Consider the following 137,956-nt stretch of genomic DNA (forward strand, 5'->3'; position numbering starts at 1 on the left):
TGTCTGCTCAAGCTCCTTCTCTTCTTTATTGTGAAAAAGTCATAACATACAATCTACCTCTTAACAAATTTTTGACTGTATGGGACAGTATTGTTGGCTGTAGGTACTTTGTTGTCTAGCAGATATCTGGAACTTTTTCATCTTGTGTAACTGAAACTCTGTACCCATTGAACAGCAACTCCCCTTTCTCCCTCCCCAGCCCCTGGCAACCACTAGTCTGCTTTCTGCTTGTATGAGCTTGACTACTGTAAGTACCTCCTATATATGGAATCATGCAGTATTTGTCCTGTGACTGGCTTATTTCCTTAGCACAATATCCTCAAGGCTCATCCACGTTGTCGCCCACGACTGGATTTCTTTCTTTTTTAAGGCCGAATAATCTGCACTCCCGTGTCATTATTCACAATAGCCAAGAGGTGGAAACAACCTAAATGTCCACTGATGGATGAATAAAGAAAGCATGGTATACACATTCAGTGGGATATTATTAAGCCCTTTCCTTTGTAATAGGTTATCTTATTTAATCTATGAAGATCTTATTATTCCCATTTACAGATAAGGAGACAAAAGCATGGTTAAATTATGTGATTTCTCCAAAGAACAAATAGCTAGTAAATGGGGAATGCTTGCAAATCCCTGCTTGGCTTAAATAAGGCCTCCCTAACCCCCGCACGCCCCACCGTTACTTCTGCAAACCCATTTTCCCTGTGCACACAGTAAGGTCAGGATCATCCCCTGCTTTTTTGGCTCATATGCTAACCAGTACCATTGCATCCACACCAGCGAACTAAATGGGACAGATGACCCATCTCTCTTGCTTTGGAGGACAGACACTAGGTACTTGTCCACCCTGGAGTGCCAGTTCAGAGCTGTGTCTCGCACCTGGTAGGTGGGCAATAAGGAGTTTTTAATGAACGCTGGAAGCAAACAGTGAACAGACAGAAGTTGACTCTGATCTGAACCTCTCCAACTCCCGGAGGGAATGCTTCACCTGGTAACACACTCTTGCCCACGCCTTTGGGTTAACATTTGCCATAACTCTTGATTTTATATTTTATGGGCTTCCCAGGACTTCCCTCTCAATAATCAGAGAAAACTCAGCCTGCCCCCATCACTTGCCCGTTAGACACTGGGCAAAGAGCCTATCTCCCTTGCCCAGGCTTGGTTTCATTCATATTTGCAGATAAAGGATGGACAACCAATAGCAAGTAAAAGCCTAAAGATGATTCATCTCAACCAAAGAGATGGTACCAAGAAGATGCGTCCTTTGCGTTGACACATCTGGAACCATAATCTGCTGAGACTATCCTCAGAGTTCTTCCTACTCTGAGGGGGACTCTCCCATTTCAGACCTCCATTCATCACCATCCTGGTTTTGGCCCAACTAAGATGAACCACAGTTACTTTTGTTTATTTAGTATACTATTTTAATTCCATTTCTTTTTTCAACTTCAATAAAATCTTTTCCTCTTTCTGAGCAATAAGACACATGAAATCATAGATTAGATGAGCTTATTGTATTTTTCTAACACATAGCAATGTGTGTGTGTGTTTGTGTGTGTTACGCAAACTTACATTTGTAAAACATCTATATTCATCTGTGTTCTAACTCATATCACTTTGTGTGCCATACCTGGTGGAACTGTACTCAGGAACAAGCTGCCATTATTTGTTGACCTGGATTTGGCCATGTTGAATGCACAAGTCAGGAAATAAACTGGTGTGCAGGCCTCGGTGAGAAAACCAAACCAAAGAGGAGAAATCATCCCTTTTCTGGATATCAGGGTTACAGACCTGGTCCAGCCCAGCCTTGACCGAGTATTCCTGGATACTTGAGTTCTCTAGGAGAGGAGTTTTTGCTCAAAAGCTCTAGCCCCAAGCTTAACTTCTTTATCTGCAAACTGGAGTCAATAATTCCTAGAGATCAGACCAGGTCCTTAGTTACAAACAGCAGAAACGGACTCTCCCCTAAACAACAAATGGGGCCTAGCACAGTGGCTCATGCCTGTAAACCCAGCACTTTGGGAGGCCGAGGCGAGTGAATCACTTGAGACCAGGAGTTCAAGGCCAGCCTGGCCAACATGGCGAAACTGCATCTCTACTAAAAATAAAATAATAATAATAATAAAAAGCCAGAAGTGGCAGTGTGTGCCTGTAATCCCAGCTACTTGCGAGACAGAGGCAGGAGAATTGCTTGAACCCGGGAGGTGGAGGTTGCAGTGAGCTGAGATGGCACCACTGCACTCCAGGCTGGGTGACAGAGTGAGACTCCTCTGTCTCAAAAAAAAAAAAAAAAAAAATGGAATGTACTGAACACCTTTGAAGGCCAGGGCCTCACAGAATTGCTGGGAATGTGAACAGTCTTGGAAAGCGGAAAATGGTCAGCAGCCATGGGATCTCAGAGGGCCAGGCTGCAGAAATCACACCGCAGGTTCTCACTGCAGGAGCCAGGTGATACACAGACAGGTGCTGGCTGCCAAGCCCCCAGCGGAGCCCACACCTTCACATGCGCAAGGCTCAGTGTCCTGGGACAAAGTGTCTGACAGACCAGATTAACAGAGGAATGGCTGGCTCTAAGGAAATGAACTCCTTTGGGGTCCACAGGTAATGCTCACTTGCCACTGTCATAAAGTACTAAGAGGAAGGAGGGGGTGATGCTTGATCACCAAAAGTAGCAGCTGACCCCTAGACTGGCCTTTCCAAGTTGCCTGAAGAATGAGAAATAATTTATACGAAGTGTCTGATAAAGTGCCTTTGTACAATTATTGTACCCAAATAATTAATTTCATGAACTGGGAAGATATACAGAAACCTTGAAGGAGAGGGAAAAATAGGTGCTCTAACTTAAGCATACAATGCAATAGCAGTTATCTTCCTGGGAAGACTCCAAGGAGTCAGCATAGAACTGCATTTTAAAAGCTCCCTCTTCCAGACCAAGCTGCCAGTCATGAACACGTGGCGTCTGCCAACAAAGCCAGCCCTGTGGTCTGCTGTTGGAGCCAGCTCTTTTATTGCCAAAGGACATTTAAATGGAAAACAGCACATCTACCAGAATAAATGTGTCCTCAGGAAAGGAAGTGGAATTCTGGGCTATGCTGCCCCAACAACACCATGAACCAAAAATCTGACTTCATGGCCCCCTTAGGGGCTGGTCTAGGGTGGAAAGAGAAATATAACGTCACAGCAGAAGGTTTGCAACTGAAAGCTCATCTTATTAAAAGACCTAAGACCATGTTCTCTTCTGGATATATAGTAGAAATGATGCTTTGGTTAATATTTTTAATATTAATGGAATGAAATGAAATGGAATGGAATGAAACAAAATGTCATTCTTCTTCCTAGAGATCTTCAAATATCCCATTTATGGTTACCTTCTGGCATGCCCAATACCAGTTTGCAGTTTTAGGCCTAGCCAGCTTAAGAATTACCTGAGGAGTTTGCTAATGGTGCAGACACCTGGGATCCCCAGGGTGGCCTGGAGATCTGGGCCAGGGGGACTCAGTGAAGCCCCAGGATTTGTGTTTTCCCTAAGCTCACCAGCCAGGGAACTTCTGCCCTGGTGACTAAGCCTGGGTTTGCCTTTCCCTTGCCATGGAGAAGGCTTGGTAGGACAAGCTTTGTGAAAATAGGCCCTGTTACACCAAATAAAATTTCACAGGGAATGTTAAGAAACACTGAATTATGAAACATAGAATATAGTAAACATTTAAGGAAATTAACTCATGGGAATCTCTTCCCCTGGGCACAATTGTTACACTGGCTAGAAATCATTCTTAGTAGTTTAACAGGTCTCTTAAGGACCCCAACTAAACAAAAGGTTGTTATATTGGCTCAAATTATTGTGCCTGTTTAGTAATAATTCTGGCTAATGTGTTCCGAGGGCCCACTGGGTACCTGCTCTATGCTATAAGTTTTTGACACCCGATTCAATTTAAACCTCATCAGGATGGGACAGTATGATTCCATTTCACAGCTGAGAAAACTGAGGTTCAGCAAGATCTTGCCCAAGTCAAGGTCAGTATTCAAACCAAGGTCTGCGTGATCCCAGAGTCTATTAATCTCTGTGCTGTGTATAATAGGGTCAGCAAGGGATTTCTTCATTTATTGTTCTGTCCTACTGATATTCACACTGGCCTCCCCTGGTATGAGCCAGATTTATTGAGGTTTCTCTGGGGCTTCTCTCAGGTGGGTAATGGAACCAATCGCACGGCCTGCCATCCATCATTTCATGGAAAACAGGTTAAGAGGACACTAAGGCAGCTGTGACACGAGGAAATGTCACAAAATGACAACACATATCCTCATGGCCAACTGGCAGGAGCCAAAATGAAAACTGTATGGAGAACGGTGGAGTGAGATGTAGCAAAATTATAGAAGTTCATATCCGTGAGCTAGCAAACTGACATCTGGCGATTTATCCTAAAGAAGTAATCATGGCTGTGTGCAGTGGGTCAGCTAAAAGAATGCTCATTTCTGGGTTATAATAATGAAATTTGGAACCAATCTAAACCATAGGGAATTACTGAAATAAATTCTAGTACCTGCATACAATAGAGCACTCTGCAGCCGTTTCAAAGCTGCTTTGAGATGACATTCAGCCACATGGAAAGCTGTTCATAATATGTTGCATATATGAAAACGAATTTAAAAAACCACAAAGAGGTATTAAATTAAACAAGCAGGAAGCCTCCGCACTTTGAGTTCCTCCATAACAAACTACACCCTAACTCAGTACATAAACAAACTGAAACTTAGGAGAATACTTTTTGTAACAAATAGCTGGTTTCAGCCAATCACAAACAGCTGAGCTTCAGCCAATCACGGACAACCAATTCATCGCACCAGGCCCAAATGAGGCAGATGTCTAGCTGTAGCCAATCAGGTGATTTATCTGCTTTGTTTCCATGTTCAGCCTATAAAAGCTCAGTGCTCATGCTCCTGGTCTCCCGGAACCTCTTCTGGTTCTGAGTGCTGTGGATTCGTGAATCATTCTTTGCTCAAATAAACTCTGTTAAATTTAATTTGGAAATTTAAAGTTTTCCTCTAACAGAGGTTATAAATAATTCTATGAAGATGGTACTCTCATTTTGACAGTGAGAAAGACTTTTTTGCTTGAAGGAAGGGAATACCAACATTTTAAGTGTCTAATTTTCATTATTCTTTTTCTTGCCTGTATTTTACTTATGTTTTCATGACTCTGTTTTACTTTTACAGGTAGGAAAAAATCCATAACTTTGTTCAAAGTAAGAAATGATGGTCACAGACAACTTGAAGGGATTTGGATGGTGCATCTATATGAAACCATCTTCCTCCCACCCACCTCTTCTGGCTGTCTCACAGACCTCAGCCTTCTGCTGCAGTTCAGAGCTCCAGACAGTGCCAGTGATTCACTACATCCTAAACAGGACTGTCTTAGAGTCTTCCTGGAAATGCAGAAATCCCCAGGCCATGCATGCCCCAAAGTGATGATGTCACAGGGAGTCTGGTTTCCCTGCTTGTCACTGAGCAATCGTAGGGTGCTCTCAACACATGTGCTTCTGATTCTCCAACCCTTGCTGCACCTACAGATCCCCAAGAGGAAGTTGAAGAGTCACCCAATCTGGAAGGATTCTCACACATTAGAGAGTCAGAAAAGGAAATGAACATGTGTTCTGCTTTCCCAGGGTCCGTGGCAGGAGGGCTGCAGTGGCCTCATTTATTCATTTGTGCCAGGCACCTTGTTAATTATGGAGATACCATGTTGACCTGCCTTCAAGGAGACCATATTCTAGTGGGAGAGCTGAGCAGCGAGATGGCCACGTGTAGATGGTGCTATATGAAAGGTAAGTGCAGCACAACCTGGATGCACTTAGGAGGGACACTTCACCCATATTTGGAGGTTCTGAGAAGTTTTCCAAAGGACATAATGCTCAGAATTGATAGAAAAGAGAATTAGGGAGGGGTCGTTTGCACAATCTCATAGAAGGAACAGGATAATGCTGGAAGATGCCTTTTCACAATCTACCATTCGTGGCTCACGAATAAGGGTGATTCTGCGGTCACTTACCAGATCAATAGGGTCTGAGTGCCCTGAGTCTGATTGTGGGGCCCCAGAATCCTGGTCAGGTGACCAGATAGAATCTGAGAAGAGCCAGGAAGAATCCAGGAGCCCAGGAGAGGGAGGGTAAGCAAACTCAAAGCCAGGCATCAGGTCTGACCAAGCCTCCAATCTGAAGGTGGCTGGGCAGAGAGGGAGAGTCTGGGTGTGAGACTGTGGGTAGGGGTGGAGAGGGTGTAGCGGGAGGAAGAACCAGCTGCAGAGGGACAGCGGAAGGCGCGACAGAGGTGTGGCTTGGCAAAGTCCCCAGGAGAAGCCAGAGGTAGTTGCTGCTACTGCTGTCTCTCTCTGCTGCAATTGTTCTTTCATCCTCCTCAGTCTTTGGTGTCAGCAGGAGTAAACCACAAGCAGGCATAGAGGGAAAGAAGGGACAAGGATTGAAGAGTGGCTTGACATTAAGCATGAGAGGAGATGGTATACATGACTTAATAAAGGAGGGCTGGAGATGAATGAAGATGCCCCTAAGTGGCATGGGGATTTCTGCATTTCCAGGAAGCCTCTGAGCCACGCAGAGATTCAAGAGATCTGCACCACTCAGGGATATTCTCCAAGGTCAGCCGCATACCTCCCCACCTCCTGACACTCTGCCTCAATCCAAGGCTCTTTCCTAACCTGGATTCCGCCTCCCTCCCAGGGGAGTGTTTCCTTAGGGCCGTATTTGGCACCCATCAGCATGCAGCAACCGATTGTCACTCAATTCCCAACCAGTCAATGGAGAAGCCCCTACACTGGGCTCACTCTGGGCTTGTTTCAATGGGACCACAGCAGTTGTCCCATCCAACATTACTTGATTTGTGCATTTATTTCCCATTCATTGCTTTTTCTCCCCCTGCTTGAACAGAGTTAGTTATTTGTGGGAAGGACCCTGTCTGCCTCATTCATCACTATAATCCAATGCTTAGAACAGTTGCTGGTACATAGTATGTCTCAATTTAAAAATTACTGAATGAATGAATGAATGATTGTGTATGGGGGGAAAACAAAACAAGCTTCAGAATCAGATGCAGACAATCCTAGGATTGAGCTCAGCTCCACTCTTGGGGTAACCTGTAAGCCCAGCATCCCGATTTGTCAAATGGAATATGCAGGACTGTGGGTTTGCAAAGTGTCTCATATCGAATAAGTATTCTAAAAGGTAGTTATTTTATTTTATAATGATTCTAAAGAATGAGGGGAATTGTGCTGTCATACCAGAGGCAGGATGGAGTGAGAACCCACCCTGCTGACTGGGCAGCAGGAGGCTGGGGAAGCACACCGTCTTTATTGGTCAGGAAGGGGAGGAGAAAAGGAGCAGGATGAAATGGCTGGCTCTAAGGACTGCCAACCCATCACACAGAGGAAAGGGAAGCCTGAGCTCCCAGGTTGCTCTACTCTAGAGGGCAGATTTAGTGAGGTTTCTCAGAGCATTCCCTAGGCAAGTACCAGAGCAGACAGCATGTCCCCTATCATTGCTCAGTAGCACCTATGTTTGGTGGGGAGGAGGCTTATCTTGGCTTAGCTCCCTCCCCTCCTACTGCCCTCATTACCCCCAGGCATATGTCGGTGTCCTTGCATCTTACTATGCAGACCACCCTGATGTAGAAGCCAGGTGGGGCATCTTGGCTTCCTGCTCCTTTTCTTTCATATGACATGGAAAATTCTCCAGATATTGCGGTTGGGCCAGGCCTGCAGAAAAAGAGAACATTCAGTTGAACAGAAGAACATATTTTGGAGAAAATGGGGAAGAGAGTGAAGACACAGCTGGTTCAAGGGAAAAATGCCAACTGAGCACAGAGAGAAAAATGCTTGCTGAGAGCTCCACAAATAAAGAAAAAACTTACATAAAGTGGTGAGAAGCACAGGAGAGGACGGGGCCGGGTTCCAGGACCGGTTCTGCATTTGCTGCTGTGTGACATTGGGCCAGTGACTTCCCATCTCTGGGCTTCAGTTTTCTCAATTATCATCTGTTCTCCTGCTTTCTCTATAACATTCATTTATTGATTCGTTGATTCACGAATATTTCTTAAGCACCCAGTTTGTGCCAGGTACAGCTGTCAGTGCTGGTGATTCAGTCATGAACAAAGTGGGCAAAAAGCACATCCTTATGTGAGCCCTCATGCACGCAGCAAACACAATCAGTGAAATATGGTGCAGATTCATTTGCGATAAGGAGAAAACAGAAAGCACAGGAGGGGTTGGGCAGCCTAATCTGAAAGGGTGACCTCTGAGTCAAGACACAAGGAGGTGAGGGAGTGAGCCAGGAGGACATCTAGGCAAAGCCTGCTCCAGGCAGAGGGGACAGCCAATGTGAGAGCTGCCCTGAATGCAAAGCCTGCCCACTGCCCCTTCTTTTGGTGTCTCCATTGGCCTGCTGGCTGCAGCTGCCTTCTATCAGACCTCCCAGCCTCCATCTCCTCCCCTGGGGTCTTCTAGCCCCACATGGCCAGCCAGGGTGACTCTAAAATATAAGTCAGACCCCATCACGTCCCCGCTTAAAACCCACCAGGTGCTCCCACCACATTCAATGCAGTGCAAGTCCTCACCGTGGTCCTCTAGCATCTCTCCAAGCCCATCTTCCTCCTCTCTCCCTCACTTGCTCCTTTCCCACTACACTGGCCTCTGCTGTACCTGGGACGTGCCAAGCAAGCCCCAGCCTTGGGGTCTTTGCTCACGGCCTCTGCCTGGATGTTCTTCCCCCAGTTATCCACAGGTCTGGCTTCCTGACTTCATTCAGAGGCCACCCTCTCAAGAGGACACCCTTGACTGTCTTGTCTAAGCAAGACCCTGTCACAACCAACCACTCACCTCGCTTTATTTTTCCTTACAGCATTTATCACGACCTCCCATCATTTTATATATTTATAATAGTAGATATAATCAATGGATCAGATGTTTATTATGTGATGGACACTGTTCTAAACATCCTAGAATTAATTCATCTTCTTCCAAACTCCTTGAGAATGGTATTGTTATTGACCACATTTTATAGACTAATAACCCAAGATAGAGAGAGGTTAAGAAATTTGCTCAAGGTCTCCCATCTGGTGAGTGTCAGATCAGGATTCAAACCCTGGAGTTTCCATTATGAGCCACAACACTCTAGACCAGGGCTGCCCAGTAGAACTTTGCAATGATGAAAATGTTCTGTGTCTGCACTGCCCGAAGTGACTGCCACTGGATACATGTAACTGTTGAGCACTTGAAATGTGTGTGACCAAGGAACTGAATTTTGATTTTTATTGCATTTCCATGACTTTAGATTTAAATAGCCAGGCTAGTGGCTACCAAATTGTACATAGAGCCCTAGCACCTCTTATTTGCTCCTGTGTTAATTTCTGTCTGCCACGTAAGGATGAAACTGGCCTGTGCATTAGTTTCCTCATTTGACAGTAAGGGAAACACCCCTGGCACAAAGTAAATACTCAATGCTCATTAATCATCATCATCATCACCATTATTATAACATTATCATTATCAGTCTCCATGAGACCGACAACTTTATGTTTGTTCACTCCTGAATCCCGTTACATTCTTTAGCACATAGTAAGTGTTCAGTAAATATATTATGAATGAATGAATAAGTGAATTGAGTTAAATATGGCACTTGGATAAGGATAAACTCTCACAAACTCAAACTCTCTCTCAAGGGCTAGGCGGGAACTGTAGCTGAGTGAAGTGGAGTGATACAAGATCATGGGAAGGATTGAGGATATGGTGAACAGAAGAGAAGATGTCCCAGCTAAATGCTTTCAAAGTGATTTTTGGAGAGTGGGAACAGCAAAGAGCACTGTGGTCCAAACGGAATGCCCCTAGCTAGAAGACACCCAGGGGCTGCCACTTTGGAGCTAAGTCCCTTTAAAGGCCTTTGTCCCTCCACAATGACAAGTATCTGTTTCCATTCCCCAGAGATTCAACTCTAGACATGTCACAGTCTTGATAAGCATCCTGTGTGTATAAAGCAATCCAGGCACCAAGGCCCAGAACACCGTTGACATAGGTAGTGCTCAATGAAGGCGTACTTGTTCCTGTCCTCACTCTGTGCAGAGCTTCCTGGGGAAACTGAGCAATGCTTCCGAAATTACACGTGCCAAAAACAAAAATAATAATAATAAAGAAAAAGGAAGAGAAAAGAAAAAGAAACGCAGCTGGCTTGTGAAACAGGAGCATCCGTCTGAGAAGCAGGCCATGGAGCTGACAGCAATGGCAGATCAAGGGCCCGGCAGCATGCACGCCCATGTCTGGAAGGGAGTTATGCTTGGACAGGGCTTAGCTTAACAGGCAGCACCTACAGCTGGCCTTCTTGAGCTTACCCTGGGACATTCCTTTGTTTCTTGAATAGAACAGCAGTTAAAACAGCCCACACTACTTAAGCTCCTATTTCGTTCTCCCTCCAGCCACGTGCAGTTGTGTTTATGTTTCACGTGCTTATGACGTGAACTCCACGTTGGCAGGAACTTACCAATATTACTTCACCTCCATTTGGTTCCTTCGATGGCTGGAGAGCCGTGTGAGAGCTGTTCGAGGACTCAGCCTGTCCAGTATGAGTCACAGCTGTGTGATCTTGGCTCTCCCTGCCACTGACTAGGTCATAGAGTCTGGGGTGCTGATTTTCAAGTCCTTCCACCTTAAAATTAGTATCTGTCATTCAGCGATTCTCAGTCCTAAGAGGCTCTCAGCGGCTCTACAGCCAACAGATGTGGTTGGTTTGTCCTTTTTTTTTTTTTTTAAGTTAGGTGATGTATTCATTTTCTATTGTTGCTGTAACAAATTACCACACAATTGGTGACTTTAAAACAACACTAATTTATTACCTTATAGTTCCAGAGGTCGAAAACCTGCAACAGTTCTCACTGGGCTAAAATCAAAAGCCATGTTGCTTTCTGAAGTTTCCCGGAAAGAATCCCCTTTCCTCGCTTTCCCTGGTTCTAGAGGCCGCTCAGGTACCTTGGCTTGTGGCTCCATGCCTTCATCTTCAGCATCAGCAGTGTTGCATCTCTGTGCCTGGCTTCCATAGTCACATCTCCTTCTGATGCTTCCTTCTCCCACCTCCCCTCTTCCACTTTTAAGGGCCCTTGAGATTACACTGCACCCACCCAGATATTCTAGGCTTGTCTCCCTATTTTAAGGCCAGCAGATTAGCAACCTCAAATCCATCCACAACCTTAATTCCCCTTTTCCATGTAACTTAACATATTCAGATTCCAAAATGAAGACGTGGACATCTTTGGGGGATCATTATTCTGCCTACCGCAGTTGCCACATTTTCCTTTTTGATTTTTTTTAAACATAATATCTAGCTTTCTACCTTTTCTTAAACAAAGATCTGGCAACACAGGACCCAAATTCTTGCCTAATGTGCCCCATTACAGTATGACAGCAATGCGCCTGGATTGAGCTGCTCCCTGTTTGCCCCAGGCCCCACCCTGCCTTACTGCACCCTCACACAATGCCCAGGTTAGGTTGCATTAGGCGGTCAGTTATCCCATCAGACGTGCTTCATTCATTTGTATTTGCCCTTGGCCTTATCAGCCTTTGAGCCTGCAGCACCTCCTTGTAATTATTAGGAAAACCCAACTCTACACTTTTGCTATCTGTTTACATCAGAAATATTACACAGTACTGCATGCCACTGGTGCATACCCACATGTGATACAGGAGAGGGGAGCTCAGGGTTGTCTCCAACCCGGGGATGCACAGCAGTGGAGAACCAACTGTCACTCAGGGCTGGTCCTTGGGGAGGGATGAATGAGTCAGTTGTGTTCATAGTAGTGAGAACTGCCAGCAAGGACACCATCTACAGTGTGCCAGGGGCTGTGATCCATGCTTCTAATTCTATTTCACTGAATCCTCACAACCACTCAATGAGATCCATGCTATTGTTTAGCTTTTCCCATACCCCCATAGCAACTGTGGCACAGAGAAGTTAAGTAAGTTGCACAAGGTCACACAGCTGGAGTGTAACAGAGTTGGGATTCAAACATGTTATTCTGACTCCAGAGTCTGTGTCTTGACTCCTGTAGATTCTGTCTCTAGAAAGAAAAAATATCTGCGGTTTGAAACTTTTGAGGGGTTGGACTTGGGAAGAAAAGCTAGACCAGGGAGGATCGTTCTGCCAAATCTCCAGAATGGACTTGAGGCCCTCTGAGAATCCAGGTTCACACAGGAAGCCCCCAGAACAGAAACAAAGGCCCTCCATAAGGGGACACTGCAGTTTTGTGAAATTCTGGCCTTGAGTTGTTTAGGACAGTCTTCCTAAATCACAAGCCTGGCCGTCAGGGAGCACAAGACCCTGGTGAGATGGCTTGAAACTCTACAGTAGATAGCAAAGAACAATGGCAGGGCTGAGGGGGATGAAACAGGGCAAGTCTGTTTGTAAGAATCTGGCACTTCTGTTGGCTAGTCACACATTAAATTTAGAGCTATGAGCCTATGCAGTCTCCTTGGTTTAAAGATAAAGTGGACCCTCCAGTTCCAGTAAGGGCAGGATAAGGCAATGCTCTGAAGAGGCCTCATGAAACAGCTGGGAATGAAAAGCCGCTGGGCTCAGGGAACATAAGCTATTGGCGTGTGCTCAAACTATCCCCACCTGAGTTACATTTGGAGTTTCTGCCTGTGGCAAAAAGTATTCCAACTTTTTGCTAAATGCAAATAGAGTCACCATTTGTCACAAGCAAGGAGTAGGAAATTTGGCTTTGGTGGAGCAGATGAAACTCTGCAGGAGGAAAACAGACCAAGGCATCAGTATAACGGGTGAGAACTCTGTGACTAGGGATCCCATATGTTTCCATTGCCAGGGGCAACCCCAAAGTCTGCCGGCCATCCCAACATATCACAAGCAGCATCCCTTCCACTTCCAAAAACATCCTAGTTTGGCAGATCACATGTACCGTCACCCTCTGATGATATTCCATGAAAGCTTTTCAGAATAAATTCTTGATATCAGATTATTTTTATTTTTTTATTTTATTTTTTTGAGACAGAGTCTTGCTCTGTAGCCCAGTCTGGAGTGCAGTGACGCAATCCCAGCTCACCACAACCTCTGCCTCCCAGGTTCAAGCGATTCTCCTGCCTCAGCCTCCCGAGTAGCTGGGACTATAGGCACACGCCACCACACCTGGCTAATTTTTGTATGCCCCGTCTCTACTAAAAATACAAAAAAAGATTATTTGTTTCTTTTGCTTGAGTCTTCAAAGAGAGGTGAACTGAAAATTAATCCGCCACTGAGAGGAGCATAGACTAAAAGGAAGCTCTAGAAATTGTCTGGGGGATGGAAATGAACTTGTAGCATCTCCATGTCAGATATGTCAGACACAGGGCAGATGTGTAACACAAGCAACTTTGTGTGTCAGCAAAAGCACATGAAGTGGGATGTTAAGTTTTATCAGTCCCTTTAAAGGTGAGGAAACTTTAAAAGGGGCTCAAGGTCAGACACCCAGCTGATGGCATTGCTTGAGTAGAATCCAAGCCTGGGTCCTCCCCATCTCCCAGTCCATGTCTCTTCCTTACTCCAGCCTACCTCCTTTTTTGAGACGGAGTCTCGCTTTGTCACCCAGGCCTGAGTGCAGTGGCGTGATCTCACCTCACTGCAAGCTCCGCCTCCCGGGGTCATGCCATTCTCCTGCCTCAACCTCCCAAAGGACAGTTTTAAGAGCAGGCTTGGAACATGCAGGAGCCAGGCAACTCCAGGGTGTCCATAGCAGGAGCAATTCAGACTTCCTTGAGGCCTCAGGCTGGAATAAATGAAAGCTTGTGGTCATTTTCCTCCCTTATTTTACTCTTTTCCTCCACCACCCCCACCTCCCATCTGCAACTCAGCCTGACCCAGCCAACCTCTGCAGCCCTCAGCAGGTGTCTTTCCACTTGCAGGGTACAATTGAGGGACTCAGTGAGCCTGCAAAACTCATATAGCACTAGATTGCTAGGCTTAACAATTTTTAATTAGAGAAAAATGTATGCAAACCAAGGATCATCATTTTAGAAGAACTCAAAAACAAAATATCCTGTCTTTCCTAATAAATATGGTGGAAAAGACCTGCTCTAGGTAAGTATTGATAATTCATTTCATAACATTTCTATTCTTGGAAAGTGCCATCTTTTGGTGGAAAGTCTTAGTGTCAGACAGATCTGGTTTCAAATCCCACATGTTACCTCCGATGAACTGTGAGGCCTTGGAAAAGCATTTGGTCTCCCCAAGCCTTTGTTTTCAATCTATAAAGTGAGTGTGTATGACTCTATCCCCCTTTCACAAAGAGCAGTTAAGAGGGCTACGTGATGTCATACACACAAGGAGCTAGCCTTTCTTTTCGCCAAGCCCTTGAAGCCTCGTGGAAGGGTTGGTAGACAAATTACATGCAATCAGGATGCTCCCACTTCTCAAATGTACTCCGAAACTCTCATCTATGCTGTTCTCGTTTACTGCAAGCCACTTCATCTTAGGGACGTGCTTGCACTTTCTGGGTCCACAGCTCTTCCTTGTGGAGAAGCAGCTGAAGTTGGTCGCAGGTGCCTATGCTGACTGGGGATAAATTTCATTTGCTTTATTTTCTGGCACCCCTTCCCACCCCCCAGAAACCTTGCCTTCTCCAGCTTGCCAAGGAAGAAGACAAGGATTTTTCTATTAAGTTGAGAAGCCTGTTACCCCCTCTCCGGCCCCCAGCCCCCACTCCACCCCCCTTGCTGGCATTTGGGGAGTTTCCCTTCACAGCAGAGCTATCTGGGTTCAGGCTGCCAAAGTCAAAAATAGGGCAGCCAGGGAGGGGAGGTTTGACAGGAAGTCCAAATAAGTACTTCCTCCTACCCACCTTTGAACTTCTGAGGCAACTTAGCTAAAACAGCAGAGCCAGGGACACAGAGAAAGGGGATGAAAGAGTTTTTTAAAAAGAATGAAATTGGCAACTGGGAGGAAGTGGAAAATATTGCTTCTCGTTGCCTTGCTCAGGCTGGCCGGCTCATGTTTTCCCCATGCCGTCTCCCAGGACGGGGGAGGTCAGTGCTGTGTCCAGGCTTGGGGGCAGGGAGTTCAGTGACTGTTGAGGTACAGTGGAGTGTGGCCTGCAGGAGAGCTCCTATGGGGTTGCTGCGCGGGCCCCCTCCCCACCGCCTCCCACCCACGGTCTGCAGGAGTGCTGTGAGCACTGGCGCTCTGCATGGAGGATGCGGTGCACGGGAGGCAGGTCTCCCCCTGCCTGCACACTCTTTCTGAGGCCGGCTCGCCGAGTTCTGTGCCTTGTGTGGCTGCTGGAGTGTGTGGGCCCCTCTGTCCAGCAGAGCAGTCAGCACCCCTTCCTGGTTCTGCTCGCTCCGCCGGACTCTCCCATGTGGTGGAGCCCTTTGCCATCCACAAGGATCCCAGGCATGGAGGGTGCTCCCACTGCCCGCCTTAAGAATGGAGGGGAAAATTGCCCCCTCTCTCTGCGAGGATGACAGCTGCAGCCTTTGCTCCCATGCAGGTCCTCTAGAAAGTTCCAACAGCAAGGCACTTCAGCCTCTGCTGATAAATCTGAGACATTAAAAAGTTGGTGGGAGTGAGGCTGGGTGGACACGGGCAAGGTCATCCTCCGATTGCCTGTGGTGTCTGTCCCACGTCAGCATCCTCTCTGAGCCACGTGCCACCACCTTATTCTCTCTCCCATGGTCAGGACCCTCTGTCCAAGTCAAATTCAAATAAGCACTTCCTCCCACCCACCTTCTAACTTCTTGTGTTCCTCTCCTAAGAAGGTCAACACATTCTTGTCTGTAAAGTCCCTGCTTTCCATTCTCCCCGTCCCTAAGCATCAACTCCCCAGACGCTTTCCCCAACCCCACACACAGAAGTTGCAACTCCCAAGTCTCTTCTAAGGAATTGTGCACTTCTCTCGCCTCTAGAATTAGCTGTGAAGGAAGGCAGTTACCTGCCCACCTGATTCTGCTGTGGGTCAGATGGAAAGGGAGGGAGCTGGGAGTCTGGACGTGATGGGTGGGGTGGGGAGGAGATTCGGGCGATGCCCTGGGCTTCAGTTTGCTGCTACCACATCCACTCTCACAATCTGACACAGCCTCTCTGCAGGTACTGCTTTCTTGTCCACAGCCTCCACTGGTTGTGCAGTAAAGGTTCCTATCCCTTGGCCGGATGCGGTGGCTCACACCTGTAATTCTAGCACTTTGGGAGGTCGAGGCGGGAGCAGATTGCCTGAGCTCAGGAGTTCGAGACCAGCCTGGGCAACAAGGTGAAACTCCGTCTCTACTAAAAATATGAAAAATTAGCTGGGCATGGTGGCATGTGCCTGTAGTGCCAGCTACTCTGGAGGCTGAGGCAGGAGAATTGCTTGGACCCAGGAGGGGGAGGTTGCAGTGAGCAGAGAGGGCACCACTGCACTCCAACCTGGGTGACAGAGTGAGACTCCATCTCCAAAAACAAAAACAAAGAAAAATCATTCCTATTCCATAAGCCCTGTTTCTGTGTAGGAGCAGAATGTTGTCTTTTTTTTTTTTTTCTTTTCTTTTTTTTTTTTTTTGAGAGGGAGTCTTGCTGTGTCACCCAGGCTGGAGTGCAGTGGCACCATCTCAGCTCGCTGCAACCTCCACCTCCCGGGTTCAAGCAATTCTGTCTCAGCCTTCCCAGTAACTGGGACTATAGGCGCTCATGCCACCATGCCTGGCTAATTTTTGTATTTCTAGTAGAGACAGGGTTTCACCATATTGGTCAGGCCAGTCTCGAACTCCTGACCTCAGATTATCCACTCACGTTGGCCTCCCAAAGTGTTGGGATTGACCCACCACATGACTCACAGGCATGACCCACTGTGGCCAGCCCCCAGAATGTTGCTTTTATTCTGCTCAGAGATTGTTTACCTTTTCCCAAATCTTCAGCTATGCATTGCAAAGCCTAAGAAGGCCTCTGTAACCTCGTTCCTTCTTAAGTGCCGAGTTCTCCACCTGGTTGGGGGAGGGAGAGAGACATGGGCGAGGGTATCCCCACCACTGCTTCAAATCACTATGCCCTACTGGATCCCCACCCTCTGCTCTGCTTCATGCTTGAAGCCAACAGACAGATGCTGTGCACCCAACTGCTGCCCCTGGCCTCCATGGTCATGGCAGCCCCGCTGTCGGGGGCTGTACCCAGAGGCGCTGTCATGGCCGCCCCATTTTGGAGGTGAGGGGCCTGCGGCTGAGCCTGCACAGGGTCACACTGGTCCTTCTGGTCTCCTGAGTCTCTCTTGGGGGCTAACTAGCCCAGTCTCCAGAGCTTCAGGAACCCTCCAGCCAGAGACAGGAGATGTGAAACTCGTGAGTGTTGGGAAATCGATGAGGTCTGGGGAAGAGGAAAGGCTCCAGGCCTGAGGCAACACGCTTCCCCTTGCACCAGCTGCCCTTTCTGAGGAATGGGCCTGTGGTTCTGCGGGGAGGGGCCACCAAGTGCCCGCCTCGTGCAGAGTGCTGCATCCTTTACTGAGCTTGTTTAGATTGACAACCTCTCTTCCTCCTCACCAGAGGCCACAGAGAAGAAACTGCGCAGGCTCTGGAGACAGACTGGGTTTGAGTCCCAAGTCTACCTTAGGCAGTTTCTGTAACATCTCAGAGCCTCAAGGTGGCAAATGGCCAAGGACAGGGGCTCTGGACTCAGATCAACTTTGGAAGAGTCCTGGATGCACTCCCAACTTGCTGGGTTCAGGGGGCAAGTAGTTCACCTCTCGGAGCCTCAATTTTCTCTTCTGTAGGGTAGGAGCAATAATAGTGCCAACAATTAAGACAGTAAGTAAGAAGTTCTCAGCTTGTGCTCTCTGGCGCATAGGAAGAGCTCAAGGCATCGTGTCTCTTATGTTTCTCAAAGTCACCATTATTGTCATCCAGGTTTCTTAGCTGCTTTGTCTTCTAAATGAGCTCCACGGATCCTCCATCTTGGCCACATTAATTGGATAATTCTTTCTAAAGGAGCCTAATATTTAGCGATACCTTCATTACAACTGCTTTTCTGTAGATTTTTCTTATCCTGAGTGAGGTGAACATCATTAAAAAAATTAGGCCAGTCTTGGTGGCTTATACCTATAATCCCAGCGCTTTGTAATGCCAAAATGGGAGGGTCGCTTGTGACCAAGAGTTCAAGACCAGCGTGGAAAACAAAGCAAGACTCCATCTCCACAAAAGAGTAAACATAAAAAAATTAGCCGAGCATGGTGGTGCATGCCTGTACTCCCAGCTACTTGGGAGGCTGAGGTGAGAGGATCACTTGATCCCAGGAGTTCGAGCCTACAGTAAGCTATAACTGCGCCACTGCATTCCAGGCTGGGCAATAGAGGGAGATCCCATCTCTAAACAAAAAACAAAAGCAAATAAAAAGAAGAAATTAAAATAAAATAAAGTAAAATTGCTTCTACTTTTAAGGATGATCTGGAATGTTCCTTTTCATAGGTGGCATGTGTTTTGAGAGATAGAGAGAGAGACACAGATTGATCCAGGTCAGGAATGCCCTCCCTTTTACTCCATCCTCCGCGGCGCTGCTTAAATCCCAGTTAATTCCATAACATCTTCTGTGCTTACTCTACTTCAGAGTGATTTCTCTCTCTCTTTCTCTTCAAATGGCTTTTTATTGTTCACTGCTATGCTAGTGATTTGAAAGACCAGGTGACCTCTCACCCGTGATGGAGCTTTTGTACAGCAGGGCTGTGCTTTATACAGGATGATCAGCTACCAAGAGCTCTTAGGTGTGGCCCAGGAGCAATGGCTCATGCCTGTAATCCCAGCACTTTGGAAGGCCGAGGCGGGCGGGTCACCTGAGGTTGGGAGTTCGAGGCCAGCCTGACCAACAAGGATAAACCCCGTCTTTACTAAAAATACAAAATTAGCTGGGCGTGGTGGTGCATGCCTGTAATCCCAGCTACTCAGGAGGCTGAGGAAAGAGAATCGCTTGAACCTGGGAGGCGGAGGTTGCAGTGAGCTGAGATGGCACCATTGCACTCCAGCCTGGGCAACAAGAGCGAAACTCCATCTCAATTAAAAAGAAAAAGAAAGAAAGAAAAAGAAAGAAAGAAAGAAAGAAAGAAATAAAGAAAGAAAGAAAGAGAGAAAAGAAAAGAGTTCTTAGGCGTGAGGCCCTGCAAGGAGCAAATGGCCTGGGCTACCTTCACTGATGCCCTCAGCACCTTCTAAGGTGAGGCTAACACCAGCTCACATTGATGAGCTGGTGCTGGGCCTGGAGCAAAATGTGTATTTCATTTAAGCTGCCTACCAGCTTGTGAGGCAGGTGCCTTACAGTGACAGTGGGGCTCCTCAGAGTGTGTATAAGAAGAAAACTGTGCATGGCCAAAGCTATGCTTGAAAACCCTCAGGAAGGCACCACCTCAAGGACCAACATAGCATCACTTAGTAATGGCAACAGCCTTAGAACAGATGACTCTGTCTCTGTGTGTGTGTGTGTGTGTGTGTGTAGCATTAGATGAAGTAGTAACTTGTGTTTAGAGGTTGTCTTATTGCATAAATATAGTTGCTTTTATACACTGGACTCACCCTCTGCCAATAAGTTGTTCAGTTATGAGAAATGAACAATGTCTGAAACTAAGAAAACAGCAGATTCTCACCTCCTATCTCCAGGGAATGTGCTCTTTGGCTAGACTATATGGCAGAATCAATAGTGAATAAAATATATTGTGGAAACAATAGTGAATGGAATATATGACACTATCAATAGCAATTGTTAAGTTTTTTTTCTTTTAAATTTTTCTTTTTAGGTTTGTCTAGTTAAATGCATCTAAGTTTTATGTGTATATGGGAATCACTGTTTTCCTATTATACAGATTTGGAAACTGAGATTCCCAGCTTTTAAGTCCTTGCCTAAGGTTGCATAGCACAGAAATAGTCACATCAGAAACTGAGCCCTGTCTGCACAATGTAGCACCTTGTTCAGCCCTGGGTGCCTGACTCACTGACTCCTTGAGGATCCTCTCATGACAACTGTAAATAGGCAGCTGAAAGAATCCCAGTCTTTGATGGTGGGAGGGGAAAGTGGTTGGAAAGCATTAAAAAACCATGCTCCAGCAGTTCACTGATGTGAGAAATTGTCTGCATTTCAGGTCAACCATCACGATAGATTTTGGTCTGCAAAGCCCCAGCTGAGCAAGAATGCAGTGTAGACATATGAGTGCCCAGAGTTTAAAGGAAAAATACTCGGACTCACATTGGAGTTTAAGACCCCTTCATTGCCTCTCCTGCTGGGTTGGGGTGACTGGAGACAGTGGGGAATTACCAACCCTGTGGCTATCTCTGCATCTCAAGCCCCCAGAGCTGGGCTTCCTTGTTTACTTATTTAGAGCCCAACAGAGGAAGTGGTAAAGGAAACTAGCTGAGTCGTTTTCTGAGAAGAGACCATATTTGTTCGCAGAGGAAGCCGTTGCTTTCTGGGATCTGGCTACGGCAGAAAAGACTTCAGCTCCAACAAGGGTGTTCCACAGGGTAGCTGGGAGTTGGAAGAGCCAAGAACGCCTCCTAACTCTGGATTTGAGCTTCTCTGCCCATGGGTGCAGCACCCATGCTCAGCTTGTGAGCTTCTTCCCGGGAGAGCAGCCATGGCACTGAGGAATGTGCCCTTTCGCTCAGAGGTCCTGGGCTGGGACCCCGACAGCCTTGCTGACTATTTCAAGAAGGTGAGCCTTGCTCTTGTGTGAGTGGTCATGATGATAGTGCCCTTGGTGGGCTGAACTGAGGCTTGAAGATGGAATTGCGGCAGAATGTGGGAGGTGTATAAGATAGCAATGGAACCCTATGGCAACTTTACTGGTTGAGTGAGCGCCGTATAGACTGCTGAGTTTTCCTGGCAATGAGTTCTAGAGAGAAGGATGGGAGCAGGAGACCTCAAATGAGTATGTGCCTATTATGTGCTAGGGTTTGAATTCGGTGTTTCACAGGCACTGTCCCATTTAACGCTCCCTACTATGTTGTGAGGTCAGCATTGTTATCCCCTTGACTCAGCTGCAAAATCAGCTCAGGGAAGTGAAATGGTCCAAAGCCCTAGGGACTACATGCGATAGAGGCAAGACTCAAGCCACACCTATCTGGTTTTAAAGTCCATGCTCTGAGATGCAGAGAACTGTTGTAACTGCTAATGAGATCAACGCTACTTACTAGAAAGGGGAGACGTGGTGTCCTGGAGGCAGGAGAAAGCATAGGCAGGGTGGGAGGGCTGGATAGAGGACTATGATGAGCAATGCCAGACACAGCATTTGGGCTTTCACTGCTCACGACCCTGAGGGGGGTCCTCAAGCTCCCGCCTGGGGTGGTCTCCTTGGAGCTTTATGAGAGTCTTGTGAAGCAGGACAGAAAAATGATGTGAGCCCCAATTTATAGCTACGAAAACTGAGGCCTCTAGAGGGGAAGAGTCTTGTGGCAGTGCTGGGACCAGAGTGTTGCTGTCTTATCTTCTGGACTTAGAGGAAAGGTTGAAGGATCTCTGTGCTTGGTCATTGGCAGAAGGGGACAATGCATCTGCTTGGGCAGATCTCAAGCCGCATGACTTAGTTGTAGTCCCTCTACCCTGACCATGTGGTAAGATGACTTGTGAGAGACAGTTAAGCTTCTAACACCCTCATCCCTGCGGGCTGGCATCAGATTCTGTTGATATTCCAGACTGTCATAAAGATGAGATTGTAAAGCTAAGATAGTAGAAGTCATCTAATTCAGCTTCCTGTTTTTCCTGGGGAAATTGAGATTCAAGAGGGTAGACAAGGTTCCCTAGGACGTATAGCCAAACCTGCGGTCTACGCATTTCCAAGGCATTTATAGTCACAACTGTTCTCCCCCAACCTGAAGAAGAAAATGAGAACATGTTGAACTAGGTGTGGTATGGTAGGGGTACAGCTCACAGATCCTGTTTTTTGCCATATTTTGTGCTTTCATTTCTGTCATTTTCCTTCTGCAAGGTCGTAATAAACTTAGACTTCAGCAAATATTGTTGCACAACTGGTTTTTTGAAGGATGTTTCTAAATATCTTGCTCAAATATAGACCAAATAAGGTAGGGCAACAAGGTAAAATTTGCCAAGAGGAAACAAAGTGGCATGTTACCTCGATAAAGGAAAAAGAAAGGAATTGAGAATTATGAAGAGAAAGACTTGGGATGGGCTGAGAGGCACAGATAGGCCTAACCTTCAGGTGTGACCAGGAGAATTATACAATCCAATTGAACAACAGAGAATTGATCCCTAAAACTCCTGTCAGTACAGGGAGATGGACCATGGGTGAGGGATGGTACAGGAAGACCTCACTGCCTGAGCTGGGGGAAGGGAAAGTTTTCTTCCTGGAGATCTCAGACTCCAGCACAAATCTACAGCACCCAGGCAGATTCCTTCTTCTGGCATAAATGGACTGAGAGAAGAAACTAGGAGACTGAGGCGAATCAGTTATCCTGGAAGTTCTAGTCCCTCCACAGACTTGGATAGAAACCCTTCAGATTCTGAGTACCTCAGCCCCCTGAAAGAAACTATGAAATGAACGGACCGCAGAGTCATTTGGGAATGGATCTTAGCAGTCAAACATGACATGTAAAGAATTGATCTGCAGATGCAAACTCTACCCAAGTAGTGGGGTTAGGCCTCCCTTGGAGACACCTCCCGACTCAGCTGTGGAGTCAGACACACCTTGCCCTGGCTCTTCCACCTGCTAGCTTGGTGACTTTCCCATAGTTGCTTTGCCTCTCTGTGCCTTAACTTCCTCATCAGTGAAATAGAGATATGAACAGTAACTAACCCAATGGGTTCATTGTGAGGATTAAAGCAAATGATGTGTGCAAGGCACTCAGCAGACAGATGGGTCATAATGCATGTTCCATCTGCCCTTTTTCCTTCTCTATTAACTGGCTTCCAGCTGGGGACACCCATGCAGACTGGTGGGACTTTGTGTCTTCTTGTCTCTGACATGTGTACCTCGTCCTGTGTCTGGAATATAAGCTCCTGAGGACTGAGACCATGTTACATATTTGTTCAATGTCTCCAGTTCCTTTTGACTTGCAGGAGAACATCCTTGGGTCGTGCAGTGGGGAGGCACTGGCTCAGAGCTGTGTGTCCTAATCCCAGGTGGGGTCCCAGCTGGTATCCCAGCTCACTGTGTGACCTTAGACCAGCCTCTTTCCTTCTAGAGGCCTCAGTCTTCCTTACTACAAATCCAGGTAACTTTTCTGGACCAGTGCCTACCAAAGCTGGATGCCATAGGAATCATCTAGGATGCTCCTTGAAAATACAGATTTGAGGTCCACAAGCCCAGATCTTGCTGGAGCAGAATCAAATGCCTGGGTCCCAGTCTGCAGGACTCTCTGCTGATCTAGACGCAAAGTTAGCACTCTTCAAAATCATCTGATTTATCTCATAATGATAACAGTGAGAATGATGAATTAAAGGCAGTTGACTCTTCCAAGAACCACTTACCCTCCACTGCCTATAGATAAAGGGGATACCAGGGCTCCATAGATGGGACGTGCTTTCAATATCAACTTCTAAGTCAGCTTTCTGAGTGTGATAATTATCCCGCCCTTCCAAGCTAAGATGTCACAACAATTGTATTTATTCTTTGGATTTGCTGGCTATAAGATAAAAATATGGTTTAAAATGTGCTCCAAAAGAAGGCTGCCACAAACCATGAGGCCCACCCTTGTGAGGAGAACCTAGGATCCTCAAGGAGAAACATTTAACCTTAAATGCTCCATCCCAAAGCAGCAGGCTGAGAGATACTTCAAATGTGAACATTTATGCTGTTGAGGACAAGTTGAAACCAGCACTTCATATGATTGCTGATTGGTCTAGGAAAATAACCAAGATCTTAAAAATGCTCGTTCCTATGGATCCTATATAACTCGGTTCTGAGATTCTGACTTAAACAATTTATCTCAAAGAGGGAGAAAAAAGTTTGCAACATAGTGTCCATGATGGTCTGTATTTTGATTGGGATGATGTACTGCAAACAAATGAAGCTGCATTTTCATTTGCTCATTTTACTTACTGTATATAAGTTATACTGTTATTAAAAGGGGAATATTTCTGAAAGAGACATTAAAGCCTGTTCTGAAACCTGTCACCTAAAACCCATGGAACCTCATGCAAGTTACTTGCTGTCTGTGCCTCTCATTCCGCATCTGCAAAATGTGAGGGTTAAATGATTGAAGACTAGTTTAACTACTTGGAACACTGCCTGCCATACAGAAAGCTTTCAATAATTGTTCACCGTTTTTATTATCATTATTGAAACAGCAACTTGGTAAATAATCTAAATGTTCAGCAATAAGGGAATGATTACATGATGTTGTGGTCATTAAAATAATGTTTAAATTGAGTTTGCATAACACTAGGCAGTGTTTATATTATCCCTTTAGGTAATTTAAGAGAAAAAAGTCAGGATAATGAGATTGAATATAAATCATAACCTCAATTATGTTTAGAAACATGCTAGGAAGAAAGCATTGAAAGAAACACCGAGGTTGTCTCTGGGCATCAAAACAATGGATGGTATTTCTTTTCTTCTTTTAGCTCCTCCTTCCTGAGGGGCATAGGGCAGAGCTCTGCATGCCTTGGAGGCAGTCTTTCTGTAAGGGTTGGCCCCGAAGCCTTAGAGCAAGGCAATTTCTCCATTTCAGGCAGTCCCAAGGGGGTAGTGAAAGCGAGGCTGAGGTGGGGACTGGGCCCTCTGTTAGCCAAGGGAGGGCAGTGGGGAGCCTGGCTAGCCACAAGTACCGCAAAGTGCTAAGTTTCTGGGGCAGACAAGGGAGAGGAACCAATAGTAAGAGACTGCCCGTCACTGACAACACCTTCCCCTTCTCTTTGCAGCTCAACTATAAGGACTGTGAGAAGGCAGTGAAGAAGTACCACATCGATGGGGCTCGCTTCTTGGTAAGCTCTGGCTAGTCCAACACACTGAAACCAAGACTGTTTGGCATTTTTCCCCATGGCTGCAGGGCCAACGGGCCTACCCTTTCCCCGGGGACACCCGAGGATCCCTTTGCTTTTTCCAGAAATTTGGTAGGGCCCCCTCTCTCACCACCTTTCAGGATCCTACCATCCAGAACCCCTCTCTGATCTTCCACTTACACCTTAAGGAGGAATCCAAGCATGGTAAAAAAAAAAATCTGGAAAATCTATGTAAATGCCATTCATCCTTTGAGAAGCCCAAGGGGAAGAAGGACCATATGGGTGAACAGAAGCTTCTCACCTCCGATTTCTCACTCTGGAGCACATACTCATGAATGGAATAAAGGATGGCATCACCCTCATTGTTTCAATTACTTCCTTCTTTCTCACTACCAAATTCATAAAGCTGATTTTGTATCAAACACACATGTGATATGGCTGTCTCCACTGTATTATACTTCAAAAAGCTTGAAGTCTAAGACCAAGGTGCAGGTGTGTATTAAAGACTAAGCCATTAAAGGGAAAAAGATGCAGCTCTAATGGTGGAGACAGAAGTGCTAGGTTGTGGTCGGGGAGGTGGTTTGAGCATTTTCCCTGAAATGACACCTTTGCCCATGGGTTAAGAAAGACCCTGACTGCACCAATCCATCCTTTCTGGGAACTTTGCTTTACTCTTTGAAAATAAGACTTCAAGGGTCTCAGAGTGAAGACAGTAAGCTAAGTTGTGTCTCCCTGTAAGACATTGTCAGTAAGGGAACTTGACCTTGAGACTTCAGGCCAGTTGAATGAGACCAGAGAGCTCACAAGCTCCAGCTTGCCCCCAGAGAACACCAATCCATTTCTTATATTACATCTCTGCTACCAACATCTTCTTGAATTCCTTCAGTTATGGTGAGCTCACCACCACCCACAGTCATCTGCCCCTTTCTAGGCAGCTCTCAAGTCTTATGCTGAAACTAACCTGTGCTCGTATTGTTCTGAGTTTTGCTTCCAGGTGCCATGTAAGACATGTTTATTCACTGTCTGCCTAAATCATTCATTCATTCACCTATTCGTTCACTTGACAAGCAGTTTCCCGAGCTGCTTTTACATACTGGAGAGCATTACAGGTGGTGGGGATAAAGAAATGGTTAAGATGTGATTTCTGCCTTCTAGAAACTTGTTTTATAGCAGAAAGTTATGTTCAGAAAGGCTTCCAACTACCTCATTTGCAGATGAGGAAACACATGCAGAGCTGTGATGTGATTTGTTCTATGTCACATACCTACTGATTGAACTAAGGCATACACTTAATTTAGTCTAATACCATTTGAGTTTTTAACAATATTATTTATTCGTATTGAGATTTGAGTCAGTAGAATTCCTGCAGTTCTAGTGCCATTCTTGCAAATTACTGCTAAACCCAAATATTTCATTCTGGTGCTATTAGCACTGAGAACAGAGACTTATCACAGTTGAATGGAAAGGGAGGAAGACATCTTTGAGGATGGTGCCTGTGAGGCCCTGTTGCCTCGGTCACCCTGAGCAAGCACTTGCCCACTCTGAACCTGCCTTGCTTCCTACCCTGTTGACTGAGCACATTGGACTGGGTCATAGTGGGTGATGGCCCCTCCCGGCTCTGTGATTCCCCACAACAGTCCCGGTGCGAGTGTCAGGCCTGGTAGAGCAGGGTTGTTTGAGAGATGGTATCTAGGCAACTGTGTTTCCTCTGCTCCAATCAGTCCTCTATCAGTTCTTCAGACAACGTGGCACATTCTGTTCATTATATGAAGAGGAGGAAGTGGAAAGTAGGGTGATAGGAACCAGAAGAAAGGAAGCAGAATCCAGTGCCTGTCCCAGCAACTGGGGGATGTAAAGGCAGCTTCTGCTGAAACCCACCCTCCAGCCCCGGTGTACTGGGTACAATTTGGGACGCTTGATCTAAGCTCTAATTACTCATCTATCACCCTTTCCAGCTCTGTAATATCCAGGGCCACTTTGCTATTGAAGGCAAAATGGAAAGGCCCTAGTTATTTTTCTTTCCTTCCTTCCTTCCTTCCTTCTTTCCTTCCTTCCTTCCCTCTTCCCTTGTCCTCCCCCCTCCCCTTCCCTCTTTTCCTTTCCCTTTCCTTCCTTGTCTTCTTTCTTCTCCCTCTCTCTTTCTTTTCTTCCTTCCTTCCCTCTCTCCAGCTCTCTGTCTCTCTATCTCTCTTTCTCTTTCTTTCTTTCTTTCTTTCTTTCTTCTTTCTTTCTTTCTTTCTTTCTTTCTTTCTTTCTTTCTTTCCTCTCTCTCTCTTCTGTCTTTCTTTCTTTGCCATTTTTGTTTTCCACTAAAAAGGATAGATCCTTATCTGGTAGAAGCTATCTTTCTAGAAGGTATGAAAAGAAGAGAAAAGGAGCTTGAGACTTGTGTCAGTTGGGAAGGCATGTGACCCCATGTTGCAGAAACCTGACCACAGTGGCCTAACCAAACAAGGGTCGGTCTGTTTCAAGTAATAAGAAATGTGTAGGCGGGTGCTTGGGGATGGTGAAGGAAGACATCAAGAACCCAGGCTTCATCTAACCTATGGAAAAAGCCTGTGGCTTCTGTCCTAACGGTTGTGAGTTGGCTACTTCACCTTTAGGCATCATATCTCCATGGCAGGCAGGGAGAAGGGGAGAAAGGCAAAGAGGAGAAGGTGTGTGGTGAATGGTAAATGCATGCTCCCTTTTTTCAAGGAAAGTAGTAACTTTTCCAGAAGCTCCATCCAGCAGACTTTGGTTATATCTTACTGTCCACAGCAGAGTCATGTGACCTCCACCATCTGCAAGGGAGTCTGGGGAGTTAAATATTTTGAACAAGCACAATTACCGCCTTGAATGAAATCCAGGACCCGTCAGTAGGAAAACAAAGGGAGAGTGGGTACTGGGTAGGCAAGCAGCCGTGTCTGCCATATTGCCTCTCCTGCCGGGGCCCAGTTTGTGGCTTTCCTCTTTCTGTACCCCTCTTCTCAACACCCACAGCATACTCCCACATAGCCACAAATCTTAACTCCAAAATCATCATGCAAATAACCCAGAGTTTGCTGGAGGCTTTTGGAAGAGGTGGAGGAGGGGGTTACATCACATAGCAAAACTCTCCAAAAATTCTGTTTCAACATCTCTCATCTTTCCTCACAGTTCTTGTCCCTGTTCTGAATGTCTTCCTCTTTCCTAACACCCTGCTCCTCTGTCTCCAGCCAGGCTCACGTCCACCTCCTCCTCCACCATCTTCCTGAAATTCCCTCAGCTTGTGCCCTACTCTCAGCAAAGCAGAAGCTGGTGGCCAGCTGCTGAGTGCTCAGCTGCCGCCCCTCTGGAAGCCCTTAGAAAGGCTTCAACTCCTCATACCACACTCAAAACATAAGTCTTGGTACCTTCCTGAGTGGGGGTAGTTCAGAAGCAGGGAGATGCTGCTGCTCAGTGATGAAAAAAAAAAAGAAAAGAAAAGAAAGAAAGAGAGAAAGACAGACAAGAAACGAAGAAAGAAAGAAAGAAAGAAAGGAAAAAAGAAGAAGAAAGAAAGAAAGAAAGAAAGAAAGAAAGAAAGAAAGAAAGAAAGAAAGAAAGAAAGAAAAAACGGAGGAGTTAAGAAGCTTAACCAAAAGCCTGATGCCCTCAGGACTTCTGGCTGACTCCCTTCACCAGCCCCAACCCTGCCTCAGGTGGTCTGATCGGCGTCCAGATCAGAAACCATGCCTATGAGCTGGACAAGATGGATCCAGTGAACACGTTGCTAAGATGCCCTAGCCCCAGCCTCTGTGCCAGCTGATCTCAAAGAAGAGTGCCCAGATCTTTCTGGTGGTCAGAAAACTTGACAGGCAGCTCCCAGGACAGACAAGGAAAAGAAGCAAAAACATTAAACTCTTAAGACTCACCTAGACCCCTGCTGCTTCCCCACCAGGGGTAGTAATTCCTCATCTTACTCGTCCATTTCTCAATCACACACTGTGCCAGGCACTGTGCCAAAACACATTACATACATCATCCCACTCAGTCCTCACAACCCTGATAGGTGCATATCATTATTATTATTATGGTCCCCATTTTACAGATAAGGAAACTGAGGCTCAGAGAGGCAAAGTGCATGCCCTAAATGAGACAGCTGCTAAGTGAATGAACCAAAATCCAAACCCAGCCCGTTTGATTCCAGAGCTCCCACCCTAACTACCCAGCCCTCTGGCCTTAATTAGAATGGTGGTGGAGCCCTTTGTTGGCCCATCATCGGTTCTGTGGAAAGCATGCCCAGTCTCTTTTCTGTTCCCAATTCTGACATGCTCTCCTATCCTCCTCCCTTCCAGATGCCTCCTTTCACCTTTCCCCTCATAATCCCCTCCAACATAGGCCACAGGGACCCTCAAAAGGATCAGACGTGGTAGGATGGAGGTTTGCAGGAAGAAAATAGATTGTGGATGTCACAGAGTGGAATTCCAACCCCAGCTCATCCCCCACAAGTGGGAATCCCCTTGATATCCCTGAGCCTGGGCTTTCTCACTGGCAAAATGGGAATGCTGATAACTCCTGCATCACAGAGTTGACGTGAGGATTCACTAAGGTGTTAAGAGGTGGAGGCCCAGAGTTAGTTCTTGACAAATATGAGTTTCTTTCTCCCCTCCCTTCTCAGTTCCCTCAGGAAAGCCTTTTCATGGCATTCCCATATCTTGAGAATTCTACCAATAACCCGGTTCTCTGGGGTGTGATGTTGGTAAAAGAGGCACAGACTTCTCCAGGCTGGCTTCTCTGTAGCTGACCTTGTGGAGACTGAGAGGGCCTGAGGTCTGGGGTGTAGGGAAGAGGTCACAACATGGCCAAATGCAGCCCACACAACGAGTCGTTTGGTTTCACAGATTTAGCTCTCATAGTGTTTAAGTCAAAATTATTTGCCAACATTTAGAACTCAGAGCATTTCACATAAAACCTAGACTTAAGGATTCCCTTTGTAAAAGCAGATCCAGCAACACCAGGCCCACAGGCTTTTAGGCAAAACATCTAGAGACTGCCTACCTTGGGAGGGTGGGCGGGCAGGGCGGTTTCTCCTCCGTTTGCCACAGTCCCCACCACTCCCTCTATTGTTTCACATATCACTCTTCCCCTCCTGCTCAAAGCCCTTTCTGTTGGTTGTAACCTGCCTGCCATATGTGTCTTCATTTCAGAACCTGACAGAAAATGACATCCAGAAGTTCCCCAAGCTCCGGGTGCCGTAAGTACTCCTCCAACTCTATGGGTGATCTGGGAGCAGAGGTTGGAATGGGGAGTAGTGTGAGTGGGGGCTGGGTCAGTTCTATGTCATTGTTGGCTTGAAATAAGAAAGCAAGTAGGAAGGATGGGGGCAAGGACAGGATGTGGGGAACAGAAGTTACATGAAGAGCTGGAAAACAGAAGTCACGGATCCAGCCCAGCTGGCGACCTGGATGCTCTTGCCAAAAACAAGCCCAACTCTGGCCCATTTTTCATTTCCTCTCTTCTCATGGTGTGCTTGGGCCTGTGAAAATAGCATCAGTGTCAAGGTTTCATCATGGCATCACCATTGACTCAGTGATGGCTTAAGTTTTCTTGACCTCCATTTCTCACACAGTAAAATGAGAGCTGAATCAGATGACGTCAATGGACATGATTATGTGTCGATACTGAGTGCTTGGAAATGTCTGCCAGGGGTGTTATGTTGAGAAGAATCCCAAGGAAAGGGAGCTGTGATTGATTATTCATGTCTGCCATAGGTGCTGAAATGGGAAGTTGCAGTATGCATGTCATGCCATGTATTTTTCATCCCTCTAGTAAAGGTCTCACACACTCAAATACCTACAGGAGCCAGGCAGGTGCTATAAATGTGTAAAATTGGCCAAGTTGAAAACAAAAAGCCCTGTTGTTTTATTTTGTTTTATCATCATTGGACAAAACAGTGGTAAATATTCTGTATGAAGAAATAGTTCTCCATTATAAGAAAAATAATAGCACGGTTATCATATGATGAAAAAAGTAACCATCGCAAAGCCTCATTGTTGGTGAAACAATAGAGAATGGTGGGGATTATGGCAAATCACATATCATATGTTCCATTCAAAGAGTGCAGCAGCTCCTCAGTTACAGCCAATGTGGACCCAACAGTGTCCAATCTTCAAATTTATCAAGAATAACTAGAAATATGGGTTTCATGTGATATATCTCCATTTTTAAACATTGGCTCAAATGTTTTAAATATTGTGGATGCCACAGTAAACACACCTAAGGGCTACATATAATCTGTGTGTTACCAGTTTGAGTTCTCTTCTCTGGACATTCTATAAGAACCCTTCTCTTACTCTAAGGGTCTGAGAGCTCATCATAATAGAAGGGAGGCAGGCCAAAGGAGTAGGAGGTGGGGAGATCTCATGAATAGGTAGGAATCCTGGCAGCTCAATTAAGGAGAATATTTTTAGCATGACTTATAGTCCCACTGTTGGGTCCACATTGGCTGTAACTGAGGAGCTGCTGCACTCTTTGAATGGAACATATGATATCTGATTTGCCATAATCCCCACCATTCTCTATGGTTTCCCTTGTCCGGAAAGGGGAAGGAAAAGAGAGGAATAAGGATTTGCCTTTGGTGCTGTCTATCTCCAGGGACACGTGTTGTTGAAGATGGCTTGATCTTTCTAAGGATATCCTCTAACCACATGTGGCTACTTCAATTTGAATTAAATTTAAAATTGATTCCCCTGAGGCACTAGCCACATTTTAACAGCTACGTATAGCTGGTGACTACTATGCTGGAGAGTGCAGATATAGAACATTTCTATGATTGCAGAAATGTGATGTTGTAGAGATAAACCATAGTTCTTTGCGAAAGAGGGAATTTTACACACAGGTGTCAGAATTGGTGGCTGGTGGGCCAGTCCCAGGCTGCAGGTGTGTTAAGTTTGGTGACCACTGTGCTTTGAAATCAGGAAAACTTTCACAAAATCCAGCCTCTTTAGAAACAAGTGAAAGATGTGGCAATTGAGGGCTTATATTCTACTGTGGCAATAGTCAGCCGGATCTGATGTCTGCTGCCCTGTTTAGCTGGGACTTGTGCTCCCCAGTTCACCAGGGTCCCACCATTCCCTGAGGGATCATCCTAAGGTACGTCAACCATTTATATCATATCATGGGAACTTTGGCTTTCGAACAAGATGAAGTAATAGGGATCAGATTTACTTTCCCACCTGAAATAACCAAGTAACCAGGCAAAATATATGAAAGAGCAATTTTCAAGACATTGGGCATCAGACACCGAGGGATGGAAAACAAAGGTGGTGAAGCCTATGGTTGCTTGCTGCTTTGAGAATCTCCAGGCTTGGCACAGGGAGCAGGGAACACAGTGCTGGGTCTGGTGGACGACTTGAGTTGAGGAGGCAGCAGAGAGTCCAGAAGCCTAGAGTTCATTCAACAGGTGTCAGAGAGGAGAGAGCTGCATAGAGACAGCATTCTGGAGAGCTTCAGAGGGGCCCCTCTTTAGCAGAGCACAGATCAGTCCATGCATGAAAGGAGAGACTACCTGGAGGTGGCAAAAGAACTACCCAACAGTATTGGAGGAAAGAGTAGCCACTCACAGGGCTGGAAATGGTGCCTGTTTCTACCAGCCTGGCTGGAAAACATAGTCATTGGGTAGAGTGCCTAGAAGGATATTGCCTTAGTGGTGGGGAATAATTAGCCCTAATCTAAAAATTGTTCAGGTCCTGGCTAGAAAACCTTAAAAGCAAGACCCAAAAGAAACAAACCGCTTCTAAGTAACTTAACTGCATCTCAGAACAAAACTGAAAACTATTTATAGTAATGCAAGAATATTCACTACCCAACAAAATAAAATTTATGATATTAGGCATCTAATCAGAGACTAACAGGCATGCAAGTGATCAGGAAAATATAACCCACAAGGAGGAGAAAAACTAAAACATCAAAACTGACCCATAACTGACACAGAGATTAGAAATAGCAGACAAGGAGAATGTTGAGTGTATTTCATGTGTTCTAAAAGTTAAATTTGGGCATAGGAAATTCAAAAAAAGACCCAAACAGAACTTCTAGAAATGTAAACTATAAAATCTGAGATTAGAAATACACTGCTTGGTATTAACATCAGATTAGATATTGCAAAAGAAAACAGTAGTAAACATGAAGATACAGTAATAGAAATTGTCCAAATTGAAACACACAGAGAAAAAAAAACTAAAACAAAACACTGAAAAGAGCATCAAGGGGCCGGGCGCAGTGGCTCACGCCTGTAATCTCAGCACTTTGGGAGGCTGAGGTGGGCAGATCACCTGAGGTCAGGATTTTGAGACCAGCCTGGCCAATAAGGCAAAACCCCATCGCTACTAAAAATATAAAAATTTGCCAGGCTTGGTGGCGGGTGACTGTAGTTCCAGCTACTGAAGAGGCTGAGGCAGGAGAATCACTTGAACCCAGGAGGTGGAGGCTGCAGTGAGCTGAAATGGCACCACTGTACTCCAGCCTGGGTGACAGAGCAAGACCCCATCTCAAAACAAAAAAAAAAAGCATCCAGGAACTTTGGGACAATTTCAAAGAGCCAAATGTATGTCTAAAGTCCCCAAAGGAGAGGAAAGAATGCGTATGTGAGCGGGGAAGGAGAGACAGAAATAAAACACTTGAAGACATAATGGCTAAAAATTTTTCAAACTGGATGAAAATTATAAACCCACAGATCCAAGAGGCTCAACAAACCCCAAATCGAAGAAACAGGAAGAAAACTAGCTCTGAGGTATATCATAATCAAATTGCTCAAAACCAATGATAAAAAGAAAATCTTAAGAGCAGTCAGAAAAAAAAAGACATATTACGTACGGAGGAACAAATGCAAGGATCACAGCAGCTTTCTCGAAAGTAAAATAGCAAAAGAAAAATATTGTCAACCTAGAGTTCAATACTAGGCAAAAAATATCTTTCAAAAATGAAGACAAAATAAAGACTTTTTCAGACACACAAAATCTGAACTGTACTGCCACAGGTGCTTTTTAAAAGTCCTTCAAGCGGAAAGGGATACGTACACAGGGATGAAGAGGGCCAGAAATGGTAACTATGTAGGTCTATGTATGTACGTGGCCCTTGAGGGCATTTGAGTTTGCATCTTGTGGTCCCTATACAAGATTAATAGTTCAATAATACTTTATTCATTTAATGAACTGCTGTTAGATAACTACAATGTGTCAGGCCTTTGTTAAAATTATTCAGGCTACAAAGACATGGGACAGAATCCTCATCCTCAGGACACTCACATTCTAAAGGGAGGTCAGATAGACAAGCAAAGCAATTATACTACGATTACAACAGTGCAATGGTACATGCATGCACAAGTACAAGCGCTGGTAGGAAGGCAGGAGTAATTTTCCCCACAGTATTCAGGGCAGACAAGGGAGGAAGGGACCCTAAGTTAAATCTTGAAATAGGAAGGATGGATTGTAGGACATTCTAGAAATGGAAACATATTACAGAGGCACCACCCAGTGTGCCTGGTGGAACAGCCAGTGGGGCAGAGGAGCTGGGGCGTATACCTGGGGGAGTGGAAAGCAAAGGGGCTGAAGTGACTGGTTGGGGGGTGTGTGTCATAATTTATAAAGGTCCCGTGAGCCATTCTCAGGAGCCAGAGAGTGTTAGTGAAGTGAGCATCAGGGTAAATTTGTGTCTTATCTCTGTCCAGGGCATGTAAGTGATGATTTGGAGGACAGCCCAGCTGGGGACATGGGACCGAGTTAGTTGGTGGTGACCAAGATCCTGCCAGTGAGCTAGGAGCCTCCCCTAGGGCTGTAGCTATGAAGATGGGGGGATGGAAGAGATTTAATCAGAACAGTGGAAGGACAGAGATAGAGAAGGCCCTTTCAACTTGGAAGATCCTTTTTCATCTTAAGGCTAAGCTCAACTGATGTCTTCTGGCTTTTTTGAGAGCCTGGAGAAAGTGGTAGGGGTGGGAAACGGTTTCTGGTTAGTGTGAATGGGAGAATTATAAACACATTGTGAATGAGCTGGGGTGGGATCTTTCTTTAGCTCTCTGGAAACTAAAACAAAAACTTGGCCTGTGATGTAATCCCCTCCTCCAATGTGTTTGAATGTGCACCCTAGAAAGACTGTGAAGCCTGCCCATAGAACATGAAGGGTTAATATGGAGAATGATGGAGAAGAAATCAAGGGAAGATCCAGGCTGCCCTGATGAGGTGACTTAGAGACTCACTGTCCCTCTTGGCAGAAATGTGTAACAAGGACAAATTCCAGCTCTACTTCCAATGAGTTGTGTGACCTGGGACACATCCCTAGACCACCCTCAGCTTCCTAAACTATAAAAGGAAGGAATGGGTTACAGAGACTATATGAGCTCACCAATTTTAAGTGCTATTATTTGGGGTATAAATAGGCAGATAGGAGAGCTTAGTGAGAAAAAGTGCAGGCTCTGAGGTCAGATGCTTGAGACCCAATCCTTCCATTCACAGGCCTCACAGGCCATGAGACTTGAGGGCAAGCTAGCTCAGCTCTCCGAGCCTCAGCTTCCTTATCTGTATAATGCTAATAATGATAGAACCTAGCTCAGAGGGTTAATGGGAAAATTAGGGGAAATAATGGGAAAATAACAATATGCACTGAATAAGTGTTGGCTATTCTTGCTTTATGTAAAATCCCAATTAGAACAATTTTAGCTTTTTAACTATTCTGTCTTTCTGGAGAGGAGGGATTAAGAATAGAGAGGATGTAGGGTTTTGGAGTGAGGGAGATCTAGGCTCTAAAGCTGACTTTGCCTCCCACCAGCTGTGGGACCTTGGGGAAGCCATTTAGGCAATCAGAGCCTCAGCTTCCTTGTCTGTAGAAGGGAAAAGAGCTAACTTTTAAGGAGTGGAGAACATTAAAGGAGGCAGCACACATAAATTGCCTGGTGTTGTCCTTGATACTTACAGGTGTTCTATACTTTATTCATTTCATCCCTTGTACATAGGTTTGTCTTGATCATTACCACAAAGGCCTTTGGAAAAGAAATTGTGTTCATGTACAGAAAACCAAAAAAAAATTACACTCTTCTGAATGTCTCTATTTCCTTCCCTGATGTATACAATATAAGTATTAAATAGATTTTTAAGAAGGTAAGTTGTGGTAAGGAAGGCTCTCTCAGCCTGAAAATACAGTCACTCTCTCAGGACATGGTTGATCCCAAGACACCTGCAACACTGTAAAGGTGGAGGATTTTTAAAGAAAAAAAATGAAGGCTTCCTTTGTAGGGCCTAGGTTGGCCCTCATGGTACAGCTGACAACGGTCTGGTTAAATCGATAGAATACACGAATACACGTTCAAATCTGCTGGTGCCTATTTGGAGTTCATTAATGGATGGGATGTTATAAGTTTTATATTTAAATCCACAGTGTAACTTTGTGGAGAAAAGAGTGACGGGGTGGGCGGTGTAGGCAGCAGATAGGTATTGGATGATGCTCTTTCTGCCGCTTCTCCCTGTAGCCATTACCGATGATGCAATTAGGCTGGGAAAACCTAAGATTCAAGCTGAGAAGTAATGCAGAAATATTTGTCTGTCTTCCTGTAAGGCTGTGAGTCTAATGGCAGCAATAACCTACTGAGGCATCTCCTTTGTACCTATTTCCTACCTGAGACAGAGAAGACAGGAAAGGTGTGGAGGAAGGGACACAGAGGCGAAATGAACATTCTCATGCCTGTTAAAGAACGTGGCCACTCAAACGCCTGTAATCCCAGCACTTTGGGAGGCCGAGGCGGGTGGATCACGAGGTCAGGAGATTGAGACCATCCTGGCTAACACAGTGAAACCCTGTTTCTACTAAAAATACAAAAAAATTAGCCAAGCGTGGTGGTGGGCGCCTGTAGTCCCAGCTACTCGGGAGGCTGAGGCAGGAGAATGGCGTGAACCCAGGAGGCGGAGCTTGCAGTGAGCCGAGATTGCGCCACTGCCCCCCAGCCTGACTCTGTCTCAAAAAAAAAAAAAAAATTATGGCCAGACCTCAACAAAACCAAAACAATGATAGGGCCTCTCTCCAACATGGTCCTCCCCTGTCCCATTCAGTGGCTAATTGCTGTCCAGGGACCCAGCTCTCATCAGTCCTCAGTCCTCAAGGGTCCTGCCACAGGAAAGATGCCTCCCTCGGCTGTTGCTTCTTCTCTTCCAGTGCAAGCCCACAGCACTAGACGTGAAGCCTCCTCTCTCCATAAATGCTGGTCACATGCCTTTTGACAGATGCCTCCTTCAGAGCCTTGCCTTTTTCTGTTTTCTTTTTTTCTTTTTGAGATGGAGTTTCACTCTTGTTGCCCAGACTGGAGTGTAGTGGTGCAATCTTGGCTCACTGCAACCTCCTCTGCCTCCTGGGTTCAAGCGATTCTCCTGCCTCAGCCTCCCGAGTGGCTGGGATTACAGGCATCACCATGCCCAGCTAATTTTTGTATCATTAGTAGAGGTGGGGTTTTGCCATGTTGGCCAGGCTGGTCTCGAACTCCTGACCTCAAGTGATCCACCCACCTCGGCCTCCCAAAGTGCTGGGATCACAGGCATGAGCCACTGCACCTAGCCAGCCCTGCCTTTTTTATTTGTAAAAATGAGAATAATTATACTTATCTACCAGGAAAATGATCGTGAGGCACCAGGAAAACACTCCATGTAAAACTGCAGGGGTAGGGGACATGGGTGACAAGTAGGGAGAACACTCTGTGTCCTCAAATTATTATGTCTTACTCTTACACGCTCGACAGAGGCCTCAGGTAATGGTGAAAGTCTCCTTCCTGAGTCTTAAAACATCTGGCTGCCCCCAGCTTCTCAGGTGACAAGGACAGAATTTAGAAGGTTTGGCTCTTGGTTCAAGGGGGCTGGTCTTTAAAGACGGAAAGAACACTTTGTTCCTTGGAAGAAGGATTGAAATGCAGAGTGAGAGCAGGGCTGAGAGTGGGAATGTGTGCAGGGAGGAGGGGTGGGGAGGAGAAGGAGAGTTCCAGGGTCCCATTGTGAGAATAGCGCAGGGGGAGAGGCAGCTGCCCTATCCAGGGCCTGGGAGCCTTGTCCTGGGAGGGACCAGCAGGCAGTCTGAAATCTGAGCCCAGGGAACGAGGCTCCCACCGTGGGAGGGCTTTGGTCAGAAGTTGGCCAAAGCTCTTACTATGTGAGCTGTGGCAAGAATGCACTCTACATCATAAGCCAGCACACAGCTACACGTGCCACAGTAGAGGAAACAAAGATGGAATTTTCACAGAACAATGCCTATTCTTACTGCATGCTTTGTGCACTGATATCTTCTATTCTGTATCCCTTCCCTTCCCTTCCCTTCTCTTCCCCTCCCTTCCCTGCCCTGCCCTTCCCCACTCCCTCTCTCCCTCCTTTTCCGCCTGCCTGCCAGCCTTCTTTTCTTGTATAGTTTCTTTCTTCTTGTGTCACCAGCAAAGTTGATTTCTAGACCCACTAGTAGGGCTTCCTTCACAGTTGTTCAAGTGCTGGGAGAATTAAAGGGCTACATCAAAGGCCAGCTAAGGCCCCACGTACCCCCACTCTCCTATTTCACTCCCTTCATAATTACAAAGTTCCTTCTCCTGCCTTTCCTTCGCCTCCTCTTTAAAACAAGCAAACAAACAAACAATTTCATCAGTGTCAAGAATAACAGAATTTATTTCACAAGCTTTTTGGATCATAATAAAAATCACCTGCGGGCCGGTTGATGTCACTGAGCCTCAGGCTTCTCCTCGGAGAGTCTGTTCAGGTAGGTCTAGGCTGGGCCTGGTGATCAGTGATTGTAACAGGTACAGCTAAGTAATCATGATGATCAGGCCCATCAGGGATTCCCTAATCAGGTTTAACCCCTGTACTGTGCTGATAAGGAATTTGGGGCCAGGTGAGGGCAGCTGCCTTGTCTGAGATCACACAGTGGGCACCACCCTTGGGGCCAGACATTGTAGTTAGACTGTCTGTGCCTGCAGGACCTGTACCTTGTACATTACCAGGAGAGACCTTAGACTGAGAAGATGAAGACTGGCCCCCACCATGCTGTAAGTTAGGGATGCAGCTGGGCTGGAACCCAGGTCATTGTAGAATGCAGCCTTCCTACAATGGGCTGGCTTCCTGGGGGGAGGTTCAGCCCATTTCCAGGGCCAGCTAGTTCCTTAAACAAAGGCAAGCAGAGAGGACTACTGTCTATGGCTGCCCAGCCCCCATCACTTCTTGCCCTGGTCCTGAGCGAGGCCTGGGGTTTATAGGGTGAAGGGAGAATGAGTCACCACCCTCCACTCACTGTCACTTGGTCCTCTGGGGGTAGGGTGTAATTTGAACGTTTGCACCTAGCGATAGCCATAGCAACCACCTCCCTGCTGTGCCCACCATCACTGTTGCCACGTCCACCAGCCCCTGGCAGTGGTCCCACAGGCTTGGAAGGTGCTTTCTGTAGCCCATTAAAGCAGGAGGACCCTGGGAGCCCACACTTTGCTGCAAGCCAACTGCCAGGACCTATTCTGCCCCCACCGAGCTCTTTGCTGCTCCTCTGCTGAGGCCTGCGGTTTGGCATTTCCTTCCTCACCCAATTCGAGCCCCAGCAGCCTCCAGCCTGGCTGTTAGAGATACTGGTGAGAGGCAACACCGCAGAGAGCAGGAGGTTCTTTCAAGATCCAAAGCAGCCTTGTGAGCTGGTCAGAGCCCTGTCAAGCTCTGTAGGAGGAGGGCGTTGAGGTGAGCCTCAGTGCCACCTCGCTCAAGTCATTACTGAAATGTCACCTCTTCGGTGAGGCCAGATCATTTTAAATGGCAACCACACCCCACCCCTGCACTCCCATCCCCCTGCCCAGCCCCCCACTCTGCATGCACGTGGTGCATATGGATCACATTTCACCTCCTGAAAGTTTCCTCTCCACTAGCAGGGATCTTTGTCTCTTTTGTTCATTGATGCACCTTGAGCACTTCTAAGTTCCCAGCACTTATTAGGCCCTCAGTGCACATTGTTGAATAAACAGGTGACAGAATGGGAGTGGCTGATGCAGCCAGCACCACCTGACACAGCCAGGACACAGGACACTAATGGGGCTCCCTTGCCCGTTGTGTAGGAGTCCTTTTATCCCACATGCCCATCGTCTTCTTGAAACAACCACTTAAGGGAACCAAAAAGAACCATGTCACAAGCATTCTGACGGCATGTTCAGGAGGCAACTAGGAAGCCCCGCTGCTGCCCTTAAAGCCTCTCTCTCTCTCTGCGCAGTCACAAAAGCCTGGAGTTGTCAACCATATTATTACAGAGAGTAAACCTTTCCCTTCCCTTTCTCCTTCTCTTTCCTCTTAAGTACCAGTGTGTTTATCAAAATTTGTTTATCCTATTGCTCTAATGAGGTAGGAAGTTGGGATCCCATTTCTTTTTTTTTTTTTTTTTTTTGAGATGAAGTTTTCTCCTGTCCCCAGGCTGGAGTGCAGTGGCGTGATCTCACCTCACTGCAATCTCTGGCTCCCAGGTTCAAGCAGTTCTCCTGCCTCAGCCTCCTGAGTAGCTGGGATTACAGGCATGCAACATGCCTGACTAATTTTTGTATTTTTAGTAGAGGCGGGGTTTCACCATGTTGGCCAGGCTGGTCTCGAACTCCTGACCTCTGATCCACTCACCTCAGCCTCCCAAAGTGCTAGGATTATAGGCGTGAGCCACCGCGCCCAACCTGGAGCCCATATCTTGGGAGAAATGGGGGAGTTGAGGGGCAGGGGAGGTGATGGAGGAATCGAGAAATGGTGGGTGCTAAGGACTTCCTTTGCTAACTTAGCAAGTTTATTTTAGGCTAAACTTGTTGCTTTGAGGTGGTCATTAAGCAGAAGAAATACAGATCATGAGCCGTTCTCATAGGCAGGCCAGGGACTCAACAGTGTCTGCCTCCAGAGAGCTGCAGCAGAAAGGGAACTGACACAGGGGTGTGTGCGTTGAAAGGGCACTGGCTTGGAAATTGGAACAGCTAGCTTGTGGTGCTGGTGTGAGTTGTGGGAAGAGGGGTGGCCTTTACCACTAACTACTATGTGGCTTCAAGCTACTCCCTTTTTTTTTTTTTGTAAGATGGAGTCTTGCTCTGTCTCCAGGCTGGAGTGCAGTGATGTGATCTCGGCTCACTGAAACCTCCACCTCCCGGGTTCAAGTGATTCTCCTGCCTCAGTCTCCCAAGTAGCTGGTACCACAGGCAAGCGCCACCATGCCCAGCTTTTTTATGTATTTTTAGTAGAGACGGGGTTTCACCATGTTGGCCAGGATGATCTCGATCTCTTGACTTCAAGATCCGCTAGTCCCTCTTTGTCTGGGCCTCTGCCATCTCCTCTGTAAAATGAAATTGGACTGATAATCTGAGATTCCTTCCAGTTGCCCCAAATCTCGAGGAAACACTAAGACTGTTGACTACAAAGGGTCTCGTTGGTCTCATCAGTGGGTACTAAGTGGGGCTGGAGTCTCAAGTTCTGGATGTTGGAGAGACTGGAATGGATGCTTGTTGCTAAGCCATGCTGGAGATACGGTTCTGTCGGCAAAGCCCTCCTGCCCCAGCTCCCCCAGCTCCATCCTGCGATTTGGGGATTTGCTAGTTCTGACGTGAAGGAACCCAGGGACTAAGAGTATCTTCAAGTGTCTTGGTCAAAGCTGGCCTCGAGGGCATGAGTGATTCAGGGAGTCTCTCTTTTATAAGGCTCCGCATCACCGAGTGGGAGTCCGGGAGGGGAAGATGGAAGCAGAAGGCAGGCCACAGAACAGCCCACTAGAGGTTGTGATAAGGAATCTCCAAGGAGCAGCTGATTCCTGTGGGTCTCGATGATGGTCTGAAGATTCTTAGGAACAAGACAGCACTGTCAGGTCATGCAAAAGCCAGGGGACCTCAGCCCCACGAATAGTAAGACAAGAAAATACACAGCTATCGTATCCAGATCCTAAGGCTCCTGATTTTTGGAGAGAAAGCCAGGTGTGAGCTGACAAGTCTTTAAGGCGGAGCTCTGAGCTGGACTTGGAAGGCTCGGCCAGACACAGATCAGCAAGGAGGAGAGAGGGCTTCCTGGGCAGGAGGAAGGTCTGGCCCGGGGAGTAAGATGGCAAATTCTGGGAGGAAGTGAAGAGCAGAGGGTCCCTGCAGAGGTGACAAAGAGGAGGCCGGCCAAAGTTGGCCCTGGTGCCCCAAGTTTCTATAGAGCAGGGGACATCAAGGGTCGGGGGAAGGTTGAGACTGAGAGATGGTTTTGTCTCTTCATCTGTCTCTTTATCTTGCAGGATTCTCAGTAAGTTAAGTCAAGAAATCAACAAGAACGAGGAGAGGAGGAGCATCTTCACACGCAAGTGAGTGGGGCTGGTGTAAGGACACGCAAGATTTTTCAGTCCCAAGTGGAACCTTAAAAGCGAGGCACAGAACTGGTTTTGCCCTACTTTTTGACGTGCATTGGTCCCCTGAATCCCAGGGGTCTGGAAGATGGTGTCCAAGGAGGGGAAGGGGTTCCCTCCCCTGCCCTGCGTCCTGTCCCTGGGTCTGGGACATCAGGGGAACTTCCTCTACAGCATCAGACAGTCATGAGCTTCCAGTCATGCCACTGTTGTGGCTTGGTGATTTCCAGAATTTTCAGGGTATCCTAGCCCCAGTTGCTGAGCAGCAAGGACACAAACCTCTCTTGAGCAGTGAGACATGCCCTCCACTGGGGGCTCCCTCTCGCTGGACCAGGTTGAGGAAAGAGGGAGATCCCTTTAAATCAATAAGACCATTAATGCAGTGCTATTTGCCTTTGCAGACCCCAAGTCCCACGGTTTCCTGAAGAGACAGGTAAAGCTCTCAGGGCTCAGAGGTGATTGCTTTAGGGGGTGATAGGTATTTCAGTTTTCTGGCCTTTCTGGTTCCCAGGGGTCCTTGAGTTCATTCAGGTGACCTTACTGACTTGTCTGTCAGCCAGTTCTTACCCAGAAAAGGGTTTGGGTCTAGACGGAGGGGAGGAGATGTTGCTCTGCAGGCCACCTGGCTTATGGCCCCTGTTCTGCTGGGACCATCTTCAGAGACACACTGAGGAGCTCTGGGAGCTCTGTAGAGGAGAACACAGGGACCCCGCCTCTGAATGAGCACCTGAGCTCAGCCAGTCCCCCTGCATCTGAGTCTTTAAAGCAGCTTTTCTTTTTTCTTTTCTTTTTTTTTTTTTGAGACAGAGTCTCGCTCTGTCACCCAGGCTGGAATGCAGTGGCACGATCTCGGCTCACTGCAAGCTCTGCCTCCCGGGTTCACGCCATTCTCCTGCCTCAGCCTCCTGAGTAGCTGGGACTATAGGTGCCCGCCACCATGCCCGGCTAATTTTTTGTATTTTTAGTAGAGCCGGAGTTTCACCCTGTTAGCCAGGATGGTCTCGATCTCCTGACCTCGTGATCCGCCTGCCTTGGCCTCCCACAGTGTTGGGATTACAGTAAAGCAGCTTTTCAACTGTTCAATTGCACATAGTGTTGCAATGCAGATTTCTGGGGCCCGGCCTGTCCTGCTGAGTGAGAAGCTGTAGGCGTAGGCCCCCAGGTATCTACAGGTCTTAAAGCACTTCCTAAGTCACTATTACACACGAGAAAGGTTGAGAACCATCGCCACCACCTGGTTCTCTGGTAGAATGAGCACCTTGGGCAGGGTCGCTGGAGCTGACAGTAAGTGGCTAAACCCGCAGGAGTGTGGGAGGTAGGTGGAGGCCGGGGAAGGGGCATTGGTGAGGGAAGGCATCAGATGGGGAAGCTGCTTTGACCTTCCTTCAAGTGGTGGCTTTCTTCAGTGCTGATGGTGGTGTCATCTCCTTCCACAGAAAGCCACGAAGAGGACAATGGGGGCTGGTCGTCCTTTGTGAGTATGGTGTGGGCTGTTCTTGCACCTTTACAGCAGTGTCCAGGGCAGCTTTGTGATAAGGAGCCAGGATGGAGCCAAGTGGAGCGGGGCTCTAACATGATGCCAGCACACCCACCCAGGGCCCAGAAAAGGTGCTCTGCATAGGGCCAGACAGGAAATAGTTTTGGCTTTGGGGGGTATGCAGTCTCTGTCTCAGCTACTCAACTCTGCTACTGGAGCACAAAAGCAGCCACAGACAATGAACAAACAAATAGGCTTGGCTTTGCTCCCATAAACCTTCATTTACAAACACAGAGGGTGGGCTGCACGTGGCCCTAGGCTGTACTTTGCTGACTGCACTTCACCCACTGTTACCACCCCCCACCCACCACCCCCATCTCCAAAAATGGACACTCCTAGAAATCTACTCTCAAGTAGCTTTTCTCATGGACTTAAGCCCCCATCGGTGGCACGGAGGAAAAAGAACTTCAGAACTGACTGTTAGCCCTGAAAAAACCTCAAAGACGGTGCGATCCAGTTGGTTTTTACATTGAAAGGTCACAGTTCCCCCTCTGAGAATCTGATGGATTGTACAACCCCTCCGCAGGAACCTGTACACACAGTCACCACCCATGAAGCAGCCTCAGGCTAAGAACTCTATTATGGACGGTAGCCCAATCTGTTCATTGTACAGATGAGGCAACTGAGTCCACAGGAGAGCAGAATGTGACGTGTGTAGAACACAAAGCTAGTTAGAGGCAGACCTAGGACCCAGGTAACCAGACCCTCAGTCACGTGGTCCTTCTGGTAAGAGGCCGCCTCTAGTGCCTTTAGAAGAGGCAGAAACAAAATGTCCCTTGTCCTATTGGGATTCTGGTAAAAGACAGCATTTAATTTGGAAAAAAAAAAAGTTTTAGCTAAGTTTATGCTTTCTACCTGAAAATGAAGGAATTTGACAGATTTCTTTGGTACAAAGGGAAAATAGCCCAGAGTTTCCCTGAAATGTTTCTGTTTACTCACAGAGGCAGAATCCTTGCCATGCAAACTCTCTTGTGCTGTGCCTGAGGCTAGTCTTCCATCCTCTCTGTAAACTGAGGGCTTCCATTCACTAGTGGCTATAGAGCTAGGCAGCTCCATTATGTGCCCAGCTCTTTGCAAGGGCATACAGGGAAATGAGTGGAGATAAAGGACCCAGTCATAAGCATTTCACAGTATGGATACCCCATTTTAAAAAGGTAAACTGAGGCACAATGCAATTTTTTTTTTTTTTTTTTTTTTTTTTTTTTTTTTTTAAGGAGTTTATTTGAGCAGTGATTCATGAATCAGGCAGCACCAAATCAGAAGGAGGCTTTGCTGAAGAAGGATAAGGGATAAGCATTTATAAAGTGAATGTAAATGTAATACAAAGAAAATATTTGAGCTGGGTGTGGTGGCTTACACTTGTAATTCCAACACTTTGGGAGGCCGAGGTGGGCAGATCACAAGGTCAAGAGCTCGAGACCATCCTGGCCAACATGGTGAAACCCCGTCTCTACTAAAAAATACAAAAATCAGCTGGGCGTGGTGGTGCATGCTTGTAATCCCAGCTACTTGGGAGGCTGAAGCAGGAGAATCGCTTGAACCCGGGAGGCGGAGGTTGCAGTGAGCCGAGATTGCACCACTGCACTACTCCAGCCTGGCGACAGAGCGAGACTCCATCTCAAAAAAAAAAAAAAAAAAAAAGAAAGAAAAAGAAAATATTTGATAGGTTACAGTTATAACCGATCTCATTTAGTCTATCTTGCTGGAAAGCTCGTAGTTATATAATTCTAAGTTTGCTGGCTACTTCTGATTGGTTGAGCTTAAGTTCTGTTTTTCTTTAATACAGGCATTTACAAGAAATAGCCCAAGTTAACTTTTGCTTATGCTGCAAATCAAGTAAGGTTTAGGTCACTGATGAGACCCAACTGGTTTTGTCTGCTCAGGGATTCTGCAGGCCTGGTCTCCATTTTAATTTACTTTAACACACATATGGCAGAATATAATTAGCAACAACACCATGCATACAAATTTAGGAGCCAAATGATTGGGAGAAAATAATTGTTCCAGAAGCAGAGAGGAAAATTCTGTCGTTTGAGAAAGGTTGATGGCATAAAGAGCTGGTGTAAAGTCAGGAACGCCGAGGCTAGGGCAGGCAGGGTGAGGGAGGGGTCAGCAGTGGCTGGAGGGAGGCCACGTGCCTGCGGACCTCCATGCTGAGGCTCCTGATCTGAAGCAGCATTCCTCTGGGGTTCTGCCCACCTGCTCCTAAGTTATAAGAACACTGACAGGGCAGGACAAAGTCTTTTTTTGGGGTTGGGAAGGCGCCCAGTGCTCACTTTGCCCCTTATTGTTGATGTTTTGAATATTCCTCAAGTCAAAAACAAACACAGGAATCTTTCAACAGAACAACGTGAAGACAGTCTGCCAGAGGCCACCCAAAGCTGTCAGGATTTCTAGGACATTGGAACATTTCTTTCCTCAAAAAGTGGCCACTTGCCATTGCTTTTTCCCACACTGCCCTTGAGTGTTGAGGTCTGGGCTCATCGACTCACCCCTGGACTTTGGCGTGATGGTGATGAGCGCTCATCACTGCTGCTGATGGTGCCGCCTTTGCTTGGGAAGTCATTCCGATGCTCGTTCACCTTCATGGACTGCTTCAAAGGCAAGCACCCAGCACCTCAGGCTTACTTTCTCTGAGACTCAGGAAGAAGCAAAAATAAAATACAATAAAAAATCTAAAATTTAGAGATTCTTTCCAAGACAGCAGCTTCAAACTCAGTGTCAGATTTCATGAATAATGGATGTGTTGATACACTCAACTCTCAGCAAAAAGAATAGCACAGCCTCTGACCGTCCCCTCCTAGACACAACCTAATCTGCCTTCCACTTAACAGGCTTTGTTTATCTGTTTTTCCTATTAGCTGGGCCTTCAATGCTGCACTAGGTTATAATGAGAGGACATTTTTTGAGCACAGGCACACTTGAACAGAAATGGCAATTAACTAGTATCATCACAAATGCTCTGGGCCTTTAGTCTTTCTCTTGGTGATGCCTGGAGCAAAAATTGTGTTTACTCAAGACAGAGCCTATTCCGGTACCCTTCCAGCATCCTTCTCCTTTCTTCTCTCTCTGTTGTGCAAAAAGGTGTTGTGTAAAAAGGTGGTCCGAAGACCTTCACCAAGGTCTCAAGTCCATGACTTGCTGCCCCTGTGATACGGTGCTCCCTGACCTCAGATTCTTCATTGGTAAAATGGGAGAAACCATCTTCAGGCTGCCTGGCCCCGGGTTATACTGTTGTGAGGCTTGGCAGGGAGAGAGTAGGCACAGGCACATCGAGGGCCACAGAGCCTCTACAAACTGCACTGTCCCTATCACTGTGTGGGCAGGAAGAAGATGACTATGAAAGTCCCAATGATGACCAGGATGGGGAGGACGATGGAGACTATGAGTCCCCCAATGAGGAGGAAGAGGCACCCGTGGAAGATGATGCGGATTATGAGCCGCCACCCTCCAATGACGAGGAAGCTCTGCAGAACTCCATCCTGCCTGCCAAGCCTTTCCCCAGCTCCAACTCCATGTACATCGGTAAGGGCCCATTTCCGGATTTTCTGGCCCCAGCAGCCCAAAGCCAAGCTCCCCACTGCTGCATGGAAGGCCGATGTCCCAGCTTGCCCATGTAGCAGAAAGCTCTGGGTCTCGATACCTGCTCGGCTTCTTAACAGCTCTGTGGCTTTGTACAAGTAACTCTACCTCTCTGGGCGTCAATTTCCTCATCTATGAAATAGGATAATAAATGTATGGACCACATAGGTTTGCTGTGAGGACTACTAAGACTGCAACCAATTCTTGCCTATGGTGGCTGATATCAGCATTGAACTACCACCTAAGGCTATTTGGCAGTTTCAACTCATTCTGCAGTTTACTCAGGTATTCCAAGAGTACTTTCCTGTTCCTCCCCATCTTTTGACCAAATTATAGTTACATGGCATTATTATGCTAGAATAAACATGAAGATATTGAGTAGGGTTTGACTATAACTTTAAAAAATATTAGACAGTGTTTACGATTTTTATTGTCTATCTGTCCTTTTAGCCCACTTCTCTCTCCATTCATTCAACAAACATTGTTGATCTGCTGGGAGCCCAGGCCCCATTCTCAGTGCTTAGAAATGATCAGGAAAGGAGACACAGCCCCTGCCTCCTGGGGCTTACATTCTAGTAGTGGTGTTGACAGAAAAAAAACAAATATATTCTTGCATAATATACTTTCAGGGAGAAAGCTGAAAATTGAAGGTCAGTACCACAAAAAACGAATTCCATTTAATCCTTTATGCGGTATAACCCATTTCCATTCTAAAGCCCTTTCACAAAATGTTGTCTCAATGTCTCATGGTGGTTTTTAAACATCTGTGTAATAAGGACAACCATGATCAAGTCTGTTTCATATACAGGGAAGTGGAGGTCTGGGTAAGCAATGGGTAAGTCAGTTGTTGAGTGCCTTGTGTGTGCCAGTCATTGAGATACAGAGTGAATAAGAGCCCTCGCCAAGGGACTGACAGTCCAGCGCGTGACACAACCTCCAACAAATGAGCCATGAGGTTATTTAGTGAAACCGTGATACAGAGGCAGGAAGACAAGCACAGATGAGGCTGGAGCGTTTGCCTGAGGGTGTATCTTTAAGCTGTGATATTAAACCAAGATTAAAGAATAAATACCAGTTGGTCAAGTGGAAATAGATGTGGTAAGGGAAGAACATTTGAAGCAGTAGAAACGGCTGTGCAAAGGCCCTGAGGCTCAAAGGAGCATGGCCTATAAGAGAAGCTGAGGGATGGCCGGTGCGGGTGGAGTAGGGTGGAATTAGATCAGGCTGGGCCTTGCTCCTACCCTCTTCCCTGTGGAAGAGCCGCACCTCCCCAAGGCTGGGACTAGAGTCAGGCAAGAGAGGCACCCAGGGTACAAAGTGTAAGGAGGCCCTACCCACTCACCCCTCTTGCTTGATGGTCTTGTCCTGGCCTTTCCCTGTCAAAGGGGTAGGAAATTGCCAGCCTGTCAACCTGGCCTAGGGACACTTCCCTGGAGATCTGGATAATGTGAGTTTCTGCCCAGATAATGTGAGTTTCTGTTCAAGGCAAATCTAGCTTCCACTTAAGAGTCTGTGGTCTGGTAACAGAAGTTGGTGACCAGTTCCTCCCTTTATGGGAAAAGATGAGCAAAAGGAGGAAGTGTCAGGGAGGAGACAGCCCAGGACATTGGAGAGGGGAAGGAAGGGCAGACAGAACAGGATCCCTATGGCAGTGAGAGCTAACTTCACCCTGCACAGGCAGCTGGGTGTGCCTGTGAGATTTTTGGCATGTGTGTGTGTCTGTGTGCACTCATGTCTCTGTGTATGCAGGTGTGTGCATATATATGCACGTGTGTGCATGCATGTGTGCACATGTGTATATTTGTGTGTCTGCATACAGAGGTATGCATATATTTACTTCTTACAAAATTGTCTGAAAATCCTCCCTTCCGGTTCTAGCTGAGCTAATTACAAAGTGGCCTTTCTTGATTGGCAAAATCTCTGATAAATACCTATTCCAGTGAAATGCAAAGAAAGCTGAGCCTCTGTATAAGGAGAGTGACACAAACTAGGACAGAAAAAATGGGCAGGGAGGGGTGGGTGAGATCCAGGCTGGGTCTACCTGTGACTGGGGCTCCTGCGGGCACTGGCGTGGGCCTGGGGGTCAAGGATCATGCACCCCCGGGGCCCCGAGCTGCATATCTGTTCCTGGAGACCCCTGAGCTTGGCCGACACTCCGCTTTCACCTTAATAACCTTGTGTTTCCACAGACCGGCCCCCCTCTGGGAAAACCCCCCAGCAGCCTCCTGTGCCCCCCCAGAGACCGATGGCCGCCCTCCCGCCCCCGCCAGCCGGCCGGAATCACTCGGTAGGCCTCCTCCCGTTCTTTTACAGTACTTGGTGTCCACTGCAGTTATTTCCTGCGCCAGAGAGAAAAATAAAACTATAAACATCTATCTCATTCTAATTTTGTAAGAAAAGATTATAATCTTTTCCCTCGGCTGGGGAAATGCATACCCAAGCATTCACACGTGCTTCTTTTTTGGGTTAAAATACTGGTGGTTTTTATTTACTTCCCACTATTTGAGAGAAGTGAAAACTTCCAGAGAAAAACCCAAAGAGAACCGAATTAAGTCCGTGGCACCTATTGGTGTTGCCTGGGTACCGAGCCTTCCTCTCTCCTGCAAAAAGACTTGCGCCACCTTCTGGCCAACACCTGAAATTCCAAGGACAGGTGCCTTCAGACCGGAGGAGACAGAGGTAGCAAACCCCGTTTTCTCCTTCTTCAAGCATACAGCCGGGCTCTTGTGAATCTGATAAGTTCCCAGAGTGACCCTGAGAAGCTCAGACTAAGGAATTGATAGTTATGAATGTGTTCTCTTCACAAGTTTATCTACAGATGTATATTGCTTTTGAGATTTGAAGACCATCTTTTGAGATGCAGGATTCACTTATTTAATCAGCAAATATTGACTGAGCAGCTACTATGTGCCAAGCAGTGTTCTAGGCGTTGGGGATAAAGTGTGAACGAGATAAATAAGGTCCCTGCTTTCATAAAACTCAACTAGGGCTAGGGGGAGACAGGTCATCAGACGGTAGACAGATGTCTGAAAGAGATCATTTGAGTAGTTATGTGTGGTTCGGGGGACAGAAGACCAGGTAACATGACGGTATGGGGGGGAAGTGACAAGGACCTGGGACAGAATGAGCCAGTTGTGAAAAGAGCCAGGAGAAGAACGCTCTAGGGAGGGGGAAACAAGTGTAGGGATGCCAAAGAGGGCATGACCTTGAGATTTTCCAAGAACTGCAAGAAGATTCTATGGTGGGGACCCCATGAGTACTGAGAAGGGATCACAGCAAAGAGTTGAGAGGGCAGACATGGGCCAGCTCAGGCAGGGTCTTGCAGGACATTAACGAGTTTTAATTTTGTTTCTAATGTGATAGGAGCCACTGGAAGTCTTAGCAGGAAAGTGACATGCTCACTCTGCTGCCTGCAGAAAAGAGCTTGCGTGGCAGAGTCTAGAACAGGGAGCTCAGATAGGAGGCTACTGCAGTAGTTCAGGGAAGAAATGGACATGGATGTTTGTAGGCAGAACACGAAGATGAGGAAAAGCGAGCAGATCCAGACAGGTTTTGTGAGTGCCGGCTCTTGCTGATGTATTGGAAGTGCTTCCTAACGTTTGGATCTTTATGCAGCCACTGCCCCCACCCCAGACCAACCACGAAGAACCCAGCAGAAGCAGAAACCAGAAAACGGCAAAGCGTGAGTACAAGGGATGCTCTCTCTTGCCCTGTTCTCACCAGGCACTCCCCTAGCCCCACCCAACTCCCAGCCGACTACTTTCTTCTTTTAATTGATGTCAGCCTTTTCCCCTTCCAGTCCCTGCTCCTTCAATAGACAGAAGCACGAAACCTCCCCTAGATCGTTCATTAGCTCCATTTGATAGAGAACCCTTCACACTAGGTGGGTATGATTCACATTTAATACATAGTAATAATGATAAGCTGTTATAAAGTGCTTCCTGCATGCGTTTCACATGTACCATCTCATTTAACTATGGCCACAATACTAGGAAGTGGAGACTAGTAGAATCATCCCCATTTTACAGATAAGGAAACTGAGATACAAAGAGGTACCTTCCCAAGATCACACAGCTACCAAGTGATGGGAGTAGAGACCTAAACCCAGATCAGCCTCATTAGAAAGCTCCTTCTTGCAGCTTCTGGGGACTGTGCTGCTTCTCTATGTGATGTGGATGATCTGTGTACACAAATCCCATTGGCCTTCAGCTAAGAGGCTTTCGGGTACAGAGAGAGGAACTGAACTGAGACAAGAGGGTTGGAGGAGCTGGTGTCTGCTGCCTTGCCTGCTGCTTAATAGCTCACGGACCACAGGGATGTTAGTTTTTCAGAGCTCAATCTCCTAATCTGTAAGGTGGATGTTCTGTACATAGAAAATGCTTTATAAACCCCTAAGGTGCTATTCAAATGTCAGGGATGTTTTTGTTTTAGGTATGCAATTGACCAAACATTGGGTATACCACAGTGCTTTTTCTTCACAATTTACACAGAATATTCTTGGATTGCAGTTACCTTCACGTGAAGCTATTTTGAATTCAATTCTTAGCTACCATTTATTGAGCAACTACTATGGGGCAAGTGCTCTACCTACCACAAATACACCTACAGTATCTCTAATCTTCATACCAACTCAGCAAAGGAGGTGTATTTTTGACCTCACTTCTCAGATGATAAAATTAAGGGTCAAAGAAGTTGAATAATTTGCCTAAATTCGAACACTCGTCTTTCTGACTTCTAAGTGGGGGCTGTTTTCCACCATATCATGCTGCAATTGGGGACCCTGGGTTTTAACTTGATGTGAACTACATGAGTCTGAGGAAGGAACTCTGCAACTGAACGGATAAGGAGCCCAGAATCCCAGCTGCCCCCACCCCTTTCTTGGCTATGCTCTGAGCAAGGCATTTAGCTTTCTGTGGCCTCAATCCCTTTTTGTCTGTCCGCAAAATGACTTTCAGTTCTTGGATTTGAGGCTGCTGCTCGCTGCTCTTTCCCCGAACTACATCACAGCTCTGCTGAGTCATGCAAAGCTGTGCTAGCTGTTTTGGCTTGGAATTGTCTGCTGTAGAGAGCTGTATAATTACATGGAAATGAAGATAGATTTGACTTCAGATTCCAACCCTGCTCACTACCATGAGCCAAGACATGAGAAAAGTGGAACACTGACATCAAATCCTTCGCAATCACCTCCTGACACAAAAGTTATTCTTTTAAAATATTCTTTTTTTCTATATTTAAAAGCATTTTTAAAAGACACACTTTTCTGACAATTTCTGTTTTACCCTTGAATTAGTCCCTTTTCTGTGATGTTTTGGAAGGATTACTGTCTTCTTAAAATGTTTACACTCCACATGAGACTTTTAACATGCTCAGAGAATATGCAAAAATTGGCAAATTTTGCCTGGCGCGGTGGCTCATGCCTGTAATCCCAGCACTTTGGGAGGCTGAGGTGGGCGGATCACAGTGTAGGAGATGGAGACCATCCTGGCTAACACGGTGAAACCCCGTCTCTACTAAAAATACAAAAAATTAACCAGGCGTGGTGGCGGGCACCTGTAGTCCCAGCTACTAGGGAGGCTGAGGCAGGAGAATGGCGTGAACCTGGGAGGCAGAGCTTGCAGTGAGCCGAGATCATGCCACTGCACTCCAGACTCTGTCTCAAAAAAAAAAAAAAAAAAATTGGCAAATTTTAAAATACTTATTCAGGCCAAAGAATATAAATCTAAGTTTCCTGGCTGCCCCTCTAAAGTAGAGGATCCACTCCAAACAAAGTTTTACAAACATCTTTTATACCATCAAAACTCTCCCCATTACCAGCAAGCTCCTTTTTTTTAAATTTATCTTTTATTTTTATTTTTTGAGTCAGGGTCTCACTCTGTCGCCTAGGCTGGAGTGCAGTGACACTATCATAGCTCATTACAGCCTCAGACTCCTGGGGTCAAGCAATCCTTCTTCTCCAGTCTCCCAAGGGGCTGAGGTTACAGGTGCATGCCCCCATGCCTGGCTAATTTTTAAATATTCTGTAGAGACTGGGGTTTCCCTGTGTTCACCAGGCTGATCTTGAACTCCTGGCCTCAAGTGATTCTCCCGTCTTGGCCTCCCAACAGGCATGAGCCACCGCACTCAGTTCTAGTAAGCTCTTCACAGGGAGGCAATATTCTTATCATGGGCCTGGCATGTACTTGGTCCTTAAAGAATAAATCATGTTGTGAAAATACAACTCCAGGCAGATAATATCACCATTCGTCATAGGGCGTTAACTGTGCCTGGGTATGGAAGGAAGGGAAAGAAAGGCGAGTTAATTAACAATTGTCAGCCCACGTGGACCATATAAAAGTCAAAATAAAAACGTAGAGGCAGATCTCTAAATTTGTTTTATTTAGGAAGACAATTGCAATTTGGGGCAGTTGGTCTTCAGGGTCTTCAGTATGTCTGAAGAACAAAAAGACGATTGGAGGTTTTATAAAAAAGAGAAGTGTTGGCTGGGCGCGGTGGCTCACGCTTGTAATCCCAGCACTTTGGGAGGCCGAGGCGGGCGGATCACGAGGTCAGGAGATCGAGACCACGGTGAAACCCCGTCTCTACTAAAAATACAAAAAAATTAGCCGGGCGTGGTGGCGGGCTCCTGTAGTCCCAGCTACTCGGAGAGGCTGAGGCAGGAGAATGGCGTGAACCCGGAAGGCGGAGCTTGCAGTGAGCCGAGATTGCGCCACTGCACTCCAGCCTGGGCGACAGAGCGAGACTCCATCTCAAAAAAAAAAAAAAAAGAGAAGTGTTACATGTTGCTCATTGAGAAAGTTCATCGGTTCTGTGGGGCTGGCAAGTTTTGATTGGTAAGCAACGGCAGAGGGCAAAATTAATCTTCGAGTTGCAGCAGATTATTTCAGCAACTACTAGATGAAACTGGTTTCAGGTTACAGCAGGCAGTTTCCGCAGCCAACCTCACATAGAATCACATTTCTGGAGCAATGTTATGTGTCTTGAGTGCTTTTCCCTCTGGCTTCTGGACTCTGTTTTCCTTGGAGGTGATAAAATTCCCGATTTGTATGATCAACTTTCACAATCAACTGCCTGATCCTGCATACAAATTGTCACCCGATTCTTATGACAAACTTACAGAGTTTTAATCTATAATCTTCATTTTAGAGATGATAACATTGGAACTCAAAAACCTTAAATAACTTGTTCATGATCATACAGGATTTGTGTCTAGACCTGGTTGAATTTTGTTAGTAATACTTTCATCACATTGAAGACAAAGGGCGTATTTATTCTGGGGGACTTTAGATAGAATACAAATTAAATTACTTTGAATAACTTTGTGATGCACAATTATCAAGTACACCTGGCATTTCTTCAGGGCACCTGAATATCATCCGTTCTAGAAGAAAAGCAAAACAAACAAACAAATACTAACAAAAAACAAGCAGACAAAAAAGATTTGCAGCATACCGGGAGAATCTCCTGAAATGCTCTCCCCAGGTGAAAGGTTTTTTCAGAAACTAAGTGGAGTGCTTCATTTAATATCAAGTGTTTCACAGAATTGGATAAAAATTACCCTCTCCGTGGCAAGTGAATTTATTTCAGATATAAAAATAAAACTTAGGCTACAGAAGAAATACTTTGGCCAATTAAAGAGGCATAAAATCGCAAGAAAACATTAATCCTTTTGATCATCAGTTATATAAAAGAAAATGTTGATTTTTTTTAAAAAAAGCACAGAATCCACAATACTACTTGTATGTACACGAAGCTGTGTGACCTTAAAATTAAATGGTCAAGCCATTTAGTTTCTCTGATCTTATAAAATTTGGTGGTCTCTAACGGACCCTTCCTAGTCTGAAGTTTCTGATTCTTTAATGCTTAAACCCCATCAACCCCCAAAAGGGTTCAGACTCATAGTTTCGTCAAACTGTGTTTTTAAACCTCATGCTTATGAAGTTCTGAACTCATGGCCCCTCTGCTCTCTGTCGTTTACAGGAAAGAAACCACCATTTTCTGACAAGGTAAGCTGCGAACTTGTTTTTTGGTTTTGTTTGTTTGTTTTGCATCTTGTCCTCATTCTTTGAAAAGTGCTTGGACACTCATACATTTTTCCTCCTGTCTTGCAGCCCTCGATTCCAGCGGGAAGGTAAGACTGTCGCATCTACATGAGGGTACATGGGACAGTCAGTAGAACTCTGCCTCAGCAAAGTTTGTTTCTCACTCATCCTTTTCCTGAACTCCACAGGCCTCTCGGGGAGCATTTACCCAAGATTCAAAAGCCTCCTTTACCACCGACCACGGAAAGACATGAAAGGAGCAGCCCCCTGCCAGGGAAGAAGCCACCTGTGCCAAAGTAACTGTCTGGTGTTGCTTGAGCTTGTCACTCAGAGTGGCCGGCAGACAGGCTGTCGTGTGCTGACTCTGCAGTGGGAACTGAGGCTCCTCGGTGCTCCCAGGCAGGGTGGGCCTGTTTTTTGCTGTGGCTTGAGGGATGTTCAGGCTTCACAGGTTGGCTATGAAGGATCAGGGTCTGTTAGAAAGAAATGGACTCTACTGAGAAATGAGTAGAGCGACATCTAATCAAGGGTATGGGGTGACTGCTGTTTTTAGAGATTCCAGTCAAATATTTCATTGAGTTTTCCAACCTCGTTATAGCAAAGGCTTCACAGTGCACAGGAACTGTACTCACCATTTTATTTTTCAGTACAGTAGCAGAGAGGAAATGGTTGGGGGAGGTTTTCAGGTCACCGCAAGCGTCTTCCTTACTGCTCAACCACATTTGATAATTGCAGAATACTGAGCTCTGCCTTAGTATTTTTAACTCTGCTATGAAGTAGTTTTCAGCCTATTTACCAAATGGCACACACGTACCTGGGGTTAAGGCCAACCTTGCTACTTGCAAGGAATACATCCAAGGCTTCCATCTCATTTGTGAATCAGAGGTCATAACTATCGCCCTTGCTTGGCTGTTGTGAGGATTAAATTAGGACCAGGGCTAAAGTGTGTCAAAAAACCTCCTCAGTAATGGAGTTTGATAACACTTTAGTGTAATATTTTTAAAAAATCAAAATAAATGCAACAAACTCACAAGGAACAAAATTCCAAAATTTTAAATAAACACAGAATGAGATGATGATGTGTGAAGCATCTGACACACAGGAGGTGTTCAACAAATTGTCCCGCTCTTCCCCTTTTCCCCAGAGAGGACATTATACAGCCTAGGCAGTGCAGATGCCTGTTGCAGTCCTAAGGCAGCTGTCCCCAAATCTGTTTGACTAGCTCATTCATCTGGGCAAAGTGTACCAAGCCCCCTTTGGAATAGTCCCAAAGCAGCAAGATTTTCTAATTGTCTTTTCTTTACACCAAGGTGGGCCCTGAGAGGGCTGTTCTAAAACGAGAGCAAGGGAGAATATTACCTAAAATGTTTTCATTTCTTGGGAAAAACAACAGCTCAGTAAAATTTAATAGCTACTAAAGAGTTAATTTGCTGACTAAACCATATATATATATATGTGTGTGTGTGTATATATATATATATATAGAGTGTGTGTATATATAGTGTGTGTGTATATATATATATATATATATATATATATACACATAATTATTTGCTGCATTAGTTACGCAGAACAAAGGTTTGCCTAGCTCAGCTTGCATTGATGACAGAACCACCCCTCTCCCCTGCTCCGTGGGGGTCTGTCACTTCCCATCTTCCCTGGGCTCAATGGGTTCGAGTTCTTATTATTCAATGAAGCAAAACTGTATTCTAAGGCTGGCTCTTTGAAACTCTTCATACTCAGTTCTTTTTCTTTGCCCTAATTCATTCCAGGCATGGATGGGGACCAGAGAGAAGAGAGAATGTAAGTACAAAATGTCAGTTTGTAAGTGCTTGATACAGGGAAAAGCAGCGTAGGCTCTGAGGAGGTTGGGACTCCATCCACCTAGGCCTTGGCCCAGCTCCTGGAGCAGGTCCTGCACCCAGGGGTCTCTTGAGGGCTGGTGCCTCTGTCTTTGGGCCTTGGTCATTGTCTGGAGCCCATCATGCTGTGTTGTTCAGCTCATGTCCCTCTAAGAGCTCCCAGAGTGGCTGGGTTAATTGCAGCCCCATTACCAGGGGCTGGTAATTACAGGGCACAAGGAGAAGAAGAGGATAAAGTAAGGGATGCCCAGAAGTTTGGGCCACGCCTAAATTTCCGAGGCTACTGTTTTCCTTTTCAATACTTCCACAACCTGAAAAAGAAGGGAAATAACATTTCTTGAATGCTTACCATATGCACATTGCCATGCTACTTGAATATGACCAGTTGTCCCTGTTTGAGCGGGATGCTGTCAGTTTTAGCACTGAAAAGTCCCGTGTCCCAAGAACTCTCTCCATCCCAGGAAAACCAGGATAGTTGGATATTACTTGCTTTACATATGAGTATAATGAACCTATAAGGAAACATCTTTTCTCTTTTACGGAGAGGAAAATGAGGCTCAGAAGGAATAAGATACTCTTTGCAAATTGCATGCTTATAAAGAGCCGGGATCTGAACTCAGATCTGCTGAGTTTCTCTATACCATAAGCCTTCTGAAGGCCATCAGACCCCTGCTCTCATTCAAGGGCTCAGCCCAAAAGCGCCTGCTATTTTTGCAGCTCTGTGCTAGATGCTGTTCTTGTTCCAATGAAGTGCTGAGATCTTATGGAGGCAGGCACACTCCCAACCCCACGTGCCAGACAGCATGCGATCATGGGATGCTCTGTGGGGCTGAGGGAAGAAAGTGTGCCATGTGGCTCAAGGAGCCAGCAGTGACTTCCTAGAGGAGGTGAGATTTATGCTGGTCATTGAATGATAGGGAGGACACAGAATACAGTCATTCTTCAAGAAAGCCCATGGGGATTCCCCTCAGGAGTGTCCTGAGCAGGTGGATACCAGTGCCCACGGAGGCTGTAGGGACAGTGAGAACAGTGGCTTGGCTGCAGAGATAGGGATAAGGCAGAGGTAAGGCTGGACAGTGAGGATAACATCACATTCCCGGTTCCCGGTCTCCGGAAGGATTGACACTTGCGCTCATGAGAATCTGGGAGTTGTATTTTCTGGAACCAGAGGGAATATACTTGCAAAAGTATTGAAGAGTGATTTTGTCGTGTGGGGTTTGTGAGCCCATGTGTGTTTATTTATGCAGCTCTTTGCTGGGACTCCCAGTTGGCCAGTTGGGATGAATAATTTTGACTGTGGCTTTTTTTGCCTTCTCTCAGTGTGTGGTAGGATTGATGATGGCAAACTTTTATTAAAGAGCACTTAACATAAGCCAGGCACAAGTAGTAGCTAATTTAATCCTTCTAACAACACTTTGAGAAAGATGCTATTTCATCATTACAGATCTGGCCTAACTAAACAAGTTCAAGCTGGCCCGTTTGGTCTACTAGTTGGTGGCAACATCATTTTTTTCTCTTTGAACCCCGTTTCTTATCTGAGTAGAAGAGAAAATAGCCCCTCCCTTGTCTAATTTCCCAAGGTTGCTCTGAAGATAAAAATGGTGAGGGTTGTAGATGAACCCTGTAAGCCACCGTATAGATATGCTCTTATTGCTCTTAAGAAGAGTGGCCATTGCAAAAGAGAGCCAAAAAGAAGACTGAGCTTTGGCCAGACATATTTGGGGTTGAATCCATCTCTGCAACTCCTGGCAAGCTAAGAATTCTTCCTCTGCATCATGCTTTTGTAAGATGAGGATGTTAAATTTTCGGAGGGTCACTAGGGGAACTGAATGAAATCTTGTGTATGAATCTTTTGGACACATTGTAGATACTGTCAATATTATTATATCTTTGGGCCCTTTTAGGCACCTCAGAATCTATTTCATGCTGAGTATATGAGGAGAGTCTCATACTGGAATGCCCTTAGATGATTGTTTGCATTAAGAAATCGTAAACCACTTAGCAAGTTCTATTATTCTCCACAGTATATTTATTATGAGGATGTATAACTGCCAGAGAAAGAAACAGATACTTATTTGATTTATTTGATTGAGAAATGCAGTTTTTATTTGAAGAATTGTATTTCGATGATAGCTTAGTATCTTTTTTTTCTTCCCCTTCCCAGGATGAAGATGATGGTATGTTCGGAAACACATTCTTACAGCTTATAACTCATTCTTTCATTTTCCTGCTCAGGCATTCAAGTGGAATTGTTTAGTACAGGAACCCCATAGAATCAATTATAAGTCTTAAATTAGTATTAAGTAGACTTATGTCAATTGGCATACCGCATAACTATAGTAAAATGGAATTACTTGGTTGGATTACCAAAGAAGACTAAATTCATGTGTAACAGTGCAGCTTACTTAATTGTATCATAAAACGTAAAATTGCATGCATGGTTTGATGGAAACATTTCTCACATTTATGTCTTCTAACACACGTGGGTAAAGAATCAGTAACTGCCAATGAATGAGATAGCATAAAATTTTGACTTTCATAAAACAAAACTTGTAAATCATTTCTGAAATTTATAAGGTTTCCAGCTGACAATTTTCTGCCAAGTTAACATTTCAAAAATGAATAACAAAATCAATGTGTATTTTAGAGTATTATCTAGATCTGCGCCCCTTTGTAAATGGATTCTATGGTGGTTAAGTCATCTAGAAACACCTTGAGAACAAGGTTCCATCCTGCTACTTCCTAGTTACATCTGATCTGCTGGATTTTTGTGTCCTCTTTATGCTAGCTGTTTCTAACTGGGGGGCGGTTATGGAATGTTTCTTAGTGACAGCTGGGGCCTGCCAATCTCATTCATTGTTTTCTATTTCTGCACAGTGCATCAAAGGCCTTTGCCCCAGCCAGCACTACTTCCTATGAGCTCCAACACTTTCCCTTCGAGATCTACTAAGCCAAGCCCCATGAACGCTCTCCCGTCCTCTCACATGCCTGGAGCATTCTCAGAAAGGTTTGTGGCTCTGTCATGAAATTCTAGCTTAATATAATGTTTAGGTCCATCCAGTACTGAAGTAATGCCAGGTGGATTGAGAAAGAAGGAAATGATCAGGTTAATAGTAGGGTCTGAACATTTTGGGTCTTAAGACATAAAACCAAGCTGAGCATTTAAAACGATATGTTAATCCACCAGTGTCCTCTGAGTCTCTGCTTGAGGTGAGAGGGGTGAGGAATTGACTTCCTCCTTGATCCCTTCAGATAGAATGGGCCTTTTGGTAGAAAACAAAGCATATTCTCACTTTATGAGTTCAAACAAACAACAATAATTAAGAAACCCAGTTAGTCTAAGTACTTGAAGTTCATCTGCATCTTGGTTGGGGAGACAGAAAATGCGCCTTGTGCTTGGCTGATGCTAAGAATTCATTGCAGTCTCTGTCCCCCTGTTTTCTCAGTAGCAGCTGTGTTTCTCAGGGCTGGTATGAGGCTGCCCAGGGGCAGAGGCATGAGCAGGAGAAAGGCCCAGTCATTATCCCCCAACAAGCCCACAGGCAGCCTGTGGTGTCCCCCAAGTCCTCCAGCCCTGTAGGCTCACCTTCTCCCTTAATATTCAAGGAGAGAAGCCAAGATCCTTCCCTAATATTGTAGAAAACTCAACCACCCACAAGGCTCATCCACCACCGCCAACTCCTAGCAGGATTCTCACAACGTTTCCTCTGCCCTGGGACCCTCTGGCCCTGAGTTTCTGCTGCTCTTCTCCCTCTTCCCGCTGGTGTCTGCTGCCCTGTACGCTGACTCTCTTGCCACTTTCCTCCACACTAGCCCCAACCCCATCCTTCTTTCGCATAAAATCCCACTCGCACAAGGTTGCTGTGCAGAGCAGACTTTCCCCAAAGGTTTGGACTGATGGGTGCAGGAGTTACTGCTCAGTGTGGAGGGAACAGACAGCATTTCAGGGCCCCTGGGCCCGCTTCCCCACCCCAGCCCTGCAAATGCTATCACCCTCTGCTGCAGAGCCCACCTAGCAAGCACTTCCCTTCTCACCTGGCTTACCCTCTCCTTGTAGACCCTAAGCCCTGGGGATTCACTGCTCACCAAAGACAAACCCGTTAATATAATTTCCTAGCAAAAGGGAAGTCCTCTGAGAAGAGGACTTCTGTATTTTCCCAACTCAAAGAGCTCAAGTTGCAGCCAATTTTTAAAGTAACTTTTAAGTGCCCTTTACACAGTTGAATGTTGTTGCTGTTTCGCTTTATAAAGCTTGTTAGACTTTGGCATGGTCCACAGTGGAATGTAGTTCCATTCCCTGTGTTCTGTGTTCTGTCCCTGTGCCAAGTCCCCATGGTTTTGGGGGCAGCAGGGGAAGTGTTACCAAATCAAGAAGCATTTGCAGCCTGGCTTCCCTAACCCAGCTCCCCTGTCTGGCCCCATCACCCCAATCCAAATAAATTTTGTTCTTTTTCTGTCTCCTCAGTAACAGCAGTTTTCCACAGAGTGCCTCCCTGCCGCCATACTTCTCTCAAGGTTTGTACTCTGGGCTTTTGTGACGTGCTTCAGCCATCATGCCTTTATGACTGGATCCCTAACCTGTCCCAAAAGCTTTTGACAAGGGTTTTACTGTTTCCTAAAAGCATCTGATTTCCTCATTCAACATTTAATTCAGTGTCTGCAGTGTGCCAAGGGCTGTCAGAATGATAGGATAGTACCTAAAACACAACACACACACACACATACATATACATGCCCATACACACGTGCACATATACATGCACACACACATGCATACACATGTACACATATATACACGTGCACACAGGTATACACATACATACACATATACACACGTACACAATACATGCACACACATGCACATGCATGCACACATACACACATGGACACACCTACACACACTTCACCAGGAAGCCAGCCCTCATCCCCAGTCTTCCCGTGCAGATCTATTCCTCCGGCTGCAGTTTCCCTACAGAATCCTCAGAAGCCTGTTCGGCTTTCTCTGCAGTTTTAGATTTCCATGATCAATCTGTCCATGGTTGTGAGTTGGGGAGCATGTTCAAAATACAGACTAAGAGAACTTAACCTCACAGATTCTGATTCAGTAAGTCTGGAGTGAAGTCAGGGACCTGTGTTTTTAATAATACCACCTCTGGATGTCCATGATAAGTATTCGCTTAGAGTGTTCTGCAACTTGAACGTGCATACAGATCACCTGGGAATTGTGTTAACATGCAGATTCTAATTCAGGAGGTCTGGGGTGAGGCCTGAGTTTCTGAATTTCTAACCTATTCCATGCGATGCTGTGACTGCTGGTTCACGAACCACTTTGAAAGGCGCCGGGGCAGGACTAATTTGTGTTTTTTATCCTTAAAGACTTGCAAGTGACAGGTACTTGGTAGGCACTTTAAAAATGCTTGTTGAATGAGCATCACATGACTGGGGAAGTTACCCAACTCTAGTAAGTAGATCTTTTTTTTTTTTTTTTGGGGTGGGGGGGGACGGAGTCTCGCTCTGTCACCCAGGCTGGAGTGCAGTGGCGCAAGCTCGGCTCACTGCAAGCTCCACCTCCCGGGTTCACACCATTCTCCTGCCTCAGTCTCCGAGTAGCTGGGACTACAGGCGCCCGCCACCAGGCCCAGCGAATTTTTTGTATTTTTAGTAGAGACGGGGTTTCACTGTGGTCTCGATCTCCTGACCTTGTGATCCGCCCGCCTCGGCCTCCCAAAGTGCTGGGATTACAAGCGTGAGCCACCGTGCCCAGCCGTAAGTAGATCTTTACCATTCCAGGAAACTGGCTTAGCATTGCCAGATTTTCCAATTTTTTCTCAAGAAAAGTGAAATTATTTAATTTTTAAATGTTGACTTAAATTTTAAAAAAAATGCTGTGAAGAACAACAACAAAAAAGCCATTTTTTTGCACTCATGTTCCACGTGCAGTGTGTGCACGGGCCAGTGTGTGTTCAGTAGAAAACTGTATTAGTAAATTTGAATTGATAGCCTCAGAATAAACATTTTTTCCAAGAGCACATCTAAGGTATTCAGTTGGGTGCATCATTCCATAGAGGGGCGAGATCCCACTGCTGACACCAGTGGCACCCACTGAGTTTTCAATGTTTTCTAAGCATTTGAGGTTATGGTGTCCACGTTCACCACGTGGTTTTCACAGTTTCTCACCCAACCCCGAATTTTCCACAATCCCCAAAACTCACTGTGTTTTGCAAACACACATTTGTGTTACCTCCTTGCCTCTGTAGCCATCTGAGTTCCAGACACATCACAGCAATATTTTCCAAAGCAAGTTCCACAGATCTCCAGTTTTATGAGTCTGTGATGGGGCTCATTAATGCAAATAGTTAATTATTTTTGGAATGTTAGCTTCATCCAAATTGATCTCTTTTTCCCCTAAGACTGCCAGGACACCTGGTCCTCGGTCTTCTCCACCGGTTGCTCCAACATCACAAGGGTAAAGATTGTGTTGTGCATTGTCCAAAAATCTGTCACAACTCCCTTGAGAGTCTAGATATTAAGGGTGGTAGGTGACTGCAATAAAAATGTGTATGTGCTTCTCTGTTGTGACTTAGAACTCTATGATGCTGGCCTGCAGGTGCAGAGGCAGAAAGAGAATCATTTCTTAACTGTAGAATGGCCATGCAATGTTGGCCTTGGTTCTGTTACTCTCCTGTATTGTTAGGTTTCATCCATTCAACAAGCATTATAAAAGTGCCAAGTGTTGGACTGCAAAAAAATGGGGATGGGGTAGGTCTGTCTAGGCACTGAGAACTTGGAGAAGGAAGGCACTGGCAGCTCAGGGCCAGTTTGTTTAGAAACAGGGAAGGAGCATCTTAAACAATCCTGGTGATGTAGCTCAGGAGACTTGTTTAAAAACAGGGAAGGACCATCACAAATAATCTTGATGATGTGGCTCAGGAGGCTTTAGCCCTTCCAGGTGACTCTCCTCTCCTCAGTGGTGTAACAAGGTAGACATAGTGACAATCCGTGGTGTAGAACCACCGGAAGTACTTGCTAACATGCAGATTTCTGAGCCCCAGGTGCTCGCAAGTCGCCCAGCGATTCTGACTCATGTACAGTAGCATTTGGTAACCACAGGTTTAAGTTTTGGCTTTGCCACTGATAGCACGATTTGCTTAGCCTCTGAGCCTGTATTTCCCCATATGCAAAATGAAGACAATACCTACCTTGTAATGTTGCTGAGAGGATTAAAAAAAATGTACACACAATACCTCACTCAAGATCTGGACAGAGTTGTGCTGAATAAATATTTGTTGAAGGTATGAATGAATGACGGATGAATAATTAAGAGAACATTTGACTCACAGAATTTTTCTGTTTTTAACCACAGCCTGGTGCATAGAAAATACCCTGGGCAACTGCAATAAACACAACTAAACCTTTCCTGAGATTAGGAAACATTCTCCTAAAGTTTCAAGGAACTGTAAATGAGAAAAAAGAGTTTTAGAGAAGATGAGGCACAAGCGCTGGGTAATTAATAGGTGCCCAGTAAAAACTTCCTGATCTGTAGTGCCTTCTATGTGAGTTGAACACTCTACCTGTTTAGTTAGAACAGCAGGTGGCAAACTTTGATTCTAAAAGCTAGCAATATTCTCAAGGTAATTTCATCTTCTCTTGGGTCACTTACATTTCTTTTTGTGGAAACATTAAGAACATAATTATCTTCATTATTGCATTGTCCCTACATCAGCTGTTGGGAATCCGTTCTGCCTATGCTGATATGATAAGAATCTATGAAAAATTTGTCTCTTGAGCATTCATTTTGACGTTCACATTCATTAAAACAAGTGCAAATTTTTTTATAAAGGGATCTAGTCACTTTATATTATGTAACATGCACATTTAGAAAAATCACTCAAAGTTGAGGTTCTCTTCTCAAAGTTTTACTGGCATGATGACAGAATAACGCCTGAGCAGCCCCCATGGTTTCAAACAGATGGAAATTGTTTTGAAGCCCTGGTTTCTTAAAATGCTAACTATAGGACCAATCGCAAGGGTATTTTTTTTTTGGCAGGAGGGGGGAATGTGTTTTGTGTCTCGGTAGCAGCAAACAATAGCTTACAGTAAATTAACTTTCAGAATTCTATACTTTTGAAGGCCCTAGCAACAGACCACCTATCAGAGCCGAAGGCAGAAACTTCCCCTTGCCACTTCCAAACAAACCTCGGCCCCCATCCCCCGCGGAGGAAGAGGTAAGAGAGCATATGTTTTTATTTTTGTTTGTTTGCCTTTTCCCTGGTAAAAGAATCACCAGAAACTCCCATTGAATGTTCCTCTGTACTTTTATCTTCCATTTGTTTTATTTTATTTATTTGAAAAAAAAGTTAAAGGAGAAGATCCAGATGAACAATATGTTCTTTTTCCTTGGCGTTCTTTCAGACTCTTTCAATGGCAAACAGTGTTTTGTATTAAACACCAAGAAAAATAATCCTGCTTTTTTATGTTTATGACCTTGATTCGTCACTTAACTGCTCGATAACCCATTTTTTTAATCAAGCAGGTCATTATGCTAAACTGAAGAAATTACTGTATCTGTATCTTTCCTGAAGAGGTTCCGTACTGTAAGGAACACTTACTCACAGGCATTTTTGCTTTTTTGCAACCAGTGTCATGATAAAAAGCAGTTCACACAAAATATCTTCTATTTAGCCCCAGCTAAATGACTCTGAATGCAAATTAAGAAAACAAATGTTTTCAGACCTCCTGGAATTGAGGTGGGGATTTATGGAAATGATTATCCAGAGGCTTTTCTTTTCACTTACATCTGTAACTGTAAAATTTATTCAGTTTCTAAAAATTTACATTTTCAGAATTCATTAAATGAAGAGTGGTACGTTTCTTATATTACCCGACCAGAGGCAGAAGCTGCTCTTAGAAAGATAAACCAGGTATTGTGCTATAGTTTATTTTAACATAGTTATAAACATTAATGGCGGAGAAGGGAACTGACTTGTCCTGAGTACCAATTACAGGCTAGGAATTCTGCTAGGTGCTGTTGCTTACTGTAATACCTAGGAGACCCATTAGTGCCAGCTTCACAACTACCAGCACCCATAGTAGGGATTCCTAGGCTCGGGAATCATTAGGCTGGTAGAAGAATCTCAAGGCAGTCATTTGGTTGGCAGAATCTTAGGAGATTTTATTAATGAAAGAGCCTGTCTTGTCACAGGAATCACATGGTGTCAGAAGGAGAACCTCTTTCCCCCGAAGTTCCAACATCGTACCAGTTCTATCTTCCTCTTAACACAGACGTGCCATCCATGTTGATGTGAAACGACCAATATTAAAGAGACGGCAGCAACTTTTTGCTTTTTGTCCTAGACGTTTCTAGCTAGTCCTTTGATATCATATTTCCCGTATCATAATATATTATCATAAAATATCATAAAACATATTTCCCGTAGCCAGTGCCGAAACTTTACCTTAAATTTATTTATCAGAAATGGGAAAGCAAAAATCTTTCATCTTTCACATTTAAACTCCACACCAGTAGTTCTCAGTAGTAGTTGCACATTTAAATCACCTGGAGAACTTTTGAAAAATCCTGATTCCTGGGTCTCACCTTGAGATTCTAATTATTCTGGGGTGCTGTGTCAGCTCTGGGAGTCTTCAAAACTTCCCAGGTAATTCTAATTTGAAGCCAAGACTGTGAATCACTGGTCCAGAAGTATGTTTGTTTAGCAGAGATGTTCTGACAGGCTCAATTAACTTGCAGTAAAAGGAACAAAGGAAAGTCATTATTGCCAACTCATGGCTATTTAAAGCTATCCTGATTTGGTATGAGGAGAAGGGAGTAGTTTAAAGGAGTCCTTACCAATTAATTCTATTTTAATATTTGATCTTTACAGTATTAATATTATGTAGCAATAATTTATTGAATGGAAATTTAAAGTACAGGACAATCAAAACAGTAGTTTAACAAATATCAGAAAAAAGAAAAGAAAAGAGAACATCTGCATTCCATTTTGTTCAAGTGTCTGATGAAGGAAAGACTATCTAGAGACCACAAGGTTTTAAGAAGGGGGAATTTCATGGCCTTTGGATGTTTTCTGACTTTGGATGTGGAAAAGAAAGGTTAAGGAATTAACTCACAGGAATACTAGGAAGATATATCTTGAGTTAACCAATAAAGTTTTTTATTTCTCCTGGCCTTTTATCCACTCAACCACCGATTATTTATTACTGAACAAAAGATTCCGTTTTTATCAAGAGACTTTAACGAGATTGACTTGGAAATTTCTTTGATACAGTCTCTGTTGCCTTTCTTAATAACAAAATAACTCATGACACATGGGATCTGTAGCTGTTTGGAGAACTGAATGTTCATTGAATGACAGGTTTTGCACTCAAGAAGCTGCAAAGTGCAACTGACATGTTTGTCAGATCCCTAGAGGTTTGTCTACTACTCTTACAAGCAACAAAAATACTGACTTTTACTGCTGCCATAGTAACAGGAATTTGTCTTTTTAGGATGGCACATTTCTGGTTAGAGACAGCTCTAAAAAAACAACAACCAATCCATATGTCCTCATGGTGTTGTACAAAGATAAAGTTTACAACATCCAGATCCGTTATCAGAAGGAAAGTCAAGTTTACTTGTTGGGAACTGGACTCCGAGGGAAAGAGGTAAGAATTTCAAATTTCGACATTTTCCCAAAGTCTTTATTTATGCCACTCTGCATGCCTTCATGGAGCGATCTTTGGGAGTCCATGCTGTATGGCAAATTTAGGATTAAATCACATTAGTGAAGCTCTTCATTTACCGGAAGAGAAATAAAGCAAAACCTTTACAATGGTTACTTCTGCCATAGGATTCTTTCTTGTATATCTTTTATTCCAAATAATCACATGTATAATTTTTAAAATCAGGAAAAATTATGTTAACTTAAATCTATTTAGATGTTGTCAAAGGCAAGTTCCCGCTATTATTCACCTCTGTGGCATAATTTTAACGTAGGCTGCATTTTAAGTTGACACCACCTGGAAAAGGGGAAATTTGCTGGGGTGATTATTCAAATACTTGGCTCATTTCTTAACAAAATGGAGGTTTGGCCCTGTGAAGATGGCCAGATCGCCAAAGAGATTCTTCTCTGTTAGGCCAAGGTTTAGATTCTCATGCCAGTCACTTTTTGAGTGATAATCAGAACTGATGGAAAGAAACCCTCAGGGCTAATTTTTTGCAAAGGAAACTAACAATTGAAGGTAATGCCCCAAACATACTCTAAGTTCAAAGTTCCAAGAGGAGGACCAGCTGAATCGAACATGTCCAGAATGAGAAACAGCCTTCCCATAACTTCCGCTTCACATACTTCTGTTATGATAATGTTAATGAATAGAAAAAAAGTGCATGCTTGTGGTCAAATGTTTGAATCGCTGGTTGGCAGTGGATAGAGCTGCACAGACCCTATAGAAGCAGAGGTATTTGCCCTTCAAGATTTATCTTGGTCCAGGGTGGAAACACACAAGTGCAGACCAACCACTCATTGCAGCTCCCATGGAGGGAGGCACCTAGCAGATTAGTCTTAAAGGAAGTGCATTATCCTGTTAGGGTTCCTAGGTGAGTTGTGACCCATGTCTAAAAAAATGAATTAGGCTTTTCCCTCTTTAGCAAGCAATCAAGGCTGGGGCGATCCAGGCTATGGCTGCAAAGACTTGGCTACTGAGCCCTTACGAGTGTGAAGGTGGCAGTGAGGACACAGCAGGGAGATCATGAAGGAACTCCTGTGCCGTGCTGCAGATCCCACCTCTAGACACCATGAACTGTGTCTGACCTCCTGAGTCCTTATGCTTCCTAACACTACTAATGACTGGGGGTGAAATAGAGATACAGAAACCAAAACCAAAACCAAAAACATAGCAACCCGAGGCAAGAATATTGTAATCGTGACTATTTACATGACCCCTTCATATGAAGTTAAAAATATGTGCATTTCAAATTACACACACACACACACACACACACACGCATATATTTTATCTTTTTTTTTTTTTTTTTTTTTGAGATGGAGTTTCCTTCTTGTCACTCAGGCTGGAGTGCAGCAATGGTGCAATCTCGGCTCACCGCAACCTCCGCCTCCCGGGTTCAAGCAATTCTCCTGCTTCAGCCTCCCAAGCAGCTGGGATTACAGGCGCACAGCAGCACGCCCAGCTAATATTTTTGTATTTTCTAGTAGAGACAGGGTTTCAGCATGTTGGTCAGGCTGGTCTCAAACTCCTGACCTCAGGTGATCCACCAGCCTTGGCCTCCCAAAGTGCTGGGATTACAGGCGTGAATCACCGCACCCCGCCCATATTTTATCTTTTATCTATGGTTTGTTGGATGTTTATGAGGAATTTTTTTCAAAGTTCTATAGCAGAAATCATTAAACTAATTGCCACATTTACATTTTTCCCCACAATCCTCATCACTTGAAGAGGCAGGATATATTATGCAGATAAAAAAACTGAAGGTGAAGTTCCTGCTTTTCATTCCCACGTTGACTCATCTCCCTATCTTGACTCTTTCAGGACTTTCTGTCTGTGTCAGATATTATTGACTACTTCAGGAAAATGCCACTTCTGCTCATTGATGGGAAAAACCGAGGTTCCAGATACCAGTGCACATTAACGCATGCTGCAGGGTACCCATAGCAAGTTATGGTCGAGCAAATGAACCGTCCTCCTGCCTCTGTTGCCAACACGAGATCAATCAGCCTTGGTCAACGGACAAACACTTACGACTGAACTGAACCCCTCCCCATGAACACAAGGATTTTATCCTTTCCTTTACAAACAGTGTTTGAAATGAAGACTGTCAAATATCCCATAATTTATTTATTCTTCTTCAATGTTTGTAAAGTGCATGAGTCATATTCACACTTGAAGTGTAGTAGTGCACTGTAATAATTCATTTTTTAAAAGATTTTTTTTAATGCCCATTTCAAAATACAGTAGTTTACACAGCTACAGAAACAATTTGGGGCAAGTTTTAAAACACTGAAACAGTAATAGTTATTGGTATCACATAAAACTGATTTGCTTATTACAGCCAAACCTCTGTCAGTCAGAGGCATTCATTAGTTTTATACATGTAATTTGAAAATCACTAAACCTCATTTTCTCAGCAGCAATAATTTAAGAGGCTTCAAAAATATAATTTCACTCTTACTTATTTGGTATTTTTTCCTGGGGGGATTTTTATGTAATTTTTTATGAAAAGATAAATGCATGTTGAGATAACTTCTGGGATTAAAATAGTCTTTTGCTTTACTTTTTTGGTTTCCTAAAACAACTTTATTGACTTTTAGTCCATACTGTTATATTTTTGTCTTAAAGAAAATTTAAACTACAAATACCAAAAGAAAACATTTTAAATTTAGGGATGAGACTTCGGTTTATCGTGGGTCTAGGTTTAATGAACACATCTGGGGTTAAGTTGGCATTTCTTCACATCTCCACACCCACACCAACCATCACACCCCCTCACCAACCTTCTCCCAACCCCAAAAGCATTGTCCAGGGATATAGATTTTACCAAAGGCTTCCTGGGAAGACGAGGGAGCAATATTTTAGATTAAATGTGATCAGACTTTCCTATTAGTTATGGCTCTTCTATCTCTTGTTATCCCCCTGACAGCTCTGCCATAAAGTCCCTTCTCCTCATTCTTCCCAAACAGGCTGTATAAGTGCTTTGAGGTAATTAAACTCTTTCCTCCAGTTTACAAATCTCGCTTAACAAAAAATATAGGCATTCAGCCAGATTTAAAAACTGGTATTCAGCCAAATAGTGACAATCAGTTGTTCTTCAAGTTTTTCCCTTTGAGACCTTGGTTATTGCACAACTTTTATTAGCAACAATTTTTGGCGTCTCTGCTTAATCTACAAGTTTTCAAAATGGAAAAGAGTATCTTGCATCTTCATTTTCATGAGCTAATAAAAGGGGTATTGGAAGGAATCTAAGAAGTTACCATTTTAAAACTGATGAGATATTAAAATAAGGAGTATGCGGAATGCAGAGACTTTTAACTGATGATAAAAATGGTGTTTCACAAAATTTCATCCTTAACAACCAGAAGTTTTCAGTTTAGGGTCCAAAACTTGGGAGTTTAAGGCTGAAAACCCTGCATTCATTTACATGTCTACACAATGGGCTATTCAGCAAGTATGTACTTAGTCGCTCTTCTGTGTTAAACAAGTGAGCTAGGTGCAAAGTAGTAAGGACAGCATACACCATAGGTTCTAGTATCGAGTAAGCTCCACTTGTCTTGCTTCGCCGTATTCTATCCTTACGATTCAAAAATATCTAAAATGAAGGATCTGATAGATTTCAAAGCAGCTATTTGGTAGCGAATCATGTTTATAAAACAAACCAAAGCTCATTTTAAGTCTCTTAGTGGAAAGGGCCATTAGGATTAAGATGTTCTATTCCACAGCTATGACTGAAATCAATGTTGGGAAGTTAATATTTTCATGACTAGCATTCTCTCTCTGTTCAAGCACCAGCAACTCCTTTTGGCTGGGCCTTGCCTCTTTTGGCCACAGACCTTCTATATGACCCCAGTCATATATCACAGTTGCTCAGAACCCTGCTCAGTGATAAATATCTTACTAAAGCTGGGTCAGTTAGGGTCACTCTCTGGAATGTTAAACATGAAGCCTGAGACAAGATCTCTCTTTTATCTGGGGTCCCCAAAGGCAATGCTGTACACTTGGAGCTGCCTGCTGCCCTGCAACTACTCCCATTTACCAATTATCTGGAAGAACCAGTCTACAATAGAAGAGAATGAGGCCGACACACAAAAACACAGTAAAAGGATAGACAAATTGGTGGGATCCCTGAAATCTATTCCAAGTATGGGCTTCCAAGTCACATGACTCAATAAATGCTTCAGCTGGTTGAGTTGTGCTTGGCGTTCACTACCAGGAGAGTTCTGATTAATATAAACCCATACCATCAATTAATAATTTAGTAGCTCTTTTTCAACCTGAGCCAAATTCAAGCATAAGCTAAAGGATAAGCAGTGACCCACGGCCAGTTTCCTATGTCATACGATTGCCATTAGTGAAGAAAGTTAAGCCATTCTTCAAAACATTAAACAGCCTTCAAGAACATGAACTGCTTGTTTACATTATTTTTATTTTGTTTTAAATTATATATATACAAATTAGTAAACTCAACTCTCCCAAATATTTGTTAGTTCAACAATAAAAACAGAAACTCATAACAAATAAGAAATCAGATAGAAAAACTGTTAGAAACAAGGGATACATCTGATATTTTAGACTCTTCAAAGAAAGGGTTGTTTCTTTCTGCTTCTGTTAAGTTCTCAGTCTTGACAGGATGATTAAAATGTAGGATAAGGTCACAAAGCAATAACTGGGAGAGCTCTGTGTAAAACAAAACAGGAGATATTATATTGTAGCACATATGTCATAAAAAACTATTATTGCTTTAAGTAGCTATTTCTTCCTAATTCCTAATTTAGTTTTTTTCCAAGTGATTAGTGATCAAACCACAACTTAAGTGTGTCCCATTCTGACTTAAAATAAGATTTACATATTACAAAATAAGCATGACATAAAAACTTACTAAAAGGGTGCTCTTTAGCCCAACTTCTCAGCTATATCACTAAACTGCAACTTGATTTATACAAATTTGATTTATATGGTTTTAACTTTTATTATCTATGTTATACATGCATATAATACCAAGAATCAGATAAGTCTAAGGCATGTTACAAAAAATTGCAGTTCCAATCTCCCAGAGGCAACCACTTTAAACTTTTTTTTTTTTTTTAATAGTTCACTTTGTTTTTGTCGCTTTGGTCGTTTCAGTGTGTCTGTTTTGAGTATTTTTATTGCGGGGAGGGGTGCGGTGGTGTTTACCTCTGGAACTTTAAATTTTTTGAGATTTGATTTTTTTTTTTCAATTTTCAGTGTTACCTGCCTCTGACACAGAAGATTACGATACAGCTCTTTCACACACCCTCTTCTCTCCCAGTATACTTCAGGAAAAATTTTTGCTTAGCTCAATTATCTAATGTTTAAATGTTAATTATACAAATATTCTTCACAGCTGAGTCTTGTCATTTGACATTTTCCTTCCTGCACGCAACCCAGCAGAGTTAATAATTGGGTTTTTTCATTGCTGCATTATCAGAAATATATCCTAAATGTCCCCCAATTGAGTCAATTTGCTCTCGGGTTATTCAACACCTTAGCTATTCTATTGTTAAATGTCTCTCCTCTCCTGGAGCCTTCTGATTTGCTCCAATCTGAACTGATTGCTTATTAGCACTGCTGTACAGCTGGTATCTTGGGAACTCCCTTCACTAATATCCTAGAGACTCCTTTTATCCCTCCATTCTGTGGAGTGCCCTTTTCCCCAAATTCCTGTGTCTTTCTCTTTTTGATCTGTTCCCTTGTTTGGTGACATATAGGCTCAGTAACTTCCAGAGGGAATAAAATTATATGTCTGAAAATTTCTGTACACTAATCCTTAATTAGGTTGACTAGCTATAGAAATCTAGGTTGGAAATCATATTTTTTCAGATTTCCAAAGTCACTGCTGCATTGTCTTCTAGGTTCCAGTGAAGCTGGAGTCATATGAGAACTTTCATATGATTGTTTTGTTTTCAGAAGCTTTACAGATCTTTTTGTTCTCTCAGTGGACTGAAATTTCACAACATTCTGCCTTGGTATGAGCCTATTTTCATCCACTGTGGTGGACTATTTCATTGTAGAAACTCATGCCCTTCAGCTCTAGAAAATTTTCTCTATTTCTTTAATGAATTGCCCTTCGTTCATTGTGTATGTTCTCTCTAACACTCTTATTTGTTGGATGTTGGACTTCCTTCACTTATCTAATCCTTCTCCTCCCAATCACCAACAATTTCCATCTCTGTTGTTTTGTTTACACTCTACAGGAATTTCTTCATTTTACCTTTCTACCTTTCTATTGAGTTTTTCATTTCTATTGTCACACTTTTAATTTCCAAGAGCTCCTTCTTGTTCTCTGAATATTTTTTATAGTATCTAGTTCCTTTTTCATGGATACAGTATCTTCTCTTCTCTCTGAATATTAATAATTTCTTGAAGTTTTCATCTCTCCTCATTATTTCTGTTTCTTCCTCATTGAATCTGTTGATTTTTTCTCTGCTTTTTAATATTAGATGTGTTCCTCAAATATCTGTTGTGCCTTAGTTGCCCATATTTAAGACCGTGACACTAAAAAGACAATTAGAAGTTCTGCACCTGCGGTACTCAATAATGTGGGGTGTTCTGGCTGGGTTATTTTGTTGGGAAGAACCTCTGCTATTAGTATCTTTAGATCTTTTATCTTAGGCTGGTCAGATTCCTGAGAGAAAAATCTACTTGGAGGGTATAAATCTGGCTGCCAGTATTTTGGTAGCCCAGTGAAGAAAAAAAAACTGGAGGTCTTGTAATTTGGTATGTAAACTTTGTTTCAATATCCTTCTTTATAGTATACTACTTTCCCTCAACTTATGACTAGTGGCTCCAGGGCAGATATCCTTGTTTTAACTTCAAGTCTTTTGTCACAGTGAAGGGATAGCTGCCCAGCTATGCAGAGGACAGAAGAGACCTCAGGGATCTACAATTCTTATATATTTAACTAGTCCTCCTATTATCCAAATTTCACCCCTACTTCCGGAAGATCCTGGTGCCACCATGAATTGAGTCATAGGGGCTATTTTTGGCTTTACCCAGTCAGCTTAGGGTTCAGATTTTTGGGCTTTGGGGTTCAGACTTGTCTATTTGCTTCTCCATTTTCCTTTTGTTATCTCTTCTTGGAATCTCTTTACTTGTGAATTTTTATCTCTTTAAAAATCACTTAAATTTAAATCTCAGGTGTACCACTGACTAGTTGCTTGACCTTGAAAAAGTTAAATCTCTCTATTTACACATCTGTAAATGCCAATGGCAATAGTTCCTACCTCATAGGATTATTATGAAGAGAGTTCATTTATGCAGAGCTCTTAGAAGAGTCCTGGATTATGGTAAATGCTGTAAGGGTTGGCTGCTGACATTATTATTTAGGGAAGGAAGTGAGGGTGCACAGAGTGTTCATTTAATCCTCTACATTTACCAGAAGTCTACCTTCCTAGTGTAGCTCTCCAGGTCCCTCAGAGTCTAACTGCCTGACTTACCCATACAATGTCTCAAGAAAACATCTGTCATAGTTATTACATTTTATTTTAAGAAAGAATATTCTCCAAACTAGAACACTTAGATAATCAAGTTTGGGGGAAATCTAAAGCTTCTTAACTGTTTTAAATGAGTTCAAACATCCAGAGCCATTTATTCATTTAATAAACATTTTTAAAGAATCTAATCAATCCAGGCACGGTGTTAAGTACTAGAAATACCCATAAGGAGCTTACAGTTGAGCAGGGATAAGAAAAGTAAGGAAATATGCAATTATAAAATAGTATAACAGGTGATAGCAAAGGGCAGAAAGGATAACATGTTGGCTCAAAAAAAGTTTTCCAATGTAAGAGACCTTGACTACTAGCAGTTAACCTGGTATATTGGAGGTAGGGTATAGCAATGGGATTTCAGACGGACAAGTATGTGTTGAAACAGATACAGAAAAGCCCTTCTGGATACACAAATAGTTTAGTACGGCTAGAGCATAGAACATGCAGGAAGAACAGAGTAAGAGACTAGAGATGAAAGGAGGGCACTGATCTGAGCAGGTCATATAGTCCATTCTAAGATGTTTAGACTTTATTCTGAGGACAATGGTGAGCCAATGAGGGTTTTCTGCAGATTCGCATTTTAGAAGGAGAATCTTCACTGTGGTGTTGAAGCTGGTTTTGAGAAATGATGAATTAAAGGTAGTCAGATTTCTTAATATGTACTGTAAATTTGTGAAATATGTAGCATAAAGCACTTCCCAAACTTATTTGGCCATAAGAACATGGACTCTGTTCTACTGTACACCATCTATTAACATCGCTTGAAACAGCAGGGTTCACAGATCAAAGTCCAGGAAATGCTGTCCTAGGGAGAACACATGGAAAAAGCATTTAGGCACTCACTATTTGGTGCCTAACTAACGGCCACCCCCTCTTCTTCTTGGTGTCACAGCTTGATTTTGTTTGAGGTGTTCCTTTCCCCAGCTCCTGTAGTCAGTTCTGACTGGTCCAAACTGTTCTTGGCAGTCCCAGGCCCCTTAGCCGTGGCTGCTGTAAGCATCAGCATGTGATGCAAATCTGGCCAATTAAAGGGAAATGTGCTGGAGGGATCTGGGAAAAGACTTATAAAAAGAGACTGTCTATATACGACCACCTCTGAAGGTAATGCCCATGAGGAGTAATAAAGAGAGTGAACATGACAGAGCAGAAAGATGGAAAGAGCCTGGTCCCTGAAAAAATCTTCAAACCTCTGAATTAACTTTAGGACTGTGCTACCTTGGATCTTCTTGTTTTTCCTTATTGTATAAGTTAAGTTGGGTTTTTTTGTTACTTATAGATGTAGGCCTCATAACTGACACAGGTTATCTTTAAATACCCAAGAGTTGTTTTAAAAAGAATAACTACATATTCAGTGTAGTTTTCATGGTTAGAAATAGGACTCTTAGGTGAAAGCAATAGGGGAACAGATTTCAGCTAGCCGGTGAGAAGGAATTGTTTAAAATAGAATGGATTGACTAGTGAGACAGGAAGTTCCCCAGCATAAGAAATGTTTGGTCAGGGATAGATTATCCCTAGAAATATTCAATCACAGCAATTTTCTTGGGATAAAATAACTGAATATGTCTGTGAGGTGAGCGACTAAATATCATGACCTATAAGGTCTAATCCTACTATATGAATCTGTTTAAAATGAACAAGCTTTGTCACAGAATCTAATTTATACTTCTTAATTTGGAATGAACCCTAGGGGCTTAGTAAGAATTTATAAAGACAATGAATTTTGCTGAATATGACATAGTCTTGTAATGGTGTGCTGAAGGGAAGGAAGGGAAGTAAAATTTACAGAGGTTAGACAACCTGATAAGTTTGTTAGTGTCAGGGATGGGAATTCAGGTCTGCTAACTCCAAAGTCGAACATAATTCATCTTTAGAGATCTAGTTCACTTTTGTTAAGAAATAGAGAAATGCTAATTAGTGGGCAAAATTTACTTATACCCCAGCAGAAAGACAAATTGGTTCTACCATTTATTTTATAACAATGACATGCAAACATTTTAGTGATTCAATACTTACCTTTTATCTTCTTCAACTCCAAAGAAATTGCATTAATATTTTTAATTACTTTGTCCACATTTAGCTTATGATCAGTAACACTCTTCTTACCCATCTGATTTTAAAAGAAAAACAGAAACAATGTATAAATCAGTATTTGTGTGTACTTTTAAAATACTTACATTTTCAGTATTTCTATAAATCTGTTATTTCAGAAATAATTATGAAACAAATCTTTATAAATGGTTAGGATTCTAACATCAAAAGGCATCAATGTGTTATGTAATATTTTTCCAACTGAAAACCCCAACTGGAATTTGTAGGATGAAGTTCCTTCCTCAATCAAACCATATCCACAAGATACGGCTTACAATGGAAATGAAGACGCCCCCTTTTCAGAAAGTCTCAGCCCTTATAAACTACCTTACAATTTAGCATTTGTGTTAAGATCTTCTCTAATTTTGTTTATGTAAGTCCATGTCTTTTTCCAACTTATTCTTGAATAACAGGGCCCACATATGATTTAAGTACACAGTGAAACTCAAAAAAGAATTTGATTCTAATTCATTAAGAGGATAATTCAATTATAATCCACTAAGAGCATGGCAAATGGCTAGTTTGGTTTTGGGAGTTAGAGGAATGTATAAATGAAAGTGTATACTGAATTTATACTGAAATGTATAAATCAAAGCATTCCTATGTTATACAGTACCTGTATTTAACCAATTGTGTCAGATACAAATATACAGAGAGGTGGTTCACTAGAAACTAGTCTTAAGCTCTTCAATCTCTCAAAATGACTTGAAAAACTCAACCTCAATTAGCATACACAATTCCAGCAGTGTGAAAGGTGGGCAGTTATGGGTCAAGCTGCTTGTCCAAAATAATGAAAACAAACTAACCTTTAAGTCAATCCTTGCCTCTACCTTTTCCTGAGCAGGGAAAATTTCTCCAGTTTCGCTCATTTCAGAGCCACTGTAAAAGAACTAATTTTGTTTCCCAGACATTAATAAAATGCGCTTTGCATCTACCTCCAAGCCCCTATTCTCCGGGATGTCAGCTATCTTCCTTGGGCATGCCAAACCAAGAGTCAAGTTGGAGGGAAAAAGAAAGATGATATTTTAACAAGGGGTGGAGTGGTGGAATCAAAGAACTTCAAAAATGAGGAAAAAGTTTTTTAAAAATAGTAAAGTAGAGCCGGGCGCGGTGGCTCACGCCTGTAATCCCAGCACTTTGGGAGGCCGAGACGGGTGGATCACGAGGTCAGGAGATCGAGACCATCCTGGCTAACACAGTGAAACCCCGTCTCTACTAAAAATACAAAAAAATTAGCCGGGCGAGGTGGTGGGCGCCTGTAGTCCCAGCTACGCGGGAGGCTGAGGCAGGAGAAACGCATCAACCCCGGGGGGCGGAGCCTGCAGTGAGCCGAGATTGCGCCACGGCACTCCAGCCTGGGCGACAGAGCGAGACTCCGTCTCAAAAAAAAAAAAAAGTAAAGTAGAAACTAAATCGTTTTAGAGCCCAAGACAGTGGCCTCTCTCCGCTCTGGGGTGTGGTTCTCCTGGGCCCTCGAGTGCCCAGCGGGTGGGTGGGGTGAGGGCACAGCGGCATGTGGCTGGGACTGGACTGGAGGCAGGACAGGTCTGGGTCAAGCCCTCCCCAGGGAGCTCGGCCAGGCCACTACCCAGAAAGGAGAGGCCGCTCCAACAGCAATTCACCGGGAGTGGGGAAGCGGAGACCAGGCTGTAGGGGCCATAGGAATGGGCGGTCAGAAGCCTGATACCACTAAAGCGCCATCTGCGGGCCACAGGACGCCGCCCAGGCCCTCAGCCCGCAGCCCTGCGGAGCCATCGTTAGCACCGCAGGTTCTACTCTGAAAGCCCAGCCTCCTCCTTGGCCCAACCGACACCTGGGAGGAGCCCCAGATCTTTGGGGCCTTCAGCGACCCAACCGCCCGCTCAACGGCTAAAGATGGAGCCTGAGGCACCTGGAAGTTTCCACAGTCCTCGCCCTCCCAGACAGGATTTGGAATGAACCTTAGGGGCTTACGAAGTTTCTTGCCAAGTGGACAAGATTAGGGCAATGTAAAATGCCCTCAGAGTGACCCCGGCCTACGGATAGCCACCAGCCGCCCAGCCCACCCAGCCACCCGTCCCCTTCTCGGCCCAACCGACACCCAGGGAGAGGCTCCGAGGCCAGTCAGGCCCACTGCCCACCCGTTGGGTGGTGGAAGATGGAGCCTCGGGCAGCCTGGACATTTCAGCGGTCTTCACCCTCCCAAACCAGATTAGGATCCTTCAAGACCGAGCAGCCGTCGCTACCCACCGGGCCAACCGTCACCGAGGTTCTGACAGGAGCAGTGAGCCGACAGTGAAGGCGAAGCCACGCCCCCTGATTGGCCAGCTTCTCCGCCTGCTGCATCCTGGGAGTTGTAGTCCCAGGTAAGGCCCCTACGGAGAAGGTTCTGGATACCGGGTTACAGCTGACTCGCGCGGCCACGTGGGCGGAAAAAGCACTGACATTCCCTGCCCCCAGTGTGCCAGGCTTTTGCAACCCTTATCTCCATTTAAGTTGCGCAGGATAGCGGTAGCGTTAAGTGCAGACTCTGGAATGAAGCCGCTTGGGTTTGAATCCTATTCTATTACCTGCTTAGTTGTACAGATGCAGACAAACGATTAACCATTCAGAGTGCAGATGTCCTCACCTATCGTATGGAACGATAATAACTGCCTTCCAGTGTTAGTTTGGGGTTAAGTGAGATAATTCATCAGAGGTGCTTGGCAGATACCAAGCGCCCCATAACTGTTAGCTATTATTTTTCCTATAGCATTTTATAGGAATGATAATAGTAAAGACTAGCATGAATAAATAGATGAGTTGAGACATGGAAGGTGTTTTTTTACCAAGCTGAGAAGCTGGGATTCAAGCCATCTTTTGCTTGACTCCAGAGGAATCTCTGCCACTGCAATCTTTGAGGCAGGCCCAAAGATTTTTCTTGGTGCCCTGGGAAATTGAGGAGTTTAGGCCTTCGCACAAGGTGCTATACAACAAGTCTTTGCTGTGTCTGTGCCTCCCCTATAGTACACACCAGCCTCTTGAACCATCACCTTCCCGAAAGCCCACATCACAATTGTTGGGTATTTTATATCCAATTTCCTTCACTTTAACACTGCAGAATTTGTTGTTGAATGCAATTACCTAGATGAGGAGGGACAGAGGAGAACAGAGCTTAATGATAACCAGCTGTATGATCTTAGAAAAGAATATCTTCCTTATTCTGAGTCCCTGTTTCCTCATCTGTTTTCTTATGAGAGGGATGGGCTAAACCAGTAGTTCCTAAATTGTACTCATTGCTGGGCCACTGTTAATATGCTGATGTGCTTATGTGCTTATGGCACTCATATTATTATTACCTTCTCCTAAACACCTTATTGTCTCCTGTGGTTATCTACAGAGAGTTTCTAAAGGTGAAGAAGTTTTTAATGATAACCAGCTTTGTAAAATACGAAGCTATATTATTGCCTTCATATTTTAAATCTACTTATTTTTAAAATTTAAATCTACTTAAAAATCTTTATATCACCAGTGTTAAATAGAATAAAATATAAAGTCAGGCCAGGCACGGTGGCTCAAACCTGTAATCCTAGCACTTTGGGAGGCTGAGGTGGGTGAATCACGAGGTCAGGAGTTCGAGACCAGCCTGGCCAACATGGTGAAACCTCGTCTCTACTAAAAATACAAAAAATTACCTGGGCGTAGTGGCGGCCGCCTGTAACCTCAGCTACTCAGGAGGCTGAGGCAGGAGAATCGCTTGAACCCGGGAGGCGGAGGTTGCAGTGAGCCGAGATCACACCACTGCACTCTAGTCCAGGTAACAGAGTGAGACTCCATCTCAAAACAAACAAACAAAACTCATAAAGTCATTGGAAAAATAAAGACAGTGAAAATAAGGCATACTTTTAATCATGTATATATGCTCGCAGCCAGTTGCAGTGTTTTCTGCAGCTTGATCTTTTTGTTAAAATGGGTTCTTATTAAGTGTTAGAGAAGTGTTAAAGACAGTCTAGCACAAACCAAGACTTTCTTCTCGATATAATTAGAATGACTGAAAGAGTTAGAAGAGGAATACAAATAAGGGGAGACCAACATAGGATAAACAACATTTATTTCCTAAATTAGGACATTAATATATAACCCCAAGCAAAAAGAACTGGCCTCATTGTATGATAAAAGCAAGGATAATTTAATATCAAAACAGAAGGAAGAAAATAAAAGGAGGAAGGTCTTAACTTCAGAATAAGACTATCTTGACAGAAAGCTGACAAGATGTATCCTTTCTCCCCCTCACTTATTTTGATGATGATGAAGAAGTAAAAACTTCTTCACTTTTAGAAACTCCCTGTGGATAACTGCAGGAGAAAATAAGGTATTTAGGAGAAGTAGGTGGGTGGAGATAGCATTAAGACTGAGAATCCTGAAAATCAAGTGATGATGGGCACTGGGGTTGGTAGGATGGAGTGTCCTATTGTCCCAAGCACACTGAACTCATTTTTTGGGTTCATCAAGTGTTCGCAGGAGCTATCATGGCTCTACTACCTGTGAATTGGAATCCACAGGATTTTTGGCAGAATCTAAAGGCTTTGGGTCCATCCAAAATACTGACCGCTTCTTATGAATATATCCAAACCACTGCTATTTGGAATAGATCATCATTAAGCCATTAGTTATTCACAAAGAAAAATCAACTTTGTGTTCCTTTTAAATAAGTGTTCTAAGAGGGAAAAAAAGAGATTAAAAACTCAGAAAAAGATAGATTTAATAATGTATTTCTCTCCATAAAACTGTCTTGGAGCAGTGATGACTACTTATTGCAGTGTTTTCTCTACTTAAATAAGTATAGATTTTGTCTCTTTGTGTTTTTTTCCCTAATAAAATGAAAGTTTAAAAGCATGGTTTGCTACTCAGGGTTAGAGACTGTTACAGCTAAGGCCCTAAAAAAAAATCTATCTTCCTTAATAAGTTTGCAAATACAACACTTTACTGGAACCCAACACAGGTTGCAGTTGTTGATTCTAATGTTAATCAAACAAAAGAGATTTAAAAACTGGTAAATGCTCCCATAAAGAGAAAAAGGTGCTGCAGACCAGCAAGGTGATCAAGCATTTTATGGAGTTTAGTGTGTGCACCTCGGCTAATTTTATTACAGATTCTTGACATAAAGTCTTCATTTCCAGGAAAACAAATTGAGTAAATTATCTCACTTCTTCCACTAGATCTTCAGGGTTCCCATTTTCTTCCTGTCTGTTCATTATCAATTAAGAGGGCTGGCCTCTGTGTCTAGGGACCAGCTCCCTGCTGGAGCATCAACTCCCCTCTGAACCTGACTTTGTACAACCCCTGTGTGCACTAATTTGGGAGGCAGCAACATAAGCACGTGTTGGATCATTACCTGGGGAGCATGACCAGCATTTGAAAGATTAAGCAGATTCCTGAGTACCCGAACAACTATTGCGTTCCCCAAAGCCAATCACTTAAAGGAAGCAAGAAGCAAGCTGACTTCTGCTACCCTGGTGTGAACTAAAAGCTGGAGTCCCTGCCCACTGTCTTCTTCGAGTAGCTGATGTTACATTATCCAGAGTCATTTTCTTTTTCTTTAAGAGAAACACTCCTGAAATATAGAAGGATGTTATTAATGAACATCCACATTGCTCCTAGGTTAACTGAAGCGTTTTCACTTCTAATTAAGAAATTACAGTTCTGTATCAATATTTCCCTCTGAACAGGGTCATGAGATGTAATACAGGACACCCAGTTAAATTTGAGTTCCAGAGAAACAACAGATTTTTTTTTAGTATAAGTGTGTCCTGAATGTTATATGGCCCCCACTTATACTCAAAATGTATTCGTTGTTGATCTGAGATTCAAATTTAATGGGAAATCCTGTATTTTCATTTGATAATCTGGCAACTCTCTACCCCAAACACTTCAACCCTGAAGAAAGAAAAGCAAACAGTGTGAAACCTTGTAGATTCAGTAGATACAAAAGCCAAGAAAATGTTGAAGTTTTCCACCGTGATGTCCAAAATAATAAAACAGATAAACTTACTGTGCCGGAATCTGGCTCTCCTCCTCCGTCAGCATCCCTGGAATGCAAGAGAGAAGCTAGGTTTTTGAGACAGCAGATGGAAGGAAGCTGACAATATTCAACATGGCACTGTGTTTTGACAGTTGCTTGCTATGCCTTTTTGTCTGAAAACTCTTTGTGCTTGGCTTTTTAGAAGATGCCTTCATCCGGCAAGGCATATTCATGACACAATTTGTGTTAATTTCCAGAGATCCACCAATCAGAGAATACCTGTCTGTTCCAAAGTAAAATATGTTTCTAATTTTCTCATGTCAGGCATCCATTCCCCCACAATACCTCCTCTGATTATTAAAGACATAGATCCTGGTGGATGTCACTTCCCTCTGGGCATTGCCCCACACCCCCACACTGTGCCCTCATCAGCATCCAGGCAATGAAGAATGAGCGTCTTTATCAAAAGACGTATTGTGTTCATGAAGTCAATTCCTATAGAATATAAGGGTGTACTCACGTTTTGTTATGAAAAAAAAGAATGCATATGTGCATAAGAGCAAATTTGGAAGTGTATCTATGAAAATGTTTGCAATGATTATTAACATTAATGATAATGAGATTTGAGGGTGACTTTATTTCTTTGTGATTATTTATTTCGCCTAGTCATAATTTTAACCCCTCTCAGGTCATTTCTCAGCATGATACATCAATCACTTTAAAGCAGAGCGTCTCAGACTCTGCAGTGCACAACTTAGGGAGCTTGTGAAAATGCAGATTCTGGGGCCCACCTCAAAGACTCAGCTTTAGTGAATCTAAGATGAGGCTCCCTGAATCTGCATTTTTAATCCCCTGCCCTCCCGACTCCTTCTGTTTTAACCTAGGAAGTCTTTGGATCATGTTTGAGAAACACTGGCTGGCGACTTACGAGAATACGAAGACTCAACGTCTACATTCTCTAAAGAAGGAGATGGGCATCCCAGCTTCAAGTTCTTTCTAATTTAGGTCTTTGTTTCTTCTATTTCCTAGTAATTTATTTTATTTTTATATTTATTTATTTATTTGAGACAGAGTCTCGCTCTGTTGCCCAGGCTGGCGCGTAGTGGCGCAATCTCGGCTCACTACAACCTCAGCCTCGGCTCACTACAACCTCAGCCTCCTGTGTTCAAGCAATTCTCCTGCCTCAGCCTCCTGAGTAGCTGGCATTACGGCATGCTCCACCACGCCCGCCTAAGTTTTGTATTTTTAGTAGAGACAGGGTTTCACCATGTTGGCCAGGCTGGTCTCAAACTCCTGATCTCAGGTGATTTTCCTGCCTCGGCCTCCCAAAGTGCTAGGATTACAGGCGTGAGCCACCAGGCCTGGCCGTATTTTATTTTTTGATCTCTAGTTTCACTTGCCATCATAATGGAAAGTCTAATGCTAAGATCTGAGATGTTAGATGATTTGTAAAATATGTATGTTTTTGTATGTAAATTTCCATACTCAAAAACCCTCTCTACTCCTGCCTCTACGCCCACTACCCTGGTCCTGCCCTGTGTTACAATAACATCCTTCCTGTCTGCTCCCACCACCTACCACCCTTGTCCCTGAGAGCCACATTACATGCTCCAGCCTCTAGTGGGATGAGCTTTTTAAAATGTAAATGGAATTATGTCTTTCCCCTGCTTTAAAGCCTTCCAGGGGTTTCCGTAATAGAATAAACACCACACTCCTGACCCTGGCCCGTAAGGCCCCACAGTTCCAGACTCCCTTCCCCTCACTCTCCTCTCAGGCCTGGCACAGGCCGGCAGTTGTTTGGCACCTGTTTCCTTCTGAGCCTGCCATGTTGGCTCCTTGTTTTGCTTTAGGGTTCAGAGAGGCCTTACTCTGATACCGCCCCATCCTCTCTCCCAGCCCCTTCTGGGTTTCCATGCAGTACTTGATATAATTTGTTATGCTTTATTTATGTTTCTGTTTACTTTTTGGTTTTGGTTTTGACCTGTCTCTTTCACTATAATATAGTTCTTGTCAAGGGCAGGAACCAAGGGTCTAGTTCACTGTTATCAACCCTGTGCCTAACATAATTCCTGACACGTGGTAAGTGCTCCATACATCCTTGTTCAGTAGCTGAATGAATGCAGTGGGCCCTGCTATAGTGGTATCCTGGACAGTTGGAGACACCCGGATGCAAATTATCCCCAGATGCCCTGATGGACTCAACAAAGTTCTGAGGGCAGAAGTCACACCTGCATGCCTTCTAGGTCCTCTGAGAGAAGGACAGACAGCCCCCATGGTGGCCAGGGAGAATGTGGGGGAGTGACAGCAGTCTAAACTAAAGGCATTCTCCTCTCATCCCATCTGCTTTCTGATTCTGTGGCACAGACCAGAGATCCAACAGAGCAGTGGCAAGCCGACTCAGTACTGTTCCAGAAGGCCATTGCAGGCCTGGAAGCTTCCACACAGCCTCATGTGGGAGGGATTACCCAGCCCCGGTTTCTGATAAAAGAACTATGTTGGCTGTGGATCATCATTTGAATAAAAATCAAATGACTTAGGATCTGTCCAAAATGAAGGATGTTTTAATACTTTGTGTGTAAAAACACTGATATTTTGCTTCTTTTATATTAAACAGATTTTATTATTTTTCAGAATCTTGTCAGCATAATCATTTTATGGGTGGATGAAATATTCAGCCCTGCTGCTGCAGGAGTTCTTTCACAGCAATTACCTTGTGGCACTTTTGCTGTAATTAGGTTTTCGCCTAGGATTTTTCCCTGGGTCTGGGTAATAAATGAAATATGACCAGAATTTAAATTTGTCAATTACAAGCAAGCGTAGTGCGTAAACACACAACAGAGCCATGAATTCCAAACCACAGGCTGTTGCTGGGGGGCAGATGCTCGGAAAATTAAAATGGAAATAAAACTACTGACTGGAAAACGAAAAGTGGCCCCCAAAGAAAGCAAATCTCCCCTAACACTCATGCATGATTCTACCCAACTGTGCGAGCTCTTGACTACAAATTCTTAAGCATGAAACTGACAACTCAAGAAGCAAGCAGGGATTTGCATTAAAACCATCTACACAGGGCTCTGATCTCCTGCCTTATCAACTCCTGTTTCTTGAGGCCAGATCAAACGGTTTTTGGACATAGTAGGCCAGGGTTCCATGGTGGTGATGTTCTCTCCAAGCTGCTCAAGGACTGCCAGAGATTTGGGCGCAGGATCGGCTATCTTTCAGCAGCTGCTGTTTCCGCTGACCTGACTTCAATAATGGCTCCTATGGGGCCCTCTGCTGACCATCTTTTGCAGAAAGGGAAATCTTAGGGATCTGCACTGTTGGAGACTTTGACAAATAATCTGTTTCATTTAAACAACCACCAAACAAAAACACACTTTTTTTTTTAACTTTCATATATAAGAAGCCCTAGACAAGGGAAAACGAAGTCACAATTTTATAAACTTCCCAAGTTCCATGCATTTAATATTCATACAACAAACCTTTCTTGAGCATCTCTTGTGTATCAGACACCATGCTAAGTTTGAGGCATGTAGTGGTGAGCCATGGAGCTCATGGTCTGGTGAAGGAGACAGACTGAAATCCACACATCACACAAATGCATATGAAGTGACGATTCAATTAGACGCTATCAAGGAAGGAAGGATGTCCCAGTGGCGACGGTGACCCGGCTGGGGCAGCTTTCAGGGTGGGCTTCCCTGGAAAGGGAACATTTGGGCTGAGATGAGAAGGAAAGACAAGCATGATAGGCAGAGGGAACAGCATGTTTCAGGCCCTCGTGTCAGGAGGCATCCTAGCAGATGGGAGAGTTTGGAAGAATGTCAGCAAGGCGGGGATGCAGGGAGCGAGGGGGAGCCCAGGGCAAGATGAGGCTGGAGAGGGAGCAGGGGCCAACCATGCTGTGTAGAGGGTTATGTTCTCTCTCCTGACACCTGTAGGAAGCCACTGAAGAGTGTTAAGCAGGTGACGAATGGGAATGGTAGTGGGTGATATGCTCATAATTGGGGTTTAAAAAGGTGATCCTGGCTTCACAATGGAGAACAGATTGGACGGGAGGAAAGAATAGATATGAGAAGTCCAGTTGGGAGTGTACTGCAGTCATCCATGGGAAGACGATGGGGCCTTGTTTAACATGTTGGCAGAAGAGATAGAAATGACGTTAGAGAAATGTTTAGAAGTAGAATCAGCATGGACTCCGTGATGGGTGACACCTGGTGATGGAAGAATGGGATGCTAAGCATGGCCTATATGATCTCATTTAATTGTGAGGGCCTTGGAAACAATTCGTATTCCCATTGTACGCCTGAGGAAATTGAGACTCAGAAAGGCTCAGGGTTGGACTCCAGATTACTCAGCTGGGATATGGCTGGGCCTTATGCCTTATAAACCAAAAAGTATCTGAGACAGATCTCAATCATTTCAGAGGTTTATTTTGCCGAGGTTGAGGACACAATGGGAAAAAAGAGACACAAGCCACAGCCGGATCTGTGGCCCTACTTCTTCCAAAGAGAATTTTGAGGGCTTTGATATTTAAAAGGGAAAGTGGGTAGGACAAGAAAGGGGAAAGAAAAAATAAATTTTGTTTTTTGTTTTTGCTTTTGTTTTTTGTTTTTGTTTTTGTTTTGTTCATGACTCAGATTCTAGGATGAGCCCTTTCCCTTTGGCACAGTGAATTTGGGGTCCCAAGATCTTATTTTCCTTTCACAGCCTTCTACTCCTCCATATTGTTTCTAGGGTTGCATAAGACATTTGCTTAGAAACTCTTCTCCCTACATCTTTTCATCTATCCACTCCATTCTTGAGACTACCCCGAATGGTTTGCCATGTTTGTTTTCCAATCTGTCTCTCCCACTAGACTGAGTTCGTTGAGGCCTGCAGTTGGGTCTAGTTTGCCTCTGTTCTGCAAGTGCTTAGTTCCGTGCCTGGCTCACAATGAGATTATTTGCTGAGTGATTGAGAAACTTTCACCAGTCTCCTAAAGAAGACAGACATTTAAAGGGCAGGATGTGTTTAAATTTTTCTCACTGGCCTAATTCTCTCTTGTACCCGACCACAGTTTTGGGATTTTGGCTGGAATGCCCAAAAAGGACTTTTAAGAAGGAACTGGAAGTTTCTAGAAGCCTAGTGTGGCAAAAACAACAATAACAACAACAAAAAGAAACAGGCTTTAGAATCATGAGGCTCTGGATCTATATCCTAGCTCCTCAATTAATGAGCTGTGCATCCTAGAGTTACTTATCCTCTGTAACTCTTCAGTGTCCTCATGCATAAAATGAGGATAATTTGAGTAGCTGTATTTAGTTAATAGTGCTGTTGGGAGGATTGCATTTGATCTGTGCAAAGGGCTTGGCACATTAATATATAAATTCCCTCTTTTTGTAGAAAAGAAGGATAAGAATGTTTATGGCTAGCCAAGAAAGTGGATGGGGCTGGGAATTTGTCTCCACTTGACCTTAAAGTTTCCTTCACTTACTGGGTCCTCTTCTTGTGGTTTATTCTGGAATGAGGAAAGAGGAAGTTGGCTCTCTGGGAGTCCTCAACAAGCTGACAGATGTCCCCTAAGGCAGCTTTCAACAGCAAGCTCTTTATTATTATTATTATTATTCTTTGTGATTTACAGTGTGTGTCTACGAGCCTCTGGGCACAATCATGGAGCAGGAATGGAACTAATAAATTGGATCTGTTTCCAGCTTAATTCATGGCTCTGACAAAATTAGAAATGGAGACAGGTGGGAGAGCCTAAACACACAAAGTGTCCCTAAGCCTAGATTCTCAGGTGCACGAGGCTGCAGACAGAACACTCCCCGGCCAGAACTGCAAGACAGATCACATAGATGGAGCAGAGGAGACCGCAGACACCCCAGAAAGCCACAAATCTTTCCATTCCGAAACTGTTTGACTTAAGGATCCAGGCCTCTGGGATAATATATGCATGGGTTCAAATCCCAGCTGCACTGCCTATTTCTATAAGCTTGAGCAAGTGGCTGAAGATCACACAGCTGGCTATTGCAGTACTGGATTGAGATGCAAGTCTGATCCCAAGCCTGTGGTTTTTAACCATTATATGTATTATGTTGCTTATGAACATAGTTTGTCATATTATGATTGCATGACTGTGAATTAATTCCTTCAAAAGAATGCATTGTATTCGGGAGGAACTCAAGAAATATATGCTGAAAGTTTTGCTTAGATTATTTTCCCCCTGAAATTCCCTTGTTCCCTCAATTCCCAACCACAAAACAATTATAATGATCACTGGAAAAAGCATTTTAGAGAAATGCATCTTAAGGTCTTCACGAATTACCAAATTCACAATGTAAAGATAGATATCCTGGCTGTCTCTCAACTCTTATTTTCTTCCAAAGCCATGAGCTCCGTGGGCAAACCCTCACGTCTTGCATTAACTGCTGCCCGTTCTTTTCCATTATCCTAGGCCAATTGTCACAAACTAATAGGATGTTGATTTCCCTAATGGCTCCATAGGTGCTGTAGGGTCAAGTGGTGGTGAAATGGGAGAGTGGACAGCGGTGGGACTCCCTCCCTTCCTCCATCCCAAGGGCAGCAGGATTCAAATTCTTGCATCAGCCAGGTGCCAAATGGCTAGGCCAGTCATTAACCTTTGGGGTGCTTTCCCATAGTCAAAGCTGGCACAAAGCCAGCAAATGCCAGGAGCCTGCCACAGTGTTGCAAATCCCCCATGGGCCGGTCCTCTACCAAGGCCAGGCGGCATCCTTGGGTCACAGGCACCCTCTTCACATTTCCAGGCTTATATTTTATCATAGTCAATTTATCATTATTATTATTATTATTATTATATATTTTTGTGATGGGGTCTCACTCTGTCACCCAGGCTGGATTGCAGTGGTGTCATCACGGCCCACTGAAGTCTCAACCTCCTGGGTTCAAGTGATCCTCCCACCTCAGCCTCCTGAGTAACTGGGACCACAGGTGTGCACCACCATGCCCAGCTAATTTTTTTAGTTTTAAAATTTTTATAGAGACGAGGTCTTCCCATGTTGCCCAGGCTCGTCAATTTGTTTCTTTTAATGGAAATTTCTCCTAGTTATAAAACCAAAACCATCACAGAAGACTCAGCAAAGCACTCAAAAAGAAAAACAAAAACATTACCGGTAATCTCTCCACTCAAGGAATGTAACTGCAAACATTTTAGTTCAAAACCTTCAGTCATTTTTCCCCTTTTGTTGTACAGCTTTTGAAAAAGGATTTTTCCTCCATATGTTCTTAGGTTTAAGAAAAGGGGAGAAAAAAGTACTTATGTTATCCTCCCCAGAAAGAACTCGAGTAATCCCTATTATGTAAACTCTTTCAAAGAAACAGTCTGTTCAATACAGTTGCTAAGTCATTTGTTGCTATAGCAACGCTTGGCCCCAGAGCGCCATAAACAACCATCCTGACTCTAGCCTTCAAATACAAGGCCCCATTATCTCCCTCAGAGCTCTTCGGGGGAGCTCATTTTGCCAAAACTATTCATTTAAATTAGCAACTCCCTTCTTAATCACTTGAATTGCTTGTGCTTCACACCAAGTCACACTAGGGGGCTAAAAAAGCAGTTAGGGCAATATATTGGGATGCGGAGAGTTGGGGTCAGTACGCCTTTGACTGAACAGATCTTTCCTTCTGGTGCTGTTCCTCAGCCGCACTCACAGTCTGCCATCTCGGATGCTGGCCACCCAGGGTAAAGCAAGTTTAGGCTAAGGGCTTCTGGGTGCAATGCCATTATAGTGAAAATTCTGACAACTCCATATTTAACCAATCCCAGGTAACTTTGTTGCATTAAAAGAACTAAAAAAATCAGAGAACATTCTGGAAAGCCTTTGTAATGTTATATTACAGCTGCAGAATATTGTAACTGAAGGAAGATGTTCTAAGTGCTCAATATGTATTTTTTAATTTGATTCCGGCAACAACCTTTTGAGTTCAGGTAGCATTTTCCCTTGGTTTTATAGATAAAGCAGTGGGGGCTTAGAGGTATTAAGTGACTTGCCCAAGGTCCCTGACTAGAAAGTGGCAGAGGCAGTTGGTTTCAAGCCCATGCCGTGTACTTCACTCAGAGCCTGTTCTCTTGACCTTTATGTTACATTGCCTTGCAGCAAATGGATAGACAAGTGTGGAACTCTGACTCTTTGCACAAAATACAAGGGATTTAACATGCATTGTCTAAATGCTGTGATTGGTCTGGATAGACATTATTACTTACATTGGTAGGTAGGGGAGCTAAGACCCAGAGATGTGGTGCTCCCAGGGTTGGCCAGCCAGCTGAGGTATAGAGGATTTGAACTCACCTCCCCCTGCTTCAAAGTGCTTCTTCCTCTACACAGCATAATTTGGTACCTAGAAATCACTAAGCCTAATGCTCTCTTTTTACAAATGAGGAAACTGAGGCCTGAAAATATTAAATGGCTTGCACAAGGTCATTTCTCAAGGTCTAGAGCATACCTCCCTGCAGCCTGACAAGGAAGATGGAAGAGAATTCATTTGTGCTAAGCTGTTCTGGTATGCAAATGACCCCTTTTCATTCAGCCGAGTCCCAGGGGTGTCTGCAAAAGCAACTGCACTTGAAGAGTGCCTGTTTAATGGGAGATGACAGTGGAATCTTCAACCACTTCTACTGTGAACTGGGCCATCTCATCTCCCTAACCTGGCTTTATCAAGCTGTGTATGCAGAGAAACCCACGCTGGAAGTGCAGCATCTGTTGGGTAGCCCGGGGGAAGAATGACATCTCTAATGTATGGTCCCATTTGTTACTCTTACTCCATCCCTGCTGATGGCTGTGGCTCCTGTCGAACAGCCCTCCAATGTCCTCTTGTTACATCTTCTGGGAACTGCTTTCTCCCTGTGCCGCTTTCAGGCCTAGAGACAGCAATGGTGCCTTACTGTTTTTAGCCTAGGGGTGGGGGGAGGGGCTTCCTCATAACTTTCTTCCTTTATCCAGTCTTGCCCACACCATGGTAAATTGTCTCTTTAACAAATTACCCAATTTGAGCGTGCCCTCTCTTTTCTGCTGGGACCCTGACTGAGTCACTCCTCCAGTATTCCCTGATTCATCACCCCATTTATTTTCTTCCTGATACTTACCACAATCAGGAAGTGTTTCATTTATTATATATTTGCTTTTTATTGCCTTTCTGTCCTCCAGAATGTGAGCTTCAAGAGGATCTAGAAGCTCACTGGTTGATTATCTGTGAGTGCGGATGGCCACATTCACAGCCCAGCTGTGACAATTTACTGCAAAGCCTGTAAAATGACTCATTGCAACTGAGTTGGTGGCTCAGTTGGTGGCTGCCTCAACTGAACAGTCCCTTCCAAAGCTCTTTTCAGGGTGAGAGTAAAGGTTGTATTTCAACTCTACATCCTTAGGCCCTGGATGCTATTTCTTTTTCTGGATTTTTCCTGGATAATTTCCACTGCAACAATGATGATGGTCAGGACCACAGTGATCATCTTGCTGAGCTCACATTCATTTCAGCCAAGAATTTGCATCCACCTACTGTGGGGCTGGATGGTGCTGTGGCTTCCAGGAAGGGGAACCCATCGCAGATGGATGCTATCTATCTGCCTGGGCACTTTTTGAGGAACTGAGTGAAACTTCCATTTGCCTGATAAAAAGAAACAAAAACCCACCCATGGGTTCATCCAAATAACGTGTCAAAGGCTATTCAGGAGGAGCTCTGGGCTCCGTTTATTTGGTGTGCCCTCCCCTCCCATCTCCTCCCACTTTCTTCTCTTCCCTTCCTTTCTCTCTCTTTCTCTTTCTTCTCTCTCTTTTTTCTTTTTTGGAATAGGTGTGCTGAGGTTGGCAATCAGATGGGCAAAATAGAGCAGTTTTTGCAGGTAGAACAGCCCCTGGCTGCTTTCATAACACTCACAAGAGAGCAATGATCCTGGCAGGTGCTTTTGACATTTAGGGCCTGCTTGGTACAGTTCTTACTGCTCAGCTCTTCATCATAGCTGAAAAAGCTATGAAAAAGACACAGCCTGCTTGCCAGCCTCTCTCTCGCACCTCTCCAGCCTACCCAGCCAGCCATCTGCCAGTCCCCAAACACACCAGCATGCTTCATGTGGCTCTGCTTTTGCCTTCAATGCCCTCCTTGCCTGCTCTTTTCCCCTTGTCTCCTGGCTGAATGCCACTTATTCTTCCAGACATAGATACAGTCAGTGTCTCACTGAGGTTCTCAAATACTTGCCCCTCAAAGTGTGGTCCTTGGCAGGTGCCAGTTTGCAAACCCTCTCCACAATGAAAGAAGTACAGTAATAGCAATTTGACAGGGTGATTTTATGACTGTGGAATCTAGTAATCATAAATTTCTGCTATTATTTCATGTTGTTTATTTTTATACTAATTCACATTTTATTTATTTTACAAAACTGTTGGTATGTGTGGGGACAGAGAAACAAAATAAAAATTTTATATATTATTGTTATACAAAAATCAGTATATCAAAGGGATACTGCACCCCCCCGTTTATTGCAATATTTATTCACAGTAGCAAAGACATGAAATCAACATAAGTGTCCATCAACAGATGATTGGATACAGAAAATGTAGTCTATTTTTCCAATGGAATACTATTTTGCAATAAAAAAGAATGAAATCATTGCAGCAACATGGATGGAACTGGAGGTTATTATGTTAAGTGAAATAAGCCAGGCACAAAAAGACAGATATTGCATGTTCTCACTCGTATGTAAGAGCTTAAAAAGTTGATCTCAGGGAGGTACAGAATAGAAAAATGGTTATTAGAGAACTATCCTGGGAAGGATTTGGGTGTAAGCCGGGGGTTGGTTACTGGGTAGAAACATACAGTTAGATAGAAGGAATAAGTTATAACGTTTGACAGTAGAGTAGGGTGACTATAGTTAACAGCAATGTATTGCACGCTTGAAAGTAGCTGGAAGAGAGAACCTGGATTGTTCCCAACACATAGAAATGATAAATGCTTGTGGTGACAGATATCCTAAACACTCTGGTTTGATCATTGCATGTTCTATGCATGTAACAAAATATCACATGTCCCATGTCAATATGTACAAATATTATGCATCCATTTTTGAAAAGCAGAGTTTGTGCTCCCCACAGGTAGTTTATGAAATGCTGCTCCAAGGCTAAAGTTCCATATTCTTAGCTTTGCTTGATTGCCCCCAACCACCGCCCGGCTTCACTTTCCTCCCCATGTCTCCTTTGCACAACGTCCCTGCCCCCGACGCCTCCCTGACTTGAACATCCATGCCTGCTACCTCTTCTACTGGGCAGCTCTTCCATCCTTTCTCTGTTTAGAGAGAAAGTGCTCCTTGGTGCTCCCCAGCCTTCTAGGGCAGCTCAAATGCAACTTGCTTGGCCAGGTCCTCCAAACACACCCTCATCTGACTTAAGGCACTGCTTGCACTCCTGTAGCACCCTGCTATACCTTTCTTCTCAGCACTTGGGCCCAATCTGAGAGGTTGCTGGGAGTTCCACTGTTGAATGCTGGACCCCCTTAGCCTCCTGATTATAGGCTTCATGAAGACAGGTGTCATTATACTAGCTTGGTCATTACCATCTCCCTGGTTTCCATATCTAACTCATAGTAGGTGCTCAACAAACATGTTTTAGGCTCCTTTGATGACTGAGGAAATGAGTAAATGACAAAACTCAAAAATCAGCAACTGTTTTAGTGAATTACCTGACTGCCTCTATATCAAGGTGCTTAGTTCATCTTCTTGACCCCCTCTGGGGCCTCAATAAACCTTTTTTTTAAAAAATAATTTCTTCCAATATATCCTCTCAAAAAGTGTGGCTTTGCTATCAAGGAGAGCTGAGTTTAAATTCCAATTGCTCTACCAACCAGCTGTGTCACCTTAGGCAAGTCATTTGAACCCTCTGAGCCTTAGTTTTTCTCACCTGTAAAATGGATATATGAAAACGTACCTCCCAGGATTGTTGGAGAATGAGATGAAATTGCCCAATTATAAACATCAGGCACAGTGCCACAGACTAGATGTCTAATCAACATTAGTTTTTTTCTCCTCTTGTTCTCCCTCCTTTCTCTGCTACGACTTTACAAAGACAAAGGCGATGCCTCATTCATCCTTGTGCCTCTAGAGCCTGATATGCAGCAGGTGCTCAATACAAATGTGTTGTGTGAGTAAATATTACATTATTCAATAAAAGCAATTGTGCCGGCCGGGCACGGTGGCTCACGCCTGTAATCCCAGTACTTTGGGAGGCCGAGGCGGGCGGATCACGAGGTCAGGAGATCGAGACCATTCTGGCTAACACGGTGAAACCCCCGTCTCTACTAAAAATACAAAAAATTAGCCGGGCGAGGTGGCAGGCGCCTGTAGTCCCAGCTACTCGGGAGGCTGAGGCAGGAGAATGGCGTGAACCCTGGGGGGCGGAGCCTGCAGTGAGCCGAGATCGCGCCACTGCACTCCAGCCTGGGCGACAGCGAGACTCCTTCTCAAAAAAATAAATAAATAAATAAATAAAAATAAAAAAATATAAAAGCAATTGTGCCAAGGGATCAATGTTTCCAGTTTCTTAATCCATAAAATGGATATGATAATTTTTATTGTTGAGAGATTTGAATAAAACAATGCATATAAGTGCTTGGCACAATACCTGGTTTGCTAATTGCTAATTGTTGTTATCAGTAATAATGATAATAATGTATCAGATGGTATCCCCAAATTCTCAACACCAATTTCATTTCAAATAAATTGAACAAACAAAAGCAACGAACAGTAGCCCGGGTGGACTTCTTTCCAGAGGTATAGTGAAGGGGTGTCAATACAATCTTGACACAGCTCAGATAATATATAAAGCAAATCTGTATGTAGTCAGGAGTGACAGCAGGGGATGCTGTTTCCTTAATAAAGAGGCAGCCAACTTGCAGCAGCTCCCAGCAGCTCTGATGCAGCATTTGAGAGCTCAGTTCACTTGGAAGCTTGAAGGGAAGTAAGTTTCTTGTGGCAGGAACTGTGTAAGTACTGAACAGAAATCTATTGACTGACACTCCAAAGTTTGGAACCCTAAATATTCTTTTTGTCTTTGGCTGGTTTTTGGACTGTGGCCTAGTCACTTGCCATCTCTTGCATTACCAGCATAAAGGGAAGTCATCCATATTTATGGATGAAAGGAGAGAAGCAAAGAAACAAAACCCTAATACCTCAAGGAACCCTTCGACCGCATTTGAATTCTGCTTCTCTCACCAGGCTATACTGAGGGGGAGGGAGGAAGGAGAGAAGGATGAGTGCTGAGGCTGCTTTGGGCTGCCTTTTTCTAATTCCTCTGCCCACAGGTGCATTGAAAAAAATGCATTAAGACCCCCTATAAGCTAGTAGCAGCTTTCTAGAACACATCTGCTCTTCATCAGGGTGACTTTCTTTCTCAGGTGGGAATGTTTTCCTGGTTGCTACAAGGCTTAGCCTTGGCCTTGTCCCTATGATTATTAGTAACTTAGAGACAGACATGGAAGCTCATTTATCATTTATCAGGTGTAATGATGCACAATATCTAGTCATCCCTCTCTGATCTCAATATCCTTGATACCTCCTCCAGAAGCCTTCCTTGGTCCTCTGGTCGGGTTTAGGTGCCCCTCTATGCCCTCAGTTCTGACATTTTTCTCTACACTCAGTCCCTTGTGCAAATGTCAACTGTTTACCGGCCTGTCTCTTACACTGGACCATGCCACAGATCCTCAAGGACAGAGACCAAGTCATTCATTTCTGTATGCTAAGCCTCAGAACAGGTGCTCAGGTAATGGGCATTGATGAATGAATAAATGAATGAAAACGAGGATTGGGAAAATAACTACTATGCTGAATAATCAATAAGGACCTTAAAAAAGATGATACTCGATTTCAGTCATTGTTGAAAGAAACAAGAGAAAGATTAAATATGAAGTCCTGCTCCCAGTCTTAAGAAATCAGCTTGACAGACAGGCCTAAGGTGGAGAGGGGAGCTGCTAGTAAGTAGAAGTGAAACCCTAGGCAGAATTAACAGGAGTATAGTGTTCAGTGCATGGCTGATGGCAGCCCTTCCCATAGTCCACTCTGGTTTGATCACATCTGGAGTACGAGTACAGGAAGATGAAAAAGAGAGATGCCTTACTGGGCAGGGATTAGGGTAAAGCAAGAGAGGTACCCAGGGTGCAAAATATAAGGAGGACCTCACTCTTGGGCTCCTGCAAGTGCAGGTTGGGCACCTGACACCTACTATCCTTTTCACATGCTGCAACCTGGGTGTCTCTCTTGCCTCCCCCTAGTTCTAGCCCTGGGTGCCTTGGAGTTAGCTCTGAGAAGTGAGGTATGTTAAATGTTCAAGAGTTGTTTATCCTGAAGAATGAAAACTCTAAGGGGATCAGATAACAACACCTAGTCAATTAATTGATTAAACGTGTGTCTATTGGATGCCTACGATGTACAAGGCACTATGCTAGATACTGGGGAGGAATCTTCAATATAAAAAGGAGTAACACAATGCCACTGCCTTCAATGGGTGGAATGCCTTTTACCTCCTATTCATGAACAAACCTTGTAGGATTATCAGTCATACCTTTCTTGTCATTGTTTGGCATGGTGGCCTGGAGCTCTGGAGTCTGACTGCCTTGAATCATAGCCTCCTGGCTGGGAGTATAATAACAATATGACCTTGGGCCAGTTCCCTTCTTTGTAAAATGGGGATAGAGTGTCTTCATAAGGAGGTAATGATGCAATACCTGAAAAGCAGTAGAAGAGCATTTTATGCATGCAGGTGCTCAGTAGGTACTAGTTAGTTTGGTGTTATTATTATTATTGCTGTTTTTGTTGTTACCTTGGCATCTTAAGTTGTATTTGTCCCATACTGCTACACTCTGTATATTAAACAGATGAAAATAGAGCTGTCTTTACTGCCACAGAGGAATGTGCTCTCTCAAATATTTTATTGAGACACTCAGACTTCTGTGTCTACATTTCATTTTCTCCCTGTTGATAGAGTTGCAGGTAAACATTCCTTTACAATGACAAAAAACCCTCCAGCTAAACAATGGTGATTAATAGCTCCATTACTGCGCCTGCTGTGGGGCATGGGATAGAGGCTGGGAGAGCTGGATGAACTAAAGGAGACCCAGCCCATTTAAAGATGGACACCATCTTTCAGCTTGGGTCAATTGTTGCATGGGAGATGCAGGCTCTATGTTGCTGTATTTTCTCATTTTTCAAGAAATTTAGACATTCAGATTTCAAAGTAAAGTCTCCTGCATTTTTTTTTTCTTTTAATGTTAGGTCAATTAAAACACACACACTAACAGGCCAAAGACTACATCAGCCTATGGACCATCAATTTTCTTGTAATTCTGGCTTACTTGAAAATCCATCCTTAGCATGAGAATCAAAGACTGCCTCTAATTTTCATTGCCTAATTGCCTGGACTCCTCTTACAGTCAGCTTCTCATTCCTCTCAAATATTGTAACCTTTTCACCTCTCCACAACCTGTAAGTAGACCACCCTTCCTCTCCTATCTTGACAAAAATGTATGCTCATCCTTCAAGGCCCATTCAAATGTTGCCTGCTTTCCTCTTCCAGAAGAATTCCTCAAACATGCTCACCTACCATATTCCTTTTATTCAGTGGTGATGTTGGTTGGCTTTTGAGAATAATAAACATCAGCTGCCAATACTGTTCTGTAGCTTGTCTCCTCTTGCTTTCATTTGGAAAGATTCTCATTCTTACCAAATAAAATCTTAGCAGTTAATTATGTATTACATTTAAAAAGCTTTATTATCAAAAACTTTCAAATATACTCAAAATTAGAAAGATCAGTATGATGAACCTACATATACCATCATATAGCTTCAATAACTATCAACTCATTACCAATCTTCTTTCATTTATACCTTCCCCAATTCCCTCAACAAAATTATTTTGAAATAAATTTCAGACATCATATATTTTATCTGTAAATATTTCAATTAATCTCTCTAAAATATAAAGCTCTTATTTATAAAGCTCTTATTATTATCATTAATAGGAAAATTAAAAATATATAGAGAACTATACAGACTACTGAAATGATCCTCCATCTACTCATTATCTGACTTCAACAATGATCACTTTATGGGCAATTCTATTTTATCTATATTCAATTCTTCTCTTTCATAGATTATTTTGAAACAAATTCTAGACATTTAAGTTTGTAAATATCCCTACATCTCCTTAGAATATAAAGACTCTGACAATTAAATAATTCACTTGCAAAATAATAAAATTGGACCCCAACCTCACACCATATGCAAAAAAATTAACTCAAAATGGATTAACGACACAAAAATAAGAGCTAATACTATTAAATGGAAGAAAACATATGGGCAAATCTCCATGACCTTGGCTTTGGCAATGACTTATAGATATGACATCAAAAGTATGAGCAAAAAAGAAAATAAATAAATTGAGAAATTAAAAATGTTTGTGCATCAAATATCTTCAAGAAAGTGAAAAGACAACTCACAGAATGGAAGATAATATTTGCAAATCCTATATCTAATGAGTCTTGCATGTAGAATATGTAAAGAACTCTTGCAATTCAATAATAAAAAGACAGACAATCTAATTTTAAGAATGTGCAAAGGACTTGAATAAACATTTATCCAAAGAAGATACAAAAGTGGCCAACAAATACATGAAAAGATGCTCAACATCATTAGTCATTAGGGAAATGCAAATCAAAACCACACTGAGGTACCACCTCACACACACTAGGATGGTTACAATAAGAAAAATGAAAATCTTTGTACACTGCTGATGGGAATGGAAAATGGAACAGCTGCGGAAGAAAGCAGTTTGGTGGTTTCTTAGAAAGTTAAATGTAGAATTACTGAGCAATTCTACGTCCAGGTATATATCCAAAACGATGGAAAACAGGTACTCAAGTACATATACACACATATTCATATTCATAACAGCATTATTCACAATAGCTAAAAGATTGGAGCAAGCCATATGTCCATCAACAAATGAATGGATAAACTAATTGTGGCACACGCATAAAATGGAATGTTCAGTCATGAAGAAAAGTGAAGTACTGATACATGCTACAACATGGATAAATCTCACGAACATGCTAAGTGAAAGAAGTCAGGTACAAAGGTTGTATGTTGTATGATCCACACAGATGAAATATTCAAAATAGGTAAATCCATAGAGACGGAATGCAGATTGGCACTTGCCAGGGGAAGTAGGGAGGGGAATAGGGATCAACTGCTTAAAGGGTGTGGGGTTTTCTTTTTTTAAAAAATTCAATAGCTTTTGGGGTACAAGCATTTTCTTTGTGACGTGGATTAATTATATAGTGGTAAATTCTGAGCTTTTAATGCACCTGTTGCCCAAGTAGTGTACATTGCACTTTACGGTTTTCTTTTAAGGTGGTGAAAATGTTTTAAAACTAGATAGAGGTGGTGGTTGCATGTCATTTTGAATGTACTAAATGACACAGAACTGTTTATTTTTAAATGGTTAATTTTATGTTTTGTGAATTTCACTTGAATTAAAATTTTAAAAACCAATACCATTTTCACTCTAAAAAAATTAAGAGTAATTTCCTTAGTATTAAATATCCAGTCAGTATTCAAATTTCCCTGTCTTTTTTCTTAAAAAAACCAAAACCAGATTGTTTCAACTGGTATCCAAATAAGGTACATATATTCTGAATGTTTGATATATTTTTATCTCTCTTAATCTATAAATTTCTTCCTTTCTTTTTCTCTCCCAATTTTTTTTTAATTGAAGAAACTGAGTCAAATGTCTTGTACTAGACAAATGTCTTGTAGATTCTTTTTTTTTTTTGTCTTTTTGAGACAGGGTCTCACTCTGCTGCCCAAGCTGGAGTGCAGTGGCTCAACCACGGTTCATTGCAGAATTCCTGGGCTCAAGCAACCCTCCCACCTCAGCCTCCTGAGTAACTGGGGCTACAGGTGTGTGTACCGTGCCTGGCCACAGATTCTTAATTTTTCTCCCTGTATCTGTGTGGTGGTGTTTGACATAATCCTTTGTTTCTTGCATTTTCTGTAATTTGACAATTAGACCTAGAAGCTTGACAAGAGTCTGTCTTTTGTTCTTTTGAAGAGGAAGGCTACTTCATAGGCACCAACTATCTCTCCATGGTGACATGAACAGACATAGATGATCATTGACTAGACCCATTAATTCATTAGCTGTGTACAAAATGGTGATATTCTACTATTCCCTCTGCATTTATTAGCTGGAATCCTCGCATACAAAGCGTCTCCTATTTAACTGTTTGATTATGCAGAGGAGCAGTTTATATGGAAAGAGCAGAATAAATGCTTGATTTTCCCCTTTATTTTAGTATCATTTATACTCATGGATTTGAGCATAGTTGTTATTTTTCAATTCTTTACAATTATTATCTTTATTAAGGCTCACATTGTCCTATTTTTGGTCAATAGGAGTCTCTCCAGGCTGTCTTCTGAGTCCTTTTTGTCACAGCCCTGGTGGCCTTGATGGTTCCTTTGCTGTCTGGTGTGACAAGATGGCACATTTCCTGCTCTAGACCTGGAATTCGCCATTTTTCCCAGGCAGCCTTGGTTCATTTTAGTGGTTAATGGCATTTAGAGGCTGCAATCTGAAAGGGCCTGTTTTAAAAAGAGAACCTTATTATCATTATCATATGTAAAAATTGAACAATCGTTCCTTAACATGTGAATCCCATTTAAAATAAATTCCTTCAATGTGATATTTTCAAAGCACTTTCATATAACTTAGTTTTCACACTCTAGTCTCATAACCTAATCTTTAGAATCTATCATGTGAGGCAATAATACTAAAAATATGTGCCACTCGCCATGTGAGGGGCTTTACACAGTTAGCTCACTGAATACTTATAATACACCAGAATGGAGGGGAATACTACCCGTACCTTGTCTGTTCTATAGACAGGGAAACTGAGGCCCGGAAACATGAATTCATTTGCTTATGAATAGAAGCTTGTGCAGAATGATGTAAGTTACCTAATTCTAGGCCACTTGCTTTTTATTCTGCCATACAAGAGGGATGGCACATATGTGGGAGGCAACTAAGATATACACATAAGTTTTGAAATCTTTAAAGCACCATGTAAATGCATGGTACTTGTTGCTGTTGATTTTGAGTGCTGCTACCATATTCTGCATTTGAACAACTTCTCATAAAATCAAGTAGCTTTGGCCGGGCACGGTGGCTCACGCTTGTAATCCCAGCACTTTGGGAGGCTGAGGCGGGCGGATCACGAGGTCAGGAGATCGAGACCACGGTGAAACCCCGTCTCTACTGAAAATACAAAAAAATTAGCCGGGCGTGGTGGCGGGCGCCTGTAGTCCCAGCTACTTGGAGAGGCTGAGACAGGAGAATGGCGTGAACCCGGGAGGCGGAGCTTGCAGTGAGCCGAGATTGCGCCACTGCACTCCAGCCTGGGCGACAGAGCGAGACTCCGTCTCAAAAAAAAAAAAAAAAAAAAAAAAAAAAAAAATCAAGTAGCTTTGGTGCAAATGTAACCGGTCTACCTTTGTAAAAAGTATCATTGTTGCTGGAAATAATACAATTTCACCTTCTACCTTAGAGAAAAGCCTGGGTTTATTTTTGTCTTTTTTTATAGAGGACTTGAAAGTCAAGGAATCTTAATGGAATCAATTTTTGAGATTTGTCAGAGAGGGTTGCAAACTGTTTATCAAATTCTCATTGATTTCTTCCCCACAGGAATTGCCGATGACACAGGCAAAATAAAAAGGATTTTCTTTCTGCCTCCTTCTTGCCCTTCTGAACAGATACTTTTGAAACAAAAATACAGAGATAAATACACACATCGATGATCCCCAAGGCTCTGAAGTGACAATCTCTAATTTTTCTCTCTTGTTTGAGTTGGCCTCACAGTTCCATTATTTACTTTATTTCACAAACACTTCACGTAGTTTCCTCTTCTACTCATTTTGCAAACGCTAACTCCCTTAATTCTCTTATAAAACCTTGAGGTAGATACTGTCATAAGTCCCATTTTACAGGTGATGAAACTGAGGCAAATAGAGGTAAAGTAATTTGCCAATGTGGTACGACTAGTCAGTTGTGGCTCTGGGGTCTGAAATCTGTGTCCCTGACCATTACGCCACATTACCTCTGCATCCCTGGGCCTCTGCCACTGCGACATGGATGCCCACAGTACCAAATGTAACTGGGACCCGCAAAAAGTTAATTTCAAGACCCAAGAATTACCTTGCCTCACTCAATGTTTCCCATCAGATTTAGCAAAACACACCTGTCATATTCTGAATGCTAGGGAACCAGGAATTTGAAATGATATGCTTTACTTTTTTTCCCTTATCAGGTTTGATCTTGACAAAGGAAACAAAAATCTTATTTGTAGAGGTAGATTCTGTTTGAGGACCCCCAGATGCTGTGGTACATGCAACATCGGCTGAAGAGCCAATTACACTTTGTGTGTTTAGCCAGGTTTCTACGGCAGCAGCCCTCTGAACATCTATGCTTGATTCTTTTGCTTTTTAAAATACGGCTTTAATAATTACAACAGCATAACAAATCCTAATCATTGTGGTAAACATTTATCCAGTGTTTACCAGGGCCAGTGACAGTGCTAAGAGTTCTATGTGTCTAATGTTGTTTGATCCTCAAAATAACACTATGAAACAGCTTAGGAAACAAATAAAGCTTATCTGTATTTTACAGACGTGGAAACTGAAGCATAGAGAGGCTAGGTCACTTGCTTAAAGTCACAGAGAATTGCAGTTCTTGGATTTGAAACCAGGTCTGTTTGACCGGGATCTGAATTAGTTTTCTAAACTGCCTCTCACATTACAGACTCATGAGCTCAGCTCAGAACTCTCATTCGTTGCGCTTTCACGGGGAAATTCAGTTTAATTTCAGTATATGTGTTGCAGAAGCCAGCACAGAAATTCAGCTTAAGATTATTCCTTGGTGCTCTTTCCTTTATTCACTCATGAAAAAAGTGGGGAAATAAGATATCGTTCCTGCTTTGTGGACTACAAAGAGCTTATAAGGGAGAGCGATGTGCCATTATAAGGAAATTAAGAAAAACTCAGACAAAGCTAACACCTCGGTGACCGGAAAGGCCATTGGCTTTCTAACTTAGCTTAGGATTCAGTGAAGGCTTCCTGGAAGAAGTGGCTTAAAATTCAGCGAAGGCATCCTGGAGGAAGTGGCATGTAGGTTGGGACAAAAAGAGACACACCAGAGTTTAGCAGGAAAAACTGGAGTTAGAACAAAGGGCATTCTGGGAATAGGGAAAATTACTTACCCCAAAAGTGAGATAATATGAGACACTTTCAGAGAAATAGAAGAAATGTAGTCCACTCTGAATTGGGGATGGGGTGGGAGCAGCCAGAGCTGAAGCTAGAGAGTTAAAGACTAGATTATTCTGGAGCCTTATATACTGTGGGAGAGTTTATACAACACTGGATTTCTGGTGGGGTGAAGGAAGCCTTCCAAAGATCATTCTATGATTTTTGGAATTATCAGGAGCTGTCAGCCACAGAAGTCAGCCTTCTGGAACCCACTTAGGCGGCACTGTGGTCTGACGGTGGGACAGGCCATTTGTTAAGGAGGTCACCCTGAGAAAGTCAGAATGCTTGATGATGGTAGTGACAGCACTTGCTCTGTTGAAAATGACTTCTAAATTTCTTGTGGTTGCTCAAAAGCCAGCTGATGTCCCAAGGCAGAAAACCATCAACGATGCCTTTCTAAAGATGCTTCACCAGAAAATAAGGTTACTGCCCTCGCACATAAGAACAGTGCGTGGGACATTGAGTAAAGATTAGGAAATTGGGTGGCATCTTGGGAAAAATGCAAACTGCAATAGCCATTTCTATCTGGTTTATTTTTCTGCTGTGAAGACAAACTGTTTACTTGTTTGAAATATTGTACTTTTATACAATTGAAGATTTGGGGCTTTGGACTCAAACAAGTCCCAGTTCCAACCTGGGCTTATGTATCTATTTGCTGAGGAACTTGGGGCCAATGACAACCTCTCTGTGTCCAGGGTTCAGAGGGTCTAAAATGGTGACATACCTACTCCTTAGGATGTTCGGGCCCATTAGCTGAGACAGTGTGCATAAAGTACTTACCACGGTGCCTGGCACTTGACTCAGCCGATGATGGTGAGCCTGAGAACTTTTCTCACTCTTCAGGCAGTCACTATACCTGACATTCATATTGTGAAAAGAGCAAGTCAGGAAACCTGAATTTCCATTTCCTACTATTGTTGTCAGCATATCACAAATACCATTTTGTGTTAAGACTTTTTATTTTCCACTTAACATTTAAGCATAAGAGCATTCTATTAGTCTGCTTGGGCTGCCGTAACAATGTGTCACAGGCTGGGTGGCTTAAACAACAGAAATGTGTTTTCTCACAGTTCTGGAGTCTGGGAAGACCAAAATCAATTCAATTTCTTGTGAGGCAGGACATGCGAAAGCTCTTCCCAGCTTTCAGATGGCCGCCTGCCTGCTGTGTCCTCACGTGGCGGAGAGAGAAAGAGAGAATACAAGCTGTCCGGTGTCTCTTCTTATAAGGTCACGGATCTTATGGAATCAGGGCTCCACTCCATAGACTCATGTAAGCTTAATTACTTCCTTACTCCAGATACAGTCACAATGAGGATCAGGACTTCCATATATGAATTCTGAGGGGGACATAACTCAGTCCATAACAAGCATATTCACTGTGGTTATTATTTTAATACCTCATCAACTGTCTATGCCATAATTTACTTTTGTCCTATTTTTGGACATTTAGGCTATTTTCCAGATTTTTAAAGAACGTAAAGAATACTAGCATGCACATTTTCGTGTATTTAACTGTTTGCTTTTTTTCGGATGAATTACTTAGGCTAATTCTAGGAAATATTACCAGCATGCTGAATACTGTGAACATTTTTATGGTTCCTAAGACATATCACCAGTTGCCATCCCAGAAGCTCTTATTTATTCACTTGCCATGAGCACTGAAAGAATGCACCTCCACAATGCTATGGGTTATCATTACCTTTACTTTTTGTTACTTCATCTACACAAAATTATTACTTACTTAATTTATTTATTTATTTATTGAGACGGAGTCGCTCTCTGTCACCCAGGCTGGAGTGTGGTGGCACGCAACCTCCACCTCCCAGGTTTAAGTGATTCTCCTGCCTCAGACTTCCGAGTAGCTGGGATCACAGGTGCCTGCCATCACGCCTGGCTAATTTTTGTATTTTTAGTAGAGATGGAGTTTCACCGTGTTGGCCAGGCTGGTCTCGAACTCCTGACCTCCGGTGAGCTGCTCACCTCAGTCTCCCAAAGTGCTGAAATTACAGGCATGAGCCACCACGCCCAGCCATTACTCATTTTATTCCATTTCCTCCATAATGAGTACAATAGAAAATTTTCAGTCAGATTCTTGACATAAAATCATCTTTATCAATATTAGATATTATCCTTATTTATAATTTTTGCTACTATAGAGGTATATGTTTATTTCTCATTTATGCTTATTTCTTTTTCTATAAATGCCAAGATTAACCCAAAAGACAAATACAGGGTGACAATGGGTTTAGTAACCATTGGAGCAACATTTGCTCTTCATTTGTTATTCATTTTTAAGGCTATATGTTCATATTTCAGAGACATGATACCTTGTCAGAGGAGACCAAAAAAAAAAAAAAAAGATAAAAAAGACGTGAATGCTGCCCATTACAGAGATGTTTGGACCAGCCCTTTGTGACTTGACAGGTGAAGGTTGTTCATAATAGTCTGCCATCTCATTTTTTCTGTTTCCCCTTCCTCCTCTCCGCAGCTCTATTATCGACACATTTTAGTAGTGGCTTTCCATGTTGTGCCATGGCCACTGAGCAACTTTCTTAGGGATACCTTGCACTTGGCATCACTTCATACAACAAATACTCTTCTCTCTTCATTAAGCAGATTTGCTCAGCAATAGGGTCTCAGTTAGCAATTAATAAAAACACTTCAAGCTCCGCCTCCTTAACATCTGCATGACAAATAACTCTAATGGCATATGCATTTAAAAATTGGACAGGTGGCTGGGTACTGTGGCTCATGCCTGTAATCCCAGCACTTTGGGAGGCCGAGGCGGGCGGATCATGAGGTCAGGCGATCAAGACCATCCTGGCTAACACGGTGAAACCCCGTCTCTACTAAAAATACAAAAAAATTAGCCGGGTGTGGTGGCACGTGTCTGTATTCCCAGCTACTCAGGAGGCTGAGGCAGGAGAATCACTTGAACCTGGGAGGTGGAGGTTGCAGTGAGCCAAGATCGCGCCACTGCACTCCAGCCTGGGTGACAGAGTGAGACTCCGTCTCAAAACAAACAAACAAACAAACAAACAAACAAAAACTGGACAGGTAAATGTGAAAGATTGAATGAGTGATGGTGAAATTTCAGACAGAGGGGAAGAGTTAGGGCACAGAGTTGAACTAACCTTCAAGTAGGACTCAGGAAATATCCACAAGCTCATTATACAACAGCTGGCAATTCTCTCTCTCTCTTTCTCCTTCTCTTTTAAACAATTTTATTTGCAAATAATTTCAAACTTACGGAAAAGTAAGCATACCCATTAGGTTAATCTATTGTTAATGTTAACATTTTACCCCATCTGCTCTTTCTCTCTTGGCACACACACATACACACAATTTCTTTTTCTGAGACACATGAAGAAGTTGCATACATCATAGTCTTTCATCCCTGAATACTATGAGCTTCCTAGACAGAAAGATATTCTCTCACATAATCACAGTAGGGTTATCAACAGCCTAAATTCAAAACTGATACAACTCCTTTTGTCTGATCTACGATTTACATCCCAATTTTGTCAGTTGACTGCAAAATATCCTTTATAAAATTTTCCCCTTTAGTCCAGTTTCCAGTCTATGATCAGGCTTTGCATTTGGTAGTCATGTCTCGTTAAATCTCCTTTAATATGGAAAATTTCCATCGTTCCCTCTCTTGACATCAGCCTCTCTGAAAAAAGAGGGCATCAGACATGTGTGGGTTTCAATCCTGACTTTATCACCTCGGAGCTGAACAACCACAGGCAAGCTACTTCACCTCCCTGAACCTCAGTCTTCCCATCTGCTAGATGGGAAAGTAATATAATGAAATGCAGTGAGAAGTCAGTGAAATCATGCATGATCCAAAGGCAACAAACAAGGTGCCTGGAACCTAGTAAGTAATCACGAAATTTGATTCATGTAATAAACGTAATATAATTAGTTCTGGTTCTGTCACTTATGTGCTATATAACCTTGTGAAAGTTGCCTTGCCTCCCAGAGACCTAATGTCCTAGGTTGTAAAAGTGGTGCTTTTAATACCTTCTTTCTGGGATTGAAGGAGATAAACCAGGTAAGGCATCCAGCTCAACGCTGGTGCATGGAAGTGTGCAGTCAATTCTAGTTCCCCTTCCTCTTGCAAATGCTGACTAGCTTCTTAGCAATAAGGCTTCCATTTCCCTTATCAGTGTCCCTTTCATACAGAATTCTCAAGAGGGAAATACATACTTTCCGAACATTAACTATAGGGGCAAAACCCTTACAGGAGGTGCTATCCTGTGAGAAGCTCTGAACATCCAAAGATGATAGCTCTTTAAAGGGGAAACCAGAAACTTCACCCTCCCCATGGATGTTTTTACCAAGTGTATTTTGGAATAATCTTTTCTCTGTTGGTCAAACAAACTGCCCTTGTAGGTGTGGTGGGTGTGGTGGAGGTTTGAGAGTGGGGTGCTGGTGCGCCCAGAGTGGCCATGATTCATTGTTGATTGAAATTAGACTCTGGGCATCCATGTGACCTTTGTGTCATCATGGAAACTCTGATGAGAGTGACTGCCCAAAACAGAGCTCTCCAGGGCTCAGCACCCTCCCTCCTAGAATGTGTCCCAAGGTCTTTCCAGGGCAAGTCAGGCCTCAGTTCACTGTCACCTCTCCAAGGAAGCCTTCCCTGGGCTCTGCTTTTAATGTTGACTTCCTTGTTTTAATTTCTGCCTAGCACTCTCTGGTCTGGCCTATCTTTTTATCTGATTCTTTTCTGTTTCCTCCATTATCTGTAAGCCCCAGATGTCAGGGAAGATGCCTGTGTTACTCTCCACTGAATGCCCAGCCTAGGTCATGGTGGTCATCAATTTCATTGGTCACCAATATCTGTTGCTTCAATAAATGAGTCTCTCCACCCTGTTTGCTCTGTGATAATGAAACCCAGTGAAGGCCTTGAGCCTCACCATGACTTGAGGGGTGGATTGTGAGAGCTCAAGAGTATGTCTTTGGAGGACGCATTAGGACTGAATTAGGGGTGTAATGACATTTGATTTCTGAAAGCAAGAAAACAGCTTCCACTCTAGGATATGGTTTTCTCTTTTCCTTCTTTGATTGCAACTGGTTGTCATGATCCCTCCAGTGCATCTTGGGTGCAGAAACCCTGGGGATTGCCAAAGGCTCCTTTCTGAACCATCTTTTCAAACATACGGGCCATTCCCTGTCCAAGTGAGCTGCCAAGGACAAAATAGAAATTTATGGATGCAAAATGAGATTACTGATGTGGTTGCTGAAACTTATAAAACTCACTCATGACGGGGGTGTGGTGGCCTGTAAAGGGGATAATCATGACACCTTCAAGCTCTCTTTTTATACCCCCACAGCAGGTGGAGTCAGGACTCAGGTTTGAATCCAGTCAAGCTATATACATCTGTGTGACTTGGGCAGACTCTTTTCCTCTTTTAAGTATCAGTTTCTTCATCTGTAAAGCAGGAGTGATGAAACCTATCAAACCTGTGAGATGTCCCCATGGCAGAGCACCCAGCACGGGCCACATAGGGGCTTCCCTGATGTAAGCTTAAGCAGGACAGGCTTGGGTTCAGGACCAAGGCCTCTGGAGCCACCGTCCTACATGCTGGGTGACCATGGATAAGTGCTTCACCTCTCTGAAGCCTCGGTTTTCTCACCTGTAAATTGGCCATAATAATACCTAGGGTATATTTCCCAGGGTTATTGGGGGAACCAGTCAGAATATATTTTTCACATAAAATGTGATTTAGGTAATTATGGCTGTTTAAAGCCTTATAAACTTAGATCTTGCCCTCATAGACAGAAATGAAACAATTGCTGTGACTGGGTCTGATATCATAGCCAAACCCCTACACAAAACAACAGACTTATCATTCAAACAAATCAGTGAAAATAATTGGTCTTGTAAGTTGTCAGTGTCCTGTGCAACAAAAGCATTGGTGGAATGACCATGAGCATTTAGTGGGAGTTGTAGGGATACCTCCTAGAGAAAAGATGGAGTTGTCGCCTCCCATGTGCTCTACTAAATCTTCTCTTTAAATTTTCCCTTTGCCCAAAGCAACATGGACCATCTGTTTAATCAACCTCCACCACAACTCCGTTTAGTTCCTCAGGAAGCCAAGTCAGCAACTGCTCAAACGCCTCATTCTAAGATGTGCTGTTGGAGTATGGCCTGCCTCAGAGGGCCTCTCCCTTCAAATAAGTCTATATTGTCTGGTTTGTTTGTGAACAGAGCTAGGTAGGTGCTGTGTGGCTCAGAGAGGTGGCTGGAAGTGACCTTCCATGACTCAATTCCACAGGTTTGTTTGCAAGAACACAGACACACGAGTGGCCACTGACAATATGTGTTCCAACATTATATACGGGGTATATTTTGCTCAGAAACATGCCCTGTTAGTTGTTGAAACCTTTTTTGCATTCCCTGAAACAAACGACACTATGGTGTATTTTCTTTTGGGGGGCAGTAAATAAGTCTTTTATGTTGACAATGATAATATCATATTCTACAATCTATTTGCATTTCTCTATCCTGTGGATTTTATTGCTTAGTATAAATCCCCAGGCTGAGGTGCATTAAGCTTCACTCAGAGAGAAACAATGCATTTTATCATAGGGCCGGACAGCTACATACACAAGATGCTACCTGCAGAGATTGGTTTTTGCCCGGATGTGCAGGAGAGATGCATAGAGAGGAAGAAATGCATACATGTGTGCAGGTTTTGGCATGTGTACAAGAAGCCTGGAAGGATTTTCTTTGGATCTACATTCAAAATGGATTTCCAAGAGGAAGCTGTCTGAACACACACCTCTTCCCTGTGCTACATATGGTCCCATCTCTGCCAGCCAGGTTTTCAGGAAAGTGATCAGCACTGGCTTCAGCTCTGGCTAGAGCTCTTTGGCCAATGTGATGGGCAGAAAACTGGAATGCGGACAGAAAAGCACCTCAGAGGTTTGAAGAGTCGAGTCTCTCACCACCTTGCTGTAGGTTTTCTGAATACTTCTGAGTGTAGGAGCATTTTTTCTCAACAGGCAAGTCAGGAGCTGCTAAGATAAACCACGGCAGTAAGCTTGAGCCAGGGTTAATATTTACCATTTATTGGCCACCAAGTGCTTGCTCTGTGCCATGCACTGTGCTAAGCACTGTCTCATTTAATATTTACAGCAATCTTATGAGGTAGATGCTACTGTTATCTCCATTTTACAGATGGGGAAACTGAGGCACAAAGTTCCACAGCTGGTAACTTGCGGAACAGGAATTCAACCACTGGAGAGTCTGGCTGGAATTTTTTTGTGGCAGGAGAAAATACGCTGTCTAAATTTGCCTTGGGAAACCATCATGGTGGTCACAAAACCACTTCTATGGCTTGCCTTGACCTAGCAGGAATGAAGATATAAAGAAAGAATAAGCGCGTCGTGGTTATGACGAGACAATGATGTCTGTTGTGTTGTTTGGTGTCAGTTTCTGTAACGCCTTTCTATTTCAATCAAGGCTATTATCTTTTCCTCTCTTTTAGTGAAGTTTCCTAGAAGTAGAAAATGGGAGTGTATTGGGCATCTCAGAGTTTTCAGCTGAACTGAAGGGTCTGATGGTAACTTTACCTCCAAATCCCTGAGAGAAAAGTAGGGAGTCCCTGCTTCAGCTCTGCTCAGAAGAGCCCCCCGCACATGGTGGTTTCTGTGTCACTAGACTGGTTAGGTTAACCAAATGGGTCTTCTAAATACCCAACTTTTAATAGAAAACTTCTGTGGCTTGGATTATTAAAGTCATACAATGCTTATTTAATGTGTTTCAAGTCCATCTATCTTTTTTGAATCTAAGGAAGACTTACTCGGTCAGAAGGAGTAGACGGAAGAGGATTAATACATGATTTTCTTTTTCCCCTTTTTCTTTTAACTTAGCCTGAGACTTATTTGAATGCCTGTTTCATATGGAGCTTTTAAGTATAACAGTTGTGAGTGAAATTGCCCCTTTTATTTTCAAGGTAATTGAATTCCATTTTTCACTTTCCATTTCCCTCTAGAAAAATCAAAACGTTTTCAGAGCTTGGCTTCTTAGTGGGTGATTTTCTAAGATGGAAACTTTAGAACCATAAAACATTCTAGTGTGGCAAAGGCATTCAGGAACTGGATGGCCAGGCCCCTTCTCCACAGATGAACAGCCTCCACCAAGCCGGTCTTGGAGAACATATTGATTTCACTGTGTTTTTATTTGAAACACCAAAGGAATGCCCATATCTTGTCCTTGGTCCAGGGCTGGGGGTTAGGGGAGCTGGATTTCTGTCCAGAATCTTGTCATCTGTAGGGCAGCTGAGGGGCATTATTACTCGGAGGTCCCTGGAAACCTGTGCTAAATTGGTTTGGATCAGTGTCCATGAAAGTGTTGGACAAAGGAGAGTCGATTTTAGCTGGCACCTGGATACGACTTTAAATAACACTGTATCACAGAGTGACACAATGATTGTCCTCCCAACCCTTTTTCGGTCTTTCCGATTATGTTAGGGACAAAGTCTCAGTTTGGTGCTGTTGTGTCGAACTATCTTCTCATCTCTGTTTTTTAAAGACAGCAGATCAAGCCTTACTCCTAGGGCTTTAGAAGGTAATAGTTTCTGATTTGGATTTATCACATTGTTTTATTTCCTTTTTAACATTCTTATGACAACTTTCGCTTTATAGCAGTTTTAAAGGTAGGATAAAATTTTCATTTGAAAACAAGTTGGTTTGAGATGTTTTTCACTCTTACGTAAAAGACCCACCTTCACAGCATATGAGCTTCTAAAGTTGGGGAAGCAGTGGCTTAGGTGGGCAGGCAGGAAATTCAAGGAGGTTGGTTTCTGCCAAAGTCAGAGATGATTGCCACTTACTGGAAGGCTGTGTTGGAACAGAGTGGGCAAAGGCATTGGGAGCAGAGCTGATTTCCAATCTTCCCGCTGCCCTCACTGCCTGTGTGTGCCTTGGCCTTCTTGAGCTTTGGTTTTCTCACCTGTGGAACAGGTTTCATGAGCAGTTGGAAGAAAGCAAATGAGCTTCATTTTCTACAACAGGGTGGGTGGTGTGGTTGATATTCACCCCAAAGGTGCAGGCTCCCCACTTCTGTTTATTGCCAGCACTCCGAGTTTGCTTCTGGATGGAAGGGGAAGATGGACTAGAGCTGATACCCCCTGCATCCTGGTGAAGAAATGCACCCTGAGGCCAGAAAATAGTACAAACCCATCTGGCTGCAACAGCCCAGCAGCACGAAGATCAAAGTCACGTGTGAGTTTTGTGCACGGGCAGCCTTTCCCCTTCTCAGGCTGCAAATCTTTGGCAATTGGAGGCAGGCTCTGAATTAAGCTTAATTAAAATTCACTCTTAATTAGGGCCATTACTTAAAATCAATTCTACATAATAAAGCTGCGTAATCATAATTAAGCCCCAGAAATGGGATTAGGAAGCACAGAATGCAAAAGCCAAACATGGGTGAGCCTGGTGCTGGCAGGGGCAGTGGCAGAGACTTCTCGAATTAAGAGAATTTTTAAATAGCCAAGGCCCCGTGAGTGCTCTGATGAGAACCTCGATGGCAGGCAGCACAGTGAGCTAATCAGAAAAAGGATTTGAGATGAATGGGCCCCGAGAGGCAAAGCTCCATGGTGTGGTGTTACTGGCAAGAAGAAGGAGCGGCATAAAACAGAGGGGACCAGATGAGTCTCCTCTCCAGGCCCTGTTTCCCCAGCTGTGAAGTCAGGGTGGAGGGCAGCTGTTTCCCAAACAAGGATGTCTCTAATGACTGTCTGCAAACTCAGGACCCCTGATGTGGGGCTCTCTTGAGGGGATTTCATGGCAGCAAAGTCAGGATCGATGCCATCTGCTTGTAGCATGACAGGGGTCCTGTGGAGCTGAGTTTTGTAGTTGTTGGCATCATTGAGGTGGTGGTTGCCTATTTTTTAACTAATGAAGGGGGGGTGTGAAGTAATATTTGACAATCTCTTACTTCCACGCTGATGAGCACATAACAATTAGGAGCTTGGTTTTGGAATGAGCCAATCAATTTTGAATTTTGGATGTGCCAATTATTGGCCAAGTGGTCTAGGGCAATATTTACTTCACTTTTCAGTTTATTCAACTGTTGTATGAGATTATAATAATAGTAGATACCTTGAAGGTTGTTCTGAGAATCATGCACATGTGTATAGCACAGTGCCTGGCAAATAACAACTAATTTTATATTGTTTCAATGTATTTAGAGTGTTAATTATATTTACCTTTTGAATTTGCTGTGCAGCAAGCACTGTTCTGTTTTATATGTATGAGCTAATTTTATTTTCACAATCGCTCTGAATAAGCATTATTATTTTCTCCGATTTCTAGATAAGGAATCTGAGGCTCAGAGAGGTTAAGTACCTTGCTTAAGGGCACAAAGAAAGTAACTAGCAAATAATAAGAGCCATATAAATAATAGTTATTATTATAAGGATACTATCTATCTGTATGTGCTCAGAAGCTACAGTGAAATCCCCGGGGAAGTCACTTACCTGTACTCATTCCCCAGAACCCAAGCCTGTGCTTCTAACACTGCCAGAATAAGGCCAGGCATTTGAGTTCAGAGCGAAAGGGCCTGCCAGGTGCGGATTCTGGAGCTGTGGAATTGGATCCGGGAGGGAAAGCCAGAGAGAGCTCCTCCCCATATCTGTTTTACTTTAATTATTTTATTATTTTATATTTTATTTTATTTTATTTTATTTTAATTTTGAGATGAAGTCTCTCTATGTTGCCCAGGCTGAACTCAAGCTTCTGGGCTCAAAGGATCCTCCTGCTACTCCATTTCCTGAGTAGCTGGGATTGCAGGCGCACACCACCATGCCCAGCTCCAGATCTGTTTCTTGATTTAGTGTTTTAGTTCAGAGGGTGCCTCACACCTCTCACGCCACATATGTGAGTGCTAACTGTGTGTCTGATGCTGAGTTGGCCTGGACATACACTATCCTATTTAGTTTTTACCACAGCCCTGCAAGTCAGGAAGTATCACTCCCATTTTGCAGATGAGGAAACTGAGGCTCAGAACAGCAAACTCATTGACAAAAGTGAAATATATCATTTGACCCCAAATTGGCATGGAGCTGGAAATTGGGTTTTCAATCCATTTCATCAAACACTATGCAGTTCCAGAAAAGTTGCTCAGGCTGGGGTGCCTCCCAGACTCTGCCTCTGCTCACAGCCAAGTCAGCAGCTCAGCAGGAAGGATCTTTTTTTTTCTTTTTTTGAGATGGAGTCTTGCTCTTACTATCCAGGCTGGAGTGCAGTGGCGCAATCTCAGCTCACTGCAACCACCTCCCCCAGGGTTCAAGCAATTTTCCTGCCTCAGCCTCCTGAGTAGCTGAGATTACAGGTGCACACCACCATGCCCAGCTACTTTTCTGTATTTTTAATAGAGACAGGGTTCCACCATGTTGGCCAGGCTGGTCTTGAACTCCTGACCTCAGGTGATCCACCCATCTCCGCCTCCCAAAGTGCTGGGATTACAGGCATGACCCGTCGTGCCCAGCCAGGACCTCTCTACAACTAGATTTAGAACCAAATATGCCTTGGTACTGGAGATGTCTTGCAGTTCACATTTCCCAGACAGCCTCAGGCCTATGCAGTGATTCCCTCAGTGGTATCCATTCTGCTTACATGCCTCCAGTGAGGAGGACATCACCACTTACTAAGCTAAATTCTCACTTTCTTTGACAGAGTAGAGCCAGAGAGAAATTTGTCCTGGGCCTAATATTCATGAAGGCTTTCCAGTTCAGACTCGATATTATTGCCAAGTCCGTGTGTTTGGGTGAGTGTATGTTGAAAGCATTAAATTGTTAAATGCCAAAGTTTCCATCGTATCACAATTTTTGCAAATCTGTATTAGAATTTCCTCATTTGTTAATATGTCAGGAACATTAATTGAAAAAGAAAATAGGATGGGGTCTGGTCCATTGTCCATGCCTGGGGGCCCTGAGAGTTAGCTAAGACATTCCTCGTTGAGCTCAGATTTGTACGTTTGTGACATTTCTGCTCCCTGGCAAGGGTCCAGAGAGGACTGGCTCAGGGAAGGCATCTTGTGCCGCTGCCACCTTTGACTCGGCTGTGTGGGAATGAAGGGAAGTCTTGCTCGGATAAGGAAGAGTACGCCATTACTGCCCAGTGCCAACCTGCTGCAGCCAAGGGCCCTCCTGTGGTGGAGAGGAGGGTAAATGTGGACAGTAGGGGACCTGGTGGCTAATTCAGGTTTCCTAGGATCCCACAGAGTCTGCTCTGTAAGCAAATGGTGACCACTTCCTTGTGCCTGCACCAGGCACCCCGCTACACAACTCCAGGGGGCACCATTCCCATGATATTTTATGTCAATGCCTCTCTCTGGGGTTGTGCTACACGGAGCCCCTGAGGCAAACCTCAGCTCCAGAGAGCTGAACCCCACATGGAAATGCTGGGGTCCCGGTGCCCACAGACCTCGACTGCTGACCAGAGGAGGCTGCCGGCCCTCTCCCTGCACAACCTCTTTGTCCTTCAGCAAAAGAGTATTTGCCTCTGTTTACACTAAATAGAGCCAGCTCCACTTGCTGGTTCCTATATTTTGGGCAAGCCAAGCTGGAGGCCCCTGAAGCCGGTCCGAGCAGGCAGCCGCGTGTCCTGGTGGTGGTCATGCGGATGGCTGTCCAGGTCAGGTCTCCTCCAACAACGTTTACTAAACACCTTATCTCTTGAAAACACATGAGGTAATGTTTATGAAACATCACCCTGTCCTTCCACCAGGCGGTGGGGGAACCGGGGGGCACTCCCTTACCTTCCTTGCTTCCCTCTGCCCTCTTCTGCTCCCCTCATTTGGGTGAAAAAGCACACTGGGCCTTCCCTCACTGCAGGCCTTAGGGGAGAGCAGCATCCTCCACGGGCCTTTCCAGGCGTTTCCATCTGCTCCGTGTCTCCACTTTCCAGGGCACATTCACCGCCCCCTAGGATTGTTGTTGGCCTCATTTTATACTGGAGGAAACAGGCTGAGAGCAGCAGAGCCTCTTGGCCAAAGTTATAAAGTGGATTGGTGGTGAGCTGGGGACCCAGGCTTCTACCTCCTAAAGCCCCCTCTGAACTGCTGTATTTATGATAACTACTCATTTAAACATTCCTGATTTTTCTACAGATGGATGACTGGGTGGATCAACAGCTAGTTATATACATACATAGAGAAAAGATAGCTGAACACATGAATAGGTGGATAGAGATGGTTGTGTGAGTGGATAGATAGAGAGGTGACTGCAGACAATTCTGGAAGAAAACAGGAGAAACTGTGGGCAACAGCTGCCTCTAGAAGGGAATAAGGCATCTGAGGAAGAGAGAGAGAGAGAGAGAGATGACTTTTCTCTTTTTTGCTCTCTCTAAACTGTTGGGATGTTTTCTATGTGCATAAATTAGTTTTTAAAAATCTCTTTTTCTATTTTTTGCCCTCTATTCCTGTGTGTCTACCTACAGGAGAAATCAGAAGCCAACACACTAGAAAAGTTGCAGGAGATTCCTAGGGGAACCCACAAAGTCAGTTCCATGCCAGAAAGCTACTCCTCCAGATGAATCCAGTGCATCGGATGGGCTCAGATGCACAGGTGGCACAGGCAGACCTCTACTGAGAAGAACAACAGTGGAAGGCAGGTGAAACTCACATTTTGGAGTCTGAGAGCCATGTGGGCCCACCCCAGTTACGTCTACCCCTGGTCGGTGACCAGAGAATCCTTTAGCAGCAACAGCAGGCATGTTTATTTCACTGGTATGTATAAAGCGACTGATTGAAGACAAGCTGTATGCCCAACAACTTGGAACTGGTTAAGTGATTTTTGGTTCAGCCACACAGTGGAATATCATGCAGCCATTAAGAATAAATCAAAAATCCTATACTTTCCATATTCAACTTTAGACTGCAAACAACTGAACAAACACCTTCATAATTAGGCTTCCTCAGATTAGAACGTGAAGTCGAGTCAATGTGTGTCAGAAAGTTAACAACAGCTAACTCTTGGTTGTGGTATTCTGAGTAACTTGTATTATTTTTCAGTTTTTTTTCCCATTCCTAATGTGCAAATGTACTATTTTTATTGTAAAAAAAATACACATTTGTAAAGAGCAATAACATAAATCTCTGCATAGGCAAATTGGAAGGAAATCAGACAAAATGATACCTTTTGGTAGTGGAATGATAAATCATTTTTTTCTTCATTAGAGTTGCTGAATTTTCTGCATTTGATATGTTTACCTTTATAAAGCGTCAATCATATTTAAGATGATTTTTTAAAAGACAAGTAGACAGGGAAAGAGAGGTCTGCTGTTGCAAAACCAAAGCTGGAGGCTCTCCAAAGCCCACTTATGTTAGTCAATTGATATTTCATGAACCTCTAGAATGTGCAAATCACTTTCCACTGGGATCGGGAGGGTGAGAAATACAGAGATGAAGGAGATACAAACACTTTAATCAAAGAAATCAGTCCAGTTGGGAAGAGAAGGTTCTGCATTATATAAGTTGCAAGGTCTTATCCAAGAGGTTAGTCTGTCAAGAGTAATAGCAATAATTACACAACAATATGTCAGAGTGGCTGGGAGCTCCAGCTTCAAAGCCACCTAGCCTGGGGAGAAACTCATTTCCATTTCTTAACCATATTGGGCCCGAGCCTCAGTTACCTTCCTCTTCTGTAAATGTAAACTACCTCTTGGGGTCATTGTAAGGATTAAACGAAACTTGAGCCTAAAGGGGCTGAGCTAGGTGCTTTGCAAATAGTCCAACCTCGGCATGAGGCACGTTATCATCATTATGGCTGTGGTGTTTGTGGTCACCTATCTGCAAGTCACCCTTTCATAGATATGGCTGAGCTGGGATTTGAACCCACTTTGATCTAATTCCAAAGCCAATGATTCTACCCCAATCAGACAGTGCATTTACTCTCTATACCTAACTGAAATGTGTTCTAAACCTCACCCTAAGGTCTTGCCAGAAAGAAAAGCTAAATTTTCATTAAAAGATGGAAGGAGAAATGAATCTGTTTTAAAGGACATGAGAGGAAGAAGGAAATATCCCTTCATGCAGGATTTTGCAACTTTGTCCATGCTTCTGCAGGGTGTAAAAGTAAAAATCCTACTTTCATGCACGTCCGTGTGAAGAGGCCACCAAACAGGCTTTGTGTGAGCAACAAGGCTGTTTATTTCACCTGGGTGCAGGCGGGCTGAGTCCGAAAAGAGTCAGCGAAGGGAGATAGGGGTGGGGCTGTTTTATAGGATTTGGGTAGGTAAAGGAAAATTACAGTCAAAGGGGGGTTGTTCTCTGGCGGGCAGGGTGGGGGGTCACAAGGTGCTCAGTAGGGGAGCTTTTGAGCCAGGATGAGCCAGGAGAAGGAATTTCACAAGACAATGTCATCAGTTAAGGCAGGAACAGGCCATTTTCACTTCTTTTGTGGTGGAATGTCATCAGTGAAGGCAGGAACTGGCCATCTGGATGTGTATGTGCAGGCCACAGGGGATATGATGGCTTAGCTTGGGCTCAGAGGCCCGACATTCCTGTCTTCTTATATTAATAAGAAAAATAAAACGAAATAGTGGTAAAGTGTTGGGACGGTGAAAATTTTGGGGTCTGGTAGGGAGAGAGAATGGGCGATGTTTCTCAGGGCTGCTTCGAGCAGGGTTAGGGGCGGCCTGGGAACCTAGAGTGGGAGAGTTTAAGCTGAAGGAAGATTTTGTGGTAAGGGGTGATATTGTGGGACTGTTAGAAGAAACATTTGTCATTTAGAATTATTGCTGATGGCCTGGATACGGTTTTGTATGAATTGAAAAACTAAACGGAATAAGAGAAGGAGAAAAACAAGTATTAAAGGTCTAAGAATTGGGAGGACCCAGAGTATCTGATTAGAGAGTGCCTAAGGAGGTTCAGCATAGTCCTGTCAGCAAAGATTATTTATTTACTTCAAGAGTTTAGAGTGGCAGTTTGGGGATAGCACCAGGAGATATCAGCTATGATGGCTTGGAGAAACAGTGTAAGCCGGCAGTGTAAACGAGCAGGGCATGTATGAGTAGTTGAGACCGGTGAATAGGAGTATGACTAGACAGAAGATAGTAGGGATGACAAGTTTCTTGGGGGCACAGTCTAAGTTAGTCTGGTGTCTGGAATGAGACTGGGGCCTAATAAAAAGGAGCATCTATACAGGAGCTCAAATGGGCTGTACCCTGTAGCATTCTGAGGACAGGTCTGACTTCTGAGAAGGGAAAGTGGTAAAAGTATTGGCCAGTCTTTTTTAAGTTGGTGGCTGAGCTTGGTGGGGTGTGTTTTTAAAAGACCTTTAGTCTGTCACTGAATACTAAGAGTCTGAAAAAATGCTTGGCTGACTTAACTAATAAAGGCTGGTCTGTTATCAGACTGTATAGAGGTAGGAAGGCTAAACTGAGGAATTATGCCTGACAGAAGGGAAGAAATGACTGCGGTGGACTTCTCAGACCCTGTAGGAAAGGACTCTACTTATCCAGTGAAAGTGTCTACCTAGACTAAGAGGTATTTTAGTTATCTTACTCGGGGCATGTTGAGTAAAGCCAATTTGCTAGTCCTGGGTGGGGGCAAATCCTTGAGCTTGATGTGTAGGGAAGGGAGGGGGCCTGAATAATCCCTGAGGAGTTGTAGAATAGCAGATGGAACACTGAGAAGTTATTTCTTTAAGGATAGATGTCCACGATAGAAAGGAAATGAGAGGTTCTAAGAGGAGGGCTAGTGGCTTGTACTATAGCATAGCCTGCCTTTGCTGGTGTGTGGCGATTAGGCCTGGTGGAACTGCCATCAATAAACTAAGTGTGATCAGGGTGAGAAACAGGGAAGAAGGAAATGTGGGGAAATGGGGTGAATGTCAGGTGGATCAGAGAGATGCAGTCATGAGGGTCAGGTGTGGTATCTGGAATAATGTGGGAGGCCGGATTGAAGTCCGGGCCAGGAACAATGGTAATTGTGGGACTTAACAAAGAGTGAGTACAGCTGAAGGAGCCGGGGAGCAGAAAGTATATGCGTCAGGTGTGAGTAAGAAAATAGATTTTGGAAATTATGAGAGCTGTAGAGAGTGAATTGAGCATAGTTTGTGATTTTTAGGGCCTCTGAAAGTATTAAAGCAGTGGCAGCCACTGCATGCAGACATGAGGGCTAGGCTAAAACAGTAAGGTCAAGTTGTTTGGACAGAAAGGCTACAGGGTGCAGTCCTGGCTCTTGTGTAAGAATTCTGACCACACTAACCATGCCTAGGAAGGAAACGAGTTGTTGTTTTGTAAGGGATTGAGGCTTGGGAGATTAATTGGACACGATCAGCAGGGAGAGCACATGTGTTTTTATGAGAATTATGCTGAGATAGGTAACAGATGAGGATGAAATTTGGTCTTGACTGAAGAAATGGGAGCTGTCTGTGAAGCCTTGCAGCAGTACAGCCCAGGTAATTTGCTGAGCCTAATGGGTGTCAGGGTTGGTCTAAGTGAAAGCAAAGAGAGGCTGGGATGAGGGGTGCAGGGGAATAGTGAAAAAAGCATCTTTAAGATCGAGAACGGAATAGTGAGTTGTGGAGGAAGGTATTGAGGACAAAAGAGTGTACGGGTTGGGCACCACAGGATAGATAGGCAAAACAATTTGGCTGATAAGGCGCAGATCCTGAACTAATCTGTAAGACTTGTCCGGTTTTTGGACAGGTAAAATGGGGGAATTGTAAGGGGAGTTTATAGGTTTTAGAAGCCCGTGCTGTAGCAGGCGAGTGATAACAGCTTTAATCCTTTTAAAGCGTGCTGTGGGATGGGATATTGCTGTTGAGCGGAGTAAGGGTGATTAGGTTTTAATGGGATGGTAACGGGCATGTGATCGGTTGCCAGGGAAGGAGTAAAGATTTCCTATACTTGTGGGTTAAGGTGAGGGGATACGAGAGGAAGACGCGAAGGAGGCTTTGGGTTGGGGAGAAGGACAGCAATGAGATGCGACTGTAGTCCAGGAATAGTCAGGGAAGCAGATAATTTGGTTAAAATATCTCGGCCTAATAAGGGAACTGGGCAGGTGGGGATAACTAAAAAAGGTGCATAAAAGAGTGTTGTCCAAGTTGGCACCAGAGTGGGGGAGTTTTCAGGGGTTTAGAAGCCTGGCTGTCAATACCCACAACAGTTAGGGAGGCAAGGGAAACAGGCCCTTGAAAAGAAGGTGATGTGGAGTGGGTAGCCTCCGTACTGACTAAGGGGATGGACTTATCTTCCACTGTGAGAGTTACCCGAAGCTCGGCGTCCGTGATGGTCTACGGGGCTTCTGAGGCGATCGGGCAGCGTCAGTCTTCAGCCGCTAAGCCGAGAAGGAGTCAGTCAGACAGCCTTGGGCCAGAGTTCCAGGGGCTCTGGGAGTGGCTGCCAGGTGAGTTGAACAGTCCGATTTCCAGTGGGGTCCTGCACAGATGGGACATGGCTTAGGAGGAATCCTGGGCTGCAGGCATTCCTTGGCCTGGTGGTCAGATTTCTGGCACTTGTAGCAAGCTCCTGGGGGAGGAGGTTCTGGAGGAATGCCTGGCCGCTGCGGTTCAGGCGTTTGGAAGTTCTTGTGTGCTGGAGATGTGGCTGGGGTTTGTCTCACCATGGAGGCAAGGAATTGCAACTTTTTTCTATTATTGTACACCTTGAAGGTGAGGTTAATTAAATCCCGTTGTGGGGTTTGAGGGCCGGAATTTAATTTTTGGAGTTTTAATGTCGGGAGCAGATTGGGTAATAAAATGTATTTTGAGAATAAGACAACCTTTTGACCTTTTAGGGTCTAGGGCTGTAAAGTGTCTCAGGGTTGCTGCCAAACGAGTCATGAACTGGGCTGGATTTTTATATTTGATGAAAAAGAGCCTAAACGCTATCTGATTTGGGATAAAGAAAAAGGATCATTAACCTTGACTATGCCTTTAGCTCCAGCCACCTTTTTAAGTGTAAATTGCTGGGCAGGTGGGGGAGGGCTAGTCACGGAATGAAACTGTAAGCCGGACCAGGTGTGAGGAGGGGAGGTGATAAAAGGATTATAGGGTGGAGGAGCGGAGGCTGAGGAAGAATTGGGACCTAGCTCGGCCTGGCGAGGAGCAGCCTGGGGAGGAGGGGAGAGGTCAGATGGGTCTGTAGAAAAGGAAGATTAGAAAGACTCAGCGACGCTTGGGATTGGGACTGAGGGGACAGGTGGGAGGGAAAGAAGGAGGATTTGGGACGAGTTGCATGGGGCACAGAGACTAGGAAGGGACCAATGTGTAAAAGAATGCCTGGACGTCAGGCACCTCAGACCATTTGCCCATTTTACGACAAGAATTAGATCTTGCAGGATGGAAAAATTGAAAGTGCAATTTTCTGTCTATTTGGAACTACTGTCTAGTTTGTATTGGGGTCAAGTGGCATTGCAGAAGAAAATAAGGCATTTAGGTTTTAAGTCAGATGTGAGTTGAAGAGGTTTTAAGTTTTTGAGAACACAGGCCAAGGGAGAAGAAGGAGGAATGGAGGGTGGAAGGTTGCCCATAGTGAAGGAAGCAAGCCTAGAGAAAAGAGACAGGGAAGGAAGGAGTTCAGGGGTTCTTACCTTCCAGAAAAGCAGGAAAGGGGTTGGGGCACAGATATAAGGAGTTGGGGCACAGAGATAAGAGGTCGGGGCACAGAAATAAGGGATTGGGGCACAGAGATAAGAGGTTGGGGCACAGAAATAAGGGATTGGGGTGCAGAGATATGAGGTTGGGGTACTTGTCCCTCCTCTAGAAAAGCAGGACTTGCCACTCAGGGTGAAGGAGAAGGGGTTGGGGGTTTCTTGCCCCCCAGAAAGGAAGAGAAGGGGTAGAGACACAGAGAGAAGGGGTTGGGGTACTTCCCCCTTCCCCAGAAAAGCAGGATTGGCCACTAAGGGTGAAGGACCAAGGCAGGCGTCCCTGCGTGGTCTGACACCTCTGAAACCTGGGTGAATAATCAGAGAGGCATCCCTGCAATGATTAAACACCAAGGGAAGGCTGCCTTCCCTAGTCCGTGACTGGCGCCGGAGTTTTGGGTCCATGGATAAAACGTGTCTCGTTTGTCTCTACCAGAAAATGAAAGGAACTGAAATTAAAAGAAGGGAGAGATTGAAGTGTGGCACCAAGATTGAAAGGAGAAAGAGGTTGAGGGATAGTGAGGGAGGTTGGAGAAGAGAGTAAAAAGGGGCCACTTACTGGATTTGAAATTGGTGAGATGTTTCTTGGGCTGATTGGTCTGAGGACCTGAGGTCGTAGGTGGATCTTTCTCACAGAGCAAAGAGCAGGAGGACAGGGGATTGATCTCCCAAGGGAGGTCCCCCGACCTGAGTCACGGCACCAAATTTCATGCGTGTCCATGTGAAGAGACCACCAGACAGGCTTTGTGTGAGCAACATGGCTGTTTATTTCACCTGGGTGCAGGCGGGCTGAGTCCGAAATGAGAGTCAGTGAAGGGAGATAGGGGTGGGGCCGTTTTATAGGATTTGGGTAGATAAAGGAAAATTACAGTCAAAGGGGGGTTCTCTGGCAGGCAGAGTGGGGGTCACAACGTGCTCAGTAAGGGAGCTTTTGAGCCAGGATGAGCCAGGAGAAGGAATTTCACAAGACGATGTCATCAGTTAAGGCAGGAACAGGCCATTTTCACTTCTTTTGTGGTGGAATGTCATCAGTGAAGGCAGGAACTGGCCATCTGGATGTGTATGTGCAGGCCACAGGGGATATGATGGCTTAGCTTGGGCTCAGAGGCCTGACACCTACACTTTCCATATTCCAGATTAGATTTAAAACAACTGAATAAGCACTTTCACAATTAGGCTTCCTCAGATTGGAATGCGAAGTCAAGCCAACGTGTACCTCTTACTGCAGAAGATTTCTGCACAGTGAATGTGATAGGATTTGCCTCCTTAACCAGAGGGTGCTGGTTTTTCCTGGCTGGAGGGTAGAAAGTCATGAACTGAGGACAAAGCACAGGGAAGGGGCAGCATGTGGGGAAGAACCCCAAGGATCTCAGTATGAAAATAAAGAGGTGTGAGCCAACTGCCCATAGGTTTGGGCTATGAGTCTGAGGAAACTGGTTCAAAATCAATGGAGGCCCGAAGGCAGAGGGAAAATTCTGTTTATGGACTTCCATATCATTCAGAAATGTTACCTCCTTGAAAAGAGTTAATATATTCTTTCTTTTTTAAAAATTTCAATAGGTTTTTGGGAGACAGGTGGTGTTTGGTTCCATGAATAAGTTCATTAGTGGTGATTCCTGAGACTTTGGTGCACTCATCAGCTGAGCAGTGTACACTCTACCCAATGTGTAGTCTTTTATCTTTCACTCCCCTCCCACTTAGAATAATGGTCTCCCAATTCCATCCAGGTTGCTGCGAAGGCCATTATTTCATTCTTTTTTATGGCTGAGTTGTATTCCATGGTGTGTGTATATCTATCTATCTATCTATATATAGATAGATAGATAGATAGATAGATAGATAGATATCCCGCAATTTCTTTATCCACTCATTGATTGATGGGTTTGCGGGCTGGTTCCATACTTTTCCAATTGCAAATTTTGCTGCTATAAACATCCATGTGCAAGTATCTTTCTCATATAATGATACATTTTCCTCTGAGTGGATACCCAGTAGTGGGATTGCTAGATCAAATGGTAGTTCTGCTTTTAGCTCTTTAAGGAATCTCCACACTGTTATCCATAGTGGTTGTACTAGTTTACATTTCCACCGGTAATGTAAAAGTGTTTCTTCCTGTCTCTCTGGTCATCTGTCTTTTTAAGTGATCTACCTAAACTCAATCATAACCCATCCCATCCACCTCATCTTGCCTCAAACTAGGAAATAGGAGTGCAGAGAAGAAAATAGTACAGATAAGAGTGCTGGAAGGTTGTATGTTTGAATAAGAAGGAACACAGGTAAATGGATCAGGTTGCAAGTGCAGTACCTGAGGCAGGTATGAGGTAGTAGCTAATGGAGTGAGGTAGGCAGAAAAGGCTTCCAAAGAAGCAGGTGCTTGAGTTGGGTCTTCAAGGCCATAGTGAGTGGTTTTCTGGTGGATCTGAGAAAGGAAGGTGAGTTTAGGGAGAGGGAAGAGCCTGCAGTAAGGCATGAGAATGTACACTGTGCCTTCAGCGAGCTTGGTGGGTGGCAACGTCTGGATCCCAAGTGTGTGTAGAGGAGACTTGGCAAAATAAGGCCACGAGGTGGGTAGCATGGCCTCCAGAGGGTCTTGGCTGACAAGCTGAGGGACATGCTGTAAGGGTAAGGGCCAGGGGAAGAGATGGACTCTGACTGGCTCCCTAGCAGTGGGTCCCCTGTGTGCTCAGCGGCTCATGGATCACAGAGGATAACAGGCCCATACCTCCCTATTGCCCAACGTGTTATTGTGTTATCACATCTTCAGTTTGGAGAGAAGAATTAAATTCATCTAAGTTTATCATTTACCAGATGACTTTGGATAAGCACATATTTGGAACCTCAGATAATTCATCCATTCATTTGCTCATTCAGAACAGTTCTTGTGCATCACTTTATATTCAGTGCTGCTGAGGTTTCTTTGGGGGCTACACAGGTTAGTAAGGCTTGGTTTTCATCTCAGGAACCTTATAGCCAGAATGAGGGAGAGGTGAGTACTAACTCCACGGTGTTATCCCAACAACTTTGCTATTCATTTCCCTTACCACCACCCCTTCAAACACTTCAGTGGGCTTTCAGCTCTCAAGAAAAATGCAAACTTTTATCTGGGCCTAAGAATCTCTATATGCATTACCCCTGCTCACCTCCAGAGAGGCATCCCCTTCCACCCCCTCCCCTCCTTCTGCTCTATCCTCATTGCCCCTTTTTTCAATGGTCCTGACAGGATCCCCTTCAGCCACAGGCCCTTAGCAAATGCTGCTCTCGCAGCCCAAGTCATCTTCCCTGGTTCATGCCTACTTCTGATTAAAGTTACCCCTCGGGAGAGTGTTTCCGATCAATCTGAATTGACCAAGTCCTTATTACACACTCTCAAACTCCACAAGATGTCCTTCATAGCTCCCATCCCAGTTATAATTAGTTTGCATTTATTTGGACAATGGCTGTACTAATGTCTGTATTCTCCACAAGAATGAGAGCTTCATGAGAGCCAGGACTGTGTGTTTTCTCAAAATCAGCTTTATTGTGGTCTAATTTGTGTATAATAAACACACCCATGTTAGGTGTACCTATCAATGAATTTGTAGAAATTTATTAAAAATGTCTATATTTGTGTAACCACCAGCACCGCAATCAAATACCGAACATTTCCATCACCTGAAGAGGCTCTGCGGTGCCTCTTCTCAGTCTGTCCCCACCCTCAGACAACCACGGATCTGCTTTCTGTCCCAATAGACTAGGTTTGTCTTTTCTGCAGCGTTGTGTGAATGGAATCATATGCTAGGCATTCTTTTGTGCCTGGCTTCCACCACTCGACATAGGGTTTTGAGCGTCATCCATGCAGTGTGTATCAGTAGTCGTCTCCTATTTATTGCTGAATGATACTATTTTCTGAGTGGCTCATAGGGGTTACCTCTGTCTCTTCAGGCAAGCCATCAGCTTCCTGGGGGCAGAGGCTACATGTCCTGATACTCTGACACTTGTTATGAGTCTGACACATAACTGACCTTTGAGGGTGGCATAGTCCATCTTCTCTGACCCAGGGTGTGGGAGTGACTCTGTCCCCACACTCCACAGTCACCATGACACACACAGCAGCCCTTCCCTCTTCCCTCCAAACCTCACAAGTTAAACCTCTGGGCCCAGCAAGCCCAAGCACATCTGCCTCCCTCCAGAGTCATACTGATGCTTCCAACAGCCACAGGGAGAAGTTCCGGATCAGCCATGGTGATGAGGGGGCAAGGCCAGGTGATCATGGAGGAGTCCCTCCAGCACTGTGAACTTTGATTTCCTTCTTTGTCAAGTGGAGACACCAATATCCACCTCACAGGATCATTAAGGTGCTGTGCAGAGTAGGAAATACAATGTGGTACATTGATGGTCAATTTGATCACTTAATTTCACCCCGTCCTGAGTTAACTGCCTGTGTTACCCTTTCTCTCCCGGACCTTCAGTTTCTGTTCCTGTCAGGTGAGGGGTTGAACTAGAGTTCTCTAAGCTGCCTTCCATCTTGGACCCTCTTGGATTCTAAGCTGTGGAGCAAGAGAGAAGGCACCTGTCTGGTTTTCCAGCATTGGAAAAATTGGGGTGATGTTTTCGAGAACAACTGACTGCTTTGGAAATTCTCTTCATAGGGAAAGGAAGTCAGCCCCTAGTTTCCAGATCAAGCCAGTGTTTTGCATCCATAGGCTTAAATCTGTAGCTATTTCCAAGACCATTAGGGACAGTAATAGAGCTCCTTATTTCCGGGTGTGCTGGCCGGCGCGACAAAGCATGTCCTTTGCTGGGAACTGGAGCGTTAATGGGGATAAATGTGTCCCAAGTCACTGGCAGAACAGGAACAGTATTAAATTTTGGAAGCCAGTAGTCAAGTTAAAACCACCTCTATGTGGGCCTATTCAACAGAATATCCCTGGGTACCTACTGTGTGTTAGATGCCTTACATATATTGTCATTCTCAAAAGCTCTATGATAAGGACATTGGGCCACATTTCAAGATGGAGAAATGGGCTCAGCAGGGCATGACTTTGCATATTCCCTCAGTCAGTAAACGGCCAAGTTGGGGCCAGAATGCCAGGTCCTTTCCACTGTAATAGGCCCTGGACTAGACACAGAGGCTGTAAAAATATTTCAGAGACCCTTGAGTTCTTTGTGGCCAAAAAGAAAAGGCAATAGTTTAATATTTACTAAAGAGAAATCCAAGAATGTCAGGACACCCATAACTTAACCATCTAATTTAACTTCCTCATTTTACTGAAGAGCAGATGGAGGTCTAGAGAGGTGATCTGACCTGCCCAGGTGACAGGTGGCTGGCCGCAAAGCCAGAGCTGTTACCCAGGGCTCCTGACTCCCAGGTTAGAGCTTTTCACTGCTGCAGTGCCTAACTCCAGGGACAAACTGGAGGACTGTTGCCAGAACAAGGAAATGGAGAAGTAGGAACAAGACTAATTCCAAGTCATCTGCCTCCATATTCAGAGTTCAGAGTAAAGAAAAACAGAGTTCCAGGAACCCGTCAGTGGAGACCATTTCATAACCACACTTTTAAAATATCAAAATGCCATGTTCTTTTCCTGTGACCTCCTGCAGACCCAAGGACAAATTTCAGAACAGCCATTTAGTGAGATTCTGGTTCCTTACTCGAGACCCTTGGACACCCTTACTTATTAAGACCCTAAGAAATCCTCATTCACGAAGACCCAAGTACTTCTGAGCAGAAATTCCCATTTTGGAATTTTCCTATTTTTATTCCCAGTGGTACCAAGGACTTCATTTAATATGTTGCCCCAAACACCCTTTGTTTTGAAAGTGTAATCATTAAGTTGTCTTTATTCATCAGTCACAAATTGTTTTTTTCCTCATTTTATCTTAAAGACAAATAGAAACTTTGGATGAGTGTGAGATGGACAGGGAATTGATGGTTCTAATGATAGCTGCCCTTGACCGAGCCCCAACCACCTGTCAGGTGTTCTGCTGAGAAAGCACGTGACTGGGCTTAGCTCATTTGACCTTCCCAACAACCCTTGGAGGTCAGTACCATTATCCTCATTCCACAAATGTAGGGACCAATGTTGAAAGAAGGCCATCTCAATAGGAAGCTGCAGGGCTGGGGCATCTGAACCACTGAGCTATACTATACAATTTTCTTAGTCTCTGCAACTTGAGGCCAAAAGAGCACTTGCAGACACATTGGGAACCTAGGGCCCTTGACTGCCTCTGAGCATCCTGAAAGAGTGGGCCTCCTCCGAGAAGCTGAGGGGGCTGAGGAGCTATACAGGGTGAAGGTAAGATTCAGGTGGATCTCAGCCATCCTGGGAGCACTTGGCCAGGGCCCACTGGGCCCCTTAACATTGTGCACAATGACTGCTCACTAAACCAGGACCCAAGCATCCCACAAGTGGGAAGGGTGGGTTGCACGACACATGAGGCAAGATAGATGGGTTTGCATGCCAGGCAGACCCCCATCTGGTCTGAACCCCAGATTATTTTACTGAAGAGCTATGCGATTTTGGGCAAGGGTTTTCATCTCTTCAGGCCTTGGCTTTCTCACCTGTCCAATGGGGCCAGTACAACCTACCTCAGTGTTACTTCAGAGGATTCAATGAGAGCTGACATTGTCCAATGCTTGGAAGACAGTAGGTGCATAATAATTGAGAGCTGCCATCCTTGTTACTTTCCAGGTGGTGCTCCAAGAGCCCCCTTGACTCCACACCTGAAATATTCTATGTCTGCCTCACCCAGAGTCTGTACCGCACTGAGACTAAGCTGTGACTTTAGACATCTCTTGCACCAGCGTCCAGGACCAGAGCGGCCCTCTGGGCATCACTTCCCCACTTCACAATCTAGGTAGTAGCTTGCCTCCTCATGCAAAGACTTGGGGCTTTGCCGTCCAGGACAGTGGTGCTGGACAGTGACCTAGAGACGCTGACAAGCAAATCAGTTGAAGGCAACAGAGAATGGAGAAAAGATGGGAGAGAGATAGGAGAGAGATGTGGGGAATAATCTGAACTCCGGGAGGCAGGACGCTGTGGTCAGTGAAGGACAGGGGTGTGGTGTCCCATAGACCTGGGTTGAAAGCCTGGCTGTCCTCCACATTAGTGTGTCACTCCGGACAAGTCACCAGCTCTCTCTGAGTTTCAGTGTTCTCATGTGTAAATGAGGATACTAATAGTTCCTCCTTCAGAAGTTTGTTTTTCTGGAGGATTTAATGAGATAATGTATGCAAAGCACAGTGCCTGGCTCATAGGAAGTGTTCAATATGACAGCCATGATCATCACAATGATGATTCTCTCCTCTAGTCAAGTGATCAGTTTTCTCAAAGGCTGTGTGTGGGCGGTATCATCTTGCTTCCCATTTTACAGATAGGGAGGTCAAGGGGAGCGGCAGAGCCACTGGAATAGGTAGATCCTTTTGCTTGCACGTGCTGCCACCCAGGTGGGCTGTAGCTGGGCTCTGGGTGCTTGTTGGCCAGAGGTGCCATGTGCAGGAGCAGAGCCATTCCCAGCCTTTTGACCCCCTTCCCTCTGGGACTGTCCCATACTGAGAAGAAAAGCTGCAGGAGCTGACCTCAAGGGGGCAGCATGAGCTCTGGAAACCCCAGGCTGGCTGCAGGGACTGGGCTGAGCCGGCTGCAGGTGGGGAAGCGGGTGCATCCAAAAGGTGATCCAGGGAGCGTGGGGAGGGGCTGGCCGGCTGGGTCCCAGGCTGCCTGTGCTGGGAGCTGAGGCCAGGGCTGGGCTTTGAAAGAGAAGGAAACAGAGGGGCACTGAATTAGGATGCTTTGCCCCCTCCCTTGCAACCCTCTCTCCTCACTATTTCCGTTCTGCAAATAGAGGTTGAACGTGGCCAGGAGACATGGGGGATTGAGTGGGATGCATTCCCAGACCTTCAGGGAGTGGGGGAGACTGGTGTAGCCTGGGAAGTGGCAGGGTGGGGTGTCATGCTAGATGGAATCTGGCTGAAAGAGTATTTCCCAAGCCACTAAGGGCCACGCAGAGCCCAGGACATGTCTTAGGCCTGCACTTGGACCCCTCTGGCCTCTGCTCACCTTGGGACCCACTGAGTGCCCTGTTTCTAGGCCCTCCCCAAGTCCCTGAGTCAGAATTTCTGTCTTTTTGGCCAGCAGTCCAGAAGATTTCTGTACAGGTTCCTATCTAATAACTGCTGATGACAAAAAACCTGATAGAAGGGCCAGGAGGGAATATTGGGACTGTGTATTGATCACTCCTTGCTAGGCCCTGAGCTAAGTGCTCCACAGATATTGCTGTCTGCATTTTCCCCTTCACAGCAGTCCTTCACCTGCTCTTTATGACGATGGAATGCACTGGCTCAGAGAGGTGAAGTAACACGTGCAAGGGCACACAGCTGCCAGACCTGAGGCAGATCAGAACCCAGGGCTGTCTGGTTGTAAAGCCTGGGAGCTTTCACTCCCAAGTAACTGGGTATGGAGCTGCAGAGGGCAGCAAGGCTGGCACCAGGCCCACGGCCTACAAAAGAAGCTAGGATGCCCCTGGCCTTCAAGAGTGGGGCCCGTCACGGACCCTGCACCTTGCATCCTGGCATTTGTTGAACACTGAAACACTTAAAACTTAATAAAAACAAAAATAAAACAAAACAAAAAACCCCCAAAAACAACAACAAAAAAAAACTGGTAAGACAGAAGAGCTAAGCCTTCTGTTTTCTCCTCCACCCTGGCCTCTTCCACAGATGGCTCAGTACCCCTGGTCAGACCAGAGTCCACATGGCTCTTGTACCTTGAACATTTTGGCAGGAAAGGGGCTGGGAGTGGGAGGAGAAGGGCTTGGTTTGAGGATCCCTGGTAATTCTGTCTTCAGACTCCTTCAGCCTGTCAGATGCTGGGCCCTCCAGTTCTGCTTCCCTTTGCCTTTGCATTTTCAGCTGTAGTTTCCTTATTTGTAAAATGGGTCTCCTGCTTCTGGCTGCAAGGGCAATTTGCAAGGACTCTGTGAAATGATGTGGGAGAAAGGAGGTCCGGGAACCCGAATGCGCGGTATGAACATCAGTAATCACTCGGGACAACTGCTGAGTGCTTCTGGCTTTCAGAAATTGTGATCAGTTCAGGGCGATTCTCTGCACTGTATCTGGATCCTGCTAGTCAAATTAGGCTCAGTTAGTCTATTTGAATGATCCCTGTGCGTGCACTCTCTCTCTCTCCCCCGCCAACCCACCCCATTGTGTCTCCCCATCCCATTCCATCTCTAATCTGTCTCACTTCTTCACTATTCAAATTAGTGATTTGAAGGACTAGAAGCCAGCAGTTTCTTCCCAGGCCCCATGGACCAGAACTTGTTGAATTTTCAATCAATAGAGGCCCCTCCTTCAGGCCTCTATTGATTGAGAAAAGCCAAAGTTCTCATCGCCTTCTGTCCAGTGCTTTCACCACCTGAGATTTCAGCGGGTTCATGCAGCTTGTCTACAAGGCATCAGTGTGCTCCCCAGCTTGCAGAGAGAGGAGAGAAGGAAAGAAGCCTTATTAGCATCCCTCAGAGTTGCAGACAAGCAAATTGCTTCTTTTGGTTAAAGGTACCATTTAGCCAGGATGTTGATGGATTAGTAACAGGGAGAAAAAAAGACAGCACCATTAATAACACTGACCATCCCTGAGGAGGGGTGGCCCTCCAATGCTATCTACTTGCCCTGACACCTCTCATTTTTAAAACTCCTCTGGTCTTCCTACACAAGATATCATCAGCATATGGCTCAACCCACAGCAGCAGCTGTGAGATGGCAATGGCTTTTCAGTTCCATGGAGTCAGGCTGAGCTCTCAGAATCCCCCAATCTGGGCAAGCACTTTCCTCTCTCTGAGCCTATATTTTCACTATATCTGTATAATGGGCACTTCCCATCCCTGTTCTCTAAATTTCAGGGTTAATGGAGGATTTGGTGAGATAATCCTTAGAGGCAGGGTGCTTGGCCCTCAGTAGATGTGTGGTCCTCTATCCTCCCGACAAACCTCCATGCTCCCTAGAATGTTGTTGCATTGTAGGCAACAAGTCTCTGACTCCTCAAATAAGGGTACAAGTGGTACTGACATTTTCACTTGAAATGGCACTTCTGGGACTCTAACCAGAAAAAAAATGAAAGCTTGTAAGAATGCATGTATGTCGATGATAACTGCTGCATTGATTGAATTTGTCAAGAGGGAACTGGAAAATCTCCCCAAAACTAATGTGCCTCAATAAGGCAGAGGCTGAATAAGCTGAATACTCTGTGGCACTCTACTGTATTGGACTAAGCAGTTATGAAAAATAATGAGGTTTTTAAAATTGATCTGGAGAGATGGGCATGATGCATTCAATGAAAAAGTATACAAATAAATATATATTTAGTGTGTTTTTTTTTTAGAAAAAGCAAACCACCTTTTGTCCCCTCCTCTCCTATGTGTGGACATACATGTTTCTATGACCCTAAAGAGAAGTACGGAGTGATTCACACCAAGTGTCAACCTTGATTATCTCTGAGTGGGCACAAAAGGAAGAGATGAATGGGAGAAAGGAGGTTTAAGAGTCTATTGAGACCAGGCGCGGTGGCTTACACCTGTAATCCCAGCACTTTGGGAGGCCGAGACGGGCAGATCACGAGGTCAGGAGATCAAGACCATCCTGGCTAACACAGTGAAACCCCCTATCTACTAAAAACACAAAAAATTAGCCGGGCGTGGTGGCAGGCACCTGTAGTCCCAGCTACTTGGGAGGCTGAAGCAGGAGAATGGCATGAACCTGGGGGGCGGAGCTTGCGGTGAGCCAAGATCGTGCCACTGCACTCCAGGCTGGGTGACAGAGTGAGACTCTGTCTCAAAAAGAAAAAAAAAAGAGTCTATTGAATGTATTTTTTGTCTTTTGAATTGTTCACTTTTTTCTAAACACATACATCATTTTTTTTTGTAATGAAATGAAGTTAGAAGGCCACTGCACAAATAAGTCCTCAGTGAATGAAATGAGTAAATGAATGAAATCTGATAATCCTACCATTTGCAATTCACTCTTTTGAGACAGGAGGTGTTTTCCTGTTCCAGATTCTCTACCAATATGCAAATACCCCTGAGTGGAGCTGATAAAGCCGAAATTGTCACTGATCACTAATCTGGGGCTTGTCAGCCTCAGGCCAAGATCAAAATAAGAGTGAGTGTGTGTGTGTGTGTGTGTGTGTGTGTTTGTGGGGAGGAGGAGAGAAAAGTACCAAGGCAGACGTGCCTGGCAACATGCTGAGTGTCTTCACACACACCTGTGCACTGAATACAAAAAAAGTCCTGCAGGGATTTGATTCACTTCTTTTTATGAACAAGGGCACTAGAGCTTAAAGGGCATCTTGCCTAAGGTTCCATAGCCAAAAGCTTATGAGCATCTTGCCTAAGGTTCCATAGCCAAAAGCTGAGCTGGATGCGAATGCAGGACACAAACATCAAGACAGAGTAGAAAGGTTCCAAAGTCCCTTGATATGAGCAGACTTCTGTTTAGTAAAACACTCATGATCATCGTAAACATAGTGATGACAGCTCATATCCATTGAGTCTTAGCTTTCTTCCTTGCTGACCCTCCGCTGAGTACTTCAAATGATTTATTTCAATTAATCCTCAGAAGGACCCAAGGATGGGAACCATTATTATTCCCATTTTATAAATGAGGAAATTGAGGCACAAAAGGATAAGTAATTTGAGGAAAGAAACAAACTCAGCAAGTGAAGAGAAGGATTTTGAACCCACACGGTCTTAACTGTACCTCCTGCCCTTTCAACCCCCAGGAGGACAGAGCTGTTCATTACAACAGCCCTGACCCTGGAGCTGAGGCCTTGGAACACTGGTCCAGGGCTCTTTGCACTACACCAGACTGACATCAGTCCCTAGGCCTTGCTCAGAAACAACAGAGCCATGAAGAGGGAGGCTGAGAGACTCACTCTGTGTTCTCGAGTTTGCCCTGACCGACTTTATGGAGCTTCCAGGACTGACTCTGGTGTTGTCTGGGTCGTCACAGGGCATTTTGGTTTCACATTCTCCTGGGCTTGCTGCTGCTCACTCCTCATAAGTCCAGCCACTGTGCAGCTCAGGCCTGATGCCACATGCCTCCAGGGTGGCTGGACAACCTCTTTCAGGGCTTTGTTAAGAAGGCCGTCCTCAATACAAAAAATTAGCCAGGCATGGTGGCGGGCGCCTGTGGTCCCAGCTACTCGGGAGGCTGAGGCAGAAGAATGGCGTGAACCCGGGAGGCGGAGCTTGCAGTGAGCCGAGATCACGCCACTGCACTCCAGCCTGGGTGACAGAGCAAGACTCCATCTCAAAAAAAAAAAAAAAAAAAAAGCCATCCTCATCTAAGACAGCGTGTGCCAGAATCCAGCCATCTCCTTCCCAACAGAATGATTGTTGTCATTTCTATCAATCGCCTGAAACATTATTTATTTACTATTTTAATTTAAACTGAGAAAACTCTTAAACTTTATTTCTAAGAGGAAATCTCTATCACCGGTTATAAATGGACAACCAGCATGCCCATAAATAGAAGGCTACTGCAAAATGAAGATGATAAAAACAGAACAAAATCACTCAATTATAGCTAGGCATTGCGGCTTGCAGAAGTGCTAAAACTTAGCAGGCCTGCCCTCTGCTTGTTAAAATGAGAGAGCAAGTGTTGCAGAGGCATTGAGACATCCTAGCAGCTCTCAAGACTTTTCAGCTTGATGCTATCTGAAGGCCTGAGAAAGAACTAGAGACACCTCCCTCTGCCTGGGGCTGGTGGTTCTGACCTAGCCACAATGGGAAGCACCGCCTTGGACATCTTCCTCCTCCCTGATGCTCAGGTGTTATCTACGCAGCTCTTGCAACCTCGTGAAGGCCTTCTATGGTCATTGGCCTCTTGGGAAATGCTCTTGGCCAGAGGGCTTGTCTTGCCCAGTGATGGCCAGCTCAGCCGCCCTGTGTCTCAGACCAGCCCAGCCCCTCAGCCAGCTCCTGGGGCAACTTTGAGAGCTTTCCAAAGAAAGGGTCTATAAGGGCCACGCACGGTGGCTCATGCCTGTAATCCCAGCACTTTATGGGGCTGAGGTGGGCAGATCACCTGAGGCCAGGAGTTTGAGACCAGCCTAGCCAACATGGTGAAACCCCGTCTCTACTAAAAATATAAAAAATAAAAAAATAAAAAAATTAGCCAGGTGTGGTGGTGGGTGCCCTCTGTAATCCCAGCTGCTTGGGAGGCTGAGGCAGGAGAATCGCTTGAACCTGGGAGGTGGAGGCTGCAGTGAGCCAAGATTGTGCCATTGCAGTCCAGCCTTGGCAACAAGAGCAAAACTCCAAAAAAAAAAAAAAAAAGTTGTGGGGGTCTATAAAGAGGTGGCATTACCACTAATAATAGTATTGTACCTAAGAAGGGAGTGGAATTAGAGACAAACTCTTTATCTTTTCTGTCACTTGATTTTTT

General features: G+C 44.2%; 2 protein-coding genes and 1 long non-coding RNA gene across 10 annotated transcripts; 2 read left to right on the forward strand and 1 right to left on the reverse strand.

The window, feature by feature from the left end:
• Positions 1-20,374: 20,374 nt before the first annotated feature.
• Positions 20,375-70,561, forward strand: LCP2 (lymphocyte cytosolic protein 2). 2 transcript variants are annotated; one of them, XM_055285278.2, is made up of 21 exons: positions 20,375-20,691; positions 24,855-24,917; positions 30,086-30,132; positions 42,153-42,218; positions 42,662-42,693; positions 43,697-43,734; positions 47,124-47,322; positions 49,569-49,666; positions 50,995-51,061; positions 51,179-51,262; positions 55,357-55,382; positions 55,488-55,507; positions 55,607-55,714; positions 57,191-57,221; positions 59,445-59,457; positions 60,158-60,287; positions 61,746-61,795; positions 65,411-65,505; positions 66,124-66,201; positions 67,784-67,939; positions 69,821-70,561. In XM_055285278.2, exons 1-21 carry the CDS (start codon positions 20,614-20,616, stop codon positions 69,941-69,943), a joined length of 1,602 nt encoding a protein of 533 aa, XP_055141253.1. In that variant the 5' UTR covers positions 20,375-20,613; the 3' UTR covers positions 69,944-70,561. The 2 variants fall into 2 exon arrangements, with proteins under 2 accessions (XP_055141253.1, XP_063498701.1); XM_063642631.1 differs by lacking the exon at positions 59,445-59,457 and having other exon boundaries at positions 57,191-57,234.
• Positions 70,562-72,408: 1,847 nt separating this feature from the next.
• On the reverse strand, positions 72,409-79,986 carry C7H5orf58 (chromosome 7 C5orf58 homolog). 7 transcript variants are annotated; one of them, XM_063642642.1, is made up of 5 exons: positions 79,828-79,986; positions 78,405-78,488; positions 77,524-77,617; positions 76,354-76,500; positions 72,543-72,679 (listed from the first exon to the last, which is right to left on the reverse strand). In XM_063642642.1, the coding sequence occupies exons 1-4, from the start codon at positions 79,921-79,923 to the stop codon at positions 76,397-76,399; spliced, it is 378 nt and encodes a 125-aa protein (XP_063498712.1). In that variant the 5' UTR covers positions 79,924-79,986; the 3' UTR covers positions 72,543-72,679; positions 76,354-76,396. The 7 variants fall into 7 exon arrangements, with proteins under 7 accessions (XP_055141254.1, XP_055141256.1, XP_055141255.1 ...); XM_063642641.1 differs by having other exon boundaries at positions 76,354-76,527; positions 79,828-79,985; XM_055285279.2 differs by lacking the exon at positions 76,354-76,500 and having other exon boundaries at positions 72,409-72,679.
• Positions 79,819-118,851, forward strand: LOC129486028 (uncharacterized). Its single transcript, XR_008658829.2, has 3 exons — positions 79,819-79,943; positions 116,616-116,706; positions 118,380-118,851. It is a non-coding gene; the product is annotated as an uncharacterized lncRNA (long non-coding RNA).
• Positions 118,852-137,956: the final 19,105 nt, after the last annotated feature.

The sequence above is a fragment of the Symphalangus syndactylus genome, chromosome 7 (assembly GCF_028878055.3).
Source record: "Symphalangus syndactylus isolate Jambi chromosome 7, NHGRI_mSymSyn1-v2.1_pri, whole genome shotgun sequence".
In the NCBI taxonomy this organism is placed as follows: Eukaryota; Metazoa; Chordata; class Mammalia; order Primates; family Hylobatidae; genus Symphalangus; species Symphalangus syndactylus.

What these genes read in the sequence shown, in the direction of transcription:
- C7H5orf58 (XM_055285279.2), bottom strand. Translation starts at nt 79,923, where the DNA reads ATGCAGCAGGCGGAGAAGCTGGCCAATCAGGGGGCGTGGCTTCGCCTT. An exon ending in CCTCGGTGACGGTTGGCCCG is followed by an intron (nt 78,489 to 79,827) that starts GTGGGTAGCGAC and finishes AAACAAAATTAG; the next exon opens with TTCTTTTACAGTGGCTCTGA. An exon ending in GGAGTTGAAGAAGATAAAAG is followed by an intron (nt 72,680 to 77,523) that starts GTAAGTATTGAA and finishes TGTTTTACACAG; the next exon opens with AGCTCTCCCAGTTATTGCTT.
- LCP2 (XM_063642631.1), top strand. Translation starts at nt 20,614, where the DNA reads ATGGCACTGAGGAATGTGCCCTTTCGCTCAGAGGTCCTGGGCTGGGAC. An exon ending in CTCCAACTCCATGTACATCG is followed by an intron (nt 47,323 to 49,568) that starts GTAAGGGCCCAT and finishes GTGTTTCCACAG; the next exon opens with ACCGGCCCCCCTCTGGGAAA. An exon ending in CTCTTAGAAAGATAAACCAG is followed by an intron (nt 66,202 to 67,783) that starts GTATTGTGCTAT and finishes TTGTCTTTTTAG; the next exon opens with GATGGCACATTTCTGGTTAG.